Raw genomic sequence first — 121597 nt, 5'->3', positions numbered from 1 at the left:
CGCCTAACAATTGTGTTCACTTTCAGTCACTTTGTCTCTCAGGTTTCCCACAATGCACCTCCTGGAAACTTTTTTTTTTCTTCATTAACTTCTTTAACTGATTAATCAACTATCTGTCCAAATCAAAGTGCTTTTGCTGTAAATTACAAAACTTCATTATGATTTCAGTGTTTCTTCATAGACACATTTGTCAGATACATTCAACTTGACTTTTTTTTCTTAATGTGGTTGACTGCAAAAACAAGCCACAAGGTGGCAGCAAAAAAGCGGCCTCATTAATAGCCCTGCTGGTTTTAAAGCATACAGATGCAACAGCATAATACATTTTATTTATATAGCGCCTTACATAATAATAATGCATCTTAATAAAAAAATTTAGTCATTTTAAATTTTAATATTTTTAATAATTAACTTGACTTTTTTTCCTAATTTAGTTGGCTGCAGTGCACAAACAAGCCACAACGGCAGCACCCTCATTAGTATCACTGCTGGTTTTTAAGCCTACCGACCAACAGCATAATAATAATAATAATAATACTTTTTATTTATATGTCGCTTTACAAATTAATATTTTTTTAATAAATTACTATTTTTTAATTTTAATAATTTTGTAAAAATTGTAATAATAATAACTTAATGTGACTTTTTTCTTACTAATACCATTGGCTGCAGAGCAAAGCAAGCCACAAGGTGGCAGCAAAAAAAGCACCCGCATTAGTATGGCTGTTGGTTTTTAAGCCTACAGGCCATCAGCAAAATAATACATTTTATTTATACAGCACCTTACTTCATAATAATAGTAATACATTTTATTTTTATAGCACCTTACATAATTATAATAGTAATACATCCATCCATCCATTTTCCAACCCGCTGAATCCTAACTACAGGGTCACGGGGGTCTGCTGGAGCCAATCCCAGCCAACACAGGGCACAAGGCAGGAACCAATCATGGGCAGGGTGCCAACCCACTGCAGGACACACACAAACACACCCACACACTAGGGCCAATTTAGAATTGCCAATGCACCTAACCTGCATGTCTTTGGACTGTGGGAGGAAACCCACGCAGACACGGGGAGAACATGCAAACTCCACACAGGGAGGACCCGGGAAGTGAACCTGGGTCTCCTAACTGCGAGGCAGCAGCGCTACCACTGCGCCACCGTGCCGCCATAGTAATACATTTTAATAGAAAGTTTAAAAAATTTGAAATATTAATTTTTTAAAGAATTTTAATAATTAACTTTGTTTCTTAATGTAGTTGGCTGCAGTGCAAAAACCAGCCACAAGGTGGCAGCAAAGGTGGCACCCTCATTAGTATCCCTGTTGGTTTTAAAGCCAACAAATATGCAACAATATAATACGTTTTATTTACATTGCGCCTTACATAATAATACATTTTAATTAAAAAGTAATTATTTTAAACTAATATTTTTAATAATTGTAATATTAATGTAACTTGACTTTTTTAATATACTTGGATGCAGTGCAAAAACAAGCCACAAGGTGGCAGCAAGAGAAGTACCCTTATTAGTATCCCTGTTGGTTTTAAAACCTACAGTTACAACAGCATAATAATCATACATTTTATTTATATAGAGCCTTACATAATACATTTTAATAAAAAAATTTAATTTTAATAATGTTAAACAATTTTAATACAATTATTAAACTTTTTTCTTAATAATGCAGTTGGCTGCAGTGCAAAACCAAGCCACAAGGTGGCAGCAAAAGATCACCCTCATTATTATCACTGTTGGTTTTAAAGCCCACAAACACAACATAATAATATATTTTATTTATATAGCGCCCTACATAATATTAATACATTATAATAATTTTTTTTATAATTTTAATAATAATAATTTAACTTAATTTTTTTTAATAATGTACTTGGCTGCAGTATAAAAACTAGCCACAAGGTGGCAGTAAAAAAGTATCCTTATTAGTATCCCTGTTGGTGTTCAAGTCTACAGACCAACAGCATAATAATACATTTTATTTATATAGCGCCTTACATCATTATTATAATACATTTTAATAGAAAAATTTAATTTTAAATTTTAATATTTTTTAATAATACATTGTATTTATATAATGCTCAAGGCACTTGTTAACAAGTAGAAATGTTTTCATTGTGTTCAAAATTTACACAAAATCTTTAAAGCCAGCGCTTCTTGACTTTCCCTGTGCCTGTGTCATGAGAGGTGCTGTGTGCTCTTCCATAAGCGAGTAATCCACATGCAAATCTGGCTGTAAGACGTTTGTAATGGGTGGCTGGTCCTCGCAGCATTACACTGAACAGTCAAACTCTTACAGAAGTCAGCTGCTGCCAGTTGTGGCCTCGTGTTTTGCACCCCATCACAGAGGTGGCTGGCATGGCAGGGTCTGCAATGATGGCCTGCTCTTTCAGAGTAAAGAACTCATTGCCATAGAGAAGCCGCTGCTGAAGTCCCTCACAAAGCGTTGCCCTGAGCGCAAACGGGCACATTCTCAAGTGTCAGGTTGAAATACAAGAAAGGTGGCTTGTGTGGCCATGACTCAGCCTATGGAGTCACCACAATGAAAAGTGTTGGAACGCTCTTGAGGTTTCAGGGCCGTTGTTGTAAGTTTGGAGGCCTGGCCCATTGTCTCTGATCCTAATGAGAATTCTTTACGTTACTACTCAAAGATGTCTTTCAGTTTTATTTATACCACAGATTCAAAGCGTCTATGGGCAGGACATGCTGAGGTGTGGGACAGAAATGAAGGAATGGACCCCGACTGTGCAGACACAAAGCGTCCATCGGACACACAGGTGAGCAGCACCATGGCTTTCTGCCGTTCTCTGGGCTCGGAAAGGCCTGCACCGGCATTGAGGGGGTCTTTTTAAACATTGGCAGCTACAGCTGAGATGCTGTACTTTTTTCCTGTTTTCCTTGATATTGTGTTAACATGACACCAAGTACAAAGAGGATTGATTGACCATTCATTTTCTTTATCTAGAGTGAGAAGTCTTCATCTCCTAAATGTAAGGCTGGCTTCAATGGAGGACCGGCTATGCTGGGAACCGGTTAGTCAGGTCAGGTGTGGTGACCACCTCAGGCTTTGACACACAGCATTCAGTAAAGCCCCCCACGCACTAGCCACAGCTAAAATGTCTGCTTTCTTTCATTTTTTCACAGGCAGAGGACCACATTGAGGGACCTCATGGAGCAGCTGAACCAACAAATGAAACAAGAATCCACGAGGCTGGTGACGTGTAGTCTTTACAAAGGAGTCGGTGAACAGTGACACGCCGATATCAGGTAAATTGAGTCTTTTACAGACGAAAAGGAGGCCACCACGCTCGCCAAGATGTGTCGCCATTTGGCACATTTGTTATTTATAAATGGTTTCATCTCATGGTGTCTTGCAAAGTGGAAAGACAAAAGTTTCTGATATTTGTAGCAACAGGTTTGGAAAGGAAGACCACAGCAGTACAAAGACAACAGGGTCAAAAATGAAGACAACTGAGCAGAACACACCTTCTTATTGCCCCCCAAACCAGCCAGAAACCCACCCCCCATTTCAGGGTACCTCCTCTTTTCTTCCTTCCACTATTGATTATTTTCCTGACGCAGTCCGCCCTCTCCACTAGACTCGGCCCCTCAGCCGCCAGGATGCCCCCGTCCCACTCAATAGTGGCCGATGCTATACGACGGCATATGATGTCAAAAATGGCCTTTTAAAACACAAACAAACTCTTGCTGTCCGTGTCGCACAGGCCACATGTCCATCGTCCAGTCGTGTGCTCAACCAGGCTGACACTACACCTTCACCTCAGGAACAATGAAGCCGCAGTCACTCTCTGTGTGCTCTCAGACAACCGGCGCTCTACGCCTTGGAAATGACCTTCAGGGGGAATACTTTGTTGTTTTTTGCTTTTGCTTTTAAAATTTTTGATTGCATTCCATTTTTGTTTTCTTACTTGGATGCAAATGTTTGCCTTTATTGTGTGTGTGAATTTAAATATTCCTCTTGTCTCAGTGAATTCAAGACCAGGCCTCAGCGTGTGATTGATTTTTTTGTGGTAGATACAGAATGCTGAGTAGCATAAGCAATGCTGGGAATTGGACGGATCCACGAATCGCTGCCAGCTTCTTCAGCACACTCTGCAGGACGTGGTGAGCTTTTATCATTATCAGATCTATGGACGTGGCTTTAATACCCAATCAGGTTATTATGCATGATGGCTTTATGTGATCTTTATATTCAGTTCTTTCTGAGTCCACCACTTGCCTCCGAGAGACACCCGTGTTCAGTTAAGTGGGATTCTCATTTACCCAGGTGTATGTGGTGGCGCCCTCTGAAATCCACCTGCAGCTAAACCTGCTTGGGCCCGGCCAGTACTTGGATTGGAGGCCATTAACAGAAAGCTTTAGTCACCGCTGGAGGAGATGGTGGTTTGGGGGGGGGGTCTTCACATACCCTGTGATCTGTGTGTGGCTCCTAATGTCCCAGTGCAGTGATAGGCAACCTGCCCTGTGCTGTAAAAATGGCGCCGTCCTTCAGATGAGACGTAAAACTCGGGTGCTGACTCTCTGTGGTCATAAAAGCTCCCTGGGCATCTTTTGAAAAGAGGGGGGTGTACCTCAATGTCCTGGATAAATTGCCCATTCTGGACCCCCTAATCATCCCCTTTCTCTGACTATCTCTCTCACCTCTTCATTACCTCATAGCTAATGTGTGATGGGCATAATAGCACAAGAATGGCAGCCATCGTTCATCCAGGTGGATTCTGCAAATTGGTGCTGCTTGAAGTGGCTCAATGACTACGAAGTCAGTTTAGAAGAGTGCTATTGCTCTATCTATCAATCATATAGTGCCTTTCATGTCTGTCTGCCTGTCTATCTATCATATAGTGCCTTTCATGTCTGTCTGTCTGCCTGTCTATCTATCTCAATCATATAGTGCCTTTCATATCTATCTATCAGATGTGAAAGGCACTATATGATAATCTGTTATACCTTTCACATCTCTCAATTGATCTATTATATAATGTATTTCTCTCTATCTTAAAGTGCCTTTCATGTCTTTTCCTACATTATCTATTAGATCGATTGACAGATGTGAAAGGCACTATATATCTGTTATATAGTGCCCTTCATATCTATATACTTATCTGTTTATTGTATAGTGTCTCTGCGGTGGGTTGGCACCCTGCCCGGGATTGGTTCCTGCCTTGTGCCCTGTGTTGGCTGGGATTGGCTCCAGCAGACCCCCGTGACCCTGTGTTCGGATTCAGCGGGTTGGAAAATGGATGGATGGATAGTGTCTTCTATATCTATCTATCTATCTAGAATACAAAGACTGTACAGTATAAAAAGGAGCAGATGCAGGGATAGCTCGCTCAGTTCTGTCCACACCTGTGTGCGTGCCGTCATACTTTTTTTTATAAGAGAAAATATTACGAAATACGAGCAAAGTTGTCAAAGATACGCTGAAGAAAACAAATCTGTGGCTTTAAGTAAACACAACATACCTTCAGCATTCTAAATCCAAAACTATTTGATTGTCTGGGATTAATTTTAGAAAATGGCTCGTGTTCACCGAGTAGTCCATTTACATGCAGGAGTGTGCTACTGACTAATAGACCGATGCCTACGAAAACGAGAAATACTGGATCGCGTGCTCAAACCCCACCTAACTTCAGGCGTCTTTCTTTTTTTCCTCGACAGTTTCTTCGAAAGTCAAGTGTGCATTGCATCACACGTATTAGAAGTTGAAAGCAAATATTTGGAATGCAACACTTCAAAAAAAAAAAAAACCGCATATTGTATTGCAGGATCACAGATGTAGAACAAGTGCCTGGCCAGACACGCCCGAGATCCCCGCGCTGACTGTCCATCAGAAGTTTGTTTGCATGTCGCCGATGCGAACTTGATAGGCACTAGGACCCGGGCGCTAAGCGTCTGCTCTCAACTTGCGACTCGGAGAGTCCCGGGGAGCCGTGCAGTTGCGGATCACTCCCTCACGGATTCGCGACGTAGACTCGCATTCTCGTTCGCTGCTGCTGCCGACCGACTCACAGCCGCTGTGTGCAATGGGAGCCTCTCACTCCGGACCCGATACGAGGGAGCTGCGGGAGCTGTCCGAGAAGACGGGGTGTAAGTAGTCAGAGTGGGTCCGCGGTTACTCGACTTTTGGGTGCCACTTTATGTTGTCCTCAACCTGCCGCGCACATCTCTCTCTGTAGGCTCGTTCTGTGGAGCTGTCCAGTCCGAGCCGGTTCTGAAACGATTGCTGCTCATTATTTTGGGAGTTAATTGGCGCCCTCCGTTTCGCGCTTTTTACTTCCTGATTGACTTTAATTTAAGTGTCGCAGGTAAACCCGCTATGAGGTTTAATTCTGGAGTTCATTTCGGTTTTTATGAAAATGTCAGTAAATGTAGTGTTTGGCTGAGTGGAGGGGAGAGGCGAGATGTTTGTTGTGTTTGAGGCATTTTAAAACCAAAGAGTGGGAGTAGATAGTGGGGACAGAAAGGCGGCAGATTGTCGTGCCAGGACTTCAAGACATTGTGTTGGATACTCAAACTTTAACTTTCTCTGCCCTGTTTTTTTCCCACTTCAACTTTCTATTAGTTATTTTCATTACTTTTCCAATTATTGCACCGGCAGGTGAAGTGACTTCTTCATGGTCACACACACTGGCAGTAGTGGGATTTGAACCCAAAGCCTCAGGGTTTGAGTTTAAAGCCTTAAGCACTATGGCACACTGCCAGCCTAATAAGTAAGTAATGAGTCTTGCCCAATATCCTGGCCTGCCCGCTAGCACTGATCACTGGAACAACACTCACCTGCAGCGGGTGACCTGCCCACCCCTTACACCTGTTGGTGGTCTGTTCATCCTTATGGCACAAGTGGAACTCGGGCATCCTCATTTAAACTGTATTGTGTGTCCGGATCTAGTGTATCGCCATCCTGCTCCCCTCCCTCCATATTTAAAGAGCAAGTCATTTATGCTGATGAAATCAAAGCGATTTGTGATGTGCCTTAATATTTTTTTTTTTATGAATGGCTTTTTTATTTTTGAACTTTTAAAAGCATCCAGAAAATAAGTTTCTCGTAAAGGTTGTCTGTCTTGTTTAAATGTTCGATGTCCTCAGTCCGATTCAATTTACAGTCAATCGGAAACCCCTCTGCCGGAGCCTGCCAAGTCTAACGGAGCGCAGAAAGTCGGACATTCTTTAGGAAAGGGCAGCAGATGGATGGACAAAAGGACAATGACGGCAGCCTTTTATTTCATTTTACGTCTTGGAGTATTAGGTTTTGGGCTGGGGAGACCTCTCTGCGAAGCCTGCATGTTCTCTGGTGTTTCCAGTCTCGCTCCTCTCACACTTGGTATCGTCTGTCTTTGCGCTCTTAAATTGAGTTTGTGTGCCTAGTGATGTGGTCTTATGATTCCCCCCAAAGTTAGGAGTTTAAATGGAAGCACATTTAAATGGCGGTTCACTTTATTCCAATCCTGTTTGTGACGATGATGAAGGTTATCCCCGTATCCATGGGTCCATTTCAATAAGTTTCCTTTCAAGAGTCCTTAATGAAGGCAAATGATGCCAGGCTTTTTGTTTATGGACCTGCCACTCATGCCCTCATCTTGTAGAGTTACAGTAAAATTGGATTTGTAAAATTCTAATGGGACCCTAAGTCCCATTCACTCCAACTGCCAGCAAGACTAAAAACAATGCATGCAGTACAGGGAAAGTGGTGAACACTCGCCAGACCACCACTATCGCCTCCAATCACATGGGTGGTCTTCTCTCCTGTTTCTCCACTTCCTTGCTAGGCAAGTCCATAACTCCACTGAACTTCCAACTCCAAGATCACCTGGCTGAGGGTTTCTTTCAAGGCGTAGCTCTCGACTAGCGGTGGTGCCGAGTTATCCCTCCCCTGTGGGAGGCCTATAACCATCTCATTGAAGGGGACGGGCCACCCATATTTCACTGGTAACTGGGAAGAGATTCCTACTGCTCCCATGTGGCCGGGAGGACTAATAGTTGTTTTGGCCTCCTTTACTACTCCATCCAAGACGACCCCTCCATCTCCCAGATAGGACACTGGCCTTCTGTCTGGGCACTGGTCAAACCCAAGCTGCAAACAGAAGGAAAGAACTCCTTCAGGACCCTGCTGACCTTCACGCTGCATGATAGAATAGCTTATGCCTGGTGGGACTAAGTGTTTACATTGCTAATGAAGTGTCACTCATTGAGTGTGAATGAGCATCAAATTTGGAGAAATCCAAGGAATACACACTGATGATCTCCCAAAAAATGGAGCAGCTTTAAAGCACTAGAGCACTAACTTTGAGAGCACAGGTACTAAATTATAATCAATGTCAACGGTCATGAGCGTTGTTCACTGGTGGTAGGCACCTACTGGCTCATTTGTAAAGAACTGATAAGAACTGATAACGCGCCGTTGATAACAAACGTATCGGCTGCCCTTGCAGTTCCCCTTCTTCTCCTCGTTGCACATTAACACGACTAAGAAGGTTCTTGTGTAGGCATTCATATTTGGCAGGAGGGGTTGTTCATGCACTTTTGTTGCTACATTGTTGAAGTGGATGTGGAAAGCCCCCACAGGATGAATTTCAGGTCCTTTAGGACAACTTGCATGATGCTCAACAGGTACGCTGAACTAGTGATGACAATATCTACTGTATCACACAACAGATGCTTTAGAAGATGATGATGATGATTGATTGATCAATTGTGCTTTGCCAGGGAGTCACTGCTAGAGACTTGAAGTATTAACTTCATCCCTTTCTTTGCTACATTATTTTTTAAGAACCGAAAATCACTTGTCACACAATCTCACATCGATATGAACGTAAATGTTTTGATCTAATGGAGAGTGTCCAACATTTGTCCTACGGAGGTCATCACTAGAGAGAGAGAGAGCTCTAAAGTGCCCGCACCCATCACGTTTCCCCATAGTCACTTCACATTCATCAGGGTGCAAATCCATTTTATCTAGTGACGTGCCAGAGTCCCCAGTGCTGCTGGGAAAGAGAACGCCTCAGCCCTAGGCCTGTCCCAGTTACCAAGAGATCATACACCTCCACCCACCTGATACAGCTCATGCCAGGATACAAGAACAGAGACTCCTTCTGAAAGTTGAACCATGCAAATTGTGTCCTGACAATGAAAACCAACTCCTGGACTAACTCATTGTTCTTGCACAGATCCTTGATGGGTCCAGGGGGTTTACAGCCAGGTACCTTGTGGGCTGCTGCTGTGGTTGTAGCATCTGGAGTCTGAATTTGTGGTCGGAGAGTTGTGTTCACATACTTGGTGTTAAGTCAGAGCCATTCAGTATGAGTGTTGGACCAAAGGTGAGTCTTGTCATCTTGCTTCTTTATGACTTTTCCTGTTGAGGACATCAAGGAGTAGCTGAATTTGGGAGGGTTTGTCTGAGCTTTGCAGATGATGATGTCAGCAGGGTGTTTTATCTCGGGTGTGCACAGTAACAGTGGTCAGCTCCTTCAAATCTGCAATTGTGGTGCTCTCCTGGAAAAGAGTAGCTTGTTCTGTTCAAGTCAGGGGTGGGTAGCTGCCCCAAGGTGGAGGAGTTCATGTACCTTGGATGGGAGTGGGTGTTGTGAGATTGACCAGCAAGTCACTACAGCAGTAACAGTTTTGCAGATGTTGTTATACTAGACCGTGGGAGCTTAGTCTATGAACAAAGCGTTAGATTTACCGTACATCATCAGTCTACACCCCTAATGTCACCTACGGTCACCAAAGGAATGAGATCTTGAGTACATGCCACCACATCTGGGTTCCTGCACAAGATTGCTGGACTCACTCTACATAATGGAGGGCAATGAGAGGTCCTCAAAGCAGATTTACTGCTTCTCCAGATTGGGAAGAGCCCAGGTGATTTGAGCATATAGTTAGGAATCCTATGGATGCCTCCCTGAGGATGAACAAGACGCAGCCCCCTGGTTGAGCAGGACACACTTAATGGATTACTTATCTCGATGGTCCTGGGCATTTCCCAGTTAGAACTTGCTGAGGATAGGGAAGCCTGGCCAGCCCAGCGTGTTACTGCAGCAAACCTTACTAATGTAAATGGGGATGGTGATATGATGGGCAAAAGAACAGAGAGCAGGGCACCCAGTATCTATCTATCTATCTATCTATCTATCTATCTATCTATCTATCTATCTATCTATCATATAGTGCCTTTCATATCTATCTATCTATCTATCTATCTATCTATCTATCTATCTATCTATCGGGCCCGATCAGATGGGTGCATTGCTAGAAGTTTGTAAATGTCGGGACACATTGTGGCACCGCTTATTTTGACTAAGATCTACTTACTGTAGTGGATATTATTAAAAAAACATTTTTTAATAATTGTAATTTTGTTTAGCATATGGCAAAAATATTTTTTTACACTTACTCTTATACTGCATCTCCAGACCATAAAAATAATAATAATTAAGTCTGCCCATCATGTGGGGTCTTTGTCTTCCCTGGATGTTTTTATACAAAAAAAAAAAAAAAAAAAATCGCTCCTTCTTGAGAAATCTCCTCGTGGGTTTTGTTTACAGCAGCGTCGCTCCTTTGTCTAGAAGTAATGGTGGGATGAAGTTTATCACTACGAGGTTACGCAGAATGAATGCGAGTTTCAACTTGGTAAAGTCCGGGGACCATCAAGTGCGATTTGTAAAATTGCATGACGCCACGTCTGACTCCTAGCTATGCCCTCCCCTGTTTTCCTATCCTCATGCCAGCTTGTGATGTGCCAGTGCAGGTGTCCTCGTGTAAAGTAAGTTTTTAACGGGTGGCACTACAGCCCTAAAACCTGTACTGAGAGTGCCCCCTAACTTTGTAACCGTGGTAATCTCTGAATTCACTGTCGTAATCTTCTTTATTTATTTATCTGGTTTGTACAATGCTATATACTGTATACTCTGCCGTTCTTTCTTACATTCTGTAAGTGGCTTGAGTATGGGAAAGGCGCTATATAAATAAAATGTATTATTATTATTAATCGTTTGTGTGTCATCATCATGACGGAGTGGACGCCTCCAGCACAGAGTGCAATGTGATGCGAGTCAAAGACCAGGGAAGAGTGGAGTGCTGATCCTCCTGTTCTACTTGGCTAGCTGCTGCAGCGGGTTAAGAGATTTGCTTGGGGGCACGCAGTGTGTCAGGGGCAACGAGCGAACCAACATCCCTGTGGTTTGCAGTTAAGGCCCAGTGCCTGGCTGGACCCCGCCGAGAGCTTTGTAATGCACTAAGTGGGCTTGTGTGTCTTTTATCACGCAGACAGCCTTTACTTCGAAGGAGGCACAAGGAGGAGCAGCACGCCCGATTGTCCTTGAATCACAAAGAGCCCCTAATTAGTTTAGAACTGAGAGCCTCCATTAGTGCTGGAGGGCCGCCATTTCATTCTGGAATTCTTCCAGTGCGATTTTGGCATTAAGTGGACATGAACAGTAGCACAACCAAGCAGCTGGGAGGGAGGTAGGCAGACAGTTACGGCTCAGGACGATTTATGGATGTGTGCTGCTTACCCGCTGAGCAGGAGAAAGTGGATCAGACTGCAGGTTTGTTTAGCGGTGCCCTAAGATGTTGGTAGGTGGGCCTTACGTGATCCTGGTGGGGTTGGTGGCTCCAGGTCTGACGAGACTAAAAATGACCTCCCTAATCAAGGGGCCACTTTTTGAAGCTTCTTGTGCCGGAGCGGTGTCAAGTCAGGGAGGTCTGCACCACGGCCATCTCCTCCAGTGTTAGCGTGGCGTCCATAAGGCGTGGGCTGCCCTCAAGGAAGAAGGAGGTTAGAGGTTGCCAGCTTAGCCCTGCTTCTGATCTGCACAAAGAGTCCTGCTGTGTAACTTTAGGGTGGTGTAGGCTGAGCGAACATTAAAGTTTGTGAGAAAACAAAGTGGTTGCTCCACCAAGATGAGACTCTGGATAGCTGCAAGCTGGGGCCTGCCCATGGCCCCGGGCCACTGTGTCCTCTCGCTGGACGCTTAAAGCTTGTAACAAAAGGTGGAGGCAGCAGCACGGCACGCCTTCGGTGTGGAGTGTGGCCCTTCTTATCTTTCATCTCTGTGCCTTAGTTGCGTCATTTGTTTAGCTGACTATTGGGAGGCTAGGAGGCGTGGTGGTCCCTTAACTGTCCCTCGAGAGCCGCTGTATTTATCACTGCCGTCTTTCCTTTTTCATACTGTATCATGTCGCATGCCGCCATTTTGCTGGAAGATTTCCGACCCCCACGTTAGTCAGCCTCATTGCATTGCCACCCTGGTTGAGGTGTTTGTCCACTCCCAGCTCCAGAGTCCAATCTGGTCACTCATTATGTGGAGTCTTTGTTCTCCTACGGTCTCCTCCTTGCAGTTTAGAGAAGACTGAATTGACCCGGTGTGAGCAAGTGTCTCGTGTCCTGCCTTGTGCGCAGGGCCATCAGGATAGGCTTATTGTCACGTGAGTGCTCATCAATTTAAAAAAAATAATAATAATAATAACCACAAAAATAAATCAAATTGGTCCAAAAAAAAGTTCTGGTAAATAAGGAGCTTGAATGTCGAATGTCACCATTTGGCTGACATGTTTAGCCAGGGTGACTTTCAACATTTGAGATGCAGTTGGTTACATTTCTTTTTTAGAGGCAGGTGATGGTGTCAGTAGTGGGATATGAACAGACAACCTCCGAGTCTGAAGTCCAGAGTCTTAACCACTGCTGCACACTGCCTTTAGAATGGGAATAAAAACTGGAGAAGTGGCACCAGGCCAGAGGGTGAACCTGCAAACACCACAACAATAGTGACCAGAGTGGGCTTTGAACCCCATCTAGTGGAGCCAAGTGCTGCGCCGCCGTCATCCCAGCCACTGCAAATTTTCACAACTGCTTGTGCTGCACAGACGCACCGTGTAGTCTAACTGAGCCTGAAGAAACCCGTCGCGGAGGTTCCACAGCCGCCTTTATCTTGTCGGCGTTGTCATTGCGCCACACGCTTATCGTGTGGTTACTGCAGCTTTCAGTGATTATGAGGAAATCGACTTCCTTCTGGTTTTCTTTTTAGTCTGTGATTTAAATGTTTTGTAAAGACTGTAATGGTAGCAGACATTTGCCAATACACGTGGGTGGAAAACTTGGGCATTTGGATGGCAACTAAATTGGTAGCCTCGCCTTCAGGCCAGAGATCTCGGGTGTGTGTTGCTCTGCTCTGCTCTAGTCAAGTCAGCATAAAGAGACAATTTCATGCACACCTTAGGATGCCACACTGTGCACAGGCCATTTCTCAATGGCACTTTCCTGTGAAGCCCACTTCCCAATTGCAGGACTTGGCTGACACACTCCAGCACAAATGCCTGCTGGGAGTTTGTTTGTTTGTTTTCTATAAAAAAAATTTTCTTGAAATTTTCCCCAATTTAAATGATGCACACCAGTTGACAAGTGCATTGCAATGCATTACTACAAATGTGTGTGATGCGCCATCTGCTGGAGCGACAAACACACTACACGTGTCTCTGTTATATGCCATTCACAAGGTAGTCAGTCGTGCCCGATCAGTGTTGCAGGGTAAAAGTCATTAAGTGCAAAATTATTTGTACCATGATTAAATTTAGTAATAAAATGTTTTTTGTTATTTGTGCCACACGACGAATCGGGATTCGAACCCAGGTGGACAGTAGGTGGTGTTAGGTCCTAACTTTGTTCAGGCATCTGGGATCGAACCACCGACCAAGGGTAGTGTGCACTCTAACACCTGAGCTGTATGGATCTTGGTAATAAACATCATGAAAGTTGTTTCTAGTTTAAGTCATGTATGAAAGTGTTACATGCCATAAAATGAACGACTTATCTTTATCCAAATAAAATTATGAATCATTAACACAATCAATGCATACTTAACGAATACGTAAACTATGTTTATTCAAGTATTTAGAGCACGACAAAGTTGATTGCTGGAAGCAGCTCTTGCAGAGGCTCTTCAACGTGCGTCAGTGTTTCTTCGAAGTTGAGCTTGAATTTCAGACGCATTTGCTCGACTTTCTCGAGTTCGAATGCGATGTCGTTGACGCCTTGAATTTGCATCTTCCTCGTTTTCATGAAGTCTATTTTCTCGTAGTCTCTGTCGCTCTTGCTCTCTTCTTTCGACAATTTCACCTTCAGTTGCATTTAAACGATTCTCTCGTTGTCGTAAACGTTCTTGTTCTCTTCTCTCAACAATTTCAACTTGAGTTGCGTTTGACCGACTTTCTTGTTGCCGTTCACGTTCACGTCTTTCAGCAACTTCAATTTCAGTGGCAGTAGAACGTTTTTGTTGCAATCGCAGACGCTCAATCTCGTGAACCAATTGTGTTTGTTCTTCCGTGCGGTTGCTTCTGTAAGCTGCAACTCGTTGGCGTTCATTTCGTCTCTGCTGCGAGATTTGAACACTCTTTGCTGCTTGTCGTACTGCACGGCGCTGTTTATTCCACAGTTTTTGTTCTTCGGTAAAAATTCTTTTTGGTTTCTTCGGTTTTGGCAATTCTTGAGGTGTAGTTTGAGCACTTGAAATATCCAAAATCTTATTTCTTTTTGCATTTTCGTCTTCTTCGGTCGAGTGACTTCCTTCAGCTTTTCTTTTAATCCGATTGGTCACTCGCTTCCCAGTGCTTCGTTTTTTATTTTGTTGTTGAGGCAAATGTGCAAGATTCAAATTGTTTATGGTATTTTCTTGGGTTTCTTAGTCATTAAAATGCAAGCTTGTTTCTTTTTTAGTTGGTTGGTCCAAATTTTCAAAATTCGTAGAATATCAGCCAATCAAAACACTGATGTAAACGTACCAACCAACAGACAGACATGCTGAAATATATATATAGATATTATGGGAGTCATAAAAGCAGTGTAAGTTTGTGATGCGCCATCTGTTGGAATGTCAGAGACATAAGAGCCGGGCAGACACACAGACACTTCTCCTTTTAGAAAGGTGGATTGGGCATTCTAAACAAATAAATGCATTACTACAAATGTTTGATGTACCGTCTGTTGAAATGACAAATTCATTGCATTTTATTACTAGAAATGGGATATACAGATATACAGACACTTCTCCTTTCCTTAAGGCGAATTGGGCAATGCAGTGGCAATCCAATAATTATGGAAGATTAAATAAAATAAAAAAGAAGCACCAATGGGTGTCCATAATAAGAATGAAGAGGTGGGATATCTGCAGTACAGAAAGTATTTTGCAGTAACTTTACTACTGCTGGTTGATGCTTTGTGAACATATAGGAAAAATATAAAAAATATTTGTAATTTCAAAAAAACAATTCATTAGAAGGAATGTGAAGACGCTCCGACTTGAAGAGAATGGATTGTTTGTGTTCTGTGAGACAATATGAAGGTTAAAGCCTCTGGTAGAGTTGGTAAGTAATTGTTTCTTATTTGACTGCCACATTTTAAAATCTGTTTTAAAATATGTGAACATTTAGTCGCATAGTTTATTAATTTATTTTTAAAGGAGGGTTTCTGTGTGAACAAATTACGTTGTTTTTTACCCAAAGTTTGTAAAAGTATTGCTCAGGTTTTGCAGCACCATTTCTGTTACTGTGTAGTGTTGTATCCACGCTGTTTGCCAGGGTGTTGGTGGTAAAAAGTGAGGAACCCAACGTTGGCGACTGCTCTCCTGAAAAGCGTCGATATTCTTACTTTCTTTCCTTTTCAGAGTGGAAATAACGCTGTAACTTTGCCGATGCACAGCGACATGACTTTTCAAGGTCTGTTATGCTGTTTTCACCTGAAAAGAAAAACAAAATAAAACGCATGCAGCCAAACGGGCTTTCTGTGTATTTTCTTTTCTACCATTCAGCGTATTTATTTAAAGGCTTCTCTCTGGGAGTTGTTACCTCAGATTTAGCTATAAAGTACTCTGGCCCCGCCCAATTATGCAAACTAAGGCCCAATTGGCCAATCAGAGGAGTGACGCTGCAGTTTGGGGGGCTCGAAAGGTGCATTCGGCTGGCAGTTTGCTTGCCTGAAATGGACTAAATCAATACTGGGGCGGGATTTTGATTGTAACTGGGCTGTAACGTGCCTGTCAAATCTGAGGGGGTCTCAAACTCCGCATATTTCACTCCTGGCCACTTCCTCCACTGTCTCAGCAACTTGGATGTGAGGTGTAAGAGTCGAGACGAGAGGCACCTCTGGGGCTTATCTGTGAAATGAAGTTGCTGTCACAGTCGAAGTTCTGTACAATAAACATAAATGGCCTCCTTCCAGCTTTTTCCCCTCATGATTGTCTGCCATGACAACTGTATGATATTTGCATTCTACTTTAGGTAAACTAGTTTTGCTAACCCTACTTTTTTTAAAAAAACTTTTTCTGCAGTTTCCGTCGACCAGATTGAAAATCTCAACCGGCGATTTCAACAACTCAGCAAAAACAAGGAGACTCTTCGGTAAGTCCAGGATGCCCACCGTGTTGCTTTCGTGTGTCTAGTCAGCCCATGAGATGCTATACAATGGGGACTTTAGCTTGGACGCACAAATTGGCGAGATGTTAATGCCAGCTTCACACTCATTACTATCATGTTTACAGTGAAAATCATATGTGCAACAGGTCGCCAAGATTAGTGAGTGTAACAGCCTTAACTCAAAACTTGTGTCGTCCTTTCCAGAAAAGACCACCTCACCTTGAAACTTGTGTTGTACAGTGAAGCACACACTTAAACAATTGGCAGGTCAATTTTGGGCCACAGCACTTCGATCAAGACAACAGTGGAAACGACCCTCTTAGTCCCATACTGTTAAGCACTGACAAGCCAAGTGCCACTGTGAGGCAGGAAGGCTGCAATTTCAAGCCATACCTGCCCAGTGTTTTGGCTTTCTGGTGGATGTGAGGCTGGCCAGGTGCACTCCTGACACACCACAGCATAGTGCAGAGACAGAAGGTAACCCCGATGGCTTCCCCTGAACCCTAGTGATATCAGTGCCTTAGGTGACGTCCCATCTCCCTTTTAACATGCGCTCACAAGTATTTCAGTATTCCAGTGTGCCCAATTTGATTCATTTTTTAAGCCATGCCCAGCAAATGTCACTTTACACAAGGGCTGTAGCCCAGTAGCTGAGGTTTTAGGTTACAAAGCATAACGTTGTTGTAACTTCCCTGTGTGATGCAAGATAGTGCCCCAGCTCCCCAAGCTATTGTGGTACTCACTTTTGATTTAGGTGGCGCAGTGGTAGCGCTGCTGCCTCACAGTAGGGAGACCTGGGTTCGCATCCTGTGTCGTCCCTGTGTGGATTTTGCATGTTCTCACCGTGTCTGGATAGGTTTCCTCCCACAGTACAAAGACGTGCAGGTTAGGTGCATTGGCGATTCTAAATTGTGCCGTGTGTGTGTGTGTGTGTGCACCCTGCCTGGGGTTTGTTTCCTGCCTTGCACCCTGTGTTGGCTGGGATTGGCTCCAGCAGTCCCCCATGACACTGTGTTAGGATATAGCGGGTTGGATGATGACTGATGACTTTTGATTTGGGACTTTCCTTGACATGGCTGTTTTGCCCTGCAGAAGAGAAGACTTTGATAAAGTAACAGACCTGGATGTCAACCCCATCAGGGCCCAGATTATCGAGGCGTTCTTCGACAAGCGGTAAGTCCAAGGGCTGGTCGGTAACTTTGTTTCTCATCTCCATCACTGCAGGATTCCTCTAATAGCATTGTGCTTGGAGATCTCATCCCGGCCCATTGACTAGTGTTTCTTCTATGCATTATGCATCTGATTTTTAATGTCTTTACTGTCTCTTCATCTTCCTTCTTTTCAAGTACAATTAGAGTCCCAACCAGAGCTGTTCTATTTATCAGCCTTACCTTTGTCTACTCCAATTTGCAACTTGTCCAGCTTTATCATATTAAGATCCTGTTTCTTCCTACCATCCTTTTTATATTGTCCCCTCCTCCTCTTCTCCAAGGATCCCTATCTTTTTCGCTTTTCAGATTGCCTTATTTTCGTTGTATGGTCTCTCCTTTACCACATCATGTCTTTGCTCCAGTCTTTCTATATCCATTTTTCTTGGTCTCTTCTTGTGATGGTCTGCATTGGCTTCATGTCCTGTGGCAGCTTGAACCGAGAACCATTGATCGTCGTAGACAGAGGAAGAGCCGGGAAAATGTGGAGGTGGTGAAGAGTGCTTTGTGATTTCATTACTCAGAAAGGGTTCCAGTAATAATTAACCGAAGTGTAGTGGTCCAAATACAGGGTGGTCCAGATCTAATTATGCAATTATTGCATTGCATTAAAAGTTGCATAGTTCGATCTGGACCACCCTATAGTTAAATAATTTGGGAAAAACAAGTGTGGGTTTGAGGTTAGAATCCATAATAACTACAATAAATAATCCTTAAAAGCAAAGCAGTAATCTGGCCATCCTTTTCTTTCTAAAACCTGATCCCATCCGGGGTAAACGGAGGAGACGTCCTTCTGATGGGCACTTTATCTAGGTTTGGGGTCCCAGCAGGGTGCCATAACGAGCCTCACTCCTTCGGTTCCCTCTGCCACAGCAGTTCTCTTCGAGCACCGGATCACTCCTGAAACATCCGGTACACTCTGCCGGAGAGACCCTCTTCAGTCCACTCGAGCTCCAGGCACCCGTCCCTCCATGGGGGCTTGCTTTCCTGGCACTACTGCGCTGGTCTCTCGCGGTTGGCCTCCCTCCTTCCTTTTGCTTTCATTTTGCAGCTTAACCTCCAACTTCTCCTCTCATTTCACTTTGCCTTTTGTTTTTTAATTTTTTCTCACTTGTTTCCTACCCAGGCCCCCCTTTACACACCGATGGGGTGCAGGCGTTGCAATCATGAAACCCGGAGCACTGAATAGGAAATTGACTGAACCACGGATATCTGAGTGTGGATGCACAGCCAGCCAATCCCACCATTAAACCCCAGAGGTCTCTTACGTGCTTTCACGTACATCCACACCCACCCAGGACCAGAGCCGCAACATCTCTAGTTACTTAAAAACTGCCCAGTGCCACGGACCCTTCATCCCGCTTTTAGGTGCATCTTACAAGCCGGATCATCAATCTTTTCTGCTATTTCTAATGGCCTCGACTCCCGATTTGTCTTTTCTGCCCTTTTTCTTATCCCTTTTTATCTGTATCCGTCTATTATCTGTTCACTTGGTGATTTCACTTTACCTGTCTATCACTAACAAAGTATTGCTCAGGGTGACACCACCGCTCTCTCACTGTCCTGAAAGCGGGACGAGACAGAAATCCCAATCGCTAGAATCAGTCACCGGTTCTGACGCTCCACCAGAGAAGATCTCCGTTAGCCAGTCGCAGATCTGTCTGTCTTACATCGCTGGTGATCACTGGCCTCATGGGTCTCCTCTGTCTTTTCTCAATGCTCTTCAGGCTCTCGTTATCTTTTGTCGTATAAACCGTACCTCATCTTGTTACTTGCATCACTCCACGAATGCTCTTTTCATCTATCATTTTACTCTCCACATTTTCTTTTTCTCATTTGGTTTGTTGACTCCTTTTTATGATCCTTTCTGTATCCTCCTCTTCATTAACTCCCCGGTACATCGTTCCTGTGCCAATCTCTATGGACGACCTTCTCTTTATGATCGCACCATTGCTTTTTACTTCCTCTCCAAGAGTCAAACTCAATTTTTATCTTCCTCATCTGTGTCCTATCCATAATCTGTGGTGCTTCATCCTCTCCTCTCCTTTCTCTAACTCCTCTCTGTGATGTCATTGTCATTATTTCCTATTAGCCAGGGGGGCTCATCTCGTCTCTCTTTTTTACTCTCCCTCTTTTGTACCTCGTTTTGTCTTCACAATTTCCACCATCTTCTCTCTGTGGTATGATCATCTCCACTATTACACTCCTCTGTCTCTCTCTTAACCCTCTCTGTATGCCCTTCTCTTCTCCCTGAACTAATGTTGTTCATTCTGTCACATTTACGATATTCGCACTTCCTACTGTCAGTCTGTGGTCTCACATCATGAGGATTTGATCTTCTGTAGGTGTAGGATCTCTTCTATCACCGCATGTGGCGGCTCTTGTCCATCTTCACACTCTCAGTGAGCTCAATTGCACTTCTCTCCCTGCTGCTCCTTTTCAGGTTGACCTCTCACATTTTCTCCACTTTAGTGCCATCTTTGCTATTTTCCGTTTCCTCTTTATGGTCTTGTAACCCTAACCCACCCCTGACCCCATACCACCTACCTCTCTGGGGGTCTCGTCTCTCTCCCTCTCTAGTTATCCAAATTCTTGCTTTATCTGTTTTTTTTTTTCCCCATTACTCTCTCCTAGCTGATGTTTGTTTGGGCAAGTCATTTTTATTTTAAAAATAGAGGACTAGTATCGGTGTATTTGGTTTGTGTTGAATTCTTTCCCACAATCCCCAGCGCCACACTCCATACAGTGCTGAGTGACTGTGTCTGCTATTCATTTAGAAACTATAGTGGGATGCAAACGGGTCCAGTGGAGGAGATCAACTTCGAGCAGTTCCTCACTGTCATGTCCCACTTTCGACCACTGAAGGCGCGTATGACGGAGGAGCAGATAGCCAGCCTGAGGAAGGAGAAACTCCAATGTAAGAAAAAGCTTTGTGAAACGTTTTGAATGGCAGCTCAGGCCCGTTGTGCGTTTTTGTGTTTTCTCCAGCTGCAGAACTTGTCTGTACATTTCAGATTTGTGTAGAAATCACGATGAGTTGGAGTTTAAATCAGAAAAGACCAAATTAGCAATATCTTTACAAAATTACACATCTATTTTTGAACACATGCATAAATGCATTCATTTTTTTTCGATATCTGTCACAGGGCCTAAGAATCAAAGTCGTTGCGTAACAAGCCAGAGCTTCACAATTTGTTTCTTTGCAATGTCCATAGAGTTTGAGGAGAGTGAGTTTGAATCCCAGCCTGGTCTCCAGCTCCACGGGGTGTAGACTAGCGAGTGAGTGTGTGAGTGAGTGTGTGTGTACTGCCAGCCAACCCCCATTAAGGCTTCGTTTGTGCACCGAGTCTGGTGAGGATGATGTCCTCCCAGTTGTTCCCAGAAATAAGGCCCTTGGCTTCCTAGTACTTTTCCACACAAGGCGCTGTGTATTATCTGGCTGTTAGAAGGTTTAAAACTGCAAGGCCATTGCTGTGCGTCTTTGTGTCTCCTTCGATGAGACCTTACTGCCCAGTAAGCAAAGATTAAGAGACCAATTGGCTCCATTGTCATCAAATGTAATGTAACAGGTGACACGATGAGTGAATGCTTCGTTACGATACTCATTGATGCCAACCATATGACGAATGTTGGAACGATGAGAACGCGTTTGGTTCCTGTAAAGCTGGCATTCTGTAACACGACTTCTAGTTGGAGGGGGATGTCGGCGGATGAGATGACTCTGGGAGAACTTTCCAGCACAGTCTCCCATTTCCAACATATTGTGCTCTTGTTCTTTCTCAGACTTACAACAACCTGCTATCTGAGAGAGCTGGTGCTTACAAAGTTCAGCCGTGGTCTCGGCCCTTTTTTTTTTTTTTCCTCCCCCCCACCCATTTTGTTACACCACGTGAAATGTTCGACATCAGATGGGACGAGTATCTCTTCCGTTTGCGAGGTCCAAAGCATCCCCATTCCTTATACCTCATACAGTACCTGCGTTATATGCTTTGTACTGGCGGGTCACCTCATTGGTTGTCTACTCTCACATGCACACAAACCCGCCCCGTGACCAAAGGCACAATCCAAGGGGTGAATTGCATGCTGGTTGGACGGAGTCACTAGGGATGTGTGACATTACTGCTCCCAACCCGTCGAGGTACAAATCGTGTGATGGGTGTGGGCCTTTAGCTGGGAGCCTGTGGTCTTTCATTTGGGTATTCGGTTGAATCCGACTACCCACTGCTGCGCACCAACGTCATTTAGTTTGTGTGCGTTTCATTATTGAGAACAAACGTGCCTGTAGCTCCTGCTGTTTTCCAACATTTTCCTCTTCACTCTTCACAGTTCTTTTCAACATGTATGATATAGATGCCGATGGGAAGATAAGCCTGGAGGACTACAGACATGTACGGTACCATTTTAAACTGACTTTTGCTGTTGAGTTAGTTTATAAACTAACAAACATTTGTTTGCCAGCATAATGTTGTTATCGTCATCCTCCCTATCCATTACAATGACTGGGATGTGTGTGTGGTTTTTGGTTTTTTTCTTGTTTTAAATTTGACTTTTCTTGCTGATCCAATGGGCTGCTGCCTGTGCCGAGAGACCCATTCTGAAAGACGAAGGACGTCTTGCAGTCTATCTGGGGTGGGTTTGGGGGTTTTACAAAAAAAAAAGACAAGGCGAGTGAGCATTGGTGTGAGCCTTGCCATATGCCAAGTGAAGTTCCAATGTTGTTCTTACTTGTGTCCGACAAAATGTGAGACACACAGAAAGACACTGTCCTCTCGGGAATGCAGGGGAAGGAGCTACAGCCGTTGTCCTGTCCTCCTCACACCCCGTCGTATAATTGGACAGTTAGCCTAAGCCAAGAGTTCCCAAACTTTTTTTCGGCTGTAGACCCCTTTACCAAAAACTTTTAAAACTGTCGACACCCTAATCATTTACTTTACTTATTCAAATTAATAAATTTGTACAGTACTCGATATTAAATATTTCACTAGATATCAAACTTTTCATTTTAATCACTTGTAATTAATGATTGAAATAAGTAGGAGGACTACGGAATATGGCATCATCTTGTGCAACATTTAATATCGAAACCTGCACTAATGAAAATTAAAGCAAAAAAAATACGAGCAGTTTTTTTTGACATTTATGAAATAAATATGTAAATTCAAAATAAGTACAAATATTGAAATCACTTAATTTTTTTCACTTCATTTTTATGTTTGTTTAACATATTGAGACAGAATTAAACATCAGCAATTATAAAAATAAGGCCTTGCGCCCTGTGTTGGCTTCAGCAGACCCCTGTGTTCGGATTCAGCAGGTTGGAAAATGGATGGATGGATTATAAAAATAAAAATACCAAATAAATTAGCTTGGAAAACTGAATTGAATGAGATGGGTGCACCTGGTGATCTGTCAACAATTTATCTACTCTATGTCCGGTTTTAAATTTAGTGAGTTGCATTCTCAAATGTCCACGTTCAGTGATATGCAATCGACGTCTGTTCTGAAGCAGGTTTAAAACCACACTGAAGCCTCTCTCTCTACCAGATACGACGATGGAAATGCCGGCAAATACTTTTGTACAACAGTCCATAGAGGCGGGTACAGAAGTGGAAGATCTTGTTGCAGCCAAAACTTTTGATAACCCTGTTTGAATTGTACCTTGAGATCCTCATTCGTGCTGATGGTTTTCAGCTCATCTTGCAAAATTATATTTGGTTCTGCACCAGTAGTGGATGGGTTTATTATCCAGTCCGGTATTTCCAACGAGAGAATATCTTCAAACCTAGTTTTGAAATCTAAGTGAAGAGCCTCCAAGTGGTTGACGTACAGCAAGATGTTTTCTTCTTGGATTGTGCCTATCGTAAATAAGTTGGGGAACGGGGAAAGCTCAGATCTTGCAATGTTTTGCTTAAAAAACATTAATCTGGCAACAAAAGCCGATATGACCGATTTTACTTTGATGAGATTCAAATTGTCTCCTTGCAGTTGTAAATTATCATCATTAAATTTACCAAATAAGTCGGTTAAATAAGCAATATCTGTTTTAGTCTTAAGTAAATTTTCTTTCAAACTGGAATCCTTGTCTTCCAAAAACTCTAAAATAGATTGAAAAAGTGCAAAAAATCTCGCCAAACATAAGCCTTTTGAAAGCCAGCGGACTTCGGTATGGAGAACCAATCAATAGAAATCTTTGTCGCTTTCCTCGCATAATGGTGCGAACAGTCTAGTGTTCAAAGCGTTACTTCGAATTTTGTTCACAGTTGTTATAACAAACTGAAGTAAGTGATTGCAATTTGTCGCTAAGGTTCTTGGCTACTAAATGTTGCCTATGGATTACGCAGTGAACTTGCAAGCACTTCAGGTACGTGTTGTTTCAGGTAACTTATGAAACCACAATAACGACCAACCATAGCTGGTGCTCCATCTGTTGCAATAGATATTTTATATTTGTCAAAGGAATCACTTTTTCCCCTGGAAAAATAGCTCCATTAAATTAAAATTCGATTTGCCTCTGGTGTCAGTTTGTAAAGTTCTAGCAAAATTCCTGATCTTGAATAAAGCGAACGTACGCCAGCAACAAAGCTTCATTACCGGGTAATGTTGACTCATCCAATTGGCGGGAAAAAACGTTTTTTTGCAAATGATTACACAAACAGTTTTCCACGTCGTGACTCATTTCGTCGATACGTCTTTGAACTGTGTTATTGCTCAAAGGAATCCTTTTTATAACATCTTGTGCAGGTTTGTGGAGTTCAGTGTTCAATACCTCCGCGACGGCCGGTAGAATCAGTTTCTCTCCTATGGTGTGCAGCTCGCCAGACTTCGCGATGAGTAGGGATATGTTGTACGATGCCCTTAACCCATCATCATTTTGCTTCGATGATGAAACAATCAAATTATCTATCGTAGTTCTCATCAGAATTTTATCTGTAAGTGATTGAAAGTATGACAAGTCTTTTTCTTTTTTGCCAGGGTGAATTCTGTTCAAGTGATCTGCTAGTTTTGATGGTTTCATAGCGTCGTTGCTAAAGACTTTTTCGCATATGAGGCACATTGGTAAATGTTTGTTTGATAATGACGGGACAAATCCTAGCTTCAAATAGTCCAGGCTGTACTGTCTGCATTTCTTTTTTTGGTTCAGTCATATTACTATCTGAAGAAATATAAACTTTTATTAACAAACCAGTTTGACAGCCCCTGCAATTAAAAAAAAAAAACCAAACAAAAGTATGTACTTACTTGAAACAGAAGATTTTTGTTCAAACTCGAATAAATAAACTGTGTCCTCTGATTTTCTTTTTCGTAGTATTGCTCCTCAATAAATAATTATATTCAAAGTTCAAATCACAAATAAGTACAGGTCACATCAAACAAACCAATTTCTAGTGTTTTATGAAAGCATGACCGTACAAGACTGATAGATTCTGCTACTATCGAATATCGTCTCGTCCCACCGTGAGCAAGTGCAGACATGCAACGGTTTTTCATACCCGCACTTGCTTTGATACGTTCGATACGACAGTGCACAGACGTGTTTGTGCTACATGTATTTTCATGCATTCTTACTTGTGACTTATAATGTCACATTTTACCTTTTCGTTTGCAAGTTTGATATATAAAGTGTTTTTTTTTTTATTATTTTGCTTCTTATTTAGGTACCTATTGGAATCCTTGATATTTTGAAGTAACAAACAAATAGCAGTAGTAAGGGGTCTATTTTTACTGTCGTCGACCCCCAAATTTTTTTATTGAAACTATCAACTATCAATAAAAAAAATTGAACTAGAACATTCAAATCGACCCCAGGGGGTCGATATCGACCACTTTGGGAACTCTTGGTATAAACAGAACCATACATCTTGCTACCAGTTACTACTTGTCCCCATCAGTTGATGCTAACATATTTAATTACAATAAGACCAGTAGTGGCAGTATTCTAAATACTAAACTGGACTAATCACCACCAAAGTATTTCACATTGTTCACCATTATCTTGCGCTGTTGGTCTGGACGCAGTATGTCTTCACCAGTGAAAGAATGGGGTGCTGGTAGACGTAATGACCACCTCACTATCCCTTCTAACACTTTTGTTTCCCCCCATAGCTTGTGGAGGACCTGTTATCTCGAAACCCGCACTTAGGAAAGGAGTCTGCATCGGTCACATCCATCGCGGATGCTGCTATGCTGGAAGCAGTAACCATCATTAAGGGCCAAATGGTGAAGTATCTTTTATAATCACTCATTGGGTTTTCTTTTTTATGTTTAAATAAAATATTCACTGTGAGCCAACACCAACAACGAATCCCTTTCTCAATTCCGCTTTGGCACTTGTTGTGTTTTGGTCCTGCTGTGTGCATTATTTTGTTTTTGGCTTTGCAAAATTAGAATTCGTATGCGTTTGTCATCATGTAAGTCACCATGGGGACACCTTTACTGCTTTAGTTGGGTTCTGTCACTGAGACTCTAAAGCTACGTCCACACTACTATGTTTTAATTTAAAAATCTCCTTTCCACATCGTTTATTGGTGTATTTTTGTTTATACCAAAACATCCACATACACTAGGCATGCCAGTGGCATAACTGGGCACACACCGTCACGATTTTCAGCCTAATTTTGCAGTTGCCGACATTTTCCGAGTCTGAATTTAAGCTTCCTTGGCCTTCGTTTCACGCAGCAGCAGAGCACTTGTGATGCCCATTTCATTTTATGGTTGGGCTGTCGCACGATCGGAAGAATTCCTATAATGTTAGAAATTTCAGGCGGCTGTCTTGTAGTAGTGTCAGAAGACAATTTTCTGATATAGTCATCAGATTTCCCAGAATTCATTGTGCAGTGACCAGAGCGGCTGTGCATTGTACACAAATAATCTGAGCAACCCTGTTATGAAATTGGGAGTTCAAAACACCAAATAGTTCCAAAAAATGCCCACCAGGGAGAGTTACCATCAAACCCAGTTTGTGGCCTTGACAGGCTTCCTGACAGTGACAGGTGCAAAAACAACTTCACACGATTTTCTGTACCAGTTATTAATGACTCATTCCAAACAGCAGTCGTAACCAAGTATTAGTTATAAATATTTTTGAAATGACTGATTTTTTTTTATAAACTCTGTTCCAATACAGTCTATACATGTTCTCAGAGAAAAGTGGGACCAAATTACTGTTTGATTCAGTCACCGTATATACTTACGTATAAATCGGGTCTTGAAACCCAAAAAAATCGATCATAAAATCCAACCCCGACTTGTACGCCCGTTCAAAAATGTGACACTTATTTATTTTTTTACATCTTCTTACCTCCTCCAATCTCACATCACTTTCTCAGACACATTGAATTTTGTTGCAGCAGCGCAGTTACCAATTTCATTCGGCACTTCAACGACTTTTAATTTAAAACCAGCTTCATATTTTCTCCTGATGGAACGCTCCATCATAGACAAGGGAGAGTTACCATCAAAACATCAAAAAATTGACACAAATAGGCACCACACTTCACTGCATTTAATGTTGGCATGGATAGTCCTCCATAAAAGTGTGTGTTACCTTGTGATCATTTTCAGCGGTAGGTGGCTGTGTCCACCATATGGGACTGCACCCCTTCCCCAACTTCCTGAAAGCTTTAGTGATTTGCTTTTGTGTCCTTTAAAGGTAAGCCATTACCACGTCCCATTCTTTACCTCTTGATATTAAACGTGTCTCCCTTGTTCTAGGAGCCTCACCAAGTCTATGAGGGAATGACCTTTGAAGATTTTGTGAAGGTAAGTTTTTCTTATCTTTCTTTACTCACACTCTGCACAAAAGCCATTTCAACGACAAACACAGAATGACCAACCTGAACCTGCCGGCCCCAATGACCTGGATCACTAGGAGGACTTTCTTCCTTCGATCTTTGACTTACTCGTGAGGTCTCCCACACGCAGGCCTAAACACGTGGGCGAGTAGCGCGCTGCACCCTTACTCCAGTGTATACAGTCAGCTGCACATGCTTCACGTCACACCTTGCTTGATCCACGTCCTGTTATCCATTAAGCCCTAAGTTGGCAGAACTTCTTTAAGAACTGAAGTCTATATCTGTACTCAATACATTCAAAACCCCCCACCACCACTGCTCCTGAAGATTTAGGAACACACTAAACGTAAATCAGAAAATTGTTGGTTCTTGGCAATAAACATCAGATTAATGAAAGACTCTTCTTTCTTCACTACATCTGAACTTCACCAAACTGGACAGAAAGCAGAAGAGGTGATAACTGACTTAGGAGAATGTGATTTAATATGAACAGTGGGGTATTGTACAAATATATCACGTCTTGGACCTTTAATCATTATACAGTTGCCCACCTCCAATCGACACATACTGAGCCCAATCCTTGGTTCATTACCCACCTATACAGGTCGACCTTAATCCTTTAACAGTTCCAGGAGCTACCATAGTCTCTTGTTTGCAGATTGTGTTGGTGTACCACCACCTGAAAATTGTTTACATAACCTCAGGGCGCTGAAGTCCTCTCTCTTTACACACATATGCAGGTTTCCAGCGCTACCTGAAAGTAGAGAGTTCCTATGAAACCTTTTGTAAGCCAAAATGGCGTAAAGCCAAGAAACAATTACCACTCATTTATTTGGGAAAAGACTTCCCGGACCCCCAAAAGATAACCAACCAAATCATAGCAAAGAACACATTAAAACTAAAAACACCACCAGCACTCAGTAAAACCAGGAGTGGCGTGATCAAAACACAGCTCATATACAGTAGAAATAAAGCTTGTACAGTGTAGTATCACTTATCTGAATCGGAAAGACAGGGAGCACACTGGCAGAGGTTGGGATTGTGGGTGGTACAGGATACTGGCGTGTAGAGGAACAGAGTCATCCATTAACATCTCATCGTCGTTTGAGTCCATCAGGGCAGACAGGTCACTGATGTCTATGCCTTCTTCATTGTCAAAGGTTGGAGGTTCACGGCCTCCTGTGGCTGATGTGGGAGGCTTGAAGTAGGACAGAATACTTGACTGTGTAGCCTCATCCAGTTCTTTGTAGACACTCAAAAGATCCTGCAAACCTGCCCTAAACCTAAATGACCTTTTAAAATTAAAGACATACTTCTACTTCTACACTGCAGCACTGCCAAATGGTACCAAAAATCTCATGCAACTGCTTCACGTTCAATTTGTAGGCAACTTCACTTTCTATTGCGTTCGGTTTCAGTTCATATCCTTTCCTCTTGAAATTGCATCAGCTCTTTAACGGTCAGTTCTTGGTCAGGGGATATTAAAACCCCTTCAACATCTCGGTCAACTTCCACAAAATAAATTAAGATACTGTAAAGCACAGATGCTCTCAAACATACAGTAGGTCAGTGCTATGGCAGATTGAGACTGAGTGTACTTCTGTGGAGGGAGCTTGGCGAGCAGCTCGAGTTGCAAGAGTGGTGCCAAGCTCCGCTATTGCTGCTAGGGGCGCGTGTTCACTTTAGAACGGCTTGCTTTCTTTGTTAAAGTGAAAATCCTTTTTGGATAGTGAAAACAGGTATTTAATGTACAGTGGTGTCAAAAACTATTTGCCCCCTTCCTGATTTCTTATTCTTTTGCATGTTTGTCACACAAAATGTTTCTGATCATCAAACACATTTAACCATTAGTCAAATATAACACAAGTAAACACAAAATGCAGTTTGTAAATGGTGGTTTTTATTATTTAGGGAGAAAAAAAAATCCAAACCTACATGGCCCTGTGTGAAAAAGTAATTGCCCCCTGAACCTAATAACTGGTTGGGCCACCCTTAGCAGCAATAACTGCAATCAAGCGTTTGCGATAACTTGCAATGAGTCTTTTACAGCGCTCTGGAGGAATTTTGGCCCACTCATCTTTGCAAAATTGTTGTAATTCAGCTTTATTTGAGGGTTTTCTAGCATGAACCGCCTTTTTAAGGTCATGCCATAGCATCTCAATTGGATTCAGGTCAGGACTTTGACTAGGCCACTCCAAAGTCTTCGTTTTGTTTTTCTTCAGCCATTCAGAGGTGGATTTGCTGGTGTGTTTTGGGTCATTGTCCTGTTGCAGCACCCAAGATCGCTTCAGCTTGAGTTGACGAACAGATGGCCAGACATTCTCCTTCAGGATTTTTTGGTAGACAGTAGAATTCATGGTTCCATCTATCACAGCAAGCCTTCCAGGTCCTGAAGCAGCAAAACAACCCCAGACCATCACACTACCACCACCATATTTTACTGTTGGTATGATGTTCTTTTTCTGAAATGCTGTGTTCCTTTTACGCCAGATGTAACGGGACATTTGCCTTCCAAAAAGTTCAACTTTTGTCTCATCAGTCCACAAGGTATTTTCCCAAAAGTCTTGGCAATCATTGAGATGTTTCTTAGCAAAATTGAGACGAGCCCTAATGTTCTTTTTGCTTAACAGTGGTTTGCGTCTTGGAAATCTGCCATGCAGGCCGTTTTTGCCCAGTCTCTTTCTTATGGTGGAGTCGTGAACACTGACCTTAATTGAGGCAAGTGAGGCCTGCAGTTCTTTAGACGTTGTCCTGGGGTCTTTTGTGACCTCTCGGATGAGTCGTCTCTGCGCTCTTGGGGTAATTTTGGTCAGCCGGCCACTCCTGGGAAGGTTCACCACTGTTCCGTGTTTTTGCCATTTGTGGATAATGGCTCTCACTGTGGTTCTCTGGAGTCCCAAAGCTTTAGAAATAGCTTTATAACCTTTACCAGACTGATAGATCTCAATTACTTCTGTTCTCATTTGTTCCTGAATTTCTTTGTATCTTGGCATGATGTCAAGCTTTTGAGGTGCTTTTGGTCTACTTCTCTGTGTCAGGCAGCTCCTATTTAAGTGATTTCTTGATTGAAACAGGTGTGGCAGTAATCAGGCCTGGGGGTGGCTACGGAAATTGAACTCAGGTGTGATACACCACAGTTAGGTTATTTTTTAACAAGGGGGCAATTACTTTTTCACACAGGGCCATGTAGGTTTGGATTTTTTTTTCTCCCTAAATAATAAAAACCATCATTTAAAAACTGCATTTTGTGTTTACTTGTGTTATATTTGACTAATGGTTAAATGTGTTTGATGATCAGAAACATTTTGTGTGACAAACATGCAAAAGAATAAGAAATCAGGAAGGGGGCAAATAGTTTTTCACACCACTGTAGGTCTTTAGGAAAAGCAAGCTGGCATAAAACCAACTTTTAAAGGGCAGAGGATGGCCGCGTGTGTATTTTATGTACTGTATACAGTATATGTGTCATGTGTGTTTCTGTAGAGCTACCGTATATGTGATCTCTAGATAATAATAATAATTCATTACATTTATATAGCGCTTTTCTCAGTACTCAAAGCGCTATCCACACAGGGAGGAACCGGGAAGCGAACCCACAGTCTCCTTACTGCAAAGCAGAAGCACTACCACTGTGCCACCAGTCTATATAGATTACATTACAGCAGCCCATGACTTGGCTACAGCAATTAGGAATATTTAACAGTTAGGTTTGGGCTCTTTGGTACTGTTTCTATCTCTCTATTATAAAAGGAAATCCTGGAAAGCAAAGCAAAAGCAAGGCTACGATACGTGATCCTCTCGGAAGACAATTTTAAAGGTCCGCGAGACCAAAGACACTTGCCACGGTGCAATACACGCCCTACTTACAAGATAAGACCACGGGCAGAAAAAGAAATCAGTAGTGTAAAGGCAGTCACGCAGCACACGCAGCTCCATGGCTCTCAGGGCATATAAAGTGTGTAAGGTCAATACGGTAGAAATGAAACGTCGACGACTAAATGAAGACGAAAGAAAAGCGCAGAGAAAAGAGACCCAGTGGAGAGAAAAACTGCTAAAAAGAAAAACAATAATCTACGTGCAAATTTAGAAAATAAGGAAAGTGATAATCAGCCCAGAACAAGTGGAATTGAAAACAAAGCACATCCACTAGGGCTCAGAATTAAAAGATTAGAACTTCATAAACAGGAGCAGCGTTATACATCCTGCAAGAAAGATTTAACCCTGCCCGGGCCAGAAATAAAGAACAATTATTGTTTTTACAACGTCATGCAAGTGAGCCATCATTTAAAACAAGTCCACAGACCTCTAACTAAGCAGTTGTTGGATTGCTTTTGGCAGACACGCATCATGTGCTCCCAGCTCTTCAAACAACGACATGCGACAAGCAGGACAGGCAGCTCACCAGCAGGTTGAAGCCTTTTTTGTTTTAAGTGACCGATCGGTCCGATTGAGGGGGGCGGAGTACAGCACGGAAGACTGATAGCGGGGTACTGATTGATGCGGTAAGGGGGAGGCGAGACCCGGGGGAGGAGGGCTCGGAGAGGGTGCTAGACAGTTGTGTTTGGGGTTGCGAAGTCGGCGATTGTTCAAGTAAAACGTTTATGACACTTTATTACGTCAGTCGCTACAGTAGCAAAAAAAAAAAAAGATAGTAAAGATCTCATTAACGCAAACAAAAGGTGATTAATCATCAGAGCCAGGTGTAATTGAAAAAATAGCAGGACAAAGCAAGGTCGTCCCACAACAGTTAAAGCAACGACAAGTTTAATTTCAAAGAATACACAATTCGGTCAGGTGTATATTTATGATGACGGAGAAGTGATGCAAATTTAAACAGGTGATAAGTAAGGTGATGTATATATTCCGCGAATAACATTAGACACCAAAGGAGATCGTGATATGCCATTCGTATTAAAATGTTTACAGTTTACCGTGAGGATAGCTTTTGCTGACAATTAACAAATCAAAGGGACAACCATTAGAAAACGTTGGATTATTTATTAGAGAAACAGAAACAATATTCACTCACGGGCGATTATACGTTGCGTTGTCACAATGTATCTCCAAAAACGGATTCAAAATTCAATGCGATCTTGAAGAAAAGGTAATTCCATATATTGTTTTTAATAAACCTTTAAAGTAAAAAGTGCAACTAATGAAACTGAAACAATTCCAAAGAATAAAAAAGCTTAAAAATGTATATTTCGATTTACCAAACAGCAGCACGATGGTGCAGTGGGTAGTGCTGCTGCCTCGCAGTTAGGACACCTGGGTTCACTTTCCTGGTCCTCCCTGCGTGGGGTGTGCATGTTCTCCCCGTGTCTGCGTGGCTTTCCTTGGGTGCTTCTTCCCACAGTCCAAAAACATGCAGGTTGGATGGATTGGCGATTCTAAATTGTCCCAAGTGTGTGCTTGGTGTGTGTGTGTGCCCTGCGATGGGCTAGCGCCCTGCCCAGGGTTTGTTTCCTGCCTTGCGCCCTGTGTTGTCTGGGATTGGCTCTAGTAGACCCCAGTGACCCTGTAGTTAGGATATAGCAGGTTGGATGATGGATGGATGGATTAACCAAACACAGGGGTTGGCGAGCGCAGGGGGCGGAGCCCCCTAGTACTAAAAAAGTAAAAGTTCACTTGTATTTCAAATGAAATGATTTCTATTCTGCGAGTGTGTGGCGGACCAGTGGCCTCTGACCTTGAACCGGATTCATGACAGCATTTCTAACATGATGCCTTCTTCTGAGGACCGTACACAAATTGCCAAACAAGTCTTCATATTCAGGAATGGCTCCAGCCACTGTGATGATGGAAAAGCTGGGCCCGGAAAATGAAGAGAATGAACCCTGTTACGTTCAAAGTATCAATGGCACCTATTGGTCAGGTGATAATGGACGAGGCGTAGGAGTTGTGTGTAAATGTTTGGGCACCCTAGGTCAAATGACATGTTCTGTTGGTTTTATAGGTGAAAAAAAGAAAAGCTCAAAAGGGCGTCTGGGTGCCCAAACATTTCAACAAGACTATACGATTTATGGACATAGCTTTGTGCACATTTCACAACTGCCTGCATTTATGGATGTGCGTGCTGGTGACTCAGCAATGCAAAAACCACAAGGCCTTATCTCCAATCCCCTGAGGAGTGACTCATTTTTATTTATGTCCATACAACTCCTTTTGAAATGCTGAGACCTTGACAGTGTTGCGTCATGTTTATTTCTTGATTACTGTTTCCCTCGTTTCTTAAGCTAGCTGTATTATGGAAAGAAAAATGTTTCTAACTAACCTGAGGCTGCACTGCCGTTAACACAGCCAGTACGCCTCTTGTGGTCTTTTCAGCCGTTTTCTTTTCCTTTCACAGATATGGGAGGGCATCGACATAGAGACAAAGATGCACGTCCGCTTCCTCAATGTGGAAACGCCACACTTCTGCAAGTGACTCCTGAGGCCAAAGCGCTGCACGGATCGGACCCCCGCCCCTTTTGTTTTATTCTCAAGGACTGAAAAACCAATGAACATGGTGACTGACTCAGGACATACAGAGTTGCCTTTGGGCTCTTAAGCTCTTTCAATGTGTCGGGAATTAACGTGCATGTAACAGCTGCTCGCCTGTCCTTGTTTTCTTGTTTAAGGGGATAACGGATGAAGAGGACTTCACTGACAAATGCTGAGCAGAGTCTCACCTCAGCCTGGTGGTTACAGGCCAGTCCAAGTTGGTGATTAAGTCTTAACTCTTGCCTTGCACGGTTTCATCACATGCAGGTTGGTTTCCATAACTGTATAACGTTGAATAGCCTCTGAACCCTAGGAAATCTACTGCACCATTTTTATGTTTACATGTATTCCTTTAATAGCCAACCTGTGCTGCCACCTAGTGGAGAGAGTGGCACCTGATCCTGCCTCAATTGCCAACAATTTAAATTTTTACTCCAGTTACAGTCTTGTGTGCGACTAGATGGTCCAGGGTGTACTGAAATGCCTGTAAGCCCTTCAAATACAGTTTACACGCCTGTAATTGTAGTAATGTCTCAATTTGTATTCTTCACTTTGAAATTATAAAGAAATGCTAAAACCTTTATACTTCTGCCTCATCTGCCTTTTTTAAATAGTTATGCTGCACACAGTTTAAAAAAAAAAAAATCCATAATAAGATTAAACAAACGGTAACAAGGCAGAATACAAAAAAAAAGGGAATGTGAGGTCTGATATACAGTAATCCCTCGCTATATCGCGCTTCGCCTTTCGCGGCTTCACTCCATTGCGGATTTTATATGTAAGCATATTTAAATATATATCGCAGATTTTTTGCTGGTTCGCGGATTTCTGCGGACAATGGGTCTTTTAATTTCTGGTACATGCTTCCTCAGTTGGTTTGCCCAGTTGATTTCATACAAGGGACGCTATTGGCAGATGGCTGAGAAGCTACCCAGCTTACTTTTCTCTCTCTCTCTTGCGCTGACTTTCTGTGATCCTGACGTAGGGGGATTGAGCAAGGGGGCTGTTCGCACACCTAGACGATACGGACGCTCGTCTAAAAATGCTGAAAGATTATCTTCACGTTGCTATCTTTTGTGCAGCTGCTTCCTGAAACGACATGCTGCACGGTGCTTCGCATACTTAAAAGCTCGAAGGGCACGTATTGATTTGTGCTTGAAAAACAAACTCTGTCTCTCTCTCTCTCTGTCTCTCCCTGCTCCTGACGGAGGGGGTGTGAGCTGCCGCCTTCAACAGCTTTGTGCCATGGTGCTTCGCATACTTAAAAGCCAAACAGGCTGTTTGAAACAGCTCTATTGATTTGTTTGCTTTTCTCTATCTATGTGACATTCTGTGCTCCTGACACGCACTCCTTTGAAGAGGAAGATATGTTTGCATTCTTTTAATTGTGAGACAGAACTGTCATCTCTGTCTTGTCATGGAGCACAGTTTAAACTTTTGAAAAAGAGACAAATGTTTGTTTGCAGTGTTTGAATAACGTTCCTGTCTCTCTACAACCTCCTGTGTTTCTGCGCAAATCTGTGACCCAAGCATGACAATATAAAAATAACCATATAAACATATGGTTTCTACTTCGCGGATTTTCTTATTTCGCGGGTGGCTCTGGAACGCAACCCCCGCGATGGAGGAGGGATTACTGTAACCACGTTAGAGGAAACACAAGGTCTGTGGTCTGGGAGCAAACGAACGAAGAACCAAAGTCAAAATGTAGCCAACTAGAACTCATTGGGCCGAACTCTGATAAACTGTGGGAGAAGTCGAGTGGACTGTGGACCTACACAAGGCTAAAACATGAACTACGTTTACATTTATTTGATTTGCATTTGCTTTGTGCAAAAGTGACTTACAAAAGAGGTCAACAGAATCAAGTAAATATTTGGGAACAAGTGTGACAGGGCAAGGGTACAAAAATAATCGTCAATTGATTATCACGACCCTACCACACTACATCATAGGTAGGCGGTGAAAAAATACAATTCATCATGGAAATGGCAACAACCACATAAACAACAAGGCCACAGTCAGGCAAAATTAACACAAAAGTGTGGCATCAAGGGAACAACCAAAAATAACAAAAATCTAAATCAAAAATAAAATGGCCGGAGAATATGAAACCTGCGTTTATGACAACGGGCAAATATTTCCACACCAGGAAAACCAAACTGCACAATCTCAGAATGACAGAAATGAATATGAGACAGAACGCCCGCACTAACCTAGTATCATTTCAGAAGACACAATGATGAACTAAATGTGTACAACAATGAAGAGTAAACTGAAGACCTAACTTCCACTTCAGCACCAGATGCCCTGCCATTTTCCACCATACAGCGATCCCCCTTGTTTAATCTTAGCTTAGCGGTCGGTGCAGGAGTGTCCGACTCATTTTTGGTGGACTGCCTGAGGGTAAACACAAGCTTGTGCCCGCCGTTCTCTTTTCCTGGATAAATTCTGTCACTCCTCCTAACAGAGCCCACCACGTTAGGCTCATAGTGGATGGTGTAGATTCCAGGTTGTTCTCTCAGTCTCGCTTGTCTGGGGTGGTGGCTGTTATACCACGGCTCTCCGAGTGCTGTGTGGTCAACTGTAGGAACGTGTGACAGACCTGCTATAGTAGATGTCATTCTAAGCGCTGGCTCCTAGTGTTTCTTCAGGTGGACGAGAACTTCTCAATTTAATTGAATTCTTTGCTTAATTTGACCCGTTGTTTCACGTTTATTCATTTCAGCACACAAAATTCAGCCTGTCTCTTCTGTGGGGATTGTTGAAGACTCAAACTCTTTGCCTAGGTGTCACATTCCAGAAACAAGCATAAAGAATAGATATTATGAGAAGCAGACACTTACGGAATGTCCCATGAGTCCGTGTCCACCATTTGTGTGACTGCAGCTTTTCAGTGGAAAGAATGCAAGCAGCCGTCTCGATTCCTGTGTGTGGGGATGCGGGAAACACACTAAGGAAAGACCACAGGATTGCAAACTTTTGTATTTGTGGAACACGCAGTACTGGGGGCAAAAGATAAGCCAACATATGTTTTTACAGTTGAACCTCGGTTTGCGAGTAACTTGGTTTACGAGTGTTTTGACTTGATAAATGAGTGAGGTCTTGCAGTACAAGTAGTACAGTATGTATACGCTTTGTCTGCTGAGCATGTGATCGCAACTGAGCTGGTGGTTCTTCTCTCTCTCTCGCTGCAGGATTGTGGGCAATCATCTCCTATTCTCCGTCTGAGTCGGCATGCCTCACTCATATAGTCAACATCCGTATGAGCGTATACTGTTTACTGCAGCATTAGCATTGTGACTGTGTGCTGTGACATGCGAGTCCCCGTCTTGTACCCTAAAACACAAAGCTGAGTCTCAGTACTTTAGCAACACCAGCTTTATTCAGCTTGAAACCGCAACAGCGCGGTTATTTATTGTAGCAGGTTCTGCTGCTCTCCTATACACAGACATAGCAGTCAGGCAGGGCCCTGCACGTTTGTAATGTTCCTTGTGTCACCCATCACCGGCAGGTGCTTATAGCAGGTCTACGATCTTTTTGGATTCGCTTTTACAGCGAACTGCTACAGCGCTGGGAGACTGCGATTCCTTTGGGACGCTCTTCCGCATGTCGTCCCGTTGGGTGCAATCCCACAAGAGTTTAGAAACTCACTCACACCAGCTGTGATTCTTTTCAAACGTAAAGTGCAGGTTAATTTGTTTTATGTATTTTTACTTTATATTTTGTATTATAGTAATCCCTCACCTATTGCGGGGGTTACATTCCAGAGCCCCCCGCGATAGGTGAAAATCCACGAAGTAGCGACCTATATTTATTTTATTATTTATACATATTTTAAGGCTTTATAAACCCTTCCCACACTCTTATAAACCTTTCTCACTCTCTTGTTAACCTTTGCCACGCTCTTATAAACACTTCCTATGCTCTTAAACACTTTCTACATTCTTAAACACCGCAGACCAACACTGCACGCAGCGATCAGACGTCAATGTGTCTGCACTCGCTTTGTGAAGAGGGGCAGCTGAACTCACGCTGAGCAGAAATGGACTTTGTGCTGCTTCTGCCAAAATGCCTGCTTGTCGCTCTGCGCGTTTGGAAGGAGGAGTGTGTGTGTGTGTGAGGGCTGAACGCACCTTCGCTCAAACCCCCCTCCCCGGAAGCGCAGTAGCTCCTGCCACTTCGCATTGTCAAGGGGGTGGGGAGCAGAATGAACGCTAAGGAGAAGTGGACTTTGTGCTGGCTTTGTGCTGCCTGTACATTACCAATTTTCCTGTCTCACTGTCTTGTCTTGCGTGAAGTTAAAATGTTTTATAATAGTGAGATGTTACTCATATCCTTAACCCGACATCCACATATCATATGTGTTAACAAAGTGTGTTTTATAAGTTTACATGTGTTTAAAGCATGTGGGATGGGTATTTTAAGGCTTAAACTATAAAAATGTTTATTTATATGGTCTTTCTATATCGTGGATTTTCTCCTGTTGCTGATGGGTCTGGAACATAACTTCCGCGATAGGCGGGCAATCACTTGTATTTAAAAACCCGCGAAGTCGTGAATCCACGAAAAGTGAACCGCGAAGTAGCGAGGGATTACTGTAATCATTTTTATATGAATAGTTTTGGGTTGTGGAACAAATCATCTGAGTTTCCATTATTTCTTATGGGGAAATTCACTTTGATGTACGAGTGCTTTGGACTACGAGCACGTTTCCGGAACGAATTATGCTCGCAAACCGAGGTTCCACTGCATTTGTTAATGTAATTAAGAATTCCAATGTATGGGTACATTAGCAAATAAAACTTGAACACATAGTGACGTCTCATTAAGTGTCTTGCCAGAACTAAAAAAGTCCACACCATACCTGAATCAGGTACCAAATCTACCATCAGAGTGTTCTGGGTGTGCCGCCCTTTGCCCATGATGGCTTTTTTTCTTAACAATAACCTTCCCGCCCAATAGTATCTGCTTGCTGCCAAAAGGACCAAGGGGGAAAATCGCTTGATGAAATGATCGAAAATAAAATTACATGGGGGACTCGCGCTGAAATCAAGAGTGGGAAATACTATGTGCCATTAAACAACCTGCTTTTTGCACATTAAATTGTTGAAAGTATGAACAATTCTCCATTAATGAGTTTAGTCACCCGAGGCCTATGGGGGTCTTAATCTGTCCTTGGCCTGAATTAAGACACCTATGGATACTGCAGTTTAAAAGACACACAATGCCTATCGGCTAACACTGACAGTTCTCAGATCAAGAGCTTAAATTCCCATCTGTGTTATGTTGTGAGGGGGCCGGGGTCAGTGAGTCTCTATAGACTCCCAAAATATGTTTAAAACCTCTAGAATTTAATCCTTTAAACTCTGCCCCATTTTAGCTTAGCATAATGCCATCTTGCTTCATTCAATACCTTCCATATATCAAAGTAAAAGGCAGACTTCTGAATATATACCTCTAGTGAATAAATAATGTTGTGTACAGTAGACCCTCGCGAAGTCGCAGTTCAGGGTTCGCGGACTCAGTCATTCGTGGATTTTTCCTTAGAACCTAACTATTGATTGTTAGCGGAAAGCGCAAATATCCTCCTCAATTTTTTATGGCTTTTTTGTGGCAATACTGTGCTGTAGAGACAACAGGAAGCAACCGCTGAGGGAAAAGCAGTTTGGGATGGTGAAAGTAGCCAATCCGAGAGCGTTATTCATTTCCCCTTGCTGCTGATTGACTGCTGCCCTGTGACGCAACTCCAGCCGAGTTTCCTCATGTTTTCCATTTTGTTATCTTAAACGCACAAGATGTTGCCGAATCGCCCTGCACCTTCTAAGGTTTCTGGCACTGAAAACACTCCAGGAGAAGGTTGAACTACTGGATTTGCTCCGGGAACTAAAAAGTTAGGCTGCAGTAGCACTCCACTATGGCATTAATGAAAGCACCGCACGCTACATAAAGAAGAACGAAGCAGCGATCTGGAGTACCGTATCTAAGTTTCTGTGATAGTGCCAAAAGGTAACGACCGTAAGGAATAAAAATATCAACAGGATGGAATCTGCCTTGGCCCTGTGGATCACCGACTGCAGGAAGAACAACATCCCCTCGGACGGTAACATCATCTGTGAGAAAGCACGGAAATTGTAGCAGCAGATCGCTACAGGAGACAGTGAAGCAACTACCCATCACAATGTTCCTGAAACCTATAAAGAAAAGCCAGCATGAAACCCCACCAGAAGAAGACCCGTCCAAAGATACGACTCCTCCTGAAGCGCCTGAAGAAGAGGCGCCACCCGAGGAGTTTTCAATCCGCTGCATCGTACTGCACAGCTACTACTTCATCATCATCAGTGAGTAGCCATACATTTTACTGTGTTTTAATTAAATGAAATTATTATGTATTTACTCTACTTATAATAAAGAAAACGCACCTGCATGAATTACAGTACGTATATCGGTAACATCGGTATTTTACATTCTAGCACCGTGGGAGACATAGCAGTACAGTACTGTACAGTAGACGGGTTTACCTTTATATTCTGTTTTTAGGTAATGTATTAAGCTGAGTTTGCAACGAAATTAAAGTGCTTTGGGGGAATACTGTATTTAGCGTTTAAACTATAAAAATAGACATTTAAAAGACATTTTTTAACCACATCCAAAAGTCGCGGTTTTTCACAATTCGCGGGTGCTCTAGGAACGTAACCCCCGCCAATTTTGGGGGTGTACTGTACCGTAATCACAGTTCATTAAGCAGTACACTTACCTTATTCTTGGCGCAAGTTCAAGTAACCCAAATTTTATCCAAAGAGTTGTAAAATTAAACACCCAGGAAGGATATTAGAAGAATGCTATCGAGTTTGGTGTTATATATTGTAGGAATGCATTACGAATTTCAATTTAATCCTTAAACATTACACATGCATGTAACCCATAACAAACGCCACCACCTCAGGGCCACAGCTCACCAAGTATATGAAGACATTCTACAGGATCTGGCTGCTCTTAAAAACTAAGATTGTGACTTTTACCTTCAACAAAGCTCAAAGATGACAAGAACGATACATAGCCATCACACCATCCATTGTCTGAAGTCGCTCCCCCAAAACTACATTTGCACAGCCTCTGCCTGTAAAAGACAGTGGTGCACCGCGTGGCTCTTTCACCCACTCTAACTCCTGCCAGGTAGGCTGAGAGTTGCCCGATAACCCAAAATGCACATTTTGGATGTTGAAGGACACAAAATTAAGACCAAAATGCAAACTCTACACACACACACACACACACACACACACAAATACATACACTAAAGCTGGGCCTGGAATGTAACTCTTGAACCATCAGCTAGCAGTGCAATACATTGCCCAGTCCCGCTACCCTAACAAGCACATAAGTACTTTTATGTGCCAGCCTATTCTGTGGTACGGGAACACTCGGGTTGACAACACAAATATTTGCTCAAACAGAAGATGGACCAGAAGACAAAAGTGGACAATCCTCTTTGAGAATACCCACGGAGACAGCATTTCCAAAAAGAAATAAGAAGACTTACCTCCAAAAGGCCGACAGCCAATGCTGCACTTCAGATGGTGGCGTTCAGTGAGTGAACCTCCAGGGTGAAGGTGACCACCCCTGGCTTGTCTGCAGTTGTGAGCGTGTGAACACAGCTAGACCCAATAAGCCAGGAGGATTTAAAGGCCAAACATGGATAATTAATGCTTTACTGACACCATAGGGGATAAACATCAGAACTACGTGTTTACAAGAAATAAATAAATCATTAGGGACATTGCAAAATACTGGAGTATGATACAATTTATATACAATATACACAAATCTCTGTGCAAGAGCAAGGCTGACGGGTAAGTTAACGTGAGAACTGATTCTCAGCTCCTCAACTTGCAGGAATAATTAAAGAGAAAATGATCGACGTGCAAGACAAGAGCCATCAATGAATCACAGAGCCCGTCGTCCTGCTTGCACAACTCCACACTGAAGCTTTCACTTTAACCTGAACTGTGCCAAGTCCCCTGTGTATGACACATCTGCACTGTGCAGTGAACTGTCTTTTAAGATTTTAAAAATGTTAACATACTAACATATTGAAAAATAAATATTAAAAGGAACACTTCTGGAAAATGACAAGAGGTGTTCAAATGTGTGCTCAGATCCATTAGAAATGTCGTCCTCCTCCTCCATGACAGTCTTTAGTCTTGCTCAAGACACGTGTGGCCTGGTCGCCACAGAAGCGGCGAGGATGTTATCATATGGAACGGCCAGCCCAATGTTGTAGTTATAACCATGGGACTCGGCGTAACTTGAGCGGCAGATAGGAAGGATGTGATCGGTGCTGGACATGTCCACAGAAAAGTCGTACAGGTAGATGGTCCCTCTGTGCCTAAAGGACAACCAGCAGACAGATAAAGGATTAGAAGCTACCTTTAAGCAGCAAAGTCACTGAGCATCAACCCCCGGGGTTAATTTAGTCAAGAGCGACTTAGACCAGTGTCACATTACAAGACATTTCCGGTGATTTTTCAGTCACATTTATATAATCTGAGCGAGTCGGAAGCAGTCGTGGTACACATTTCTGTGACTGCTTGTCATGTGACAAAACCCAGCACCTCAGTTCAAGCAGTCTGTGACTCGGCCAACAAAATCAATTAGGTTTGTCTTAAGTTGTAGGGCAGTGAGTGCTCAGCCAGCTACAATTAATTTTTGAACCTCACAAACAGAAGAAAGGCTCATCCGTCTGATTTGACGTGTTTTATGTACCATGACAGAATGGATAACCGGGGAGGAAAGAAAAAGGGGGGCAGTGATTACGGATGAACTTGCCGTACCTGTAAGGTACAGGGGCAGCGCAATGTCAGAAAAAGGGGCCAACTCCTTACTGCTGGAAAGTTAACACGGCGTTGTGTCATCTGTCAAGCCCTGCGATTTCTAGTCGTGTAATCTAATACTGCAACTGCAGTAGTCAAGTTTGACATCCTCACGGATAAGAAATCGTGTAATGTGCCAACAAGCTTTACATGGCATCACATCATGCATAGGAGCCTCTCTACTGAATGACTATTTGGCTCCTGGTTCAGTTTAGGGTTCCAAATAAGCTCAAGTTTCCTCTCTTTTTGTGTTCAGTCAACGTTAAATTAAATCAGTACAACATATGTCAAAAATAATGAATTTTAATGTACGGCCCAATACCATACAAGGGATGTCTCAAAGGGCTTTAACAGACCCTGTTCTTTCACGGCCCCCCTGCCTTGACACTTTAAGAAGACAAGAAAAATACAATAGCTACATTTTGCCAATTGGGTATGTGTAGTTTATCAGCTTAGGGCAGCCAACCTGAAGTACACTAAAGTACGTTGAACTGCCAAAACAACAAGGAAACGAAAATTTTAAAAAACTCGGCCTACTTAGTCTAGACAATCCGTGAAGTTCAACTGCTGTGAAACGCTACAGGAGAGTAGGAACAGGACGTTCTGCTAACATTAATGCAGTGACACACTTGAGCTTCAAGACGCACTCTGCTAGGACAGGCCAATGCTGACTGCAAACGTGATCACAAAAGGAATTACCAGGACAAACTACAGCGATGTTTGTTGTGAAGCACATCAGATTGCAGTCGCTGATCTCACCACCGTACAGTACCCAGACTATGGGAGTAGAAAAAAGTTGAACTGAACTCTTACCGTCGATGTGCAGTGAGGTCATCATCGGTGATGCATGCTCCCCTGGGAGTCTTCTCGTCTGGAATATTAGCTGTTACTAAGGTCTGGGTGTGGAAGTGGATATGTCGAACAGGGTGCCTTTAAAAATCCAAAACAAATCTGTTCAGGGGTCCACACGGGATTGTCATCTTTATGTCCCCATATTTCAAAGGAAAAGAAAACTGACCTGTTGTGCATTTCCCAGAGCTTGGCTGCCATCCTCATTTCCCAGACGCAGAGCAGACCCTCCTCCCCACCGCTTACAATCTTCCAGTCATCTGCCTGCACCGCAGAAACCCCCATGTGATGGCCGTACAGAGATGTGACAGACTTTGCTGTCCTCAGATCAAACACCCGCACTCTGCCAATAAAAAGAGGAGCAGTGATGCATAGTCCACTAACAATCGGGGAGTTGTGTCAGCCAGAAAGAGAGTAGACCCGCTTACCTCAAAAGTGGACCGCCTGCCACTACCGGTGGCACTTTAGTTTAGGTCCTACCTGTAATGCGTCCATTAGTTACACACTGTATTTGAGAAGCTCTTAGCAAACGCTGCTTTTGGTCTTACGAACACCTACGAAGCATCAGTTAAGGGGATTTTCATCTCATGTGTGGCATATTCAGAGCTTGTGGTGTGGCATAGAATTTCTTTTGAATATGAGAGCTTTATTAAGTTAAGGGTACATAAGCCTTAAAATAAAGTTTTGCAACACTGAGAGATCAATAACTAAAGTGAAGTTCTTTTAGCAGAGGCTTTGTAAATGTCATTAAGACCTAAAGAAGCCATTACTAATGTCTTGTTACATGGTGTTATGTGACCAATAGACATGTTATGCAAAGTTGGACCAGCACCAATCCCAGAATACACCGACCGTATCATGCCTTTGGCCAAGCTGCTCTTCCTTCACGTATTAAATTTGTGTGAGGATTACGCCTATATTAACCAGAAGCTAGTAGAATTTTCCTTTAGTGTTACTGATTTGTTACTTCATTTGGAATCACTGCTGTACCTAGGAAAAGATATAACTATGTACAGGGTTAATAATGGCTGCAATCTCTAACAAACCTCTTCCCAGAGTGCACGAGTCCCCTGCTGGAAACATATAGGTACAGTAGTACCTCACTTCATCTAAAGTTCTAACACACGCTTGACCCAAGGCTACTAGAACATCGACTTAATCACTCACTGCATGCCCCATTGGGTCGTTCCCATCACAGCTTTACTCCTTCTCTGCTCTCTTCTACACCCCCACCAACTGACAAGCAGACCACTTTTATACGTACATTATCATTTTTCAGCAATCAAGGTGGGTGCAGCAATGCTCCCAACCAAGCAAGGCGATAGCAATAAAGAGGAAGACAAACATGTGAGCAAGGCGGCTTTTAAAAATGCAATTTATACACAACGCAGGAACATCGGAGCACTTTAGACTTCTGACAGCTCCAGCCACAACTGGCAGTGAAATCCTGCAGGCACCAGTGTGTAACCAACACTTCTGACGACACACTGGGCCATTTTTCCCAATGAGCAGAATGGCACTAAATTATCAGATCCACACTTAATTATATAATTACAATTTTTTTGGAAATTCAATTGTTCAGTTACTTGTGCCCATCTGTAATTCGCGGATTTCTCTCTTTCCTCCACACACTCACACATACACACACACACACACACACACACACACAGCTTAAAAATAAAAAGTATTTACCCCCTTGGAAGCTTTCACATTTTATTTTTATAAAACATTGAATCTTAGTACTAAAACATAATTTGGTTTTTCTGGATTCTGACTTACACAAGTGAAATGAAGAAGCTTTCTTTTCTAAGCACAGTTTATTCTCGACGTTGTAGAAACATTTAGAGTCATTCAACAACAAACAGAAAAGAAAACCTAATAAAGCCTCAATAACACTCAACTACATTTCTGTCCTCCCTAATTAAATAAAACCCAAATGCGTCTTCTCCAGACTCGCTCTCCTTGAGACGGGTGGGGACACAGGGTCTTTCAGAATTATGTTTGTAATAAAAGTGAAAGCACAGCTTTGTCCTGTAACTGCTTCTCTAGATAGATAGATAGATAGATAGATGGAGAGAGAGAGAGAGAGAGAGAGAGAGAGAGAGAGAGATGCTTTATTTGTACTCAAGGGGAGATTAAAACAGTAGCTCAAACAAGTTTGAAAAATACACATATACATACATACACATATACATACATACACACATACATACATACATACATACACACATACATACACATATACATATATATACATACACACAAACACACACATATACATACACACAAACACATACATACTGTACATATACATATATATATACATATATACAGTGCATCCGGAAAGTATTCACAGCGCATCACTTTTCCCACATTTTGTTATGTTACACCCTTATTCCAAAATGGATTAAATGCATTTTTTTCCTCAGAATTCTACACACAACACCCCTTAATAACATGAAAAAAAGTTTACTTGAGGTTTTTGCAAATTTATTAAAAAATAAAAAAACTGAGAAATCCCATGTACATAAGTATTCACAGCCTTTGCTCAATACTTTGTCGATGCACCTTTGGCAGCAATTCCAGCCTCAAGTCTTTTTGAATATGATGCCACAAGCTTGGCACACCTATTCTTGGCCAGTTTCGCCCATTCCTCTTTGCAGCACCTCTCAAGCTCCATCAGGTTGGATGGGAAGCGTCGGTGCACAGCCATTTTAAGATCTCTCCAGAGACGTTCAATTGGATTCAAGTCTGGGCTCTGGCTGGGCCACTCAAGGACATTCACAGAGTTGTCCTGAAGCCACTCCTTTGATATCTTGGCTCTGTGCTTAGGGTCGTTGTCCTGCTGAAAGATGAACCGTCGCCCCAGTCTGAGGTCAAGAGCGCTCTGGAGCAGGTTTTCATCCAGGATGTCTCTGTACATTGCTGCAGTCATCTTTCCCTTTATCCCGACTAGTCTCCCATTTCCTGCCGCTGAAAAACATCCACACAGCATGATGCTGCCACCACCATGCTTCACTGTAGGGATGGTGCCAGGTTTCCTCCAAACGTGACGCCTGGCATTAACACCAAAGAGTTCAATCTTTGTCTCGTCAGACCAGAGAATTTTCTTTCTCATGGTCTGAGAGTCCTTCAGGTGCCTTTTGGCAAACTCCAGGCGGGCTGCCATGTGCCTTTTACTAAGGAGTGGCTTCCGTCTGGCCACTCTACCATACAGGCCTGATTGGTAGATTGCTGCAGAGATGGTTGTCCTTGTGGAAGGTTCTCCTCTCTCCACAGAGGACCTCTGGAGCTCTGACAGAGTGATCATCGGGTTCTTGGTCACCTCCCTGACTAAGGCCCTTCTCCCCCGATCGCTCAGTTTAGATGGCCGGCCAGTTCTAGGAAGAGTCTTGGTGGTTTTGAACTTCTTCCACTTACGGATGATGGAGGCCACGGTGCTCATTGGGACCTTCAAAGCAGCAGAAATTTTTCTGTAACCTTCCCCAGATTTGTGCCTCAAGACAATCCTGTCTTGGAGGTCTACAGACAATTCCTTTGACTTCACGCCTGGTTTGTGCTCTGACATGAACTGTCAACTGTGGGACCTTATATAGACAGGTGTGAGCCTTCCCAAATCATGTCCAGTCAATTGAATTTACCACAGGTGGACTCCAATTAAGCTGCAGAAACATCTCAAGGTTGATCAGGAGAAACAGGATGCACCTGAGCTCAGTTTTGAGCTTCATGGCAAAGGCTGTGAATACTTATGTACATGTGCTTTCTGTGTGTCCTGCGGTGGGTTGGCACCCTGCCTGGGATTGGTTCCTGCCTTGTGCCCTGTGTTGGCTGGGATTGGCTCCAGCAGACCCCCGTGACCCTGTGTTCGGATTCAGCGGGTTGGAAAATGGATGGATGGATAGATGTGCTTTCTCGATTTTTTTTATTTTTAATAAATTTGCAAAAACCTCAAGTAAACTTTTTTCACGTTGTCATTATGGGGTGTTGTGTAGAGTTCTGAGGAAAAAAATGAATTTAATCCATTTTGGAATAAGGCTGTAAGATAACAAAATGTGGAAAAAGTGATGCGCTGTGAATAGTTTCTGGATGCACTGTACATACATATACATACACACATACACACACAGATACACATATACATACACACAATACATACACACACAGATCTATAACACTACTTGAGTTTTTCTGTTTTCTCCACAAGGTTTCAGATAATGGGAGCACCAAATCAGGACTCAGGAGTACATCTGTTAAAACGATTGCCGTTTCTTATTAAATAACAAAGTTTAATCCATTCATGTTAATCATGGAGCAGAAGATTGCCGACATGTTGCATGTTAATGAGACATACAAGTATGAACGTCACTGCACTGTGTGTATGTAACAGTACTACTACTATTACAACTTTAAATGGACAAGAATAAGCCCAAAAGACAAGAGACAGATTCAGTGCAGACAACATGTTTATGAAAAAGTACAGACGAAACAAGCCACCCATTGAAAACTGAGATGACCACTTTACATTGCTACAAAAAAAAAAACGCTAATGTGAAAAAGTCAGTCCGGTCTCTGAGTTTTACAATTAGGTAAATCAAACCTCGAGGGACACACACCACATAACTGCTGAACTGCAGGATGTGGTGAGGACTAAATAATTGCTATGGTCTCATACTTAGAACAAAACAAGCTCATGGGGAAGCACTTTTCCTTCTTTCTCCCCTGACTGCACTTACACTAATATTTCTACTGTAGGGCAGAATCAGGCAGTAACTCAGACAACTAGTTCCATGAACACCAAGCACTCTGGCTGTGACATTTCCTGTCACATGGCTAGGCTGATATGATCTTCTAGCTCAGGCATATGGTCAGCTCTTACCCCTAACTTTAGTTTTTATACTCGAGTGGCCACAAAAGACAAGAAAGTTCAACAGAACCCATTCTTGATGATCGTGGAGTTGCACAGAAGGGATGTGTTGCATGTTGGTCTGATACGCAAGAAAGAATTTCGCTATGCTATGATTAATACTACAGTACTTGTATGACTAGTGACAGTAGCATTACACCAGTTCCTACATAACACTGTGTGTGATATATACACTCGGAACAGAACAGAGCTGTTTGTTTCAAACCCAGATTCATGCATCTTGATTTTTGTCAGTTCACCGACTGCACTTTTGACCATCCGACTCTTATTACTTCTTCCTGGAACAGCCTAGCAACTGCACCACTTAGCAAAATTAAACTCTAACTCGGTATCTTGTCATACAAAGAGAGCAAGTTATAAAGAGGAGGTGGCATAAATGGAAATGAGCCGTTTTCTTAATTTTTATAGCCATCTGGACTCTCACTAAAACTTGTCTTGTGCCAGGTACACTAACATTTCTTTGACAGTAATTGTTGTAAACCACTTCATGGCGAGATCTTGTGAAAGCATCCAGCACCCTAGGGTGATGCAGCGGTTTGCATCGTCTCAGTGTTCTGGGTATGAATCCCACACGCAGTTGTAGTCTGTGTCAAAGCTGCCTGTTCTCCCTGTCAATGCCTTCAGGGTACTCCAGACTTCCTCCCACACCCCCAAAAAGACTCTCGCGTTGGTTACACGTCAATTCAAAATTAGCCCAGTATGAATGTGAATGTTTGCTTTGGATCAAAGACAGACCCTTATCTTCCTTCACCCCACCAATCCATGGGATTTTGCATTTAGGAGTCAAGGAAAGAAGGCAGTATGTTTGCAACTTTGAATTTTGGATAACAGTTTATGACTTTTGCACACTTCCATTTTCTAGTCCGGTTTTGGTTTTTGACCCCTGTATGATCAACATCTTTTCTTTGTCTCTCTCCCTTTTACAAAATTTCCTGGTCTACTTAGTCAGCTTTCTATTTCTACAGCCATGACACATTCAAACATACACCTCTAAAGTAACAATATATGTAGTAAATCTATATTTTCCCATTTTTAAATTCATTATTTTAGTGTGGCTCACTCAGTGTATTTAACTTGTGTTCAGCCAATTACCAAATTCTCATGTCTGAATTGTACCAAAACATCTAAGATCTTGACTTTGTGTTTGTGTCTCAAAGCATCACTATCTCTCCATATTTGTGCTTGGTACCCTGGGCTACAAATCCTAGCATCATGTTTGCCTTTTAAAGTGCCCATAATCAAGGCCTAACCAAGGACAGAAAGGCTGAGAAGGGGAAGTATATTTATGATGACCACCTTTGTGTCTGGGCAGCATGGTGGTGCAGTGGTAGGAGACCAGGGATCATATCCCAGATCCGCCCTGAGTGTAGTTTGCATGTTCTCCCCATGCCTGCATGGGTTTCCTACGGGTGCTCCAGATTCCATCCAAAGACACACAGGTTAGGTCGGTTAGTGATCCTAAATTGGCCGTAGTGTGTAGGGGAGTGTGTGTGTGTGTGGATGTTTGCCCTGCAATGGACTGGCACCCTATCCAGTGTTTGTTCCTGCCTTGTGCCCTATGCTAGCTGGGATAGGCTCCAGCAGATACCCATGACCCTGTTCAGGGCTGAGCGGATTAGAAAATGACTGACTGCTGTGTCTGGACACATTACCTCCCCTTTGTAGCATTCTTTAAATTTGCTTGAGATCCGAGAATTGGCAAGAAGAGTTCAATTTTCTAGGCAAGCCAAAGATTTCTTGCAGTGGACCTGTTGTGCTGCTAAGCTTTGCTTTTAATTTTCTCAAGCCTGTGCTACAGATGTTACGGGGGAAGCAGCACAGCGTGTAAAACACCAGGCCACTGTTGAAAAGTAAGAGGGATCCGGTGAGGCTTTGTCTGCTAACAGATGGGCATCTCCGTCTTGATGCAGGACATAATAAACAACCCTCCGGCTGAAGAACTTTCAGTCGTCACCCTCATTGAAAATAGGCAAACGCAGAAAGTGTGATGGAAGCTGGTTATTCTGAACTGAGCTGATGTACAGGCAGTAAAATCAAACAGTGGCTTACCTTCGGTCTTTGTTGCCAGACACCAGCAGATTTGGAGGACTGTCCTTCAAGTTGACACAAGTAAAATCTCCACTGGATGACCCCAAGGATACAACTGCCTGGCCAGTCTCCCAGCTGTACACATCAATCTTCACGTCAAGGGAAGAAAAAAAAAAAGGAGGAATCAATCCAGGGTGTGTGTGTGTGTGTGTGTGTGTGTCTGTGTATACTACGTTGACCAGCATTGTCTTAAAGTACAGAACTATGCAACAATACAATGCAAGTAAATCAATTTTTTAACCTTTGCTACTGTATCACAATATTTCTGATTTAAACCCTAATTTTCTTATTACTTACAGATGTATTAGAAGATCCTCCGTATAAAAATTTGCTGAAAGTTCACAATTAATTGTGGCCATGTTCACACTACTAAGTTTTGATTTACAAATGGAGCTTTTAACACAAAGTCTAACACCCCGGACATGATATTATCATTGGATGCAGAAAAAGCGTTTGATATGGTTGAATGGAACTACCTCTTTACTACACTGGAGAAATTTGGGTTTGGCCCGAACATTTGTGCATGGATCATACTACTGTATACCAGTCCAGAAGCTTCAGTTTGTATTAACAACATTAATTAAGACTATTTCAAACTAGAATGTGGTACCAGACAAGGATGCCCCCTGTCACCACTGCTTTCTGCAATCTCCATTGAGCCACTGGCAGTTCACTGTCAAAATGCTTATGAGATAAAGGGGATTATCAGAGAAGGACTGGAACTGAAAATTTCTTTATATGCAGATGATACGGTACTGTACATATAAGATCCACAAAATACTGTGCCTGCGGTCCTAACAGCACTAACAGAATTTCAAGATTTCTGGTCTCAGAATTAATTTGAATAAAAGTGTGCTCTTTCCAGTGAACTCTCAAGCATACAATATTAGTTTGGACACCTTCACTTTTTATCATCGCAGATCAGTTTAAATATCTAGGGGTAAACATCACATGTAAACATAAAGCTCTTTATCAACAAAATTTTGCTGCCTGCATGGCAAAACTTAAGCAAGAATTGCATAGATAGTCAACCCTTCATCTCACTTTAGCTGGAAGAATTAACAGATGAATATCCTTCCTAAGCTTCTCTTTTTATTTCAAAACATTCCAATATATATCAATAATCATTTTTTAAGAAATTAGATTCAACCATAACCACATTTATTTGGAATTCAAAACATCCACGTTTCCAAAGAGCGACTCTACAAAGACCTAAGGCAGAAGGTGGCATGGCTCTACCTAACTTTCAGTTTTATTACTGGGCAGCAAATATACAAGCTATAAAAACCTGGACATTGACAAAAATGGATGAACACACACAGGCTTGGTCCACAATAGAAATAAAATTCTGCAGTACTTCTTTATATTCCTTGCTTTGTACCCCAATAAGTACAAGTCATCGCCAATATACTAATAGCCCAATTGTGCTTCACTCACTCAGAATATGGAACCAATGCAGGAAGTATTTTAAGATAGATAAGTGTTTATCTGTGGCACCTCTGCACGATAACCACCTTTTTCCACCCTCTCAAACGTACACAGTTCTTAATGTCTGGGAAACATTCAGGATTAAATCACTTAGAGATCTGTACATAGACAACGTCTTTGCATCCTACAAACAATTGCACTCCAAATTTAACCTTCCAGCAACACATTTCTTTCACTACCTTCAAATTAGAAACTTTGTTAAACAGAATCTGCCCAATTTCCCTCACCTCCCACCTACCTCTATTTCGGAAAAAAATACTGATCAATCTTGAGGACTCAGACAGCATTTCTGTAATATATAAAAACATCTTAAAGTCCCTACCTTTCAAAGATCCCAGAGTACAGTGGGAAAAGGATCTCTCACTCAACATCTCAGAAAAGGAGTGGAAAGTAGCAATGCACAGAATTCACTCGAACTCCATATGCGCAAAGCATACAATTATTCAACTCAAAATTATATATCGAGGGCATCTCTCTCGTGTAAAATTGTCCAAAATGTTTCCAGGGCAAGATCCAACCTGCAAACGCTGCAATCAAGTTCCAGCCTCACTGGGCCACATTGTTTGGGCCTGCACCAAATTAACATCATTCTGGACCAAAATCTTTAAATGTCTATCAGACAGCCTTGGTGTCCCAATCCCTCCTAATCCACTAACAGTTGTGTTTGGTGTTCTTCCAAATGGGCTTAAAGTGGAGAAGGACAAACAAACTGTGATTGCCTTTACTACACTATTGGCACATAGGACTTCTCTTGCTCAACTGGAAGAATCCTAACTCTCGTATTCTAAGTCAGTGGGTAGCTGATGTTATATATTATCTAAAATTGAAAGAAAAAAATCAAATTCTCACTTAAAGGATCTCTACAAAACTTTTCCAAAACCTGGCAGGAACTAATCAGTAACATTTTAGAATAAGCATTTAAATTGAGGAAGCAAGGTTCTCTCCCCACTTTTACTTCATTTATCTTTATTCATTTATCTATTTACTTATTTTTACTAGCTTACAGTTTTACTCTGCTGGCCCAGCTCTCTTTCTCATGGGTGGGGGTTGATTTCTTTTAAACCTATTTTTTGTACAAAAACTTGATTTGTATGGAATGTTATTTGATTTTAATAAAATCAATAAAATCAAAAAATGTAGCATTATAACACCAAGAGAACGTGTGTGTAAAGTGCCAGGACCAAGTACGGAAAGAAAAAAAAAAACAACCATACACCAAACAGTTAAATAAATAAATAAAACAGAACAGCAGGTACTGCATACTTGTGAGTACAGCTAACTTTAAAAAGTGGTGGCATGCTGGAAAAATTGGCACTCCAAAGAGCAAACCAACGAAGTGCCAAGCCACTTAAACCATGGCCAAATAACATTGAACCTCCAAAAGAAAAATAGGAAAAGGTAAAAATAAGAGTGGCCAAACCTGTCACTTAGCCTGACAGCTGGGGGGCATGCCTAGCTTTAGCTGTTATTGCAGGTAATCGAAGAGCAGGGACAGAAAAGGAGTTCCCATGGAGTTTTGTGTCGATCGTCCATGTATGTCAGAATGCATAACAGCAGGAAGCGGGGCACGAGGCTATTAAAAAATTAGGGACTAGACACCCAAGATCAGTGGCTTAAGCCCCAGTAAGCCCACCCCTAACTATGCTACTACCTGACATCTGCTTCATTGCCTAGTTTGATAGAGAATGGTTCAATTTTCATGGAGAAACTCTGTAAAGGTGGTGGAAGAACAGTTGTCCACAAGTAAAAAGGGACAAGCGCTTTCAAGCAAGGCCTCCTAATAACAAAACCACCCTGATCCTCTTTCAGGATTAGAATATTACAGATAATCAAGGTGCACAATTTTAATACCGTTATGTGGATTAATTAAAAATGCAGATGCTTAAGACGTTCAAAAATCACTTGCATAGCCTGAGGGTCTCCCAAATGTTTAAAGTAATTCTCCACTCAAAAATGATTATTTTTTATATATTGGACCACAGCAAACAATATAAAAGGTCTGTGGGGAAAAAAAAAATCATACCTATAGAAATGAGATTTTTCAGTTTTTGATTTTAATAAATTGATAAGCCTTTCTGAAAATATGTTTTCACTTGGTCTGTATGGGTTACTGAGTGTAGACTGATGGTCAAAAACTGTAAATTTATCCCTTTAAAGTTACATCTACAAATCAAAGTGTCACGAAAGCGAAGGGCTCTCAATACTTCGTGAGTCCACTTTGAGTACCGCACTTTGCCTCTCTTCTTGTTCTTTTGCAATCTTGCCTCTTAAACTAGCTTTAAAATGAAGCATTCGTTTTTTTTTTCTATAATCGATAACACTGAAACTACTTTAGTAATTAACAAAGGCAAATTTTGCTCCAGCAGCATTTTTGTTTGCAGATGCACCAAAACCAAGTTTGTGTAGAGATAGGCAGCTGCATGCAAGATTTTTGTGAGTAGGATGCAGCAGTTGGGGAGATGGTACTATCAGCAGCGTTGATTAAATCTGTCGGTCTTAATCAGCAGTTAAAGAACATTTTCAGGTTTACAATGTTTTTCTAACTGTACACATCAGGCCAGTCCCATAGCATTTTAATTAATGCAAATGTCTAGTTAAAGCAGATGTCCGGACTAAAATTTCACAAAGCACACAAGACAGCTTCTCTCATGCCAGCCTCTCATGTGTCACCACAGAAACAAATTGGACTTGCCAAAGTTTCCATCAAGAAATAACAGGTGAACAAAACAAGACGGGGGACCATTCAGGAGCTCTTGAAAACCCAAAGCAGGAAAGCACAGACCACACTGAATAATTCATATTCAGTAATAAGAGAAAGAGAGAGAGAGGAAAAAAGGGCCCAGCTTACATTCTGTATGATGCAAGTTTTGAAAATCTGCCAGATGTTACATCTCTCTCATCAAGGCCAGACTTGCCTAATTGTGTGCTACATAACCAGTGCCAAGTCCCAAAGAGCAGAGTTACACAGCATGGCAACTGGTCATTACAACTGCTCGCCATGTTGCCTTATTAGAGTGAAGCCAGACCAATCAACACACAGCAGGCGGAAGAACTTGATGAGTTTGTATGACATCCTCATAAATAAAATAAAACCACCTCTTCTCTTTCAGCTGCTATTTCTCTTTGTTTATAAAGATTGGGGGCTGAGGGGCTTGCAGCTGTAGGCTAACTAGCCAGTCACACTCAAGCACTGCATGGACTGCTACAGTGAGCAATTTAATATTTTTTAACAACACAAAGCTGTAAAGATTAATTAACTGCATAAAATAAAGACCATAATGAATGAATCTAACCACTAATTTTCTTAACCATTTACCCAGTTCAGGGTTACTGGGAGCCAGAGCCAACCCCGAAAGCAACAAATGCTAGGTAGGAACCATAATGTGTTAGTCACCTGTGGATATGACCTGTATTCAAACATATGATGCAGCATTAACATCACAGTGGGTTTCTGGTCAGTCTCACAGGATGGTAGAATGCGCTTGGCAATATGGGAAGACCTCAGGGTAGAAGCACTGCTTTTGGTGATTACCAAGAGCCTGCTGTTGTGGTTTGGGCATCTAGTGAGGGTGGCCCCTGGGTGGGGTGTACAAGGCATGGCCCACATGCAGAAGACCCATGGACAATTTACGGACATGCTGGAAGTACTGAATCTTTTTAGATGGTCTGGGAGGAACTTGGAATTCCCCAGGAGAAGATGGAGAGTGACGCAGATACTAGGATGGCCTAGTCTGTTCTGTGGGGCGTGTTGCCATCCTGACCCTAGCAGGACAAATGGATAAAAAACACACTGCATTAACAGTTCCTCAATATACATGGGGAGGTTAAGGGGTTTTAAGCCTAAAATTGTACTAAAATATGTGACATTACTAGCATTTGTGAGTTATAGTTTACACATCTTGTTTTAGAACCAAATCAACACAAAATTTATCATTTATCATGCTGTGATAAAACTTCTAATGCTGTGTTCACAAGCTCTCGGTCTGTTCAGAGCTCTGAGTTGTGACATTTCCCCTTCCGACTTTAGTGCATTTATGTGGGTTTCCTGTCAGACTATTTAGAGAAACGCAAGGTCACTGTTGATTTGTTACTTGGTCTGCAAAAAAAAACAAAAAAAAAAAAAAAATGAAATTAAAGATACAGTAAATAATATTCTACATAGATTAGAAAATTAAAAATAAGCATATTAAACGTTTATCATTTTGCTCCAAATGCAGTTAGACCACAAAATCGCATTTCTGACTACACAGGTTATGCATTTTATTGTATACAATTGACTAAGGTGAAAGGTCAGCATTACCTCTCAACTTGGAAAATTCAAGTAGTTTTGTTTTTTTCCCACCAAATTGTCTGACTTGTAGCTCCAAGTTCATAGTTCATTCACATGAAATTTACGACTTGGAAACCTATATTTACCGTTCATCCGATAGCATGTGAACATAGCATAACACTAGATAATAATTCACCCTTGGAGGTTCAATGGGACACCAAAATCAAGAGATGGAATGCAGAATTTCATTATGACAGAACATCTCTTGAAGATGACCAACACTCTGATTGCCATTAAATATTACGGCAGAGTACAATGCTTTCACAGTGAAGGCAATCATAATGAATAATAATCTTCATTTGGATCTTGATCTTTGTTTGTCCGCAAATTCACTGCCTTGTGTGGTGTTCCTGCTGTGTTCAGTAGAGGGCAGTAGTGATGGAGGAGGAGAGGAAGTGAGGGGGAGGATCGTTGGATGAGGTTGGAGTGTGGTGATTAAAGAGGATTGAACTAAAGGAGACTACGTGCTGTTTGTACTGGCTGAATACACAACACCTTGGTTGTTACTTTTGTTTACACACACTGTCGACACCACTCTTTGTGTTTAGATCTGGCGTCGACACCACTCTTTGTGTTTAGATCTGGCGTCGACACCTGCTTCGTTGTCTAGACTGTGGTTTTTTGTGTTTCTATCGACCGTCGTTGGCAGCACTTCATCCAAATCGAATGTTCACCCACTTCTTGGAGTTGGCAGTCAGAGTATATAAGTCGGACACACTTCTGTGATTTTCCATCAGTCGGCGTTTGGAGTTCAAGAAAGAAGCATTGGTTCTTCCTTACTCTTTGGATTGCCACAAAGCAACCTGCGAGATTGGAGAAAGGTTGAGAAGAGGTCGTGAGAGGAAACGACAGCGTCATGAAAACGAGACGGACTTTGAACGGAGAGAAGCAGAAATGCTCCTCCACCACCACATAATTACTATTCGGACAGTGATTCCGTGAAGGCCGTTCCTATCGAATCTATGTCCAAGGGTTTTGTTTTGTAATTTTGTTTCCCTTATAAAAAATCATAATGCTGTGCGACGAAGGGCCCAGTTCACGACTGGCAGCCGCGTTTAAACAGGGAGCCCTTCATAGACAACTTTAACACGCGCAACGTAGTTGGGCGCACATGGCTAGTAATGAATAATCTAGTAGTGACTGTATAAGATAAAAACTGCTGTAGGGATTAATTATGGGTCAGCAGAAGTCATCTTTCATGAACAATTAAACAGGAGAAAGCTCTGTGCATGTTTGCAGCCCAGAATGTTGACTCCTGAAATGAAGCACCACCAGATCCAAAGTTCCACACAGATATCTGAGCTAATGAATTTGGATGAGGAGAAATTTAAGAAGCATTTCATAACTAGGCAGAAGGTTTGGTTTAATTAGCAAGACTCAAACAAGTTTAAGCAAAAAGTGAACAATGGAAGAATGGAGATTGTCCAACACTAAAGAAGGTCAAAGTCTAATCCAGTTTCTAGCAAGGATCATGCATAAAATTTATGATGATGAGGGTAAAGTCCATTTTGATTACATTTCTTAGAAGGTCCACACAACTGATCAATCTTATTAAGATTTACTCTGACATGTGCGATAGTCAACCAGGGTAAAGCAGGGAGGAAAGCCGTTGACTTCTGCTTTATGACAACACCCTCTATCACACTGCTCGAATTGCAAAGCCTGCTCTGGGAAAACACTTTGATTCAAAAAGATGCCACAGTGACCTTCTTCTCCAACCCCAACTCCATATATTACCACCTTGTGCTCAATCTAAAAGGGCTGCTTCTGTGATATGTTCTATATCAATGGCAAAGAAGTCAAGCAAGCTATAGAAAAAACAAGACAAAACATTAATTACTTTAGTAGAATAGAAACTCTTTGTGTTATGATACACAGATGAGCACTTAAAGGGATTATGTCCTGTTATAGACTAGCTTGGTGTAGACTTCTGAAATTTGTATGTTAATGAAATACCAAAACCCACCAGCCCAGGGTGAAATACAATTATCACCAACTAATTCTGTATCAGTATACTCGATGTCACAGATTTTGTAAGGTAAACAATGTTCACTTGTACACTTTGGCTTCCTCTGTGCCTTTTGACTGACAAAAGCTCATGAGAGTACCTATAACTCAGTCAATATCCAAACTGGACAAAATACACCGTCTCTGGATTTCTGTCAGCCTCTCGCACTAATAGACTGTTTTTCCATCTTTATCTAGTACTCTTGATGGTTTATACAAGGTTGGCTTCCATTTATTGACATACACAACTAAATAGAAACTTCTTACTTGCATGCTAAGCTAAGGCTCCATCACACTACATTTTTTCGTCAATTTTCGGTCTCTGACTTCATTTACATTATCTTAGTTAGTCAAAGGCAGTTGATATCCACTCCTAGGAAAGCCCGTGATGTAGTCTGACATACCCAGTGTGCATCTTGCCATTAAGTCATAGGGACGGCATCTGTACGTACAAGACCTGACAACCAATGGGCATTCACCCAGAAGTACAATGCATACAGTGAAGGCATGAGGAATTGGGCCATGCAAACAAGTAACAGCTTCATCAGTCTGATGCCTTGTATTTATCATATAGTGAAAAAATGGAAGAAAGGAAAAGGACTAAGATTACATCTGACATTGCTACACCAAGAATGTCTTACTACAGCACCACCACTGCCAGGCAGCACATTAACAAAGTGTCAGCAAGTGGCGAGCCTGCAATATTTGGGAGCTTTGAAACTGTGCTGGAAAGTCATTATGTAGTCCTCCAATTTCATATACCCTATGATTCTTAGTCTTGCAATCCAACATCTTGATGAGATCAGCGACGGTAGTTGTCAAGCTTGACGTCTCTTCTGACTAAAAGTGGTATAATATGTTGCATGCTTTATTGACACAGCCAGGGAAACAAACAAAAAAAAGATAAAGAACAGTTTAGACTTAACAGGAGATCTACAGTTTAGGAACAAATATATGCTGTACATGAAGAAAGGACTCACGATCGCTGATTTATATGCACACAAATTCACAAGTAAGATTTAAGGCCAGTACAAAAAGTGCCAGAGAGCTGGCTGAATCTTGACTATCAAACGAAAACGCCATTAATAGACATTTGGACATGAACCCAGCATATGCAAACTTAAGAAGAACATCCTTATCTTATACATAATTCGCCTCCTCACTCATGTCCGTCCGAAGCCGAATGCGCAGTCGCCTTCTGCGCACTCACTGACGTCAGTCCAAAGCCGAATGTGCAGTCGCCTTCTGCGCCGCTGCCCGAAAAACCTTACGAGACCGAAATCCAACCCCAACATCACGGCAGGCGGCGGATTTAGCCTACGCATTATACAACTGTCTTCAACAGGTACATTCATGACTTAAATATGTCAAAGTTCATCTCACTTCCAACTTACACAAATGCCTCCAAAGAGAGCATTTGCTTCACCCGACGAATGTCAATCCGAAGCCGAATGCACAGTCGCCTTCTGCGCATCCAACCCCAACGTCACGGCAGGTGGCGGATTTAGCCTACGCATTATACAACGGTCTTCAACAGGTACATTCGTGGCTTAAACATTTCAAAGTTCGTCTCACTTCCAACTTATACAAATGCCTCTGAAGAGAAAATTTGCTTCATCGCGGCAGGCGGCGGATTTAGCCTACGCATTTCGGGATTATTATTCTGAAATCCCAAATCCTTCCGCCCAGGCGTAGGATATTAGCCCCGATCACAGCCAACCCTCACACTCAAAATAATACGTAAGAACATATTATTATTAAGTACTTTCAGCGGGCGAGTGATGTGAAGGTGCAAGTTAAAGATGGGCCACATCAAGGGAAATTACTACCAAACAGTGAGAGTGTCTTCACAAAAAATGTAGTCTACAGAGAGATTTTACAACTTTAGTTGTATACTGACAGGCCTCCAGTATACAAACAAAAAACGCTGTCATAGATAGCATGTCTTTTTTACGTGTACAGTATTTTTTGCCATGATAAAGTCATACATATCCCAAACCTCTTAGTTAATTATCATTACTTACATCACTTTCTTATTTATTTCTTACTTATCATTTGTTCTTCATACACTACTGACACAAACTCGTGCCCGTTTCATCTTACGTTGTCGAAATGGGCTTTTTGTCTAGTAATAAATAAAACTTTACTACCAACACCCTCCTAACCCCACCTCTTTAACCTAATTGTGCTATATATTGCCTTTGATTCTTGTTAGTCTAAGCATTATCCTCTGATGACGGCTCCTGGCAGGAGCTCAAAGCTCAGGAATAAAAACTACTTTATGATACGTGATTCATTCTCTCCCTTTGTGGATCTCCAACTACAAATGTACATGAAGTATACATAAAAAGTATAATTCAAATCTTACTGAAAAGCACAATTTTTAATAACCCGATGACGAACATTGAATTTTATCCTGTCCTGTGTGTTACATGTCTCTAAGTTAAGGCGAGTATTTCATGTTTCTCAGCTAAAAAGTATTTTTGTCATATGCCATTTGATAACAGTCCTTGGTCTTTATTAACCCATAATTAGATTGTCTCCAAGTACAAGATAAATAATTAAAACAGAATATATTCGGAATATTCTAGGAGTTGTATTTCCTATGTGATGAGCACTGATCCTCCAGGTACTAAAGCTTTGATCTTTGTGTCAAACATTTGCGCCTTGTTAAGTCTGCTCAGGATGAGCTACACTCACAAACAGATACAAGATGGATTATTAATGCCCCATTCTACCTCCAAATCACAATCCTTAATAGAAAACAGCAAACCCCTGAGGCTTGCCTCTCTAAGCCAAATTCTAAACAACGCTTTATCGTCCCTTCAAGAATGAATCATATTCTGTAATAATATGTTGGAAGTAATTTAACCGTTGTCCTGCTTTAACTAGCAGAGCTCTTCGGGAGATGAAGCCATCACAAACTTTCCTCCTACACATTGGCTTCACTGCCAGCCCCACTCTCTCCATCCACATAACTAATCAGAAAATGAGTAAACGACGTCATGCCACTCGTGGAGAACTGCCAGGCCATTGTCTGATGCTGGGAGCAGCCATCTGCTCCTGTTCAGCTACATCCAGCTGATCAGATGCCATACACAAGCTCACTCAAAGGTGTCTTACAGCGAGGTGGGCTCCCTGCCCTAATAATATCAACTGGAAAAATAAAAAAGCTCAGCGGTGGTGGTAGCGTGGGGGGTTGGGAGTGAAGAAGGAAAAAGCTTTTCCTTTCTTGGCTGCTTTTCATGTGTCATAGCAGAGAAGAGGTATTTTTCTTTAGCAAAATGTCATTTTAAATTCTGTTTAGGTCCTTAAACTTGGCTTAAATATGTATTGTTCTGCCAGTGTACTTTCATTTATTAAACATAATAATAATAATAATTCATTACATTTATATAGCGCTAGGCCTTAACTCAATTTAAATATGATGTAACAAATTGTTAATTAAGACACAAAACAGCCACAGACTTGGCATTCAATTTACCAATCACTTTGTATACAGGGCTTGTTACAAAGATCACCACTTTTGTTCAATTCTGACCATGGGCAAAAGGAACAGAGCTCAGAGACTGACAGTGTGGGTATCGCTAAAATGAATTTGGACATGACAAACTGGGTGTATGCAAATCGTGGGAGAAGGTTTGAAATTCAATTCTCTTATAGTGTTTCTGACATCCTATGCTAAGACTGTCAGAAGAGCAACCATATCAGTAGAACTCCATCAATAAGGTATTGATGGTAGAGTGGCTAGATGGATTCAAGGATTCTGGGAGAATAAGGGAAGAGATTCTCAGTCTGATTAAACAAAAAATTAACTTGTTGGGCAGAACTCCAAGAACTATTTCTGGTCTGAAGGGTACCAGGATTAGTTGGTGAATGAAAAAGCATAAAAATTACCAAATACATCCACTTTGAATCAGCAAAGGTTTCAATGTAGCCTCCTTAGCGTTACACCCAAGCGTTACTCGGGAAGCAAAAATGGTGCTAACATCATTAGTACCAAGTGTCACTCGGGCAAACTGTACAGATACGTCTTGCGTAAGCGTTGGAACAGAGAATCACTCGGACTGGAAAAGTGCTGTCAGTGCTGTCTTGGAGAAATTATGTTTGAGTGTAGGTTTTCACTAATTATGAAATATCCGCACTTTACCAACAATGAAGACTTTGATGAGAAAACCCATCCAGCACCCAAAATGAAGAAAACTTGGGATACTTACCAGATTGTAGTAAAATGTCAGAGCATTTACGTTCCAGACAGCGATGTCAGCATTGATGAAAGTCTCATGGCTTATAAGGACAGACAGTCATGGATACGGTACATTGTGTCAAAAACAGCAAGATTTGGCATAAAGCTTTATGAATCTAAAATGGGATACATTTGAAATTTGCTTCTGTACACAGGGAAAGGGACAATTTGTGATCTGAAATACAATTAGTACGACATTGCTACGTCATCAGTGCTGACTTTGATAGATGCTCTGCTGGATCAAGGTTACTGTGCAACCATGGACAATTTTTATACTTCACCAGAGCTATTTGACATCTTGCTGCAAAGAAAGAATGACGATATACGGTATCAACCATTGTGGCATGCGTGAAGACTTTGGCAGAGCTAAATTACAGTGAAGTGCGCTAGTAGCTTGGCAAAAGGGTAAAGAGCTTGTGCTGAAATGGAAGGACAAGAAAGATGTGTCTTCTTAGCACTGTACATAATGCAGCTACAGTTACTGTACAGGCAAAAGGCAAGAAGCAGGTTATGAAGCCTTGTGCTGTGGTCGACTACAATAGCACGATGGGTGGTGTAAATCGCATGGATCAAAAATTTACTTTCTATCTCATTATGCAAAGGCAATAAAAATACTACAAAAAGATATTTCATCATCTGGAGGAACAGTGCATTTGGAAAGCATTCAAGTTATACAAAGAAAAAGCTGGCAAAACTGTATCTCATGCAAACTTTACATGCCAGCTTGTAGAACAAGTAATTGCCGCACATCCACCGTCCAAACTACTGCTAAAGAGACGTGGTCATCCCAGCACATCATGGGTCAATCCAGAGCGTCTTATTTGTAGACATTTTATTGATCATATACCTCCAACAGAAAAAAAAAAAACCAGAATCCAACTCGTACCTGTGCAGTGTGCTGTTCAAAAACTAATAAATCTGGAAAGAAAATCCAAAAAGCATACTATTACTGTCCCGACTGTGACGTTGGATTGTGTCTTTCACTGTTCTTTATGATTTAACACACAAAGGATTCATTTTGAGATTATATACTGTTTTGTCATCATTAGTATTAGTATTATTATTGTAATTATTGTTTTTGTTATTACTGTTCATTTCATATTATTTTTATTCATCATTACTATTACTTGTATCATTATTATACGTTTGATATTTAATAAAAATGTAATTTTCCATTCCAAAAAAAAAATATATAATTTTTGGAATAAAATGCAATGCTAAGGAGGTTAATAAAACATGCGTTCCAAGTTTATGGGGAGCCCTTGTGATTATGAAAAGAAATTAGAAATAATTATTTTATGACAGATTTCTTGAGGTTAGAATACATTTCATTTTTACTTGTCTGCTCAAAGCCTCCGTCGTTGGTTGAGTTATGGCAACTTCAACAAGCCAAGCTAAATTCTGTTTATTATCCTGCTTTTGCTTCAGCAATTCTTTCTCTTCAGGGGTTATGTTCTGCCATGACTTGTAATAACAGGCGGTTATAGGCGGTGCGTGGGCAGGGCACACAGACGCAGCACTTGGAGAGTGCTGTGGCTTTGTCACTAGAAAGGAATCAGGGAGGAAATGCAAATGGGTTGCCTTAGTCCTTGGGTGAGTGGAATGAGGCAAAGTTGGTTAGTGTTCACGAGTGAACAAAGGGCCAAAGCAGCTGGAGTGTGTGTTACTACCGAATATCTGGACGGTGCAGTGGGAGTGTCCACTGAAGAAACCAGAAAGTCCTTTTTAGGACCACCTCACCAGCAGTTGGCATAATGTGGCCAATTCCTGTTCTACGTCTTTCATACCCCCTCCTAGGTCGTTACAATATTTTCTCTCACTGAAGCACAGAAGTGCATCATCCATCCAAAGACAGCAAGGAATATCTTTGATATATAAAGAAGTAAGCTTCCACATAGTGAAAGAATATAAACAATGTTAAATGTGACTTTTTCAGTTATTATTGCCTAGTTGTCTAAGCATAGAAACAGCCATTCAGATCTGGGCCAAAACACTCAATGTCAATAATAGCACTTGGTGAAGGCATTTCTTAGGATGTCTGCCACAGAGGAAGATGAGCAGCAGAATAAAGTGCAGTCAGTCTCTTTCTGAAAGGGATGAATGTCACAACAATGTCTTGCTTTGTGCTTTTTTCATTCTTATAATTACATAGGTACACTGTTTTGCAAAATGCATGTAGCTTCAAGATATTAATCAATCTATATATATAATTCACTAAGCCGACAGAACAGTCAAGACAACCATGGGATACGCACGATATAGCCACGCCCGCCAACTCACAGAGACCCGCCCACCAACACTAAGACGATGGGATATGCCGACAACACAGAGCCACGCCCACCAACTCTAAGATCATGGGACGAGAACGCCTGCCCACCCACCAGCCCGCCTGACTGTTACCAGCGTGTAAAACCATCGCAGCTTTTAAATCACAAACTGCAACAACTCACCAAACAAGGACACCCTGTCTCTAGAGGCATTCACACTGCCGGAAGACAACCAAGGGATACGCAAAAAATAGCCACGTCCGTCAACTCACAAAGCCCAGCCCACCAACTCGAGCATGCATCCACCCACGCTCTCAAGGCATTCACATTGCCTGCTCATGTGCCCGGACGCAACAACTCACCAACTCGCTTTCGTCTCTGCTACAGTACACATGCACCACTGAGCCACGTTGACTTTTCATTATTCTTTTCGGTTTCGGCTGCATTTCTATATATAATCCACCAAGTTGTCGGACCATGGGATACAAACGACAGAGCACCGTCCAACAACTTGAACCGATACAGAGACACACCCACCACCTCTAAGAGCTTGGGATGAGAACGCCTGCCCGCCTGACTGACTGTTACCAGCGTTCACTGCAATGTACTGGAGTGTAAAACCATCACAACTGCTAACTCACAAACTGCAACAATTCACCAAACACCGCATCAGACAATTTCTATATCTAAGAAGATATATACAGTGATCCCTCGCTATATCGCGCTTCGCCTTTCGCGGCTTCACTCTATCGCGGATTTTATATGTAAGCATATTTAAATATATATCGCGGATTTTTTGCTGGTTCGCGGATTTCTGAGGACAATGGGTCTTTTAATTTCTGGTACATGCTTCCTCAGTTGGTTTGCCCAGTTGATTTCATACAAGGGACGCTATTGGCAGATGGCTGAGAAGCTACCCAACTTACTTTTCTCTTTCTCTCTTGCGCTTTCTCTGATCCTGACGTAGGGGGTGTGAGCAGGGGGGCTGTTCGCACACCTAGACGATACGGACGCTCGTCTAAAAATGCTGAAAGAGTTGCTACCTTCTGTGTGCAGCTGCTTGGTGAAGCGTCATGCTGCACGGTGCTTCGCATACTTAAAAGCTCAAAGGGCACGTATTGATTTTTGACTGTTTGTTTTCCTCTCTCTGTCTCTCTCTCCCTGCTCCTGACGGAGGGGGTGTGAGCTGCCGCCTTCAACAGCTTTATACCGGCGGTGCTTCGCATACTTAAAAGCCAAACAGCCCTATTGATTTGTTTTCTCTATCTATGTGACATTCTGTGCTCCTGACGCGCACTCCTTTGAAAAGGAAGGTATGTTTGCATTCTTTTAATTGTGAGACAGAACTGTCATCTCTGTCTTGTCATGGAGCACAGTTTAAACTTTTGAAAAAGAGACAAATGTTTGTTTGCAGTGTTTGAATAACGTTCCTGTCTCTCTACAACCTCCTGTGTTTCTGCGCAAATCTGTGACCCAAGCATGACAATATAAAAATAACCATATAAACATATGGTTTCTACTTCGCGGATTTTCTTATTTCGCGGGTGGCTCTGGAACGCAACCCACGCGATGGAGGAGGGATTACTGTAGATACTCATTATTCCCCGGCATGCGTCCGCCCACGCTCTCAAGGCATTCACAGTGCCTGCTCATGTGCCCGGACGCAACAACTCACCACACACAAATTTTGCTTAATTTGACTCAACACAGTAAACCTCACCCAGCCCGGACACGGAGAGGAGTCACACACATGCAAATAGGAGGGCGTTGTAAGGACCAAGCAAAGGTAATTCCACACCAGGCCAGGGGGTGGAAGGGTGCACTAAACATTCTCCTTTTATCTCTGCAGACCAGCCGTGAGAAAACCTGTCTGATTCAGAGCGGATGACATCACTTCCAGCTCCGGTGCCCAGAAGAATATCACTTCCGGCAGACAATCGGACATCAGAAGAACATCACTTCCGGTTCCCTTGCGTCACTTCCTGTCTGATCCCTTAAAGCCGCTATCTTTGCAAACTTTCAGCAGTTCTATTTTGGACTCTGTACTGAGAACATCTCTGTGTTATTTAAAAGTCTTTTGCAGCCAGGAATAATACACAGGTGGCTGCCCCAAACCTATTTAAGTGTGTCGAGTCTATTCGTTTTACAATTAAAATATGCTTCACTTTAGAACACAATTTCATGCAGCAAATTAATATATCAAGATTGTGAAGAAATAATTTCAAATTAAAAAATACAAAACTTTTCCATTAAATTCACATATTCATAAGCTGATCTGGTCATACCATGTGATCACATTTATATTAATAAATGCTGAAAAATCCATTGAATTGAGAGAATGACCAATTCACTCCATAATTTGTACAAGCAACTGCTTTGCAATTAAAGTTCAGTATTTTAGCCAGTGTAGCTAGTTGATAGAAACACCTTTTATTTATCTGGAATTAAAGATAATTTTCATAAGGTACCAACCTTGTTTCCCATATTCATTGCCCACCCAAAGCTCTTCACACCCACAGCAGCCTGTGAGGAGGAGGTGTCAAGGCAGGTTATTGGGTGACTGTACACACAGTGAAGGATGCTGGGGTCTTTGCCAGGCTCTAGGAGATAGACTGTGTCAGAGGCAGCAACAACAGCCAGTGTCCGAGGACGCACTCCTGGAATGATTTGAGCAAAGTCCACCTGTAAAGGAAGAGATGGATGAACCACTGCTTGCCGTTACGGTTTTCCACCATACTGTATTTTATTTGATAAAAGTACATTCAACCCCATTTTAGGTGGACCAATCAAAGTAAATTAAGAATAAGCAAAATAACCCCAAAACACTGTTCCAGAACAACATTTAAAAAGCCTTCTGTTTAAACTAACAGCCATTACGGTTAGAAAAGTACATACAAACAGGGACAGGCGGCTCGCCATAATCAGACTCCCCGAAGTTGTCTACCTTTACCTTTTACTTACTTAAACCCAATCTGCCAGTTCAGAAAGTATACCATCTCCTTCCACAGAAAACTTATATTGGATTGGCAGAAAAGGAGGAAACTGGCTTGAGACAGGGTGCCAGCCCATTTCTGGGCCCACTTTGGAATCACTAGTCAGTCTAAAATGCAAATCTTTAGTGATGTGGAAGGAGAACCCACACAGACACAGGGAAATAATGCAAACACCGCACAGACAAAAACTGAACGAGGGATTCAAACCCTAGTGTGCTAAATCTGTGAGGCGGCAGCAACCAATGCAATGCTCCAAGATCATCAAAGCAAAAACTACAATTTTACACATGGAAAAATAATGTTCACATTAGTGTCTGCTCCTTTTCTGCGCTAAGCTAGTGTTAGAGTGATTGCTCATGGAAGCCTGCATCTGCTTCCAGGATAGGTTCTGGCCCTAAAGGACCCGGAATTTGACAAAACTGGTACAGAAAATGAAGGAAAAGACAGAATCCATGGTAGCAACACAGTGGGTAAAACTGCTGAATGTGAGTGCCATGAGAAGGGTGTAGAATCCTAACATACATATACAGTATACACAGACAGACAGACAGACAGAACGAACTTTGTCTCTGGGAGAAACTTGGCTTTTTACAGATTACTGTCTACATGAACATCATTGATATGTTTAAGTGAATTTTCTCTGGCTAGTCCTTCTGCATCCCAAATACACATCTCAGGCTTACACTGAATTGGCCTGGTAAGAATGTGGCTGGGCTTTTTAATGGACTACATAGGCTTTGGCCTCTGGCAACCTGGAACATGACTAAGCAGGACTGACAATGGATGGACAGAATTCATATTAAATGTCCTACTTTCATTCAATAAAAAACTCAAGGTACGTTATCATTTTATGTGTACATTTTGTAAAAAAGGATTTGAAAATCAATCTTTATTCCATATGAAAAGATGTGCTGTACTTAGGTCCCTTCTTTGTTTGAACACATTGTATTTCTCACTGCTGAGTTTTCACAGCCCACACAAAAACCTATATGGAGAGTAGCAAACGTTCAGTTTATTGCTTACAGAGTACACATTATATTGCTACGCTTTTGTTTGCCCATTCCTTCATCATTTCAGCATTTGGAAGAGTGGTATAAGATACCAGTGACAGACCAACAATGGAAAAGCAGGTCATGTTTGTTTCCTGGCTCTTAGTAGGTCTAGAACATCAACACTGACTGAATTAGCTTGTCCGACTTTATATATAATATAAATATATATATATATATATATATATATATATATATATATATATATAAATATATATATATATATATATATAAATATATATATATATATATATAAATATATATATATATATATATATTGTGGGGAACAGGCCGGCCACAGACAGGCAGACATCGTTTTGTCACCCAACACACATTTATTTACACTATTTACAAGTATGATGAAACACACAACCCAGTGCTGCAGCACCAATCACTCCAAAAGTCCAGGGGCCTCATGTATAACGCCGTGCGTAGAACTCACACTATAACATGGCGTAAGCACAAAAGCGGGAATGTGCGTACACACAGAAAAATCCAGATGCAGGAATCTGTACGTACGCAAACTTTCACGTTCTTCCACTACATAAATCCCGATCAGCGTGAAAAGTAATGTACGTGCACGCGCCTTCTGTCCCGCCCCAACTCCTCCCAGAATTACGCCTCTTTGAATATGCAAATCAATATAAATAGCCTTCTGTGAAAAGTCAATGGGAAAAGCACGGGGGGAAATATAAGAATTTCAGTGAATACCAAGTGGAGGCAAAGGAAAAACGTACTATTTGTTGGTTTAAACAGTGGTATAATCAACAAAAGGAAGTTGATCGAGTGACAGAGTGTCGGAGAAACTCGAAGGCTCAAATTCACAAAGTCATACAGTGCCCGAAATAAATAAGAAATCACATATCAAAGTCGCCGTTAAAAGGCGAGTCGTAGCCCACCATCTGAGTGTCATATGAAAGCTTATTAGGGTACAGACAAAAAAAATAGGCACACAGTGGGGAAAAAAAGCACGAAATGTCAACTTTAATCTCGAAATTTCCACTTTAATCACGTAGTTTATTTTGCCATTAAAGTAGAACATCATAAACTTCATCTTAAAATCGTTTAATTTACTAGTTTCTCAAATCCCATTGTAACTAAAGTGGCACATTAAATGCTTTGTTCTGTATTCGATCTTCTATGTGCTCTACATGTGTGAATCACTACCTGCTTCTTAAATGGGCTTTCTCTTTCTCCGACAGGACACATAATCCATTACATTCGTGATATTACAGCTCTCTGAATAATTAAAATACTGAGATGTATACGTGATATCTTTTTCATGATGATAGGAATGAAAGCATGTTATTAAACATGGGGACACGGTGGCGCAGTGCTTGTTCATATCTCACACAAGAGGCTTGCTGCGCCATGCGCGACCTTCAATGAAATTATCACAGCAGTACTGTCTCTTTCAAAAGTACTAACCTCCAATTCCTGTCCTTACTTTTCTTTCACCAAAAACCCAATCGCCACACAATCAGCTATATAGACGTGAAGCCATCTGTAAGCTTAAAACGCCGATTCTTCAAAACTTTTAAGGAACATTGAAATATCTTCGTAGTACATGTTTAATAATTCTATCCGTCTAGCATTCCAGTGTCGCGTCAGCACCAGCAAGAATACAACGCAATGCAGGAACAATCCCTGAACTAGCTAGCGCTGCGGCACCGTGTCCTCACATGTTTAATTATTAACAATACAGGTTATTTAAATGAAGTTAAAGATTTATCTGTATAATATAATCAACATATTTTGCTGCATTTCATCTTAAAAATGAATACCGTCATCATATGTTGCCTAGATACACGCTTTATAAAGTGGCGCAGGTTGTGCAATATTATAACTGTAGTGCAAGTTTACAGTGAGGTAATTGTACTTATAAGTAAACAGTTCTACAAGGAGCACTTGATGGACTGATTGAGTGCGTTTATAGTTCTTGGGTGAAACCTTTTCTAAACCGCGAAGTCTGTACTGGGAAGTCTCTAAAGCGTTTTGCCATGGCTCAGGCAGCGTCTGCTTCATGCTGTATACCGATATTTCTCTTTCCGATCAGCTGCTGCTGTGATTCACACTCAGATACAGTGATATAAATACTCCGAGTGGTGCAGTGAGAGTAATATGGAAAAAGATGATCTGCTGTGGCAACCCTTAACGGGAGCAGCTGAAAGAAGAAGAAGATGCAGTGAGAGTTACAACGTTAAAGCAGTTATGGTATTTGGAATACTATGGCTATTCCCTGGACCATTATATTGCTGCAGGTTAATTACAATCAGATGCATTACACTAATAAACAATATGCAGTTAGTTTCAGTGTATTTATAAAGCCGCGTCAGGAATGTGGAGCTAAGAAAGAAAGGGTGTCCACGCAGGAACAGTAGCACTGCTTTGACGCTGGGTGCCGCCAGTCTGCAAAACCGAGCGGAGAAATTGCGTACGCCAAGGTATGAGTTACCGTGGAAATGTGCGTGGCGTTACGCCAAGTTTAGGTTTTATACATCGCGATTTGAGCGTGGAAACGTTCGTACGCAACATTTCTGTGCGTACGCACCGTTTATACAGGAGGCCCCAGGCCCTTTCACAATGCCTTTTCTCTTCTCCTGACTGCCTCCACTCCTCTCCTCCGAGTTCCGTCCTCTTACACCCAACTCCAGCCATCGAATGGAGGGAGGCGGCCCCTTTTATAGTCACCCGGATGTGCTCCAGGTGCTTCCCGGCAATCTTCCACCGGCACTCCCCAGTGTGGCGGAAGTGCCAGCTGCGTACCCGGAAGCACTCCGGGTGTCCCCGATCCTCTTCCCCCCAGCACTTCTGGGTGTGGCAAAAGTGCTGAGGTCCAGAGATCCCAAGGCATTTGGGTGCCCCCTGGCGGTGACCATGGGCCCCTACAGGGATGAGCTTCCAAGCTCTGTACCCGTGGTCCCCATAGCCGCCAGGGCGGTCGCCCCCACGTGGTCTGGGGAAGGCGTAAGCCTCTTCCGGTCCTCTGGGGCATCCCGGCCGAGTCGCCTCCCCAGCCACCTGTGATAATATACTTTATTAGATAGATAGTATTTTATATATAAATATATAAATGATGCAATGGATTAGTACACTCTCTCTTTGCCTATGTCTGTTTAAGAAAACATCACCACTCCAAAAAGCAGATAAGTTTGTCAGATCAATCAATTTGTATTTTTATAAAAACTCTCATGATGAATACCATCCCAAAGTACATTACACGAACATTCATTCAGTTATTTATTGATTTATTTTAAACCTACTAATAACACCACAGAACATGTTCTGACAACATCAGGTATCAACCCAAATGTCATATCACATGGTACAAACTCATACTGGTGTGGTTTTTAGTGCCCATTCAACCTAATATGCTGATCTTTGGGAGAGGATTCAAAGAGATACATATTCTACTTGAAGTGCAGGTGACTTCATGGAGAGCACTGATGTGTGCTTGAGGCGAAAATTATGCCTGGAACATTAATCATTTCGAGTCTGATTATTCATAACTAATTGTATGTTTTACCACACTGCTTCAACTCAAAAGAGATAATCAATGACCTTTTACCATTTAAAAGACAAGCAAACTTTATATACAGCATCTGATTTAGTGCATAAGCCTGTAATTACATCTACCTGCCAGCATCAGCATAGCGAAGCATGGTTTCCAATCTCCTTTCAATTCATAATTACCACAGAGACATCTGCTTGCCCGGAGTCTACTCACCAACTTCTCCAGCTCAAACTGGGCTGTTGTCTGCCAGTAGCCCTGCTCATCTGGCTGTTCCACTCGCACCTGCTTACCAGAGGCAGAGGCTACAGTGGTCCCCTCAGCCCCCAAAGCCAAAGCCTGCACCCGCTGCAGGTGCTGATAATGGTGGATGGGTTCCCGGCCAGCTTCAATGCTCCAGACATCTATGATGCCTGCAGACAGAGTAAAGGGACAATAGCCTCAAGTTTACAAATATAAAAGCACAATTCAGGAAATTCTGCATGAGTCATGCTCAATAGTTCACAGGCAAAACAGATTTGCACAAATCAGCTCAGTAAAATAATAAAAAAATATAAAGCACTAAACAGTAATCAAAAGTTTACAGCAAACAACAATATTTTAAGGGTTTATAATAAGTACTAGCTCTCACCTAGGATGGGATTCTGCCTTAAGCCCAGTGCTCAATTCCACCGTAAATAAAAACGACTGTTAGAAAAACAATGGATGGTCAGGTGGTCTACAGTATAATAAAGACCAACAGCTTTCTCAAATGATGCATGCTTGATGTGGCACACTAAACACAACAATTTTGTTTGTACCACTAGGTATGCAACATGTCAGTCACCAGACAGCCTTCTTTGCTTTCTTTTACGATCCTGCCCTTATATGCTATGTAGTCAGGGTCACAAAGGGTTAGCCAGTTATACAAAAAAAAAAAATTCAGAAAATATACTTTTAACACATTCCAGTGGCAAAATACACTAAATTGGGGAGAAAAACTTGAGGGGGTCCAATGGAAAATTAAATAAAAACAGGTACAAATGGCACATTTAAATTTAAAAGCAGGCGACAAACACAGCAGAGTGAAATTGTTGAATTGTAAGACTTTATTCCCCTTTACGAGGTTGAGTGGTGTAAAATGCCCTGCCAACGGCCTTGAATCCTGAGGAAGAAGCAGAAGTATACTTGGAGCCTGAAGTATGTCATATTTGCACAATGATTGTCTCTTTGCTCTTCGATATATGGCTTGTTTATTCTAGTCACAGCTATGGGATTATTAAAATGACACATTTTTCTGTTGTGTATGGATGATCAAAGAGGACAATTTAAATAAAGACAGCACATCGCAGCAAACACTGCATCTCATACTTGCATAAACGGCTCAACACTCTCCAGTTTTAACAATGTAAATTTCAATTTTGTGGATCTGGTATAAGCCCATGCTGAAGCAAAATAACTGCGTGGAACAACAGGGCTGGGAATGGTGGGCTGGGATTTTCACGACAAAGCAGTTTTTGAACAGAAAAACTACACAGCCATTATCTTATTGTATCACCGCTGAAAGGATTAATTGTTTTAAAATGATGCACCAATAAAATAACGTTTTAGTCAGTGACTATATAAATAAATCTAATCTTCTGTCTTTCCTGGTTATGATTTGACTAGACAAAGCCGCTGTTACCCCAGCAGTATTCTCCAGCTCCTTCTGGGTAGTTCTTAGGTCCTCTCAGAGATGTCATCGCTCCAATCTCCACTCAGCAGGCTAAGCACAATACACACCTACAAGCCCAAACCACCTCCACTGAGTACTTCAAGGTCTTTCCAAAACATTGACCTTCGTAACACAGGCAAAGAGCCCAGCAACCTTGCACAAAAACCTCTCTTCAGCCCCTTTTACACCCAGCCTCACTCTTTTAGTTACTGGCTACAGCCTCATGACTACAGGTAAGGATGGAGACTTGGACCGAGCAGTAAATGGGAAGCCTTGTCAAAGAACCTAACTCAATCCTCATCAGAACAATCTAGTACAACGCTTGCAGTAATGTGGCTAATGCACCTTTTGTTGGAAAAATTTTAAGATTGCACCAACTCCTCTGAGAAAGCCAGGAAAGTTCCTGAATTCCCCCACCTGGAACTGATCCTCCACAACCTGAAATGGATCAGCAACTCCTTCACAAATTCCACAACCTTAGAATTGGGCTCAATGATTCTAATCCTAATCTTTAAAATTCGAGTTGATGATATTTTGTAGTTACCATGTGAGTAAGACTGGCAAGCTTTATTAGGCTGAAAGGCTTGTCTTTGTCAAAGTTTTTTTCTTATGTTTTAATCATTTGCAAAGAGCAGACACACAACCATCATATTTATAAAAAATAAAAAAAAATAAGTATAATCTCTAAGCCCTGGCTGCTTCTTGGCATACAGCAGTCAACAGGGAGACACTGTTTTCATAAATAATTGTCTTTTTCTTGTAATTACTGTATGGGGGGATTGTTGTTTGTTATAATTTTCATTGAACTTCTGCAAAAAGCTACATTCCCCTTGCAAAAAAGGGATATCCATCTATCCTGTCCATAATACTAAGCAGCAACAGCGCGAAAAGCACACTTATAGCAGAACTTTTTTATTTTTAAGCAGATTCAAATTTATCTTATGTAAGCTAACTCAGCTGATATTGCACAAATATGGGTACTGAATGGCGTGTCGAGGAGGTCAAACAAACTCATACGTTTGCACTCGCTCTCAGAAAACATCATAGGAAACACGGCCAAGGGTCTTAAGTCTTCAAAATGTGTACACAGAAATGGTAAACTTCAAAAATCTCTCTAAAGGGGAATAAACACCTGATAACACTCTTCTAGAGCCAGGAGATAATCCATTTTGCTCCTCCTTTTTTGTTATTTATTTATTTTGCCTTATACAATTTCTTGTATTAGGAATTTGTTAGTTTTCGCATACCCCTTGGGGTCAGAGCGCAGGGTCAGCCATTGTACAGCGCCCCTGGAGCAACTGAAGGTTAAGGGCCTTGCTCAAGGGCCCAGCAGAGAAGGATCTCTTTTGGCAGTGATGGGAATTCGAACCGGCAACCTTTGGGATACCAGCACAGATCCTTAGCCTCAGAGCCACCACTCCGCCCCAAAGGTTCAACTACTGGGAGTAGTCTCTGCTCTTGTAACTTAGTAGCATTTTTCCTCAGGGTTAATGAGTAAAGTATGTGTAAATGAAACACACCACTTTGTTCCCTTTTCAGAGCAGGGTCACAGTCTCAGTCTTGAGACACTGCTCTATCACTTCACCCTAGGTCGCATCTAGTCACAAACTGTCGCCACTATTCAGGATTTTAAACAGACCTCAGCAATTAAAATGAACCCACACCCAACTGCAAAACAAAGATTTCCATGAGGTAAGCATAATCCACAGATTCAGAAGTTCTTCCAACTCTACACACTGTGTATCCAGTCAAGGACTAATACTCCTCAACTCTCACTAAAAACATTGTGACCAAAATCCCACCCATCCTTACCGAGGCCATCAATTTAAAGCCACCTGACAGCCCTTTTTAAAACTCATACATGTCAGCCAGTTCAGCACAAGGTGGATCTACAGCATTACTGAATATGGATTAGGATTTGGACTTCCTTCTTTTCACATCACCACAAAGCAAGACCAAATCATTTTCAGTATTGGCTTACAGTGTCACTGCTGTCACATGTACAGAGTGCAGTGAAATTCTTGTTTGTGCTATTCACCATGCAACATGTCACCACTCTCTGATGCCACTGTCAAGAGTACGATTACCTTAGCACATAACATTTTGTCTTTCTCACAAGGAAAACCTCAGAATACAGTTTACAATATTATTTCTTCAGTGTATTGGAGTAAATGTATAAAAACGTATATACTGTTGAATACATTGTAAGTAAAACAACTCTCTGTGAACTAGGATTACATTCATGAGGCACTGGAAAGCTTGGACAATAAGAACCTTATAAATACATTTTAAATGCTGTTAAACTTTTATTTCACTCCCTAGAATGCTAAATTAGTCCTAGCTGATCAATGTTTACAACAGGAAAATGCAAAATGGGTGATCAAGCCTAAAAACTATCAATGTTCAACTGTTTGCAGATATTTATTTTTCTTGATAATTACTGATGTCATGTGTGTCTTTTGAAAGCATCACAACACAAAATACTGTAAAACCTCAAAACCTGCCATTCATTCCAACATACTGCTGAACTTCGCAGATGAAGACTTCAAATATGATAATAATATGACCAAACACAATGGACTTTACTGATAAAAGACGTTAAGGTAAGGACTTCTGATGTTAAGGAAAGGACCAGTTCAACAATTGTTGCACAATGCAAATATTCATATATAACCTAACACCTGACACTTTCAAAGCTATTTAAGACACTAATATTCTAAATAATTGATAACAAATTGTACCACATTTATAAAAAGATGATAAAAAAATAAAAAAAGATGACAAATTTGATTTTTGTAAGGCTTACAAAAAATACTGTGAACCAAAAAATATTTTATCAATAAAGGATCACCTTTTGGAGAAAAAAACTACTAAAGGCCATTCTTTCTACATAAGAGGACCAACTTTAAGGCACCAATGTCTCTGCAGCATACTTCTTGGAAGATTACAGTATAGAGGAGTGCTTATGCAGATGTCCGTAAGTGCAATTCCATTTCCATCACAATAAACTCTAAAGTATGAATTGCCCAGTTGGGAAACTGACAACTGGAAAGTGTATGCAGCCAGGCACAGTTAATGGCAATTACACTAATTACTCAAAAGGTAAATTATTGCTTCACAGAGTGAGGCCAAATGTATTTGGATTAGTTAAGACGATGGTGTTTAGGGACAGATGACATAATTGGCACCTGAAATCAAGATGCCTAGCTGGTTATGCTGGAGAAAACTGTTCCAGCAATTACGAAACATGTCATAAAATTGTATTTTTCAACACAACTCAGTCAGACAGAAAGAGTGAGAATCTCTCTCGAGATGCACAGTCAGACTCTATGAATGATAATTTCTAATTAACCTTTTTAAAGCATAACACTGCAGTCTCCTGCAGTTATATCCTTTTTCATCAAGAATGTTTACATTTTACCTTCCACTTAAAGTTATGGCATGTCACTTAACATCTAAAACAGTTAACAATAAACTCAGTATTATGATTAACCAAGGAGCAATTATTTTGTGGTCAGCATATCATTTCTTTCTTTTTCAATATCTGAAATAGAACTTTTTTATGCTTGAGAGACAGAGAAAAAGAACACTACGGTTTTCTTATCAATTTACACGTGCCGTGCTTCAGAGCATTAGTTATGGAAGAAGTAAAGGGCACGGTGTGATCAAAGTGCACACCATTTTGTTCACTTTAACATAATTTAGGCTGCATACTGTTCTGCTTATTACGGATTGAGAAGTACAAACAAACAGCTGCTGGAGTATGTGAATTTCCCCTTGGGATTAATAAAGTATCTAATCTATCTATCAAAGCTGAATGTTTGGCCGCGACACTCCCTTGTAGACTGTTCAAAACTGTTCACATCAACAAAAGAAAATTCAAAAAACAAACCAATATGCTGAAGTGCACTCCTCTGTTCGAAAGAGGGAATCAGTGGAAAATACATATGCCAAAACACGAGGAACACAATTTCACAGTTTAATTTCACATGTAAACATTCTAAAGGACGGAAAGGATGTTGGTGCATTTATTGGATCCACATTGAAGACAGGGATATTGTAGTGCTAAATGTTTTCATAATTTTCTTATTTTTCTTTCATTCTTACTGTTCAGGCAGTTTCTTCCTACTTTATTATATTTATCCATGTACAGTTTCTCAACAGGTAGGAGCTTCCAGGTCATTTCGAGCATATTAACTACCTCAAACACCATAAATTGTTCATAATTTATCAGTATTCAAATACACTTGTGACTCCATTTTGCACAAACTATATGGCACATAAATAAAACAAACACACACACACACACACCCCCTAAATGAGTGTTTCCTAGAATTAGAACTAAGGCGGACAAGCTCTTCACTCTAACTCTAGTAAATCTGGATGCTCAGAATTCCAAGACAGTTAGCCTCCCATCACCCCTAGTCTGGCTTCCCAATTTCCACCAAAACAGTCCACAAAGAGTTGCTCGTACTTCAGCTGGTCCACAACTCAAAAAGGCAGAAACTGCTGATTTATTACATTTAAATGGTCTGATAATTTTCTTATTTATTGATTTTCTGCATGCAGTACCCATTTAGGTTAGAAATCTGTACACAGTCATATCAGATACAGATCACTTGCAAAATTAATTTGGGGAAAAACCAACAGCATTAAGTATCAGTAATGTAACCATACAGTACTCTGTAAGTGTCGCAGGTCAACCAAGAAAATTATTTGTAAAATTAGTCTCATTTTAAAAGCACAATTTTGCATGGCCTCTCTTGTAATGCAAAACTACAGTAAAGCAATTTTCTGTGGTGCACTGCTGTGCACAGTCCATCCATACTTTGTGATAAATTCTTCCAAGCAGGATTTGCCATCACTCTTTTTTTGACTTTTTTGCTTTGTGTTCTTTCCCCTGTCATAACGATCCCACACTGCTTCAATTATTTTGAGGTCAAGGCCCTGAGGTGGCCAGTCTCATACTCCTACTGATGAGCAAAAACTTAAATGATGTTTACGAAACAGAAAGGAACATCTATTCAAAATGAGAGATGCTAAAGTGACTTCTTAATAACATAACAGCAGGCAGATTAACTTCAAATCCCAACATAAATAAACCTTTAATCTAGGTTAAAATGAACACAGTAATTAAAAAATAGCTTACCAAGTCTTGCCTGGATTCAGTGAAAACCCATGCACAATGAATAATCCAAAAATGAACTTTAGGCATTTCTTACATAAAAAGAAACTCCTTTTAGATATACTAGGGGGCTGCGCCCCCTGCTCGCTCCTCTCGCCAACCCCCTTCCCCCTCCCTGCCAGCGCTACGTGCCGTTGTGAAGAGGGGGCTGAACACACCCTAAGGAGACGTGGCTGCCCCTCTGAAACCCCTCTTAAATGGTGACACAATGGGAAACAAATAACAGGTTTTTTTTTTTATCTCCTCTTTGCTCGATCAGCTGCTGGATTGCTGCTCCTGCCGTGCTGCGTGATCTGCATTTTGTGCAGCGCTGCAATTGTTTAAAAGCATGTACAGCAACTTCTTCTCCCCCAGACATCCTCAAATACTATGCATTCTCTTTTCGCTGTTATTTCACAGAGTAATATTTTCAGTTTGTTTGCGCTAACGCAATCTTTACTCTTATTTTTTTTGAGACTTTCAAATTTTCCTACTTCCGTTATCTCTAACCTGCTCTGCATGTGTATCACGGGACTTGCTTCCAAAGGTTGTAAGTATGACGTGACTTGTCCATCTCGCGGGATGTGAAAGTGTCTCGTCAAAAGATCTCTCTTCCAAAGATCATGTCTTGTCGCAAGATTTTTTTTTATTTTTACAATAGACAGACAAGTCAGAACAACTGTGTAGAACACAGACACATGACAACAGAGATGTACTAGCAACAGAACAATACCCACCATCTTCATAGGCAGCCACAGCCACATTTTCATTCACACAGACATGACTGACATGTGGCCGTAAGGCACTTTCTCTGGACACATGGCTAGGTCTCAGGTAAGGCGAACCAATATCCAAATTCTGAGTGTCCCACAGCCTCACATCTCCGGAAGTGTACCTAAAACAGAGAGGGAAAAGGTACTTCCTTATACAATATTTCAGTGCTTTTCTGTGCATTATAAAAAATGTTAAATGACTTAGCCGCTTTACCTATAGGCAACACGGCGACTCACAGATAACAACAATCATTGTCAACTACTTTCACAATCGATTATTAATCGAGGACTTCAGTTAGATGTTGCTGCACTAAACTTTAAGATACGTACATTTGCCATCCACTAAATACAATGAGAATTATAATTCAGCATCTGAGTTATTTGGTCATTAGTGGACACAGCAACAAACAAAACTTATATTACAAATTAATAAGGAAACATTATGATAAAAGCATTTAAAAACTCCACTCAATCTGCGTGTTTTACCAATAAAGAGCCAAATCATGATATCTTCTGTGCTAATTTAATATAGCCACAATAAAGTATCTATCTATCTATCTATCTATCTATCTAAAATAAATCGGATTGAACACGGTAAATTAAATAAAAAAAAAAAAGCTAATGAGAATTAATGAAATCTGTATATGGAGTGTTAAGAAAATTATGTGACCATCTTATAAACAAGAGAGTATGGGATAGTACTTGCAGTCTAATTGCTAAAAGAGTGACACAGCCAAAAAAAAAAAACACACAAAGAAGTTACTGTTAATAATTGCTTTCATTGCAATATCAACAACATTAATCTAAAAAAAGTTACTTTTGTATTTAAATGTTGCTAATTTGGGCGGCACGGTGGCGCAGTGGGTAGCGCTGCTGCCTCGCAGTTAGGAGACCCGGGTTCGCTTCCCGGGTCCTCCCTGCGTGGAGTTTGCATGTTCTCCCCGTGTCTGCGTGGGTTTCCTCCCACAGTCCAAAGACATGCAGGTTAGGTGGATTGGCGATTCTAAATTGGCCCTAGTGTGTGCTTGGTGTGTGGGTGTGTTTGTGTGTGTTGTGTGGGTTGGCACCCTGCCCAGGATTGTTTCCTGCCTTATGCCCTGCGTTGGCTGGGATTGGCTCCAGCAGACCCCTGTGACCCTGTGTTCGGACTCAGCGGGTTAGAAAATGAATGGATGGATGTTGCTAATTTGATATAATTGTGGATCAAATGAATGCTGAAAAAGTAGCCAACTATGGTCTATGATCTGGGTCTGCATTTCCTTTATTGGTGACTGTTACCCAGGTTACAACTGAACATGGATAACTGGAGGGCAAACAGAGATCTGCTCCTTATGTGTGGCTACTGGCCAATAACATTTCAAATTAACCATTCTGCAATCAACCAAAGGTTCAGATTTTGCCTACCTATAATTAACCATTCATTCATTCATTCAGAAATAATACTAATATACCTCTTTGTCAAGTCAAAGATAGCCTGCCTGATAAACATCCTACATAGAACAAGAGAAAGCTATAGCATCTTGCTTGTGAAAAAGACACAGCAGCTGTAAAACAAAAGGGACAATTCCACTAAATACGGTTTTGTTTTGCAGAAAACGAAACAAAAAAAAAACTAAATAATGAGGAGGGGTTTGTAAATTTATTAAATCATCTGTAAAACACACTAAGATTTGCCACTCTTTTCTACTCGTGTTTGCTGCCTGAAATGTATACAGCTTCATAAAAATTGCATGGTAAGTGGCATTGGATTATCACATTCAAACTTGATTTGTGTGATGGCACTACAACAAATGATGATGATTCCCCCAGGGCCACAGACGCAATGAGTAAAGTAAGAAAACAGTCCAAGAGGATGGAAAATTTTTGTTAATTCAAATCAGAATTAAACAGAAAGAAATGAAATGAAAAAATGACCTCCTCAGATTCTCCTTATCTCGTCACAATGGAAATCATAAAGTGCATTAGGGGATTAACTCAATTTTTGACCATTTACATTATACTCTCAAGACCAGAAACATCTTATCAGATACTGAATAAAAGTGTGCATATTGGTGATCAACCTCACATGCTTTTCTTGTGCAAACAATTTAAATCTAGATTAAACTGAAATAATGACATTTACATAGCACTACTCAAAGCTCTTTACATAGACAGTGAGGAGCCACTAATGTGTAGCAACCACCTGGGTGATACAATGGCAGCCATTTTTGCACAATTACTCTCTCCACACATTAGCTATTAGGTAGTGAAGGCATGAGACAGATTGTTAGCCAATAACGGACAGGGAATGATTAGGGGGCCAGAATGGACAAGGTCATGTTGAGCAATTTAGCCATGACATCATGGTACAACCTACTCTTTTCAAAAGATGCCCAGGGATCTTTAATGACCCCAGACAGTCAGGACCTCTGTCTTATGTCTCACCCAAAGGATGACACCAGGTTTTTCAGATCAATGTTGCCATCACTGCACTGGGACATTGAGATCCACAACTACGACTACAGAGTAAGCGCCCCCTGCTGGCTTCACCAACACCTTCTCCAGTTTAAGAGGCTATTGGAAGCACAGAAACATCTCTAAGGCTGGCATCATTTGGTTTAAGCTCAAGCATAGCATAAATGAAAATGTAACGGGCACATGGAGTTTAAACAGACAAAAGATGAATTTTAAATTAAAATACTTTGTATCCTAAGCAATATCTAAAAATCTAAATAAATATTAATAATAATAATATCAAGCTATAGCTGCTAGCCCTTGGGACTCTGAACTAAATAGATGGATAAACAGACAGACGGATAATAAAACCACCACATGATCACAAAAATTTATAGAATTAACTGCTAATAAATCAATAAAAGGCACAATACATTCATAGACAAACTTTTTTCCTCATTCGGGAGGGGAATCTGCAGTGTTACAGCAACTAACACATAAATCTTAGATGCACATAAAACTATATAAAATATATTTTAACTCTAACTAGTAACGTATATATGTCAAACAAATAAAATAATTATCAAATATGTTTGTCCAGACGTTTTTGAAGGAAGCCCATGGATCTAGTGTCCTGGATTCAAATCTTCTCCACAGTTGTTATTTGACCATTCACGATCTTCCCCGGTCTGTGTGATTTTTCCTCCCATGTACAGATTTGGCAGCTATGCAAGGTGCAGCCAATACTGAAACAATTCTGACAAGAACCAGCCCTTCAGCCCAGTATGCTCATCATTGTTAAAGCTCAGTCAGTGTATGCATGGACTGAAGTCTTGCTGAAATGGATTGACCGGTTTGAAAATGTTAGCATTTAAAAAATTTTATAAAATGCTAGACAACATGGTCTAGCCAAAGTATACATTGGAAAATCTGATGGCAACTAAAAATAAGAAATTGGTAGTGCTTCCTGTAGCATAAAGTTAGACTCTGCTGCAGATACGTCACCAGTTAGTTAAACAAGATCTACAGGATATACTTAGTTGCTAAAAAAAATATAAAATACTAATCAGAGCATGCAAAGATTCACAAAAGGCAGTACACTGGTAAAAATCACAAATAATAGTGTATAAACGAAGTGTCACTTAATACTACGGTAACTTTTCAGTTTTTTTATTGACATACTAAAACACCTTTCCATTAAAGACGTGTGCAAAAAAAAACTCAAAAGCTAAAACTCTGATCTCGGTTCTTATATTCATCTTTTCATTACACACAAATGTCTTCAGTGCACAGTAAAAACAAATTATTTGGCCTTGCTGTTCCAATACTTTTGGAAGGAACTGCAAGTTGCGAGTTTACCCATTTATACAATTTTAACTTTTTCTCCCTGTGACAGCTGTGGTATTTTCTCTTAGAGTTTCTCTTTTAAACAGTTCTATTTATGTCAACCATTGACCTTTCACATAACCCTATGAGCAAGAAACTTACATAAAGCCTTCTAAGTATTATACAGCACACTGCATTAAATAGTTGAACTCCAGTGCAAATGAATAAACATAAAAATGTTATGTCAGTTTTTAAAATTAACGGTAAGGCATTATTTCATTGACAACAATTCATACATACATTTTCCAAAATCATTTTATCCTGAGCAAGCTTGCGAGGTAGGTGAAGCCTTACCCAGCAAGCATAGGACACAAGGCAGGAATAAACCCTTGATAGTGAAAATAAAAAAAAAAAACGTTATTCACATGTAACATTACATTTAGAATTTAAAAGTTTCAAAATAAAACCAATAAAAGTGGATTTTAATTAAATAACGTATACTTCTAGATGACTGGCCACCTTGTCCTCTGACTAAGGTATATATGTTGATTTGTGACAGCAGGCTGTTATGCTCTGTTGGGACGTATTCAGTGTGAACGCTTTTTGTAATACACGTAGTAATAACATGCATTATATTTTTCATTCCAACAGATGCCTCACAAACATGAGTACTGCTTTTGTGAATCCCATACCAAAAGGCATATAACAAAGAAACAACAACCAGACACTTGTCCTTTTATTACGATGGATGAGAGCTTAAATATAAACTGGGAAGAAATACTTTGGTAAGAAACTGAGTATGTCCAATCATAGGGGCTAAAATCCAATCCTACCAAAGAAATTCTAGTAAAGATGTCTTAAAACAAAGTTCTTCATAAACACCTCTCCACTTCTTTGAAGGAAACAAGTATAAATGGCCACTGAAGTACAGAGAGAGAAAAAATATATATACTTCAGTAAGGAACTCAACATTCTTAACCTTCAAGGCAGAAATATATAATATTTATTTTCCTTCCTCTTTTCAGGTCATACATTAAATACATAAACAAATCATAATTTTAAATATCTAAAACAGCACAGTATATCAGACTACAAACAGCCATCTGAACTCAGATGAAGCAATCAGGTAATGTTTTTAAGTCCTCCATCCTTGTCATATACACAATATCTCATTTTTCATCACTTCCCACTTCTCATAAAAACAATCTAAAGATCAAGTACCACATCACCAATATTGGCTACTGTAACTCTGCATATAGCTGGAAACTGTAATGCATGTTCTCAACCCTGACTAACCTTCCTTCATCTTAGCCACTCATTGCCCTTATTTACCACCTCCTCTTCCTCACTGCCTGAACACATCATCTTTGAGCCAGGAACAACAGGACTTGAGCCCAGTTTCAGTAGTGACTTGGCTTTCTGTTCTGTTTAGAACAGATTTACAGGTTACGATTCCAAACTTAGAGTCCGCCAGCAGTTCTATTTATCCTACTGACTCACGTCCCAGTTTGTCTTCTGGGATATAAGGATACACGAAGTCTGGCAATCACAACTTCCATTAATTATTTTTATTTCTGGATTGAAAAGAATTGTATTCTCTTTTTATAACTTAAATGTTACAGATTACCTTATTCTAATACATTGCGTCTTCTTTCAAATTATAAGATAGATTTACAGACATCTCTCAAGAACAAAAATAGCAAGAAAAATAATTTAGCCTTCAGTCTATCCATCCATTATCCAACCTGCTATATCCTAACTACAGAGTCACATCTAGTGGGTTCAAATCCTGGCCTAGATACTGTCTATGTAGTGTTTGTTCCATGTCTGCATGGGTTTTCACCTTGAAGTCCGATGTCTTCTGACATCGTATAGAAATACGTTAAAGGCAAACTGGGGAGTCACAACTGGTATCAGTGTGAGTGAATGTGTGGTCCTGTAACATATTAAAACCAAACTTACTGTCAAGATAGGCTCCAGATCTCTATAACCTTGCTGTAATAAGCTGGCTAAGAAAATAAATGAATGAATGAACGAACACACTATGATTTATTTCATTCACTTAACCAACTTATTAATTTTGTACTTAATGCATGTCCCAGAGGAGTGCATTTTACAAGAAAATTAAAGTAGATTCGTTCTGTTTTATTATTCCGAGATGCACTTGTAGAATCACTTGCCCCCATTTTCTTCATTTCATAACGGCTGACATATTGATTCAGTGTTGGCACTCGACAGGAGCCAAACTTACTTCCTCTTCCAGTCATATCCAATAAATTTGCTTTATTAGAGACATTACTTTTTACTGACATTGGACAGTAACATAAAAGGACTAAAGTGCACTTGAAACACAAATACAAAAAAAAAAATCAATGCATGGACAGAATTGCTTGCATAATCTTGATGCTTCCAGGGTGCAGACAACAATGTTGGGCCATAGTGATCTCAATTAGTGCTGTGCTATATAAAATCACAATGTCAAAAGAATCTCATTAACAAGGATACCTCTGCCCTGAGTTGCTTCTACCTTTCAGAATCGTTCAAGAAATCTGTTAGATTAAACTAAAACCCATGTTGTGGAAATGTTCAGAACTACTTTTGTGTTTTAGATGAAACAACCTCACTTTGCATTGTGGTCTTTCTTTATAATCTATATGCCAGGTCACCAGAATTTGCCAACACTACCTCATGTTCCTTGCATATGCTTCAATTACCCAACCCTCAAAAAACTTCTCAACCTAACTGGTAGGAATTCAACATTTTTTTTTGACATAGACAAACCAAAATATTCTTGTACAACAACACCGAAAATCATGTTTCACTTTTGATGGATGCCTTCTGAAAGTTGCAGTGGTTCACTGCTCTAATTTTTGATAGCTAATGAACCTTTAACTCTTTCTAGCATCAAGAAAACTTTTGTACACTTGTAACTCACAATAAAAAGTTTCTCTCGCACACTGTCTGTTATCAAGAACAACAAACCTGACTGTATGCTAATTGGATTGCTCTAAGAAGACTTAAAAAAGAAAAAGATTAGTTTCAAAGTGAAATGGCTATTGAAGTACAGAATGAAAAGCTATTTTAGAAAATCCCAAAATTGAATCTAATGCCTTAATAGGTTTTAATGTGAGCATTAGAAGCAAAGGCATAATTCTAATGGTATTTCATAAAGGATTTATGGGTCAATAAAATTAAACTAGATGTACTGAATAAATAATATGTTGTCCTCATTATCCATAGGAGATTTGTGATGGATTAGACCCAGCCCTCTGTCATTTTAGTGGTGCCTTTGACAACCTCTTCTCAGCTGGCATACATTAATACTATTTAACTATTTAGAAACTAAAATTTCCCTCTTCTTACTATATTGTTCAAATATAATAATTGACATTTTTGCAAAGTACTTTTTACTTTTTATACGACAATTTCAATGACATTTACTCTCTTTTATTTTAATGTTTATTAGGAATGATGCATAAAAAGAATGACTGACTGCTGATCAAGTGTATGGGCTATAATCAAAAAAATGCAACTTAATAGAATAAACACTGGTAAAATGTGCCTGTAAATATGAGCTCATAAAACTGGCAAGTGTCTTTTGTAATATTTATTTTAGCATACAAAAGGACTTCATTACATTAGTCACTAGTTTAAGTACCCTAAATATGAGATTCACGTTTCAATAAACATATGTGTACTAAACCTTGAACTGATTGAGTCACCATCTCATCCTGAAGATCATTCATTCATTTCCAAAACTTCCTATTTAATTTTTTGAAGACAACGTGGTCCTGCTGGCTTCATTGGGTTGTAGCCTTAGACACATATTAGGGTGGTTTGCTGCAGAATGTGAAGCATTGCCATCATGGTTCTCAGCCACAAAAGCATTGGAGTGCCCTCTTTGAGTTGATGTGCTCTGACTCTGACTACGTAGAGTAGTCAGGCATGTTATTCATGAGTAAGGGAGGGAGTGGGAGATCAACAGGTGGACTGGAACAGCGTCCACAGCCATACAGGTTCTGGTCAGTTGTGGTAAAGAGATTGACTATTTTGCTGGTTGATCTATGTTCCAACCCTAATGAATAATCACAAGCTGTGGGTAGTGACCAAAAGAACTAAACTGCAAATACAAATGGCAGAAATGAGCTTCCTTCGCTGGGTGTTTGGTCTTAGCCTTGGAGATAGGGCAAGGATCCCAGATATTTAGAAGGAGCTCAAAGTAGAGCTGCTGCTTTTCTGCATCAAAAGGAGCCAGATGAGGTAAGTCAGGTATCCGATTAGGATGCCTTCTGGACACCTTCCTGGAGTGGAGTTTAAGGCATATACAACCTGGAGGAGACCTCAGAGTAGATCCAGAATACGCTGGAAATAATATATTTCTTAGCTAGCCTGGGAAAGGCTTGGTATCCCCCTATTGGCGTTGATGGGGAAAATGGCCATCTGGACATCTTTGCTTAGACTGCTGGACCTTTGACTTCTCCACCAAAAACCAGAGTCATAATTTATACACCAGGCCAGATTATGACACCAGTTTATTGTAGGGCAAATTTACAAACACATCAGCAATCACTCACATGAAGATTACCCGATTATCTCCAAAGCCATCCTTCCAACTTAAACCATGCATTATTTTGGATGCAAGTGCAATTTTATTTATTATCATATTGTTTCATGCATTTATCAAGTTTGTGTACTATTTTATCATTTACTGCCACTGTATATAATGTTGTGATGATGGTATATTACATATTGCACTGTTAATTATATTTTACAATTGAGATATACCTGTACATGGCTCTAATACCAAAACAAACGCCTAGCAATTACATTACCTGACATTATAGTTCATATCAGTTCAACCCAATATGGGACGAAAATCAGATTATCTGGAGAAGATCCCATGAAGAAAGAGAGAATGGGCAAACATAAACACAGACCAGGCTAAGATTCACAATCTATTTCTAGGATCTGTGAAATATCAGGAGTAACCACAGACTACCAGCATGATTCATTAATTTACCAAACCTGCTCATCCCCACACAGGGTCACAAAGAGCCAAAGGTTTCTCTTGCAGGATAGACCCCAAGGGTATGACCATACAAGGACGAAACATCAGTTCAGTGCAATACACCACAAAATATAAAATTAGGTGTGGATGTATAGGGTTGATTTAAAGTTGCTAGTTAGCTTAACCTGTTTAATCTTTAGGATGCAGGGGAACAAAAACGCCACACACAAACCAACACCAAACTAGACTCAGATATAAAGTATGTTTCTTGTGGTTTAAGCCAGCTATGCAAACTTGCAGAACATTAACATGCTCTGTAAATAGTGGTAAAATACAGAAATTGGCTGAGGGAAAATTTTAGCAAAGAAACCCACAAGCACATCAGCACACAGGAACTGCTAACAACTTCTGTTGCTGAAGAAGACACGATTATTTAACAACTGGCGAAACTCAGAAAATTTGGCAATTCAATTTAGAAACGTACTGAAATGTCCTTTGTTGTTCGTTTTTGTTAAAAACTTAAAAGTATTTTCCTTAACTGTTTAAAGTAGAGTGCCATAATGAATACCAATGAAATAAATGGTAGTTTGTTTTCTGCTCGTTCCCATTTCAATTACTACAATATTCACTTTAGCTTGAAATCAATCTGAATTAAAACAGACATTTTAGACATTTGCTGGCAGTAGAAACAGGCAACAGAAGGGCAATTAATAATTTCATATCACAGTTGCTAATGGGGTGGGTTGAAACACAGCCTGATAAACTCTTTATATTTAATCCCATGAAACATTTTAATGCACAAAAAGTAGGAATGAGCACAACAGTTCGAACTACTATTAAACAATCCTCGGCTTCATACACCTGAAACTTGAAAATGAACCAGAAATTAGTCAGAATGCTTCTTACCCAGCTATAACATGTCCAGCACATGAGTTGACATCACACAGCACCTTTCCCAGTTCATACTGCAGCTGGCTGATGGCCCCGACACGGTTCTGTTGAAAAACAAAACCAGTTTTTCAAAATTTAGTCAACTGTAGACACTTAACACAATAGTTTTTAAGATCAAGTTGTGCCTTTTCTCGTCTTTCTCCAATCCAGAATTCAGAAGACAGCAACAGCAAAAATATTTTCTGCCATTTAAATAAATTCATACATACACATGCAAAATTCTTTGTATAGCTCAATTGATATGAAACAGAGGTTAATACCATTTTGTTGGGAATCCTACATCATTATTTCGCAATATTGCATATTCAGTTCTAAAAGGACTTAAAGCACAAATGAAGAAAGAGGGCATTATTATTCTGGACATTACAACAATTGTTCTCTCTCCAGATTGAGTTAAAAACATTTTATTAATATTTTAAAATATAACTACTATATAAACACATGCCACGCTGAACCACTAATGCCATGGAGAACCAGATGCAAAAGGCTTGATTAAATACACACACATACACACACCCATTACCAAACCAGCATAGTGCAATTTAGGATAAGCAGGGGGCCAGAGCCTATCATGGTAGTCTACACACAAGGCATAAAACAATCCCGAACAGGGCACTGATCTGTTATAGGAAACAATGGCATGTATACCCACACTGAGATGGATTTCATATCACAAATTAACAAACATCTTTGAGAATATGGAAAGAAAACTGGAGTACTCAGAGGAAAACCTGAAAACTTCACACAGGCTGCGTACGACCAGGCATGGAATTAAAATCCAGGAAGATGGACTTGTGAGGTAGAAGCGCTAACCACTGCACCACTGCCAGGATACACAACTCCCCATTATGGACTAAATAGATCATTCCTTTGTTTTGGCTTTGGAATAGGAACTTAATCAAAGGGTCAGTTGTTTTGTATTCCGATTTTACTGTAACCTGTCCCAATGTGTCTGAAATGTATTAATTTGTTGTCACAATGCACTTGCCTACAATAATTAATAGCAGTTGGTTTCGATATCCAAAAAAGTCATTATATATCTATATATATAAAAATGGAATGGGTGGGTCGTCGGGTGGGCCTTTTTTTCATTCCGTTGAAAGACACGCCCTACTCACTGGACAGTTAAAAACACCAATCAAACTAACGATGACATCAAGTATTACCCAATCAAAAGTAGGAAAGGAGGCATCTTCATAAAATGCGTGTGGGATGATTTGCATGAGACGCTGCTTTAAAAAAAAAAATGATAAAAAAAATACGGGATAAATCCCGTCCAGTATTGATTCAAAACGGGACGCGCAATTTCATTCTCAAACGCGGCACGATTCCGTATTTTAAAGGACGGGTGGCAACCCTACAGTGCCAGGTAACCACCCATACAATCACATTGTGATTCAGACTAGGAATGCAATGAATGTAATTACCCCGATCTACATACAAGGCGAAAGTGTTGCAACATTCAAAGATGATGGTTTGGGATAAGTACACCATACAACATAAAAGAGCTTATGAAGCCTTGAACCGAAAAAAGCAACATCTCAGAGATCGTAAAAAAAAAATAGGAGGTAATGTCGTTTTACTCGCTGTAGATTTTAGTCAAACATTACCAGTTATTTCACGAGGGAGACCAGCACATCAACTCAACGCGTGTTTAAAATCCATGCTTCTACCACGCTCGGTTATATGTCGCGTGTTCTCGGGTAGGTGCACCAAAAATGTATACATTTAAGCATGTAATGGGCAAACAAAAAATGAGGTATACCCGAAGGCACAGCAGTAGTACTTAATGTAACTTTACTTCTTAAATGTTAATGTTTTACTGTTTAATAATTTATACGCTTCTTATATGTTGTTCAAATTCTTTTATCAAAATACCAGTGACAGCGCAATGCACGATAACATCGAGTGAATACACCATACGCATCCGCCCACGGCTGCCCTGCTGTGCGCAGATAGGACTTGATTGTACAATAAAATAAAATAAAGATAAAAAGACTAAAACAATCATCACCCATAAAGCGGATAGTAGACGTGACGTACTATATGTGTACCACATTTCAAGTGTATAGGTGCAACGGTTTGCGAGCTACAGGTCATTTAAAATCCTGGACAGACACACAAATTGCCACGGTAGCAAATTACAGAAGAAGATTTTACTGTTTAATAATTTATATTTATATGAAATGTGCTTCTTATATATTACTTCATATTCTCATATGATAATGATGTTAATGTTTATATTGATTTCTGTGTTATTAAAACTGCATGTATGTGTGTATATGTATATATATATATATATATATATATATATATATATATATATATATATATATATATATATATATATATATACTAGCAAAATACCCGCGCTTCGCAGCGGAGAAGTAGTGTGTTAAAGAGGTTATGAAAAAAAAAGGAAACATTTTAAAAATAACGTAACATGATTGTCAATGAAAGCCCGTTTCACTCAGTAAGTCTTGTGTGTGTGTTTATGTATGTGTGTGTATATATATGTACATGTGTATATGTAGATATGTATATATATGTATATGTATATAAATGTTTATGTGTGTGTGTATATTATATATATAATATATATATCTATATATATATATATATATATATATATATATATATATAAAAAGACAGCAACAGTTATAACAATGACAACACAATTACATTGACAATCATGTTACGTTATTTTTAAAATGTTTCCTTTTTTTTTCATAACCTCTTTAACACACTACTTGTCCGCTGCGAAGTGCGGGTATTTTGCTATATATATATATATATATATATATATATACGAGCTGTATATACCCGGCGTTGCCCGGGGCAGAAGTAACCTAATCGGTCAAACACTTACATATATACCAAAGTAAACCTAATCGGTCAAACAGTTACATATATAAAAAAAGCGAACCTAATCGGACAAACAGCTTCATATATACAGAAGCGAACCTAATCGGACAAACAGCTAATCTATATACATAAGCAAACCTAATTGGTCAAACAGTTACATAAATACAAAAGCAAACCTAATCGATGAAACAGCTTCATATATACAGAAGCGAACCTAATTGGTCAAACAGTTATGCATGTGCAGAATGATTTTACAAAGATTATGCGTGTTAACAATCATTAAAAAGAAAAGATTGAGGAACTCTTCTTCTATATGTGATGAAGCTGGATGAAGCTGACTTGACGAAGACGTAGGTGGCATAGATTGGTTTTTCTAAAACAGAAGAAAAAAATGAGTATCTATTATTATTTTAAATTAGAATGAAAATGAGAACCTTGATTAGAGATAGATTATCCGTATTAAAATATGTGCATGAATAAACTTTTGCTAACTCTCTAGCAAAAGTTTATTCATACAAATTGGCATGGGATGGCTTTGTGAAAAAGTAAAAATTAGATAAAAATAAATTGAGAATGCGTACTTCCATTTGACTGAGATTATGTGTAATGATGAAAAAAAAGTTTAGTATGTTTTTTTTTCCATACGGGAAGGATGTAAAACCTTACATAGGCACCCTTCAGCCCGTACTGAAGGGTAGTGTCAGATTCTTACTGACTAAAAAACACCCTTTTTATTCCACAGCTACCCCAAAAACCACTATTAGGCATTACTTTGGGGTGGCAGTAGTTTAGTTATGAAACAGCTGGGTCCTGAAAAAAATCTGTCTGATTAGTGGCTTCATCACATATAGAAGAACAGTTCCTCAATCTTTTCTTTTTAATGATTGTTAACACGCATAATGTTTGTAAAATCATTCTGCACATGCATAACTGTTTGACCAATTAGGTTCGCTTCTGTATATATGAAGCTGTTTGATCGATTAGGTTTGCTTTTGTATTTATGTAACTGTTTGGCCAATTAGGTTTGCTTATGTATATAGATTAGCTGTTTGTTCGGTTTTTTTATATATGTAACTGTTTGACCGATTAGGTTTACTTTGGTATATATGTAAGTGTTTGACCGATTAGGTTACTTCTGCCCCGGGCAACGCCGGGTATATACAGCTCGTTTGATAATAAAAGGACAACTGTTGGGGGTGGATGTGTGTGCATCTGTGTGTGTTCGTCCAGTTGCCATGTCTCTGTTATATGCCATTTGCTACAGGATACGCATGAGCGGTGCTAATGTTTGTGAAACATCATCTGTTGCAATGAAAAATACAATGCATTTTATTACTACATTCATTGCAAAAAACATTTCAGTAGATTGTGAACTGCAAATTTAGACTTCAACTCATCTTAGATGGGAAGCACAGCTAGTATTTGTTATTTGTATGTGCCCTCTAGAATCCAGTCATAAAAAGTCCCCACCATGCAACATAATGGTATTATGTTACAATAAAGAAATTTAGATAAAATTGTTCTTATTTCTCAAGCTAACTCTTCCCTCACTTTTGACTGATGACTTGTCTTAATGGCCACCAGCTACTCCTGTAACATGTTGGCACACAGAGCACCGTTACACTCAGATTCAAAAATTTACTCTACTCGGTGAGGTGCAAACTCCATTGCTCACAACACTGTAACAAAGGTTGGGTTTACCTTTAGCCTCCCCTTGAGTCACTCCTCATCTGGGACTAAACTCTGCATCTTAAGCATAGGTTTGCCATGTATTGAACACACAAGTAATTTAAACACAAACATCTCTAGCCCATTTAAGTACCATGTACAGTTGTGCTTGAAAGTTTGTGAACCCTTTAAAATTTTCTATATTTCTGAATAAATATGACCTAAAACATCATGAGATTTTCACTCAAGTCCTAAAAGTAGATAAAGAGAAACCAGTTAAACAAATGAGACAAAAATATTACACTTGGTCATTTAGTTATTAAGGAAAATGATCGAATATTCCATATTTGTGAGTGGCAAAAGTATGTGAACCTTTGCTTTCAGTATCTGGTGTGACCCCCCTTTGTAGTAATAACTGCAACTAAACGTTTCCGGTAACTGTTAGTCAGTCCTGCACACCAGCTTGGAGAAATTTTAGCCCATTCCTCCATACAGAACAGCTTCAACTCTGGGATGTTGGTGGGTTTCCTCACATTAACTGCTCGCTTCAGGTCCTTCCACAACATTTCGATTGGATTAAGGTCAGGACTTTGACTTCGCCATTCCAAAACATTAACTTTATTCTTCTTTAACCATTCTTTGGTAGAACAACTTGTGTGCTTATGGTCGTTGTCTTGCTGCATGACCCACCTTCTCTTGAGATTCAGTTCATGGACAGATGTCCTGACATTTTCCTTTAGAATTCTCTGCTATAATTCAGAATTCATTGTTCCATCAATGAAGGCAAGCCATCCTGGCATAGATGCAGCAAAACAGGCCCAAACCATGATACTACCCCCACCATGTTTCACAGATGGGATAAGGTCTTTATGCTGGAATGCAGTGTTTTCCTATCTCCAAACATAACACTTTTCATTTAAACCAAAAAGTTCTATTTTGGTTTCATCCATCCACAAAACATTCTACCAATAGCCTTCTGGTTTGTCCACGTGATCTTTAGCAAACTGCAGACAAGCAGCAATGTTTTTTTTTTTGGAGAGCAGTGGCTTTCTCCTTGCAACCCTGCCATGCACACCATTGTTGTTCAGTGTTCTCCTGATGGTGGACTCATGAACATTAACATTAGCCAATGTGAGAGAGGCCTTCAGTTGCTTAGAAGTTACGTTGGGGTCCTTTGTGACCTCGCCGACTATTACATGCCTTGCTCTTGGAGTGATCTTTGTTGGTCGACCACTCCTGGGGAGGGTAACAATGGTCTTGAATTTTCTCCATTTGTACACAATCTGTGACTGTGGATTGGTGGAGTCCAAACTCTTTAGAGATGGTTTTGTAACCTTTTCCACCCTGATGAGCATCAACAACTCTTTTTCTGAGGTCCTCAGAAATCTCCTTTGTTCGTGCCATGATACACTTCCACAAACATGTGAAGAGTAGACTTTGATAGAGCCCTGTTCTTTAAATAACACAGGGTGCCCACTCACACCTGATTGTCATCCTATTAATTGAAAAAATCTAATTTCACCTTCAAACTAACTGCTAATCCTAGAGGTTCACATACTTTTGCCACTCACAAATATGTAATATTCAATCATTTTCCTCAGTAAATAAATGACCAAGTATATTTTTTGTCTCGTTTGTTTAACTGGGTTCTCTTTATCTAATTTTAGGACTTGTGTGAAAATCTGATGATGTTTTAGGTCATATTTATGCAGAAATATGGAAAAGTCTAAAGGGTTCACAAACTTTCAAGCACACCTGTATATTAACAGGGGTTGTTTTAGTTTCTGGGCCTTGAATAAACAAGGAAAACAGAAAAAAAAACACACCATGATCAATTTTTGGGCACACTATAAGCATGACACTTACTGTGACCTGATGCTGTTATGCAAAGCAGAAAATCAGAATATGCAAAAACGTTTTTCCAAAACATTCTCAGCATGGTATTTGCATTGTTAAAAATCAATCATACAAACTAAACTATACATCAGCTGTGGAAGCTTGCCTCACTTAGACAAAACTGATAACTGGCAACAGACAACCAACATTAACCACCCACTTAGGAATGAAGTAAATTAACTTACGTACAAAACTGATCAGTTACTTGTAAAACATGGAGAATGTCTTCCCAAGCAATGAATTATTGTTCTATATTGGGCCTTTCACTTTGTGTGCCACTACAACAGAGGCGGCAACTCTATTATAACTCACACAACCTAAAATTTGTGTAATGCAAAAACAAAAATATTAAGGTTTATAGGGCCATTTTTGTCACAAGTATAGAGTTCTGTGAAAATTTTACTTGCCTGTGCTAATCAACATTAGAAGAATGTAGATGGCTTTTTGAGCATTTGACATACCCACGTAGGGAACATCTTCAGGGTTTTGACTTGACTTATAATTTGCCTCTGGCTGGAGAAGTCACTAACACCCTCTTCCATTTTGCCTTCAAAGTCAATGACAGACAGATAGAAGAACTTTATATCACACCCTTGGACACAACAAAACTCTTGCTTCTTCGTACCTGACCACCAGATATAAGAGACAACACCCAGAATTCAGCACTTCAGTTAGGAAAAGGCAACTGTGTGGCAGCATTTCTCCAGGCGCAGTTGAGAAGACAACTGACTCATGAAGTCCATGTTACCACCTTGTCAATGATTTTTGCGTCATTTACTTAACAGGTGTGCCTTTCAAATGGGATTCACCCACAAAGTGGCCAAAACCTTTACATTGTTTCGTTTGATTCTATTACAGGGTTAAGTAATTCAAAATATCAATGGGCTTAAACCATTACTGTGCAAAATGACACCATGCTCCCTGCCTCTCCTTCCCATTTATGTGCAAATAATCTGCTTTCTTTCATAGATAGGGGCAAAGATCACATCCGGGATAAATTTAGTCTTGCTACAATTTTTATGCTTTCAATCAAAATCTTTCACAACTTCAAACACAGAAATCTGTTTCAGTGATTATGACAGAAACAATGTGTTCTATTAATTACAAGCAACATATATTTCAGTTATTCATTAGAATATCAAAACACCTTAAACTGAACACAACTGAACTTTATTCCTTTTTATTCTTGGAAAGCAAGTTGAGATGATTAAGGAAGTTCAAATTAAAAAATAAAAGAACATTCAGAACACAGATGCTGAAGAGCTGACAGAACTGATATAGGATAGGAACAAGCAACCCCAAAAGCAGACAATTATTTTACCAGAGCCCAGAGTGAGGTGACACTTTATTTCTGCAGTAAAATCTCTCAGTTAGGTTGCCTTCATCCCTGTTGTCTGACCTTACTGACAATGAGAGAGCTCACCACATAACGCAGTATAACAGGACCACAAAATTTGTTCTCACACATTTATTTACAAATCACTTAATTACAACCCTTTAAAGCAAACTGCAGTGGTTTTGATTCCGTATGACATTTTTGTAAATTTTTTAGCATACAAACAATATGCCTCAGTTATATTTAGGCTATTTATTCAGTATATTGACTTGTGTTTTATAGTACTTTATGATTTGCCCTGGGCGGCACGGTGGCACAGTGGGTAGCGCTGCTGCCTTGCAGTTGGGTGATCTGGGGACCTGGGTTCGCTTCCCGGGTCCTCCCTGCGTGGAGTTTGCATGTTCTCCCCGTGTCTGCGTGGGTTTCCTCCGGGCGCTCCGGTTTCCTCCCACAGTCCAAAGACATGCAGGTTAGGTGGATTGGTGATTCTAAATTGGCCCTAGTGTGTGCTTGGTGTGTGGGTGTGTTTGTGTGTGTCCTACGGTGGGTTGGCACCCTGCCCGGGATTGGTTCCCTGCCTTATGCCCTGTGTTGGCTGGGATTGGCTCCAGCAGACCCCCGTGACCCTGTGTTCGGATTCAGCGGGTTGGAAAATGGATGGATGAATGATTTGCCCTTCACAGTGCACATCGTCACAAAGTATTCACAGAAACAAAGGATAAAGCAATAATATGTTATTCTTTAGCCACTGACAAACAGCACACTGGAAATTAAATTAATGAGCCCCACTTCTTTTGCACTTACTCATTCATGTCCATATGAATACACTTTGTTTTTATTTTCTTAAGTATAATTGTATTTATGGTTTCTTGCATAACAAAAGCCAAAGGAGTAATATTATGCTTTAGCAAATACAACAATTACCTGCCCAATTCATTAAAATTAAAAAAAATAAAAAAAATAGAAACCCCTTGGGACATATTAAAATGAAATGATACAAACCAAATGCATTTTTAAACTATCATCAGTTGTTGTGTGTATAAAACTATAAAAATATGATTAAACAAAAGCCAATGACAATAGTGACAATAAAAAGACAGTACAAAGAATATCAGAAAAGAAAATCAAAAATGTTTCTTCCATGTCTTCAATCTGGAACATACAAGGCATAGTTCCATACATCCTATACAGTATGTGACTAGCATTGTCATCTACGTATACATAGTTCTTTAAAAAAAATAAATAAATAAAGAGATGGAGGGCACAGGAAACTATTTAATATGGCCACTAAAAAACACCATAGGAGAAATTTTGGCCTCAAACGAAAATTTCACTGTGTAAATCCCACACCATGATGGGCAACTTATCTGCATACAGTCACAAGAATGCCCCTTAGGGGCACTTTCCCTAATAAAGCACATACTATAACTGAAAAAGAAAATATCACTAGAGATAGAAAAAATTAATAGGCCAAGTTTACAAAACAAGAAAATATTTCTGTTCAAAACCCCTGCTCTGTCAAAATGTTTTTTTAATATTCAAAACAGACGCTGAAGTAATTTTCAGGCTAAATAAAGAAACAGGAAATCAAAAGGATTAAATTAGGTCAAGAATCTAATTACACCCAGGAACAATAATCATATTATTATAATGCCTAAAACCAGCAGTCGCTGAGGCCCCAAAAGTAATTAGCAAATGTGTGGCAAGAATTATGGCTGTTTCTGCCATTGCAATTTGTTTTCTATATTCAAAAATACACCTTGATTTAAATCTTTGCAAAAGAGATGTCTGAAAACCAGAATATCCTATGCAAATAAATTTTCCAGAAAAAACAATAGACAACAAAACAAACTGCTTTTAAGATTTCATGTACAGAAATATATATCAAACAATGATTATTTAGTATTTTCACCTAAAATGCCATGGTGGTACATCATAAAACCAGCAACCGGAGGTCAAATCCCATACCTGGCTGATGCTGAATTAGAAAATATGTCCAATGTCCATCTGTTTTTTGGCAGCATTATAAAGATAAGCATGCTAAGTTAATGGGAATTCTGAACTGACTAATTGTGACTGTGGCCTTGTGCACGAATGGGCCCAACCAGGATTAGTTTCCTTCATGCACCCATAATCTAATGCCACCCACAACTCTAAATTTGATTAAGCAGGTTTGTGAACGTTGGGAATTGTTATATATTTAGTTAAGAAATATATAATGGGGCACAAATGATAATCACTCAAAAAGCATTAAAGACATTGTAAATACAGTGATCCCTCGCTATATCGCGCTTCGCCTTTCGCGGCTTCACTCTATCGTGGATTTTATATGTAAGCATATTTAAATATATATCGCGGATTTTTTGCTGGTTCACGGATTTCTGCGGACAATGGGTCTTTTAATTTCTGGTACATGCTTCCTCAGTTGGTTTGCCCAGTTGATTTCATACAAGGGACGCTATTGGCAGATGGCTGAGAAGCTACCCAACTTACTTTTCTCTCTCTCTTGCGCTGACTTTCTCTGATCCTGACGTAGGGGGATTGAGCAGGGGGGCTGTTCGCACACCTAGACGATACGGACGCTCGTCTAAAAATGCTAAAAGATTATCTTCACGTTGCTACCTTCTGTGCAGCTGCTTCGTGAAGCGACATGCTGCATGGTGCTTCGCATACTTAAAAGCTTGAAGGGCACGTATTGATTTTTGATTGTTTGTTTTTCTCTGTCTCTCTCTATCTCTCTCTCTCTCTGCTCCTGACGGAGGGGGTGTGAGCTGCCGCCTTCAACAGCTTTGTACCGGCGGTGCTTCGTATACTTAAAAGCCAAACAGCCCTATTAATTTGTTTGCTTTCCTCTCTCTTTCTGACAGTCTGTGCTCCTGATGCGCACTCCTTTGAAGGGGAAGATATGTTTGCATTCTTTTAATTGTGAGGCAGAACTGTCATCTCTGTCTTGTCATGGAGCACAGTTTAAACTTTTGAAAAAGAGACAAATGTTTGTTTGCAGTGTTTGAATAACGTTCCTGTCTCTCTACAACATCCTGTGTTTCTGCGCAAATCTGTGACCCAAGCATGACAATATAAAAATAACCATATAAACATATGGTTTCTACTTCGCGGATTTTCTTATTTCGCGGGTGGCTCTGGAACGCAACCCCCGCGATGGAAGAGGGATTACTGTAAATCAACTTTCACTTTATATAGAACTTTGCATATTATGTACTGATACTCTGTCAAAACTGTTTACAAAAAAAAAAAAAGTCTATATGCTGGTCACTCCTTAAAATATGCTTTGGAAAAAGACATTTTTGAAGTTTAATAAACTGTGAATTCTCTTGAGGGTGGGAGCCTTCAACTGAGTAATGAACCTTGATCTAGATAAGACTCCATTAAAAGTAACCACTATATATAAAAATGCAGTGGTTATCTCAATGTTTATTAGGAATTATAAGTATACAGTATACTGTACTACTTCATGGACTGATTACTCTTTTGATTGTTAGTAGTTTGCTATTTGCTTGTATTTCGTAGATAGAACACTGATGTTACCTCTGACCACACTCCTCTTATTCATACCACTCCAACTTAATCCATTATTGCTAGCAGATGAAGAATTTATACAATTAATCTTCTCATAAACTGATCTATTCTTAGAAACCAATACATCTCTAGAGATATCTGCGGAGAACTTTAGAAGACAATGAAGACACTTCTAAGGGGACAAATTCTCATATACTCTATTTTCCATTAAAAGAAACTGAAGAATAGAAGGATACCAGAGTTGATCTCTAAGACTGGTTATAATAAATTCAGAATGAAAAAAGGGTCCCTGAAAAACATACTTTATGAAAAAGTGGCTATGTGCTACCAAGCGTGTTTTGGTCAGCCAAATCCTACCATTACCTCCCCGTTGTGCTGACTGGACAACAAGGTCCATGGACCTTTGCTAACAATGGAGGGCCAACATCAAGTAAAGCGACAAATCAGTTGGTATTTTCTAGTCTCACCTCATGGCTTTAATGTCTTCTCAACACTTATTCTGGAACTCTTGGGTGTCCCTGCCCTAACCCGCGCAGTGTGACTAAGTCACAAGGTCTACCTGCTGTTGGACAAAGCAGGCCAAAGAAGCTAGTCCAACACTCACATTTGGCTACCATCAATGTCGGCACGCTCATTGGTCACAACCGCGAAGTGGCTAATGTCCTCAAACGCAGGCTAGTGGACATTGACTGCATCCAAGAAACGAAATGGAAAGGAGCAGAAGCAAAAGAAATTGACGAAGGCTACAAATTTTACTACAATGGCCAAATACAGAGTCGAAAGGGAGTAGTTATAGTCATCAACGAACATCTGACATCATTGAAGTTGCGCAAATATTGGAGAGGCTGAGGTCAATCAAGATCAAATCCAGTTCAACAACCTTGCGAATAATCTCAGGATAAATGCTGCAGACCAGATGCTAAGAGGAGGAAAAATAAACTTTCTGGGATTCTGTCAACATCCATCTACAAGTGGTTGGCACAGAAGAACACATCCTCATCCAGCAGTGACTTAAATGGCCATGTGAGTGTGGCAGCTATGCACAACAGCATGGAGGGCAAGGATAGGAAGAATGGAATAATGATAGCCATCACATCTTGGATCGCGCTGAAATGCATGAGCTCACCATAGTCAACACCCTTTACAAGAAACAAGCCAGTCACCTTATCACCTACGCCAATGGCAGTCACTCCTTGCAGATCAATTATTGGCTAATCCAAAGATGAGACCTGAAGCTGACTGTAGATGCAAAGGTAACCCTGTCAGACTGCATTGCGCCGCATTCTTGTCTTGGATATGAAACTACAGATCAAGCGGAGGCCCAAACCAGATGTGGTTGACATCAAGTGGAATAAATGGTGGAAGCTACTAGAACATAAGACCCAATTTGCAGATGCTCTCCAGTCGCTCACAGTCGATCCAAAGCTACCATCAGATTCTATGTGGCAAGGTTTGGTCCAGCAAATTTACGACATCACTGACAAAACTCTAGGGAAAATAAAGGCCGGAAAAAAAGTTAGACAAGCAGATGTGGTGGTGGAACAATAAAGTTCAAGCGGTCCTAAAAAAGAAGAAAGCGGCATATAAAACCAGACAGTGAACCTGCCTCACCCAAGATTACCACCGACTGGAATTCAAGACCTCAGCGAAACAGGATAGTGGCCAAAGCAAAAGCTAAGAAATACAACAACCTGTATGAAGACCTCAACACACCCGGAGGCATAAATAAGATCTATTGGATAGCAAAAGCCAGCTACCGATCAACCCAGGATATTGGACAATTTCAGAGTATCAAGGACGGGAACCAGTGATGGAAGGATTACTTCAAAATGATTTAAAACCCGCTTATTCCACTTGGTGACCCAGTCTTCAGCCCCATTTGCCCGACAACCACTACAGATACAGAGGTGGCGATTAAACAAATGTAAAATGACAAGGCTACTGGCCGAACGACATCCCAACTGAAGTCTGGAATTTACTCGGGTGTAAAGGTGTGGAATTACTAACAACACTCTTCAACAGGATCATTGATGAAGAGATGGTACCCAAAGTCTGGACAACCAGCACTACAGTTCCAATTTGGAAAGGAAAGGGCAACGTCGACGACTGTGGAAAGTACTGTCCCACACGCCTTCTATGCCACACCATGAAGATCTTTGAATGCATCCTCAAACATCACCCCAGAAATCTTGTAATCATTAGCCCCAACCAAAGCAGCTTCATGAAAGGATGTGGAACCATCGATGCCATCCACGCTGTCTGTCTGCTCATGGAACAACATTGGGAAAAAAATAATACCATCCATATCACATTCCTGGACTTGGAGAAGGCCTTTGACAGAGTACCACATGCCCTGATCTGGAGAACCCTCCGAGAACATGGCGTACCAGAAGCTTGGATCCAGCTACTTTACGATAAAGAGTACAGTATGATGTCCCGTTGGAGCCTCACTGCCCTTTTCCAATCCAAGTATGTGTCCACCAAGGCTCTGCACTATCACCCCTGCTCTTCATCCTATGTATAGACAGTGTACGCAGACGTTATTATCACGGAGGAAACAAGACCCCACCCCAAAGTGGCAGACACAGCGGTAGAAAGATCGGCTTGATCAGGGGTGGGCAGATTCAGTCCTAGAGGGCCGCAGTGGCTGCAGGTTTTTGCTCCAACCCAATTGCTTAATAAGAAGCACTTATTGCTCAAGTAACACTTCAGCTTCACTTTAGTTGTCTCGCTCATTAAGATTTTGAACCCTTATTGCTTATTTTAGTCTTAAACAGCTGTATTCTTGGTTTTTAATTGCTCCTAATTAGCAATACCATGCAAATGACAAGAGACCAGCATTTCTCCATTTAGCTTGTTTTCATTTACACCTGTTTGTATTTATCATACACTATTTGGTTTAATTAAATACTTGGAAGGAAAGTGAAGAGAAAAAAGTGAAGCACTGAGAATTACTCATCTGTTTTAGACTTCAAATCATTTGGATGATATCCTTAGAAAGGAAAATAAATCTAGGATATGAGAATGACCTGACATGGCAGAGTTAAAGCACTAACAAGCCATGCAATTAAATAATTGACAAGGATTGGTTTTTAATTAAGCAACTGGGTTGGAACAAAAACCTGCAACCACTGCGGCCCTCCAGGACTGAATCTGTCCACCCCTGGGCTAGATGAAAACAGCCTACGACTAAACCTCAAGAAGACTGAATACCTCGAAAGAGGCCTGCAGACAGTGGGAACAATACGAGTAGATGGCCACAACCTGAAGAAGATCACCGAGTTCAAATACATGGACTCCTGTGTAAGCACCGAAGGTAGCACCCTCCCTGACACCCGTGCACGCTTTGCTGCGGCAAGGCTCAAGTGCCGACAAGTCACGGGCATCTTGTGCGATCAATGGATTCCGAATTACATCAAGGCAAAAGTGTACAATACCGTCGTTTGTCCAGTGGCTCTCTACAGTGTTGAATGCTGACCAGCCACCACACAGCAAAAACACGTGCTCCATACGATGGAGATTTAGATGCTCCGATGGCCTCTCAGACTCACAAGGTAGGATCACGCCATGAACATGGACATTAGGAGAAGAATGCAGAGGACAGTGGTCAAAATCACCCTTCAACTCAGCCCAGACAGCAACCGACCATGTGGAAGAACCAAAAAGCGATGGCTTGACAGAATCAAGGAGAATATGCAACAGATTAATGTTGACCTGGAAGATGCCCTAGATTGTAAGACGTGGAGGAAGGCTTTGAAAGCACCAGTCCCTGCATTAGCGTGGGACAAATGCTAGGAAAGAAGAAGCTACTGTGTGTGTTTTGTACTTAAAAAGAAAAAAAGCTGTGGGAAATTAAGGGACGCTTGTGCATTTCATCCTGCCTCAAATTTTCAAAGAACAGTGGACACCTAAATATAGTTTTGAAGGTACAGAATATACACCTAAATCAGGCAGATTCAGTTAAATGTAGTGTAGTATGGTAGTGTGGTGGTTTGTAAAATCAGGCAGGTAATCTCTGAGTGAAATCTGCACATTCCCACTATGTTGGCATGGTTTCCGCTCCTACAATCTAGAAAATGTTGTACAGATAACTGGAGGCTCTATTTTGGTCCAGGGTAGGTGAAAGCGAGTGTACCTTGCAATCATACAGCAGCACATTCATGATTGCTTCCTGCTTTGTATTGTGAAATAAATCATAAACTTTGTATGTTTAAACATTTTGGCTGTGCAGAATGTCCTAAAATGCAGAGAGACTAGAAATCCCTACTTAAACTTCTGAGACACCGAAGGAGGTCTGGTCCGACAAAGCCAGACGCTGCACACATAGCTTTGGATAGCAAACAAGACAATAAATTTCATACATGCAGACCTCAAGCTGATAAGGGAAAACAGCAGTTGCGCGTGCCCGTGTGAGGTGCCTTCAGCCTAAACAGTTAAACAGGTTAAACAGCACAAACACAGGAAACTGTGAAGGTTTGTGGGCCCTGAATGGGGAATGAACTTTAACCAATTACAATAAAGGATATAAAAGTGTACAGCTTGTGGGTTTTGTGGTTTAACAAATCAGTGAAGCCTTATACTTTGTGATCAAGGTGCCTTATTTTTGTAGCCAATAAGATACATTCTTTTATATCATAACTGACATGTGCAAATCTGTTGCATAAGCTGAATCAGACTCTGGAGGCTGAGAATACTCTGAGAGAACTTTTTGGAACTACAGACTGGGATATCCTGCAGGGATCTCATAATGAGAACATTGAGGAAGTTGTTGACTGCACTACTGACTACATCAACTTCTGTATGGACATTGTAGTTCCTGTAAGAACAGTACGCTGCTATGCTAACAACAAGCCATGGATTACAAGTAACATCAAGGGCCTTTTGAATCAGAAGAAAAGGGCTTTTAAAGACGGTGATCAGCATGAGCTCAAGCGCGTGCAGAAGGAACTCCGAGTCCAACTCAGGGCGGCGAAGGAGCAGTACAGGAGAAAGCTGGAGCAGAAGTTGCAGAATAACAGCATGAAGGAAGTGTGGGATGGGATGAAGATCATCACTGGCTGCAGCTCGAAGCGGGGTACCACCATTGAGAGAGACGTGAAGAGAGCAAACCAAATGAACAACTTTTTTAACAGGTTTGACCACCCTAACCCACTCTCACTCTCACCTCGGAGTACTGCACCCTCCACACATCCTTCTGCTGATACCAGCATAGGAAAAACATCCCCACCCATAATAACAACAGCGCAAGTGAGCAGAGAGCTGAGGAGACTTCGTGCCAGCAAAGCAGCAGGTCCAGATGGAGTATCGCCACGACTGCTGAAGGTCTGTGCATCGGAGCTGGGGGGTCCTCTACAGCGCATCTTCAACCTGAGCCTGGAACAGGGGAGAGTCCCGAGGCTTTGGAAAACATCTTGTATCACCCCAGTCCCAAAGGTATCACGTCCTAGTGAGCTGAATGACTTTCGGCCTGTTGCTCTGACATCACATGTGATGAAGACCATGGAGAGGCTGCTGCTTCACCACCTTAGGCCACAGGTTCAACACGCCCTTGACCCTCTGCAGTTTGCATATCAGGAGAAGGTGGGAGCAGAAGATGCCATCATCTATATGCTACACCGATCCCTCTCTCACTTGGACAGAGGCAGTGGTGCTGTAAGAATTATGTTTCTAGACTTCTCTAGCGCCTTCAACACAATCCAACCTCTGCTCCTTAGGGACAAGCTGACAGAGATGGGATTAGATTCATACCTAGTGGCATGGATCGTGGACTATCTTAAAGACAGACCTCAGTATGTGCGTCTTGGGAACTGCACGTCTGACATTGTGGTCAGCAACACAGGAGCGCCACAAGGGACTGTACTTTCTCCGGTCCTGTTCAGCCTATATACATCGGACTTCCAATACAACTCGGAGTCCTGCCATGTGCAAAAGTTCGCTGATGACACTGCTATCGTGGGCTGTATCAGGAATGGGCTGGAGGAGGAGTATAGGGACCTAATCAATGACTTTGTTAAATGGTCCGACTCAAACCACCTACACCTGAACACCAGCAAAACCAAGGAGCTGGTGGTGGATTTTAGGAGGCCCAGACCCCTCATAGACCCAGTGATCATCAAAGGTGACTGTGTGCAGATGGTGCAGACCTATAAATATCTGGGAGTGCAGCTGGATGATAAATTAGACTGGACTGCCAATACTGATGCGCTGTGCAAGAAAGGACAAAGCCGGTTATACTTCCTTAGAAGGCTGGCTTCCTTCAACATCTGCAATAAGATGCTGCAGATGTTCTATCAAACAGTTGTGGCGAGCGCCCTCTTCTACGCAGTGGTGTGCTGGGGAGGCAGCATTAAGAGGAAAGACGCCTCACGCCTGGACAAACTGGTGAGGAAGGCAGGCTCTATTGTTGGCATGGAGCTGGACAGTTTAACATCTGTTGCAGAGCGAAGGGCGCTCAGCAGGCTCCTATCAATTATGGAGAATCCACTGCATCCACTTAATAGTATCATCTCCAGACAGAAGAGCAGCTTCAGCGACAGACTGCTGTCACTGTCCTGCTCCACAGACAGATTGAGGAGATCGTTCCTCCCCCAAACTATGCGACTCTTTAATTCCACCAGGGGGGGTAAACGTTAATATTTAACATTATACATAGTTATTGTCTGTTTTTTTCACCTGTATTATTATCATTCTTTAATTTAATATTATTTATTGTATCAGTATGCTGCTGCTGAAGAATGTGAATTTCCCATTGGGATTAATAAAGTATCTATCTATCTATCTATCTATGTTTCTTTGTTCTGCAACTATCTACTCTGCTAATCTGTTAGCTGCAGGGATCTCCCTTTTTGCAAAAAGAAATAAAGAGAAATGACTGGCCTCCTCCTGCCTGGTTCTTCGGGGTGATTATTTATATTAATTAAATTTCTACCAGAGCATCTGATACACACAAAATAGGTGTAGACTACAAGAGACAAAGCAATTCCACAAAATTAATACATGGATGTCATTTGCCACTAAATTTGGTGTTATTAAAAGGTTAGATGGAGAAAAAAGAAAGTTACAGGGATGCAAAGAATTGTAATTTTGAGCTTTTTTGTTAAGTGGAAGAGCAAATGCTATAATAATCATATTCTAATACAAGACAAGGACACAACTAAATTATGGTACAGTCACTTCAATAGCTATAAATCTCTAATACAGAAGAAGCATTGCACACCTTCCAATTAGTCCGCATCGTGTGTTCCATCTGCCGACAATCACGCAAGGTACTTTTCCAGCAGGGCGAGTCTGATATACTTGACCCAATCAAATGTCCTTCCTTCAGGCAGTGTCTGTACCAAAGCAGCTCATCTTCAGCAAGTATCTTCCAAGCCTTACTCACCTAGGTCAATAAGAGAAATCTAGTAAACATACTTACATGGGCTCGCTGGTTTGTACCAGCAGAAGTACGAGTTATTTATCAACAGTCTTTACAGATACACATTAATATCTGATATAACAACCGGCGGTGGCTCTGAGGCTAAGGATCTGCGCTGGTATCCCGAAGGTTGCCAGTTCAAATCCCCGTCACTGCCAAAAGAGATGCTACTCTGTTGGGCCCTTGAGCAAGGCCCTTAACCTTCAATTGCTCCAGGGGTGCTGTACAATGGCTGACCCTGCGTTCTGACCCCAATGGGTATGTGAAAAACCAAGTCATTTCCTTTGGGATTAATAAAGTATAATAATAAATAAATAAAATATTTAATGACTAAAAGAAAATAACTACTTTAATGACTAAAAGAAAATAACTACTACAATGAATGAATATAACTTTACTGCTAGGCAATAGTCATGGTAGTTCAGCCACCAAAAAAACAAAAGTTCCTTCGTCTCTCTCAGGTTATGGAAACTCAAGGCCCTCAAACCATTTAGTATTTTTGAAACACTTTAGTTTTAGGTACTGCAAAAATGCATTTATCACGCATTTACTCTTATGTAACAAGACATTAACAAAGGCCTCTTGTGGTCTTCATAACATAAAAAAATACCAGGAGATACTTTATTTATCCCTGTGCAGTGTGGAATATTGACAAGATTTTTATGGTAAAGAGACTAGTTAACATGAAGGATTAACAGGTCTTTTAACTAATTATGTAATATCAAGAGAAATGTGCCTCAGTTAAGCCACCTCAGACCCCTCCAAAGTGAAGTTTTATTAGTGGGTCACATTGCAGAGATGAATAAACACTTTACTGATGCCTTTAAAGTGTTATGAAGAACCAAAGAAGTGTATGTTTAGGTATTGTTACATAAAAGTAAACAAATACCTGAGGCATTTTTTGCAGTACATAAATTGTGTTAACAAGTGTTATCAGCATTTCAGGAGGGAATCTGTTTTTTTTTTCCCCTCTTACCTGGGCACACCTTCCAAGCTCAGTTGTGTTCAAATGCTGAAATATTTTCAGGGCTAATTCATATGGCAAATCCATGTCAAAAAATGGTATCTCATTAATTTCATTCTGTGGGGAGAGGAGCAAAGAGATAAAAAAATATTGAATATGAATATCTTTCCATTGGCTTCCAGTTAAGCACAAAACAGATTTCAAAATCCACCTTCTGATATATAAAACCTTAACAACCCCAAAACTTTGGTTACTTTCCAAACTTATTGTTTCTTACAAACCACAGCAAACGTTAACATCAAGATGCCAACCTAAAGATTTCAAGGATTAATAAAATAACAGTGGGAGGTTGAGCTTTTACTTATAGGACCCCACAGCTGTGGAACGATCTGCCTGCTTATTCACCTTACCTTGGATGATTTTATTACAGTGACAGACGGTTGTCAGGTAGCTAAACAAGCAAAGTTCGCTTGTCTGTTCTAAGTCAAACGGTTTTATTTCCTCAAGGAAAGCTGCCAAAACTGAGTTTTTATTTTCTCTTGTGGGTTTACCTTAAGAGTGTTTATTATAAAATAACACACACATTGCAAAGATAAACACAAGTATAACAAATTACCAAATTAAACAAAATTTGATGCAAATACAGTCACCATTCTATAAGGTGGGAAAGCTGGTCCATTTCCCACCTCAGTACCATACTAAGAACTCCTGCCTAGCCTACCATACTTTGTTCTTCACAATAATCAGGGTCTCTTCTTTTGGACAGTTGAGTTCTTGCTTTCTACCTGTCCTCCAAGCTTATATGGCTAACAAGCCAAGGGTCAGCTGTAAACCCTTTTCTCTAGGGTCAACCTCTGTGGTCAGGGAGTGTTTCATTTGCTCCATGGACACAAAACTAGAGATTTCTATAACAGGGTAAAGTGTTCCTGCACTCCCTTTAATGTGCCTACAGTCCTGGTCTCCTGGTCCTGCCTAAGCACATTCCCCACTACATTCTCCTTTGACTGAAGCTGGCCTTATCTTCTCCTATCACTGTTTTTTCTACATAAGAGTTTGATTTATCCTCCATTCATACATGTTGCTTAATTCATTACAACCAAGTTTCCTAATTTCTGCCAGTGGGAGAGAGGTTGAGGCAATGTATGCAATCGTGGACCATTTTATTATCCAATTACTTTAGCGTGAACTACAAACTGAGTAGATTTATTGGGTTTTTATTGTAGAGAAAAGCCAAGCAAAATGACACCTTTTATTGGCTAACTAGAAAGATTACAATATGCAAGCTTTCGAGGCAACTCAGGCCCCTTCTTCAGGCAAGATGTAATCTTTTATTGTAACATATATTACAGATATATTATAGATAAAGAATCTATCTATCTATCTATCTATTTCTGGTTTACAGTAGTTAAAAAGCTGACATTTGGCAGGATGGTCCATCTAGGCCAGTACCAACAACACTTATTTCTGTAGGACAATTTCATAAAAACTAAGTGCTTCACAAGATGTCAAAGATAAAGCTACAAAAACAGAAAAACAAATAAGATTAGGCAAGAATATTAATGAATAAGTAACCAAGAAATATAAATCTATATGATCTGATAACTAAGTATCTACTATAGATAAACAAATTACCCTCAAAATCTCAACAACACTTTGACTGACTTGATTGAAATTTGGTGACATTACAGAAAAAAAAGATCATTAGCCACCCCGTTCTTTAATTCCTTGCTATCTAAAGGTAATAAAGCTGTAGTGATTGGTGTATTCTTAGGCAGCACATCCTTTTTCCGACACATCTGTGATCATGTGGAGAAATGGGGCTTGCAGCTCATATGCAGGAATGCTGAAAGCAAAATGAGAGCCATTGACTAAGCAGAGGCTGTACAGAAATGGGGCAGATGGTGAGAGAAAAGGGGATAATGCCCAGCACAGGAAAAAAAGATGAGGTGGCGAGGAAGATGAGATGTGGACAAAGGAAAGTCTGGCGCAGCTCAGAGAGGCCGTGGTCAACAAGTGGCTTCCTTGGGTACAAACATCCATCCATCCATCCATTTTCCAACCTGCTGATTCCGAACACAGGGTCACGGGGGTCTGCTGGAGCCAATCCCAGCCAACACAGGGCACAAGGCAGGAACCAATCCTGGGCAAGGTGCCAACCCACCGCAGGACACACACAAACACACCCACACACCAAGCACACACTAGGGCCAATTTAGAATCGCCAATCCACCTAACCTGCATGTCTTTGGACTGTGGGAGGAAACCGGAGCGCCCGGAGGAAACCCACGCAGACACTCTTTTGGCTTCTTCTTACTCCTTGCAATGTGGTATAAGATTGGACTGACAAGAGCTTTCATATACTGTGTAAAAACTTCAAAGGACGGGGTTGGGGCAAGGGTGGCTTTGTGATAAAATACATGCAAACCTGTGGAGAATTAAGGTGTCCCCTTCGAGGTCAGACCATGATGTACCACTACACTCCGGTTCGTAAAGGAGAAGCAGAGAACTGCCAGGACAACAGACTGGCCCACTTGGGTAGAACAATAGCCAGGAGCAATGGAATGCCTTAAGTTTAAATGATTGTGCAGCTCAGTAAAGGGGTCCCCCACAGGCAGAACACAGAGGAGGTGGACACTGTACATAATCCTCCATATTATTTCTTTTCAGCTGTTCATTTCTGTATAATACTGACAACATTCAGTTCATTCCACTAGCCATGTAAATGAAACAGCAATGTTGTATGTAATGTTAAAAAAAAAGTAAGCCATGATTCAGTGTGTGTTGCTTTTGATGCAAACCCACTAAAACTTTGTATTAACTGTACTGTAACTGTACAAGATTGCAGATCAAAGTGTTACACTCAAATATGATTGAAGCTACCATTTTGAAAGGATGTGTTGCAGGGTGAAATTATATTTACACCCAAAATTGCAATTCTTCTTACTAATTACTTGCATGAATTTAAACAAATACAGCCGTCCTCTAAAACTGTATTTTGTAATGACCATCAACAAAAGCCAAGTCACTAGGAAAAGCAGGAATTGATCCACGGCCGGAATGCTTTAATTATGTGCAATTTATACAGTGCATCCGGAAAGTATTCACAGCGCATCACTTTTTCCACATTTTGTTATGTTACAGCCTTATTCCAAAATGGATTAAATTCATTTTTTTCCTCAGAATTCTACACACAACACCCCATAATGACAACGTGAAAAAAGTTTACTTGAGATTTTTGCAAATTTTTAAAAATAAAAAAATTGAGAAAGCACATGTACATAAGTATTCACAGCCTTTGCCATGAAGCTCAAAATTGAGCTCAGGCGCATCCTGTTTCCCCTGATCATCCTTGAGATGTTTCTGCAGCTTAATTGCAGTCTACCCGTGTTAAATTCAGTTGGTTGGACATGATTTGGAAAGGCACACACCTGTCTACATAAGGTCCCACAGTTGATAGTTCATGTCAGAGCACAAACCAAGCATGAAGTCAAAGGAATTGTCTGTAGACCTCCGAGACAGGATTGTCTCGAGGCACAAATCTGGGGAAGGTTACAGAAAAATTTCTGCTGCTTTGAAGGTCCCAATGAGCACCGTGGCCTCCATCATCCGTAAGTGGAAGAAGTTCGAAACCACCAGGACTCTTCCTAGAGCTGGCCGGCCATCTAAACTGAGCGATCGGGGGAGAAGGGCCTTAGTCAGGGAGGTGACCGAGAACCCAATGGTCACTCTGTCAGAGCTCCAGAGGTCCTCTGTGGAGAGAGGAGAACCTTTCAGAGGGACAACCATCTCTGCAGCAATCCACCAATCAGGCCTGTATGGTAGAGTGGCCAGACGGAAGCCACTCCTTAGTAAAAGGCACATGGCAGCCCACCTGGAGTTTGCCAAAAGGCACCTGAAGGACTCTCAGACCATGAGAAAGAAAATTCTCTGGTCTGAAGAGACAAAGATTGAACTCTTGTCTGTGAATGCCAGGCGTCACGTTTGGAGGAAACCAGGCACTGCTCATCACCAGGCCAATACCATCCCTACAGTGAAGCATGGTGGTGGCAGCATCATGCTGTGGGGATGTTTTTCAGTGGCAGGGACTGGGAGACTAGTCAGGATAAAGGGAAAGATGACTGCAGCAATGTACAGAGACATCCTGGATGAAAACCTGCTCCAGAGCGCTCTTGACCTCAGACTGGGGCGACAGTTCATCTTTCAGCAGGACAACGACCCTAAGCACACAGCCAAGATATCAAAGGAGTGGCTTCAGGACAACTCTGTGAATGTCCTTGAGTGGCCCAGCCAGAGCCCAGACTTGAATCCGATTTTAAGATCTCTCCAGAGATGTTCAATGGCTGTGCACCGACGCTTCCCATCCAACCTAATAGAGCATGAGAGGTGCTGCAAAGAGGAATGGGCGAAACTGGCCAAGGATAGGTGTGCCAAGCTTGTGGCATCATATTCAAAAAGACTTGAGGCTGTAATTGCTGCCAAAGGTGCATCGACAAAGCATTGAGCAAAGGCTGTGAATACTTATGTACATGTGCTTTTTCACTTTTTTTATTTTTAATAAATTTGCAAAAATCTCAGGTAAACTTTTTTCACGTTGTCATTATGGGGTGTTGTGTGTAGAATTCTGAGGAAAAAAATGAATTTAATCCATTTTGGAATAAGGCTGTAACATAACAAAATGTGGAAAAAGTAATGCGCTGTGAATACTTTCCGGATGCACTGTAAGTAAATGAATAAAGTATACCGAAAAGTACTTAGTTACACAGTTCTGATATAACCCGCAACACTATAACTGACACCCATTTCTCAGTAGACTTCCTGGGTGAAGCTGGGCCATCATTCATGAGGCAGGAAAGCCACAATCTCAGGGTAAGATGCTGGCTCACTGGCCATTTCAGAACTGCCAATTCGCTACCAAATAAATGCCAGGTAATGTTTTCATTCAAGAACACAACAGACCAACAATAATACCAACTGTACCACCATCACACTCTTATGGGTTCTGATCACAGGCAAAAATAAAATTTTGTTTGGCTAATGCAACCATAAATATGTACGTACTTATTTAAAAGTTCTAAACGTGTCTATTAAAATAGCCGAAAACCAAATTAGTGAATTTTTACTACAATGCAAGGAGAAACACTGAATAGTTCGGGAAACCAACAGGGTAGAATGGCAGGTGCCACGAATAAAATGCACTTAACCTGTATGTGTGTGATACAAACTAGAACAGTTTTAAACGGCTGCAAGGCCAAAACCAGAACCAATCAACCCTGGGCGGGACGTCACGGAAGCCCATCGTTGAGTACAATTACCGTACTAACTGGAGAACAACGTAGAGTATGGCCGGGGTAGCGCTGGGAGTTGTCTGCTCTCAGTGTTAGCTAACTTAATGTTTATATAGGGCTTTCATTAACAGAGGTTAAGGACACTTTGTTTTATTTTTAAATAAAAAGCGACACAGCGTATTCTCTAATGAACATGTGTTAGTTCTTGCATTACCAAGTCTTGGATTAACCGATCCAGCAAACGCTCTTCCCGCGGCGCTTTCCGCAGATGTTGCGGTCGATCTCCGTGTGGGTACCACCTCTTTTTCGGGGGTCTGTCGGGCAACGAGACCGTTCCCGTCTTTGCGTCTGTAGTTTGTTCATTAACGAGCTCCGACTCATGTTTAAATTTTCTGTTTGTTTTCAACACCTCAGGACGAGTACTTTCTTGAAACCGTCGTGCCTCTTTCCGGCCGATACCGATAGCACTCCGCTGCACCGCTAGTTCTTTCTTCCACTGCTCTCTGAATTGTTCCAACTCCATTGCGCACGGCGCCGCAAATATTTATTTACAGCACATCCATAACAGATGGGGAGTCAAGAAGTGATGCACCGCCTTTTCCGTCACCAAAAGCGTCCGGCGGGGAAACGCGTTGATATACAATTCGAAGTGAAATTGGCAGCACATGAACTTGGATACGGTACGGATTTTTGCGATAAGTACAAGGCTGCTGTAGAAAAATTATTATTATTATTATTTTTTTCTTTTGACAGTGAGTGGCTACCAGATGAATCACGGATAGGCATTTCCGAAGCTTGACGGAGCCCGTCTGCAATAAGACCATCTGGCACACCTGGGATAAACTATCGATAGATGGCAGAAGTAATGCAAGAAAATCTGGTCGTCTACTTCATCACAAATTATAGTCGAAGAAACCGGGAAAAGTTTGGTTTTGCTATGCAATCTAATAGTATGTATTTACCGTTTTTAATGATTGACTTTTTTAAGCATACTGATGTGTGACGCGTGTCTTTGCAAGCGGATTGCCTCTTGTGTTGTGCGTACATGAGGAGCATGCGCACAATCGCTGAACTTTGAACGGATAGCTTCAACGATTGTGCAGATCAATTAAACCTACTGTAGAAGTAACAACTGTGCATTAAAGGACTACTCGTTTTTTTTTTCAGCTTGCGGATGGCTTTATTGTGAGGGGAATGTTCTCCCCGATCCAATAGCTGATTTACGATTTTTGCTGAATTGTAATTAATCTTCTTTTGGGTGGCAAGATGGTCTGCGCCGCGATCTCAGACCTTCAGGAGACTGGTTTCTAAGATATACACTGACAAAGGCATGTTAAGTTAAAATAAAAAAAAAAGATGTACATTGGTTGCACATGATAGCATTATTTCAATCAAAGTTAATTAAAATTATGCTTAATACACTTCATCAATCCGTACTTCAACAACGTAATACGGTATTTTATGTGAAATTAACATTTTTCATGTATTGTTAAATTAACTACAGTATATTATGTTAAACCAGGAATACTCGTGTCAATAAAACATTTTTTACCCTTTTTGTATTAAAAAATACACATCACAGAGTTATTAAGCTATTTAGTTAGTCTGTTATACTTGATTCGTTATCATTTTTACAAACTTTTTATAAAGATCATGGAAATGATTTGTGCATGAAAGTGTATATTGAATGTAAGTTGAATACATTAACTATAATATTGATATACTATCTATTTCAACACAAGTAGTTAAAATATAGGACGCTTGTATATTTATTTTAGGATTAATAATTCTATTGTATTGGAAGCAATGGAGAAGATGCTTTTGTAGTGTATGTTAGATAACAAATTTGCCAGCGTATCACAAAGAAAGGGCCATAAATTAGTTTCCAGTACCACACACAAAACCCATGACATACACATATGGAAAAAAATGACTTTACTGAAAGTCTTTAACTTTCTTTCTTGGGCACAATGTAACAAAGAGGGCGAGTCTTTATGCAAATATAGGAAGGTCAAGTAAATCTAGTTTAACTGTTTATTTCTACATGATTTGTGTTAATATCACATCTAAGAGAATATGTCAAGGTTTTCGAAAAAGCTATGTAATATCAACAAAGGTGACTATTGTAAATAAAGTGAACAGCGTCACTGGATCATTTTCGTTGAGTGTGTCTGGATTTTGCATGTGCTCTTTGTATGCACGTTGGTTATCTCCGATTTACCTCATTCATCCTAAATAAGCGCATATTTGCTTAATTAGTGAAACTAACGTGTGCATAGCTATACTCGGGTTCATACTAATGAAACATGTGGATCTACAGTCCTAAAATTAAATGCAACCTCTTTCCGTGGCTCTTTTAGTTAGTTTGATAGCATGTAAAGGACTGCTTGCCATTGCTGCACTAGATAGACTTCCTTTTGCGACTACACAGGCTTGCTTGTGTTTTTATAGACACACCTGCCACTGGCTCTAAAGCTGCTCGTTTGCATGATGGAATGCGGTATTACAATATTATATACAGTACTGGCAGAACACATGGACTGCACAGTCCTCAAATTAAAGGGAATTGAAAAGGGTGAAGACCAGCAATATATTATTAAGCATGAACATATATGCACCAAGTCCTAGGGGAGAAGAGACTGTCATGGACAATGAAATGGTGCTTTATCAAGTAATGATTCAACAAAGAACCACGCAACCCTTTAAAGAACCATATGTAAAACTGTAAATGTATAAAGAAAGTTCTATCAGTCTCTTGTTTAAAGTGCCATTAAAGAACCATTATTTTAAAGAATGAGGACTGTAAGTGTTACATCAGGCCGTGACAATTATAAATAAAAAAGCATCCCTGGAATTAGCTTGAAGGTGTATCTTTCACGGTTATATTTATTACTGTTCTTATTGTTTTTCGAAGCCGTTTATTGCAGATCAGGGTCAAAAGGGATCCGAACCGAATCTCAGCAGCTTCGGGGGCAAGGCGGTTAACATCTCTAAATCTGAAGTCCTCAACCAACCTAATAGAAAAAAAAATCTGTTTTCGTACAGCGAAAAACGCAGCCGAGTGTACAAACGGGTACTGTAAGCGGGCCTGGAACTCGGCCATAACCACTGCATATGAAACATTATCACCATTGTTATGTAAAGGGTTTTTTATTAAAATCCCAATGTATAAATGAGAAATTAGTCAAATGAATATGTGAAGTTTACAGGGATTTTAAATTAGTATTGATGTCTTTATGAAAGGAAACGGCTTTGGCGAAAATGCATTGCTTCTTTTATACTGCATATCGATTTTCAACGTGTATTTTTTGTATTGGATTTAAATAAAGACGAAATGACAGGATATAAACAAGCATGAAATTTTTGTGAGCATTATGTGCAAAATATTGTAAACGTTTCTGAGGAAAATGTACCTTAAATACCGGAGACGCACAATAATAATAAACCTCAACCTCAAGACTTATGATTTCAGTATAAGTATATAGAAGTAACGAGATTTTTATATTGTAGTTTAATACTGGGCTGAGAAACCAGGCGTTGTTGAAAAAATGTGTTAACATATTGAGATTAAATTTTAGAATAACATTTTATTGAAATTGTGCTAAGAGAAACTTGAAAATTTGAAATAATTTTTGAGAAGACATCCAAACCTGTCCCATAAAACGATCACTTTTTTATATAATTAACCGTAAACATTAATTCCAGGAGAAGACGAGTAAATTAATGCTGTTAAATAATCATGACTAGCAGCCAAATCGTGAAACTAAGAACTGATTTGCAAAGACCCTGCAGCAAGTGTGTTAAGACTTCTTTTCCTTTGGTAAACGCAGTGCTTCTCATTAATTTAGAAGCATCGCTGGTGTGATACACGTGCGGGTATGGAGCAGTACGCCTAGAAACAAAAAAAAGCTCGCATTGAAAAACGAGTAGAGAGAACCATTAGGTTACTGTGCGGAGTTCGACATCGAAGTTCAGGCAGATAAGCCATAAAAATATAGTAATTGCATTTGTAGAGTGACAACCGTATTATATATTTACATCCTATCCCAAGCCATTAATAAATTGTTCAGAATATTAAGTTATAATATAGCCTAAATAACGCTTACATAAACTCGTTTAAAACTTTTATGAAAAAAAACTACAGAAGTTCCATTAACGATATTGAAATGTCAGAAAACGTGGCGCACGATCCTTGTTGGGTTAGGCTCCAGCTCCCCCGCCTTCCTGCTGTGGATATGTGGGCTTTATTAAGTGGATGGATAGATGGAAAGCGAACTTTTCATTTATAACTAACTTCATCAAACAGAGGTTTTTGTGTATCACATATTTTGTCACGATGGTGTTTGTGTAGTTTTACAAAGGTTTACTCAGACCACCGCATCCCTGCTTGGACAGGCTGCACATTCACGACGCGGTTGTGCGCGCTCGCTGGAGGTTGCGAGCAATTTAGCTACCGAGGAACTATCCGACGTGTAAAAGAGGAACATACCGTAAACAAACTAAACAAGTTGAAGTAACCTTTCTCAAGATGAATTTGTAGTACTAGGGTGTTGTACCGTGTTAGCCATTATGAATGTAGAGAAAAGCCAAGCAAAATGACACCTTTTATTGGCTAACAAAAAATATTACAATATGCAAGCTTTCGAGGCAACTCAGGCCCCTTCAAGCTTGCATATTGTAATCTTTTTAGTTAGCCAATAAAAGGTGTCATTTTGCTTGGCTTTTCTCTACATTCAAGATGAATTTAAAATAGTAAAGTAATCCGTAATTTATGTAGTACAGGATGTTTCTCTTAAAGTAGGTGACGTTAATTGTGTCCGTTGTCTATATTTAACACATTTACTTTAGCTGTGGCATTAAAGGGAGCTGTGAGAGTCAACCCTTAATCGGATATTTATTTTAGTAATAGAGTGTATCCGTTAGGTGGCCAGGCCCTCAAACTCCGCCTCTTGGTTGTTTAACGAGAGAAGCTACAGGTAGCTCTTTTTCATACACACGGGACCGGTCACCTGATGCGCGAAGGAAACATTACAGAGCTGGGGCAAACTATCGTAACACACTATGATCTGTTTCAACATGGGTAAATAATAATAATAATAATAATAATGCGTTACTTATACAGCGCGTTTTCCGTGTAGATAGTCAATTTCGAATTCAAAACAAAGCAGCTGACTTTACCGTTTACGCGTGGCACTTGGTTCGTTATCTGCTTTCATCCACAACACAGTGTCCAGAGAGGATCTAGCATCCTGTCCAGGATTTGTACCTGCCTTGCCCTCTAAACAGGCTCGGGGAGTTAGTGGATTCTTATGTATGTGATGGATGGTTCACATAATGGGCAAATTAGTTTACGTCATTCCGTTCTTCAAACTGTAGTCGGCGGGTATTATCCATATACTTATAAGTTATTTTATATATGATGAACTAAATAATGCTGTTTAGGCCGTGGGTTTTCCAATCCCTATTTATTTATTTACTGCTGGACGAAGTTTACAGACACTTCTCCATCAGACGTCTTGTCCCCCAACTCCACTCTCTCGCCTTTTTATATTCTGTTCCTATAGCCTACAAAATGAACACATTTGCAGCTTCCCAGGGAGAAAAAAACAACAAATCACATTCGAAATAACTCAGTTGTTCAATACTGATTACACTGGTCAACAAGCATTTTGCTACTGGGATTCTTTCACCTGTACTGTAACAAATTTCACTTGCGGACTCCAAATCTGAAAACCGTTTTCGTCCTTCACGTCCCATTTTTTAGTTATGATGTTCCAAGTCTTGGACAAATAGGGTGACTGGACAGTAAAGGCGATGCGGTTCAACATTTAAGAAATAAGTTTGGTCTCGAGAAAAGTGAAGCCAAAATTAAGGAAGGTGTTTTTGTTGGCCCTGAAATACGTGAACTGATGCTTGACAATGAGTTCAAAAGGAAACTGAAGCCAACTGAATCAGCACCCTCATTCGTGCAGGTTGTCCAGCATTTTCTTGACAGTCACAGTGCAGAGAATTATACTGAGCTTGTGGAGAATACAGTATGCTGAAAATATATTAGCTTACGGGAGCCAGAATGTCACTGAAGATGCATTTTTTACATTCTCATCTCGACTTTTTCCACCAAATCTAAGCGATGTCAGAGATGAGCATGGGGAAAGATTTCATCAAAATATAAAGGTGATGGAAAACTGATATCGGGGAAAATTCACTCCGAGCATGATGGGTGACTACTGTTGGTTCTTCCAAAGAGAGACGGATGTTCAAGCGCAAAAGCGAGTACCTCCAACATTTTTGGGCACCCTGACCTCACTTTTATATTGAGGTAAATTGACATAAATATGCTTTAACGTGTCTCTGGTATCGTCTTCTGGTTTGTTTTCAGAATAAACACATCAAAACAATTTTGGTGGAACATAGTCCAAACTCCAGATATCGTGTTGATATATTATATTGATATTCAAAAGTGTCAAAACCTCAATGATGTGTATTTCAAAAACCTGACGTGCTAGCTTAATTCCGATTTCATAAATGAAATCAGTGTAAAAACTTAATAAAAGAGATGCTCTGAAGTTCCCAGAAGCAAACAAAAAATATTTTTTTGTAGACCAGTGTTATTTTACTGTACTTTATAGGTGTGGTAGTGATATAAAGTACTGTATAATTATTTCACGTACTGTCAAGTGCGTGCCGTGACTCTAATTTTGAGGAGTACTCATTGTTGGTTACTAACAA

General features: G+C 40.7%; 2 protein-coding genes across 2 annotated transcripts; one reads left to right on the top strand and one right to left on the bottom strand.

Moving 5' to 3' along the window:
- Window positions 1–5897: 5897 nt before the first annotated feature.
- tesca (tescalcin a) lies at window positions 5898–34510 on the top strand. The gene is made up of 8 exons (XM_028824758.2): window positions 5898–6131; window positions 16361–16430; window positions 17538–17618; window positions 20431–20570; window positions 21980–22041; window positions 25757–25870; window positions 27365–27412; window positions 33794–34510. The coding sequence occupies exons 1-8, from the start codon at window positions 6068–6070 to the stop codon at window positions 33869–33871; spliced, it is 657 nt and encodes a 218-aa protein (XP_028680591.1). The 5' UTR covers window positions 5898–6067; the 3' UTR covers window positions 33872–34510.
- Window positions 34511–41660: 7150 nt separating this feature from the next.
- Window positions 41661–115483, bottom strand: fbxw8 (F-box and WD repeat domain containing 8). Its single transcript, XM_028824534.2, has 11 exons — window positions 115083–115483; window positions 109596–109700; window positions 108419–108583; window positions 89856–89944; window positions 80147–80304; window positions 72769–72965; window positions 67472–67681; window positions 50623–50750; window positions 43819–43992; window positions 43614–43730; window positions 41661–42316 (listed from the first exon to the last, which is right to left on the bottom strand). The coding sequence occupies exons 1-11, from the start codon at window positions 115389–115391 to the stop codon at window positions 42136–42138; spliced, it is 1833 nt and encodes a 610-aa protein (XP_028680367.2). The 5' UTR covers window positions 115392–115483; the 3' UTR covers window positions 41661–42135.
- Window positions 115484–121597: the final 6114 nt, after the last annotated feature.

The sequence above is a fragment of the Erpetoichthys calabaricus genome, chromosome 18, assembly GCF_900747795.2.
Source record: "Erpetoichthys calabaricus chromosome 18, fErpCal1.3, whole genome shotgun sequence".
In the NCBI taxonomy this organism is placed as follows: domain Eukaryota; kingdom Metazoa; phylum Chordata; class Cladistia; order Polypteriformes; family Polypteridae; genus Erpetoichthys; species Erpetoichthys calabaricus.
The sequence above is the reverse complement of the archived record's forward strand: the minus strand, read 5'-3'. Positions and strand labels throughout refer to the sequence as shown.

Coding starts and splice junctions, on each gene's coding strand:
- tesca (XM_028824758.2), top strand. CDS start 6,068: ATGGGAGCCTCTCACTCCGGACCCGATACGAGGGAGCTGCGGGAGCTG. Junction 16,431..17,537: donor AAAAACAAGGAGACTCTTCG/GTAAGTCCAGGA, acceptor TTTGCCCTGCAG/AAGAGAAGACTTTGATAAAG. Junction 25,871..27,364: donor CCATCATTAAGGGCCAAATG/GTGAAGTATCTT, acceptor CCCTTGTTCTAG/GAGCCTCACCAAGTCTATGA.
- fbxw8 (XM_028824534.2), bottom strand. CDS start 115,391: ATGGAGTTGGAACAATTCAGAGAGCAGTGGAAGAAAGAACTAGCGGTG. Junction 89,945..108,418: donor CGATGCGGACTAATTGGAAG/GTGTGCAATGCT, acceptor GTTTTTCAACAG/AACCGTGTCGGGGCCATCAG. Junction 80,305..89,855: donor GCTGGACATGTTATAGCTGG/GTAAGAAGCATT, acceptor TCTCTGTTTTAG/GTACACTTCCGGAGATGTGA.